Source organism: Dermacentor variabilis, chromosome 2, assembly GCF_050947875.1.
Source record: "Dermacentor variabilis isolate Ectoservices chromosome 2, ASM5094787v1, whole genome shotgun sequence".
Classification (NCBI taxonomy): domain Eukaryota; kingdom Metazoa; phylum Arthropoda; class Arachnida; order Ixodida; family Ixodidae; genus Dermacentor; species Dermacentor variabilis.
Window position 1 is genome coordinate 106400177 of NC_134569.1, and position 144179 is coordinate 106544355.

Here is a 144179-nt window from a genome sequence, read left to right on the forward strand (position 1 = left end):
ACTCGTCCTTACGCGCTATCTGCGTCATGTTACCTATACTACAGTATATAGACTAAGTTCCTCATGTTGCACACGTATTGTTGTGCTCGTAGCAAATGAAAAAGGAAGCTGCTGTGTATGTGGCTTCGTTTGGTGATTATAACTCTCCCACCGTCATTTTCGTGATGATAGATGTAACAGATAGCGCGAGTTAAAGGTGCATTACAAGCCATATGTAGTAACTGTTTTTTATACTCGATTTCGTAGACATCGGAGGACATTTACCGCCCACGTAGTTAGATTTTGTGCATGACGACAGAGGTTAATACGACACGCGTGCAAGATATTGAGAGAAAGAAAATATTACTTTAGTGGAGCTAATGACTACGATATGCTGTGTCAATTTCTATATACCGAGAGTAACTGAGCTCTTCCTCTCATACTCATCGCAGTAGTTTTCAACTTGCTGTTTCCATGGCATACACATGTACTGCGCACATACAGCGCAACATAACAAGAATAACAGCAACGAAACTGTACACATTTATATCCGACAGCTTTCTCCTAGCTGCTTTTCACCTGCGCTTAACCTCAGAGCTTTACGTTCGCTCTCAGTGACGCAAACATGTTTTTTAATGCATAAGATGGTGCTGCCTAAACGCCGCATTGAATATGAAAGTGCACCTGGTAATCTTTGTGCATTTGTTCCCGCAAGAAATAACATGTAAACTGAGTACATAAGGCGCTAAGCTTGCGTGGCCCTGAAGACGATTAACATATACATAAATGAAGTACAAATACGCCGCTATAGCGTCACAAATGTCTAAAAATAACTCGCGACTCTCACGGCCGCTCGTTCATTACTGCTGCCCCGAAGAAAACAAAGTGGGCTGGAGAAAGAGAGCCAGAAGCCCACCTTTGCACCCCAACCACATTCTACTTATGGAGATTCCCAGTGGTTACTCCGCGCGATGTGACGTTCTTTCGTGGACCACACGAAAAATGTTCCAGAACGCCCGCGTAAGAGATGGCAACACTCGTTGTTGGGATGTTCGGTTCATAGTTCCAGAAAAGCTGAAAAGAAAAGCGACCGACAATGACCGCAGTGAAGAGAGAGAGAGAGAGAGAGAGAGAGAGAGAGAGAGAGAGAGAGAGAGAGAGAGAGAGAGACCCATAATATGACTGGCTTCTTCGAGTACCCAATTATCCGAGGTTCGTGAAACAAGGAATGCCTAAGGAGTTCAAAACAAGGTAGCCAAGAAAAGGTTGGCCTTCTACGAAACCTGCAAGGGGATGGCGCAGGTGCTTGTGTAAGAGGGCAGGGATTTAGCTGGCGCTGCACAGCCATAGGTGGAAGGGCAGCTCCTGGGGAAAAAAAAAAGAAAGAGAAATAAACCGCCCAGGTGCGTGCCATCCGAGCGCATTCAAAGTGAACTCCACCGCGCGAGCGGTCGACGGTCATACGGATTGACGTCATAGGGGATTGCGTTTGCGATGGCGCGAAGTATAAGGACCCTCACTGTGGAGCGAGGCGACCGACGCCTCGGGGTGGCGGGGTGCGACGTGGAGGGACTTAGGATTTGGTGCGTCCGCATTCTGTATAAAGCCTGTGCACATTATATACTCGAGCGGGATGATCGGAGGGGGTCGTGTAAGGACGGGAAGGAGGCTTCCGAGAAGCATGTGTCCGGCCGTGCCGCATTCGTATTGCTATAGATATGACAGCGACGCAAGCACTCCGGTGGAGCGCTGACTGATGCGATTGATAGGCGTCGATAGATAACGCGATAAGAGCGGCAGATACTGCGCTCCAAGGAAGAACTGGCGGCTGAATTATTCATTGTCTCTGCTTACCTGCTCGGAACGAAAAAAAGAAAATACGAGAGGAAGGGGGACACACGCACGCACGCAAGCACGCACGTACACATTTCTGTGGCAAGATGGAAAACGAAAGGAGACGGCGTCATTCGGACTATAGCCGATGGTGCGCGAAGTTTGTCTGCAAGACACGCACCAGAACGGAAATACATCGACACGGCCCGCCTTGACGTGGCTGGTCGCATCGACGAGGTCGATGGATCGAGCTCGCGGACGAGATTTTGCGAGCATGTGGGGTTGCGAAGCGGACTAAAATGGGAGATTAGTCGTAACCGAGGTGTTTTGCGAATTAGCTCTTACGCGTACTGTTCGCCACTTTCCGCTTTATCTCTGCCACTCAAAAAGTCAGTCTATTTCAGTCAGTTTTCTAAAACGCAGCCCAATGCGCACGAACAATCAATGCCTTACTTATTATACGATATGGCGGAAAATAAAAGTTAAGGGAGCTCGACCTGTGCAACTAATTAGTTGGAATAAATCGGAGAGAAGCCTGTTTCCACAAATTCCTCGTTTTGCGGTGCTTAAATCAAAAGCAGTTGTTGACTTCATTTCCATTGGTGAGTTGTGGAACTATTAATGTATAGCTGCAGCAACGTATGCGACCAAACACTACAGAGACAGCAATTAAAAGCTCGATGCGGAGTTTGGTGCGTCCGACGGCCGTTTCCGTTATGCCGTCATCGTCACCGTCAACTGGTCCTCGTTATCGTGTCGTCGTCGTAAGGCGATTTCGTCCTCATCCTCAGGTTTGCCCTAGCCATATGGTATAAGAGAGAGAGAGAGAGAGAGGAAAAAGAAGAAAGAACTTGGCCCACTGCCACCACTCTGTATTTAATGCATGCTCCTGCGGCCATATGCAGTCACAACACTTTTCCCTAACGCTCTCGGACCACAAGGCGGAGCCTATCAAAAGCGGGTTAAAGGCCAACTGCAACACAATTTCACTTTGGTTACGGTAATCGCAAATAAGCATTATATACTACTGAAGCAATCTTTGAAGAGTCAGCTTGCAGTTTCAACGTCTCTGACTGCGTGGCGCCGTCAGTACGCATTCACTGCCGCGTCTATACCCCTTCTTCTTCCTCTCTCTTCTTTCTATTCCCATGTTCTCTTCCCCCAGCGTAGGGTAGACAACCAGACACTTTCCTGTTTTACGTCCCTGCCTTAATTCTCCCTTTCTTCTCTCCTCCCAGGCAAAATTAAAGGGCTTGTCTATTGCCTCTTTCCCGTCCCCTAGAGTATAGGGTATACCCGACCAAGCGCATTTCTGATTAACATCCCTGCCTTCTCTCTTTCTTTCCCCCTCCTCCGCCTCCTTGTAGTTGTGTACTTTTCTTATTGGCTGTCTTAAGCAGAACCATGACGCGCGCACCAAGGTGGTTAGCGGATGTGACGTACATACCAGCACGTCACCTCCGTGATTTTTCAGCGTGCTGCGGGCAGCCGCGGGTGCTGCCTACTCTCGGGAGTCATACCAGGATCTGCCAGTGGGCCGCTATCTTGTACGCGTTCGAAAAGCCGACGTTCGGTACCGCTTCACACGATTGTCCAGGCCGCGGCGATATCACGGCCTAGATCTATATAGGCCAATCGCGTCCGGTGAAACGAAACGTCAACATTTCGAACGCGTACAAGATAGTACTCACTAGTCTGCCTGGTTTTCAACTTTCTAAGTCACTACGCTCTCAGTCATTTCCGGTGAATGATGATGACAACTTTCTCTTCTTTCTTTCTTTTTTCTTTCTTTTGCAATTTCGCTATCAAAAGCGCCTACTTTTGTGACCTTTCCTTGATTTGTCCATTCGCACTTCAAATGGAAAATTTCTCGCGGAGATATACGCACTATTTGAAACTAAGCTTCTTACAGGGTCCGGACTTTCTTTGCAATTGGCCTTTATGACTTACGCGACGATTTTTATACATCATTACTTTCATTAGTGCTTCTAGTGATTCCAGTGACCTGGTGATTACTAATGGTTTTCAGAAACTATCTTGGCGTGTACAGTTCTTGAACGCACAACTCCCGAAGAGGGTGTTATACATAAGTGAACGAGAGAGAGAGACAAAAGGGAAGGAAAGACAGGGAGGTTAGCCAGTGTAAATACCGGCTGGCTACCCTGTGCTGGGGAAAGGGGTAAGGGGAATAAAAGGAGAAGGAAGAGAGAGAAAAAAACAAGAAAAATGCACACAGTAACGCGATGGATAAGTGAAAGAGTATGCATATATATGTGCAAGGCAAACTGCCTTAACCGAAGTATATCGCTCCGTGGTAATGTTTCAACCCTATCGTCATACTCTCCTCCTCCACTTTCTGCCTCATGCTTTCACTGTGGCCTCCTCCTCAACTTTCCTTCCCGCGCTCTCTTCTTCGCACCTGCCGCTGCGCTCTGCGTTCGCCTTCATCTCTCGACTGCTCTCGTTCGCTCGGGTACGCCGAGGAACGACGCCGAGGCACGCCGACGCTCAACGCAGGAACGGGCGCCTAAAGAGCTACGCTCCCAAGTCCAGACCACACCTACGCTTGCGGACGCGCGCAAGCTCGCGTTCACGCGCCCACGCATGCGCAGACGGTATGGCTCGTACGCGTCGAAGCGTGGCGTATCTCGGGGAGCAGCTACTCTCTGTTATCGCGCGCTTGGGTTGTCTCGCGTCTGCGCGCCTGGCTGCGCAGCTACGCAGGGGTGACAGAAGACCTACGGGCCCCGGGTACCAGACGACCTAGCTACGCCACTGCCTATTGGTCGGCGCGTCGAAATCGGTTACGTCAAAATCACCGCGGCTCACTCGAGAGCGTCCCCATTCGATTCTATAGCAGTCGGGCAATGTAGCATGACGTCACGGATCGAAGTGCGCCGGCCTTGTGCGTCTCAACGACCTCGCTCGCCCGCGAGGAGTTCATAACTCGAAGGACCACTCGATCAGCGGCGTTCCATCGTGCGTCAATGCTTTCGCACTGACAACTCATAGGAGGTGCTAAGGTGCCCTCGGATACAAACTATACCAACGTAGCTCCGTTGCGTTCGTTCGTCACACATCGAGCTCACGCCGCGAGGCCATGAAGGACTCGAGAGTGACTCTACTCGTGCAAAGCACCGAGACAGCGGCGAATATTACGTGATTACGACAGCTGAATCGGTTACCAGGTTATTCACGACAGCTATCGTGCGTCGACCTCGCTTGGTGAAGGAGAGCCGGCTATCGGCGCAAAGCGATCGGCGCCCAATCAAAAGTGTCACCAGGATACAGCGTTGAGCGTTTCCTCTAAACACCGTCCATCTGTTGTCTCGGGACAAGGCGAGGAGGCACCTGCCCCAACTGCGGGAAGCACGTGGAATGTTTCAGTCTCGTATGCAGACAGCGCTTGAGAGCCCGTAAAAGGAACAGCTCCGGCCACTTTGCGTGTATACCCGCGGGCTTATTTCGTGCTTGGAAAATCAGTTTTATGTAGCACGCATTGAGCAACAGGAAGCTGTACCGGGAGTTTTTCATGTTGCTCTAGAGATTTCTCGTTGACACTTCTAATCTAATTGTAATATTTGAGAAGTTGGTGCATTAAGTCTAATTATGTAATTAATGTAAGCTGAGTATCTCCGAGTGACGGCTAACAACATTACCCTGGTTCTGTCGAGCTACCTGGCATTTGCATATATTTAAAGTTTGGCTCAAGTTACGTGGAATACCCTATATACTGGGTATTTCAGCGAACACGTTTTTTTATTATTTAATGTGGCAGATGGCACAATTCTAGTCCACGCGCTGGTCTACTGGAAGAGGCGGTCATTACTTGGACAAACAATTGAAATGCATAATGAACTAATTAACATTCACAAATTAAGATTCTAACTAATTAGCTTCTGGCACGTATACCAATTTACATATTATAGCCGGGGAGTTCGCAAGATGGATCCACTTGGAACGAATTCCCAGAATGACATTAGTTTCGAGATACTAATTCCCGAACTGCGGAGAAATGCATTGGCGTTCCAGTTACTTTTGTGCTTCAATGCATAAAACGACGTCTGGTTAAGAAAGTAAGCGGAACGACTGTGCATTTCTACCACAACTTTGACGGCGTCATCTCGTAAATGGTGTCGTCCGATTTTAGTTCATTTTTATTCGCGTGGCCAGCGTCTCAAATGGGCGGGAGAAGCCCTAAGGCAAGATAGTCGAGGGCCCAGCGCCTTCGCTCAGGGTCTCGAGGAGAGTCCTGGCGGTCCGTGATGCGCTGCAACGAACCGGAACACGCTACGAGGAAGCGAACAATGGCGAAGAAGCTCCGAGAGCCGTACTTTGTCTCAGTAGTTTCCTGCAACAGGGCAAAGACTGCTGCGAACCCCCGCAAATGCGGAGGCTCGCGCGGGCACCGAAGCGCGGGTCGGCAAAATCTGATTGGCTGAGACGCCGGTAGCCTCCGCAGTGTTGCACGGAACTAGTGTGAAAGAGTGTATACGTGCCTGTATGCGATCCCGGTTTCGCGCGCGTCATCGCTCGGAATTGGCTATCAACGCGAGTGAGCTCGATGGTACACGCGTCGAGCCGAGTGGACTCGCATGAACGCGGTGGGCCTGCCGACGCTGACGAATTGTCAACGTATCACCGTGGTGACCTTGGCTTCCAAGTTTTTCTTTGGGTTGGCTTCGGCATATCTTGTATTGGATGATGAGTCTACGCCCATTGGATTCTGGAGCGGGGGGCTATCTCTTCAGCCGGGGTGCAGCGTAATCACTAAATGTAACTCAAATCAAATCAGTAGCTGATTTGAGTTGATTTCTTTCTGGGAATAGCACGTGGTCATCGTGCGAAATAGGTCAAGCATGTGATATAGGAGTAGGAAAAGACATGAGGTGGCGTCCAAGAAGCAAAGGAAAAAAAAAAAGCTTTGGGGGGAAGAAAATGAAAAATAACTAAGATGAGCTAACAAATAAGCAAGGGAAGTGCTTTGACACAAACAAAAACTTCTCTAGGGCAGAGTGAGCATATATATCAGACAGTGTCCAAAAGTGGATGCGGTCAGAGAAACAGTATTATGAATAACATCACTCCGGCCAATTCACCGAAACGGTGCACTTAGAATACTTCTTTTATTTTCTTACGATGACGGAATAAGAGTGAATTACTAGTCGTTTCGGCGTCTCCAGAAAATGGGCATAGAGGGGCAGGCCAGTTCAAGCCCTACGAAGATAGAAATTTAGGGCAAGTATGCGGCAAGTTGATATAGCAAAGAAGTTTTCATGTCTTCGAGTTCAGCAGAATTTTCTGTGGTGCCAATGCTATAGGAGAGATCGCCTGATGTGGCGTAATATGTATTTAGCAGGATTGCGTTCCTCCGGAAGCGAGCGGAAGCCTAGGAAAAAAAAAGAAAAAAAAGGAAAGGCCACAAATGGACTCGATATGGATCATACAACCATGGTAGCTGATCACGAAGCATGTGGTCGATAGCCCTTACAAGGACGCTTAGCTATCTGATTCCGGAGAAGACACAAAAATAGTGAAATTCGACTCGTTGGCCACCACCTTGTGGTATACCTGTCATAATAAAGGTAAAGAAAGAAAAAACTACCGCATTTACACGAATTTCAGCAACCTGTTTCGCCGTTTATATTTGGCGCAGTAGCGCTTGCACGGCATCTTGATGCGATGTCGAGTTCCGTCGATGTTGCTAAATTCTTTCTTTGGACAGAGGCCGGTCGTCTAACTGGTTGAGCAAGACGGAAAGTGATAGCCTCGGCGCACTGCATACTGCGGACACTGGCACAGAACATGATGGATTGTCTCCTCTTCGCCGCAATGGTCACAGGCCGCGGTGTCGGCCATACATATGCGGAACGCGCAGGCATTGATAAACGCGACGCCCAACCATAGCCTACATAAAAGAGCCGCGTCTCTTCCAGGGAAGCATTAGTGGAAGTCGAAGGCTTAAGGTTTGGTCCAAGATGTACAATGGGGCACGCGTGAAACGCGCGCGAACAGTGATGTAGATTTCGTTACAAATGTTTGAATGTAACCCAAGAAACGTTGGGCCTCTGCCGTAGCTGAAGCCAAGAGCAGTTCATCCACGAGATGAGACTGGGAGCGAGAGAGAGAGATAAGGAAGGCCGGGATGTTAAACAGCCAAGAGTCCGGTTGGCTACTCTACGCTGGGGCAAGGGAGAAGGGGAAGAGAGAGTAGGAAGAGAGAGAGAGTATAGATACGCGCACGGACAGTACTTGAGTCAAAGCCGCTCGTGCGAACCAGACGTTTTCAGAAAGCACAAAAGTTCTCCATGGTCGTGGAAAGCGAGACCTCGCGCCTTGGAGTGGGCCAGTTCGTTGAGGTTTGTGGGGCCTCCCATGATGGATCCCATGTGAGCGGGAAACCACGTGAGAGTGTGGGTGGCGATGCTTTTGCCGTCGAGGATGCGAAAGGCTTCCTCACACACGGTGCCAACGCTGAAGGCGCGGATGGCTGCCCTGGAGTCGCTGAAGATATTGGCATGTTTGTCGTCCAGGAGGGCCAAGGCAATGGCCACTTGCTCGGCCGCACGCGACGACGTGCTTCGTACCGAAGCGGCGTTAATGGTTGAACGCCTGTGGTTGATTGACACTACCGTGAAATTGTTGCTGTTGCCATACTGGGAGGATAGAAAAAAAAAAGAAAAACAACACTTCGCAACAGGTCGCGCGAGCTCAGAGATCGTTTGTTTCGCTATAGCTCAAACATACATTTAAGTCTTCGTCGAGATTATTCGTATGAGGCAGTAATGACAAAAAACAGCGAGGTAAACTGCATATGCCAATACATAACTGTCACAAAGCGCAGCCCTAATCCAGGTTTCACGGCGCTGTCGATCGCGTTTTACAGACGGAAATCGGAAAATCCGCATTGCCCTGCTGGGATGGTTACGGGAGGTGCAGCCGTAAACGAGACACGACATTGGCATCGCGCCAAATTTCCATGGCAATAATGTTCGAAAGGCGTTCCATGCATGCGGCAGCGAGAATGGCAAGGCTCATAAGTGAGTGAAATAATTTTGTTGGAGTTCCGGCGAGGACGCGAACTCGTCGCGCACCCGGCTAATCCCACGTCGGGACTGGCAGGTTTCGCCCACCGATCTGGTCACGGGCACGCCGGACAGCCAGGATTTGCTTGTCCAGAGCGGGGCTACGCAAACGCGAGTCCCACTCCTCCTTGCTGAACTTGGGGTATATCGACCCGCACTCCCAGAGCATGTGTGCTAGAGTGGAGGTCTCCCGACGGACGGGCAGGCGTCGTCGCGATATACGTCGGGGTGAACCATGTAGAACGGCAAGACACGGATATGTGCCGGTCTGTAAGAGTCTAAGAGAAACGGCTGGCGCCCCATTCCACTGACAAGTGCAGCGCCTGCCACGGCCGTACTCCACTCACTCGGAGGAGAGAGTCGAGTCCGGCCGCGCGCCTGCCAAATTGCTTCGGTCTTCAGCCGCTAGGGCGCTGCGCATGCGCAGTTCAGCATCGCGAAAGGCGGATTGAGGACAGTGGCACAATAAGTGGTCAAGGCTCTCCTCGCATCCGCAAACATCACATGCAGGACTATCAGCCATTACAATTAGTGCAGGCAACGTGAAGGCAACTCCCAGTCACAACCGACACAGAAGAGACGGTTGGCGTCGTTGACGTCCTGCAGGAGGTCCAAGTTGCAGTGAAGGTTTTAATATGCGCAGTCTAGTGAGCCTTGTACGTGTGCTATTCAACTCTGCTAAGGAGAGCGTACATGCTATAATGCGAACTCGCCTCGTAGCGTCGGTCCTTCAGAGAGAAATGGCTACGCAGTCGTCTTCTTTGTTTGACGTCCGAGCTACCTTATCTGCGTCATCCTTGGTATCCATTGAAAAGAGATACCATGGCCCTATTCCATGGCCCGGACAGGCCGCCATTGGAATATGAACCTGGCAACATTTAACGCTAGAACGTTATCCAGTGAGGCGAGTCTAGCAGTGCTATTGGAGGAATTAGAGGGCAGTAAATGGGATATAATAGGGCTCAGTGAAGTTAGGAGGCCAAAAGAAGCATGTACAGTGCTAAAAAGCGGGCACGTCCTGTGCTACCGGGGCTTAGCGGAGAGACGAGAACTAGGAGTCGGATTCCTGATTAATAAGAATATAGCTGGTAACATACAGAAATTCTATAGCATTAACGAGAGGGTGGCAGGTCTTGTGAAACATAATAAGAGGCACAAAATGAAGGTTGTACAGGTCTACGCCCCTACATCCAGTCATGATGACCAGGAAGTCGAAAGCTTCTATGAAGACGTGGAATCGGCGATGGGTAGAATGAAAACAAAATACACTATACTAATGGGCGACTTTAATGCCAAAGTAGGCAAGAAGCAGGCTGGAGACAAGGCAGTGGGGGAATATCGTATAGGCACTAGGAATAACAGGGGAGAGTTATTAGTAGAGTTTGCGGAACAGAATAATAATATGCGGATAATGAATACCTTTTCCCGCAAGCGGGATAGCCGAAAGTGGACGTGGAGGAGCCCGAACGGCGAGACTAGAAATGAAATAGACTTCATACTCTGCGCTAACCCTGGCATCATACAAGATGTGGACTTGCTCGGCAAGGTGCGCTGCAGGGACCACAGGATGGTAAGAACTCGAATTAGCCTAGACCTGAGGAGGGAACGGAAGAAACTGGTACATAAGAAGCCGATCAATTAGTTAGCGGTAAGAGGGAAAATAGAGGAATTCCAGATCAAACTACTGAACAGATATTCGGCTTTAACTCAGAAAGAGGACCTTAGTGTCGAAGCAATGAACGACAATCTTGTGGGCATCATTAAGGAGTGTGCAATGGAAGTCGGTGGTGACTCCGTTAGGCAGGAAACCAGTAAGCTATCGCAGGAGACGAAAGATCTGATCAAGAAACGCCAATGTATGAAAGCCTCTAACCCTACAGCTAGAATATAACTGGCAGAACTTTCGAAGTTAATCAACAAGCGAAAGACAGCTGACATAAGAAAGTATAATATGGATAGAATTGAACATGCTCTCAGGAACGGAGGAAGCCTAACAGCAGTGAAGAAGAAACTAGGAATTGGCAAGAATCAGATGTATGTGTTAAGAGACAAAGCCGGCAATATCATCACTAATATGGATGAGATAGTTCAAGTGGCTGAGTTCTATAGAGATTTATACAGTACCAGTGGCACCCACGACGATAATGGAAGAGAAAATACTAGAGGAATTCGAAATCCCACAGGTAACGCCGGAAGAAGTAAAAGAAGCCTTGGGAGATATGCAAAGGGGGAAGGCAGCTGGGGAGGATCAGGTAACAGCAGATTTGTTGAAGAATGGTGGGCAGATTGTTCTAGAGAAACTGGCCACCCTGTATACGCAATGCCTCATGACCTCGAGCGTACTGGAATCTTGGAAGAACGCTAACATAATCCTAATCCATAAGAAAGGGGACGCCAAAGACTTGAAGAATTATAGACCGATCAGCTTGCTGTCAGTTGCCTACAAACTATTTACTAAGGTAATCGCAAATAGAATCAGTAACACCTTAGACTTCCGTCAAGCAAAGGACCAGGCAGGATTCCGTAAAGGCTACTCAACAATAGACCATATTCACACTATCAATCAGGTGATAGAGAAATGTGTGGAATATCACCAACCCTTATATATAGATTTCATTGATTGCGAGAAAGTTTTGATTCTGTCGAAACCTCAGCAGTCATGGAGGCATTACGGAACCAGGGTGTAGACGAGCCGTATGTAGAAATACTGAAAGATATATATAGTGGCTCCACAGCCACCGTAGTCCTCCATAAAGAAAGCAACAAAATCCCAATAAAGAAAGGCGTCAGGGAGGGAGATACGATCTCTCCAATGCTATTCACAGCGTGTTTACAGGAGGCATTCAGAAACATGGATTTGGAAGAATTGGGGATAAGAATTAATGGAGAATACCTTAGTAACTTGCGATTCACTGATACTGCCTTGCTTAGTAACTCAGGGGACCAGCTACAATGCATGCTCACTGACCTGAAGAGGCAAAGCAGAAGGGTGGGTCTAAAAATTAATCTCCAGAAAACTAATGTTTAACAGTCTCGGAAGAGAACATCAGTTTACGATATGTAGCGAGGCACTGGAAGTGGTAAGGGAATACATCTACTTAGGACAGGTAGTGACTGAGGATCCGGATCATGAGACTGAAAAAATCAGAAGAATAAGAATGGGCTGGGGTGCGTTTGGCAGGCATTCTCCGATCATGAACAGCAGGTTGACATTATCCCTCAAGAGAAAAGTATATAATAGCTGTGTCTTACCAGTACTCACCTACGGGGCAGAAACCTGGAGGCTTACGAAAAGGGTTCTACTCAAATTGAGGACGACGCAACGAGCTATGGAAAGAAGAATGATGGGTGTAACGTTAAGGGATAAGAAAAGAGCAGATCGGATGAGGGAACAAACGCGAGTTAATGACATCTTAGTTGAAATCAAGAAAAAGAAATGGGGTGTGGGGGGGGGGGGGCATGGGCAGGACATGTAATGAGGAGGGAAGATAACCGATGGTCATTAAGGGTTACGGACTTGATTCCAAGGGAAGGGAAGTGTAGCAGGGGGTGGCAGAAAGTTAGGTGGGCGGATGAGATTAAGAAGTTTGCAGGGACAACATGGCCACAATTAGTACATGACCGGGGTAGTTGGAGAAGTATGGGAGAGCTAGGCCTTTGCCCTGCAGTGGGCGTAACCAGGATGATGATGATGATGATGATGATGATGATGATGATGATGATGATGACCATGGCCCTTTTCTCTCAAGTGATGGACAAGTTCCACGATTTCGCACGTGAGCTGATCGTTAGTTCAATGTCAAAGAAACGGCTGCACACATTGCAAGGCCGACTTTGCATCGCAAAAGACTGCCCATTTTCGAGGACTTTCAGCAATTATCACATCAAGCGCGTCGCGGAGAGCCGCGAGATTTGCAGCGGTAGACGTAGTGATGTGGGAAGTCCTTAACCGCTGGGTTATTCCTGTTGTTGGTATAGCTACAGCGCCACCTGAACTGGTTATGTAGTTGAGCCATAAGTATAGACGTGTGTGTAGTAGCTGTAATCTGTACGCGATCAGCCGTCTGTCGACGGATATCACGTGTGGAGACATTGGTTGCCCTGGTAAATGCCACCGCTGCACACTTTTCACATGATAATTGAAGTCCTTGTTTTCGAAGGTAGGATGATGTTAAAGTGGCTGCCTTGTGAAGCCGCGCTCGAAGCTGCAGTCGCGTGACACCCAAAGTCCAAACACAAATGTCGTTGGCATAGATGGAGAGCCTAACGGTGCATGGAAGGATATCGGCGAGTCCAATGAGTGTTAGAATGAACAGCGTTGGGCTCAGTACTCCGCCCTGAAGCACCCCACGGTTACTGTAATGCTGGGAGGTCGGGCCATCCTCGGTAAGCATGAAAATGGATCTCTTATGTGGATAGCTACTAACCCAGAAAAAGATCTTGCAGCCAAGTCCTACTGCCTCTAACGCGTTGAAAATCGCTTCGTGCGTTTCGTTATCGTACGCTCCTTTAACGTCCAGAAACAGGGCAGCAAATAATGTTTTTGAGGACTTCCGGTGCTCGACGTACGTCACCATGTCGGTAACATTGTCTATGGAAGAACGGCCGCACCTCAAACCGGCCACTGCATCTGTGTATACCTGGTAATGTTCGAGGTACCATTCTAGCCATGCTAGAACCATCCCCTCCATTAGTTTTCCGATGCAACTGGCAAGCGCAATTGGTCGGTATGATGCTATGTCTACAGGCGATCGACTTGCCAGGCTTGAGCAGTGGAATTAGGCGACTGGTCTTCCATTCTTGGGGAACCGCACCTGTCTGCCAGGAGCTGTTGAACAAGAGCAGGAGCACTTTCGGAGCCTCTTCGTCAAGATTACATAGGGCACTGTATACCATCGGGTCCTGGTGATGATGAATGCTTGCACAAAACGAGTGCAGCTTCGAGTTCGTCTATGTTAAAAAGACTGTCCATGCGGGGTTCGCGTGAAATCGGTGAGTGGACGAACGTCGATGTTCCAGGGGATCTAGTTTTGCCTCCAATCCTCCTGTAGAAATCGTCAGCGACGTCAATCTCTCTGCATTTTTGGTGAAGGGCCAAAGAGTTGAAAGGGTGGCGCCGCTGAGGGGTTCCAAGGAGACGCCGTACAGTTCTACATATGTGAGACAAAGGTTTTCGTGGATCCAAAGAATCGCAGAATGGCATCCATCTTTGCGATGCAAGCTTGTCCATGTGAAGCTGAATTTTCTTTTGAGTTGTTCTGGCCAACCTCAGGTCATGTACAGACTTTGTACGCCTGTATCTTCGTTCTGCACGGCGACGAATTGCACGAAGCTTCTCCAGATCAATGTCGCATTCGGTGCGGCTAGACGTTCTCGTAAGAGAAAGAGAATGCGTGGCAGCCTTTAGAGCACCCTTTATGGTGTCCTCTAGGCTAGAGGACAACTCATCACGACAGCCGTATTCGACAATTCATTTGAACGTCAGCCAGTCGATACATTGTGTGACGCCTGCTAACTTGGAGTCTGTCAACCCTTCAATCCTAAGATAAGTAGGTCGGTGGTCACTTCCCCGCATTTCTATATCCGGAAATCACCTGACCTTTCTAGTGAAGGAGAATGAAACAAATGTGAGGTCCTGGCAGCTACAGTAGACAGTTCCACGCAGAAATGTGGGGCTTCCATCATTTAATAAGCACAGTTCTTGTTCGGAGGCAATTGACATAATCTTCTGCCCCTCGAGTTTATCTTAGAACTTTCCCAGATATAGTGGTGGGCATTAAAATCTCCAGTCATCACCAAAGGCTGCGTAGCCACTGTCGCGATTCGCCGTAACCGCTCGCAGTCCAGCCGACTTGAGGGCGATACGTAGGCTCCAACTAATGTGAATGTGAGCTTGCCTTTCTTCCCTGTCAGACCCTGCTAAAAGACAGTAAGCCATATCTGAGCCCATGTTTCCGCGAAGTATGTTGCAAAATCGTTCTACTTGGCGATTACTTCCCATCGACCTCTGGAGAGTATTTAGGTGAGCTATCGCTAGAAACCGTTCAGGAGTGGTTGACGGTGACAGCAATAAACCGATGCAAAAAAAAAAAAAAAAGAAAGAAGAAAAAGAAAGCAATACAAAAAGGAAAGATAAAACTTAGATAATAATCTAAAAATGTGTGCTCTGTCTGAAATGAACAATGTAATTTATGTCATTATAATAAAAACAATTAAAAATAAATGCAGGTGTAACCGTATAAGAGTGTACAATTTTAAAGCTACTTTCATGCCTCTAGGTGTCATTTTTATTCGTTAATTATTTCATTTATTTATGTATATTTCCCGGGGTGAATCTTCTGTCCTTGAATGTACCTTAGACATCAAGCTATCCACGTATAAAAGTGCTAATAAATGAGAATAATAAAATGCACATAAAATGCAAAATGAATTCAAGTCTGATTAGAATGACGACATCGAATCTTGAGTTACAACATCGGTAACATTGTCGAACCGAACATCCCCAACAATCTATGAAGGAACACTTGACGCAAAGGATTTGTAGGAAAAATTACGTACGCTGAAGTACGTAGCCTGGCACAACCCCTCTAACAAGTGAAAGCGTATGCGTTATATCAGCGTTGTAGTGGCCATGGTTTAGCCTAAAGAAAGAGAGATAAAAAAGTTTGATTATATTAGGAAAGGTTACATGTGAAGAAGCCGAAAGAAACGTTATACTGCCGCGTTGTGTTGTTTGTCTATAGTTGGGGGACCTCCGTAACAAAGTTGTTATCGTGTTTGGTCCAATTACTAGCCATACCGGCGCGATCCCCATCGTTCACCGCTTGCTGATCGCCACAAAACATTGCTGTGCTCGTGTCGAATGCTTTTGAATGTTCGTGTCCGTGTATAAATATATTCGCCAAAGAATCGGCAGAGCATTATTCTTGCACCGACTGTCGGCGGTGACTGCCTGCCTCATTGCCACATTAGTTTCCTTGCTGGGCACAATTTCGACTCAACAAAGCTGTTCCAAAGATCCTTGGGTGCTGTCACGTGACAGTTGGCAAATTTTCGTAAGCAGACTTCCCCTCAAGTTCAAGTTGTCCTTCACAATATGGCCGACATCATGCTCGCCGCTCTGCTAAAACTCGGGTGCAAAGAGTGGGGAAGGAGCGTGAGAGAAGGGGGGGGAAGATAATTTATGCGAGGATACCACGCTCTTTGGGAATCGGTGTAAGAGCTTCTCTCTTTGGTGTTGGCGAGGAATAAAAATGTTACTGTTTAGCCACCATCAGCGAGCACAGAGCACGCGGCCAAGTTGGACACGCTCTCACCGAGAAATGCGCCTCTCGCGACATAAACTTGTGGCGCCCCAGAACCACAGACACGACCGACAGAAACTGTCGCACGCACTACAAACGAACAACTAAACTCTTCCGGCACGAGTTATTTCTCTAAAGTAGTCATGCTGTATCAACCCGAGTCCAGCAGCCAACCACCGCTACACCACGTGGCCAATGAGGATAGTTCTGGTCCTGCCTGTTCGCGATACACCGTGCAAGACAAGACGATAAGCAAGGAGAGAACAAAGTGAAAGTGGGAGCCAGCGTTTCGACAAGTGGACTGATCTTCTTCAAGGCATTGACGAAGACAAGTCCACATGTCGAAATGTTGGCGCCTGCTTTCACCTTGTTCTCTTTTTGCACATCGTCTTGAATTTCCATCTCCCGCCTTCCTCCTGTCTACCGTGCAAGACAGTGAGCCAGTACCCACAAAGTGGAGGCACTAAAGTTTTATGAAAAATATTAGCACGTTTCAGACAACCAGCTTATATAAGCATACCAAAAGGGTAGGATCAGCGACACTATACACATGCGATGAATCCTAATTCGGCTTCAGTTAATTCTTTTATGGAGGGTAGGTCGGCCTGTATACGTTATAACATTGGGTGCGCTATTTCGGAAACTTCACAACTTCCTGAGTAACCTGGCAGTGCGTACAGCCATGGCACTCAAATCCACATTCTGCTTCAAATTTACGTCGCAGCTCTTTGGAGCTGCACAATATTCTTGCGCACTGGAACAGCGCTGCTGCCCATATACGCGCACTGAGGACGGTTTTAGTCCACCTCCGAGGTGCTATCTTGAACTTGAAGCGCTGGACCCTCGTTACTGCGTATTCTTGTGCTTGTTACCTGAGCACGTTCTGCGCGAGTGTGGAATGTCTGCGCATGAGTGCGTAATTTCATGCGTTACCAACCTTATCTTGAGTAGCATGTTAGGCGTATGGCCGAGCAAACATGATCCATCACTCACTAAAGAATGCCACTCTCTCTCTCTCTCTCTCGCCGAAATTTACGTTCATTTCTATGACTCGTGTTCTGAGTCACGACAAAGGTTCACTAAGTATATATACTTTCTCTTCACGGCGGGCGCTGCAATCTATATACTTTTCTGAACCGCCGTCAGTTTATCGATTTCGTTTTCACTCGAAGATAAGGTCGTTCCTGATACAGCTTTACGTTCTGTAACCTCCTGTGGCCGACAGCGACACACACACGCACACACACACACACACACACACACACACACACACACACACACACACACACATATATATATATATATATATATATATATATATATATATATATATATATATATATATATATATATATATGTTCGTCGAAGCTATCCTCAGCCTGATAACTGTGGTTTTACCTACAAGATCACTCGCGATAAAGCTGCGAAGTCGTTTGTGGTTTTCTGTTTGCGCTTTCCACCAGTAGCAGATAGGCGCCTGACATTCTTCTATTGAAACCTACTGTGGAACAGGGCTCCGATAACTTTTTTTTACAACGTGACGATGATATGTTAACTGAGAGAGAAGAGAAATGTGGAAATGACTAAGGAGCTCACATTAGTCAGGGAATGGCAAACGACACATTGTGATATTTTTGACGGTATATTTTCTAGTGACCGAGCTGGCCTTTATCACTTTCTTATACCCCAACCTTCATTTACACTTTTTTTTTTCTGAGTCACTAACCTAGGCAAACGCACACTTAAACCGAACACCGTACGTTCTCTTGTTAATTTTATTTTTCGTAGCAACATCAGCCCATTATTCAAGACTATTACTGAAGCGATAAAAATTGACTCACTTATAAAAACAAAAGCGTGATTTATTTTTTCTGAATTTGGTAAGATGACCACGCGAAAGGTTGTCGTCAGGAAATCTCGCTGGACCGAGGATGACTCCACGTAATGTCACATTATAACGTGATAGCGTTAAGGACCCCCTGTCGCAGAAAATCCGGCGTCGGTGTCCCTCGTCATGCAGTGGACATCGCTTCGGCAAAAAAGTATTTCGACCCAAATTCCGAACCACGCCTACCCAACCACTCCTCTACCACCGAAGTTCCTCATACCTTGTCTTTCATTCTTTACAAATTTATTCCTCGGAATTTTGACAACGGCAGCCCACAAACAAATGTAACGAAGAAAAAAAATAACACCGACAGCGCATATCCTTTATGTTAGCTCTTCTCGGACTTAAATATTAAAGTGCGAAACAATTACAGGAGATCGGCCCGTGCAAGAGGCCGCGAGTCTACCAGAAAGCTTGCCTTCGTGCTTAGCGTTCGCCGCCAGCGTTTCCCGGTAAACGTTACGGTTACGTAAGCTACAGTTGCCGGGAAGCAGGAAAAGCAGAAAAAGGTCTTTGAATGCTATCGCGTTCCACTCTTAAAGGCGAAGCTTTGCAATTAGATCCATTAAAAGCTCGGCATCAACGCACAGCGACAAAGATCCACCAGAATAGCAGCTTGGGCTTGTTGGTTTTTCATCCTGCTAGTAACAGCGCAAAATGTAGACAAGAGACGAGACAAGAAGACACCACAAGCGCAGCGCTTGTGGTGTCCTCTTGTCTCGTCTCTTGTCTACATTTTGCGCTGTTACTAGCAGGAAAGATCCACCGCCTTTCACACCGGACAGAAGTTCAGCATGGGAAAGTGACAAACTTAAATTCGATGGCGGAAATCCACTTTTCCACGCGCTAAATTACTAACTGTTTCTGTGCATTGTATTTCGTTAAATTAGTTGTGGATCGGTATTTCTGTCATGGTTCAACTGGCAGCCACTTGAAGTGGCCAGTATAGGTTTAGACATCTACCTAAGGGTCCGTGCAAATCACACGCAGCGAATCACTCCATCCGTATATAACATTTAGTTTCCTTTTTTTCCCCTAACATCAAGAGGAAATGTTTTGGAGCAGCTAACGTGAAAAGATAACCGCATACTGCATGTGAAAAACGCAATACAGATATCTAGCATGCGATCGAAGTTCTCGTAAATTTGCCTAACATCTACGAAGCTCACATACATACATACATACATACATACATACATACATACATACATACATACATACATACATACATACATACATACATACATACATACATACACACATACATACATACATACATACATACATACATACATACATACATACATACATACATACATACATACATACATACACACATACATACACACATACATACACACATACATACACACATACACACATACATACATACATACATACATACACACATACATACATACACACATACACACATACACACATACATACATACATACATACATACACACATACACACATACACATATATACATACATACACATATATACATACATACATACATACATACATACATACATACATACATACATACATACATACATACTCCATTTTGCGAAACGAGCTGTGGGCTTCGAACTAACATCAACTGCAAGGATCGGGAGCGGTTTTCAACATGCTAATAAAAACGCACCAGAGAACAACCAGAACACTAAGTATACGAGTTATCTTGATATCGGTTGCGTTTTCGTGCCTTTTGCATCTCCGCTTCAAACTGTTACGAGTAGGACGTGCTGTGCTGTACGCCATTAAACATGATTGCAAATAAATAAATAAGTAAATAAATAAATAAATTGAAACGTTCCATGCTGGGAGGCAGGAGTTTCCCCTTGCCTACTCCATTTCTTGAGACGGAAATGAAGCCGCCATTATTTGAAGGCGGCAAGTTTCAGTTCCGTGAGCTCTTTGTCCAGCAACTTTCCACCCGTTTCCACAGGTGAGCTTCTGTCCCCGAACCTCTTGGTCGACGTGGAACATGCGCACTGCGCACAATGGACATTACGGCCTTGCGCAACTGATACTCGACTATCCTAGAGGCTTTCCGTTGTCCTAGCGGGAACAGACCTAGTGTAACGATCAGTGTGCCAGTGCCGAGCATGCAGCCCAGTTTTTCCCATTTAGCTACCGCTATGCGCTGTTCCCCCCAGTCAGTGAACCCCGAAAATTACCGTGACTGCGTTTGACATGTCGACAAGGAGTGAAAGATATGAGAGTGTAGCTCCTGCCTGCCCCTTTTTTTTTTTTTTTTTTCTATGACAAGAAAAGAAGAAAGTAAAGTCAAACACACGCGTGCAGCTCGGGACACAAAAACACGTGAGCAGAAAGAGTCTCTCTCTTCTCGGCCACTCCTCGAAAAGGGAAGAATAGTCGTCGAGGATCATCCGAGAAGCAACAGCGCGCTCTTTTAAAAAGGACGAGGGATGGATGGGTCAGGCCTTTGGTCGCCATAATAGTGCCTGAAACATGTCTTCTAAACTCTCCACTCCACTGTCTCCTTATTGTTATACAGATATTTTGTGGTTGTTTGTTTACGGTGTTCTCGTGAGCGAGACTACTCACGATAAACGAAGAATGTTGTTCAGCTCTCGTTGTTTACGCACAGAACGAACCAATAAGAGCGCCCCTCCTCTACGAGGCCCCGCGGTCTTCGAGAACGCTCTCCGTCAAACCCTGAGCCCACTCTACAAACGTTCTCCTCCCTCTGCCGCATCACCCTTCGTGGGAAAGAAGCAATACGGTCCCTATGGACGCACGCACGCTCCTCTGATGCCAACAACCTCTGGCTGCGCGAACCGGTGAAAGTGAAAGCGCCGGATCGGCTGTTAGGGGCTGGCTGCTGTCGGGAGGCGAGGAGAGGACGAACAACGTAATCGAAGCAAGAAAAGGGGATACAAATACACCAAAAACCAAAAGTAAGCCATGTCAGTGCATACGCGGAGGAAGTGGCAAGGGCTGAGTCGCGTTTGCAAACACCCAGCGCGGAGGTGGCACGTGACCGCTGACGTCAACGCGTCAGTCACCTCTCCTCCTCCTCGTAGTGCGTCTGTGCGTTCGCAGTACCGCGGGCGACGGCGTCCGGCGTGTCGACCTTGGGAGCCGAGAGCTCCCCTCGAGACGCATATAAAGAAGTGAACAGACGCGGCGGCCGTTGCAGAGAGAGAAAACTCCGGAACGTAGCCGCAGCGCGAACTTGGTCTCCTTTTCTCTTAGTACTTACGAACCCGAAGCAGCGGTCGGTCGACTGACATTGGCCGCATTCACTTCCGCGCTTCTCTTTTTGACTTCGCCGCCGCGCCGTTGCTTCCGCCGCGCACCGTCTGCCGCCGGAAGGGATTGGCAGACGACATTTAGACTGACAGACGAACACGGTGACTCGACGGAGGAAGTAATTGCAGCAACCGTCGCCGCCACGCGAGGGGAAGTGTTGGGACCAGTGAACGAACACCACGTCCATTCGAAAGGATTTGCCACAGGAATCAAACGACGCTCTCACGCCCCATCATGCCGCATCTCAGGCCGGGAGATGACGAGTTCGGCGAGCACAATGTCATCGTGACGCGCATTCAGCTGGAGGATTTCCGGAAGAAGATTCTCGAGGAGATGGCTGCGCACCCAGGTAAAAAAAAACAACTCAAATACGATGCTGGCGATTTTATTCCGTAGTCAATCGCTCAATTCCAGTAATTACCTTCCTTACTTCAACTTTCCGTGTACGCTGGTCAAAATTCAATTTGTTGACCGAGCGACAAGAAAAAAGTGCATAAGCTTGCTCTGTTGCCCTGAACTATGCGGGGCAGTTAACTGGGACCTATACCTCTGGTTAAACCACCTTTTTTCTAGTATTATTCTCGATTTTCTACTCGGAGCTGATGATAACATTTCATTGTCAAATTTTATTTTACAATAGAGAATTTACGAGAAGAAGAAGAAGAAAAAAAAAAACAAAGGGTTGGAAAACGGGTTTAATAGAGGTGACGGTTGTAAGGTGCGCAATTACAGCGAACGCGGAAGGGATGAATTGCACACCGACGATTTACAATTCGATACCCATTATTATAGCCGCATGGAAAGGCCGCTCCATATAGCAAAGCCATTTGTGACTCATTCAATTTGTCCATATCATAAAACTGTCCTGTAATATTCGCTTTTCATCGAATTCAGGCGTGGCGTCATGGAGACGCACTGTCCGTGATCGTGACTCATTCGGGTTGGCTGATTTCCAAAAGCTCTCGAATGACCATAGGGACGAGTCACAAACGAGGCTGCGGAACGTGGTCAAAGATTGTGCATGCCATTCGGCCTGACTCGGAAATCGCATACGGCAATGGAAGCTAATCACCACGTGTTCTGCCCTTTAATTACCGAAAAAACGTATGTTAGGCCGTTAGGAAAAGTGAGTCACGCCACCTGTGACAACTGTCACCACTGCATGTGTCGCGGAAAACTTCATACGTAGTTTATTTATGTTTTTTTTTCTTCGTCAAGTGTATAATTAAGCACGCTGCATTTCCGTTGCTCTGTGTGTAGTGGTTTTACCTCACTTCTGATGGTTACGTAAGCCAATGAGGTTGCGCTTGTGCCAGTGTGTGTGTCCACAATTGTAACAGGTGCGCTTTCGTCCCCTTTTCCCAAGCATATAGCAAATCACCAAGTCACTCGTGCTATTACGAAGTAATGGGTACAATGACACTTCCCTTGCGTTTGTTCGTAATGCGGCACCTTGTATTACATTACCAAAGCGTGCCGAGCGCCATCACCATCGCCCTCGTCATTGGTTTCACTAAACGCCTCAGCGACCTGATACCTCTTTTCGTGAGTCGAAGGGGGAACGGCGCTGTCAAATACTGCCACGCTCTAGCTACATAGTCGCTATATAAAAAAGAAACCCAAACAGTGGGCAGATCACCGTGGGCCACCTCTTTCGGGCTCACTCAATATAGGCTATGCACGTTTTCAGCCTTAGAATGCAGATTGAATTCAAATATGTCGTTGTTCCCAGATTAACGCTGCCTGATTGGCGTCGCTTCAACTGAAACGTCACAGAAGTGATTAGGATGGTTATCAAGGGCCACCGAGAATGTCGTTTCAGGCAGCGTTATAATCGGGCATCAGACCAAGATTAGTGTTGTCCAAGAACGGGAAGCATGCAGAAATAGCAAATAAAGCTACGGGCGGGAGAAAAGAGGTGGAGGTCGGAGTAAATGCGGCCAGAGTGTCACAACGTGCCTATCACGTAACGGCGACGCTTAGGCGGGAGCAGCAGTCACGTAAACTGGGTTGAGTGAGAGAGTTGCGAAGCGTGCGAATCCAGCGGGAAGAAGAAAAAAAAATTCACGAATGTGCATATACGCTTCGGCACATTGCCCATTAGGACAGCCAACATAAGCGGCCAACTGCTAAAACAAAAGTGGCCGATCTCTTTGAACGCTGATCTGTTTGGCTGACGCTTATCGAATCTCCTCGTATACGAGATGGCCGTGGTATATACAGCCCGCTGAGCGCGTGCACTTGTGACGGACCAATGAGGGCTTCGGGGAGCGAGATAGAACTTCACCGGAGAGAGATGGTGAACATATTTCATTTGACACCTATATTCCGGTTTCTTATGGCCCCAGGAACGCCCTGGCATGGGATATTAGTGTATCTTGGAAGATTACCAAGACAGCGCAGGGCAGGGAGAGAGCCAGCTTCAGAGGGATGTGGGGCGAAATGACAGAGAAGCTTCGAGGAACGTTTGCGAATATGCAGGGACAACTTTATGAGATACCGGGGTTATCGGAATAACCGCCACAATGCCTTCAATGTGCTCAATCATTTTTTTCATTTCCGAAAGGTCGTGCTTGAACTCGATACGAGGCTTCACAAAGCTGCATCAGGATTCTTCTCAACCACGGGACTGGACTCTGCAGTGCGCGTAATCATGTTTTGCGGCGATATCGCTGGCATACGCTATCGGCGTGACTCGATCCGTCACAACAATCTGGCTGGGAGCCGATCTAGATGCCTCGAAATCGGATATCTGCTACGGGGGGCGACAACTGCATGATGCCGGCTTGCTCCGTTTCGTTGCGATGGCAACCGTCCCTGCAGATATATTTTGAAAAAGAGAAAACAGGGAGATGTGGCGGGGGAGATAAGCAGGGGTACGTTCGGTGAATGTTTCGAACGCCACGTCAGTAATAGTCGGAACCAGCTTTCGAGGGCCAATGAAGAACAGTGAAATGACTGATGTTGATTACCACTTTAGCGCAATAGTGTTTAGGGCCCAGTGTCGCAGAAAATCCGGCGTCGGTGTCGGTGATGCCCGTAGCAGAAAAATCATCCCGAACCAAGCATCCCGATCCACGCAGGCCCTCCGCGTGAATCGGGACGCCAGCGTTTCCAGGAAAACATTACGGTTACGTAAGCTGCGCTTGCGGGGAAGCGTGAAAACCGGTCGGGGATCTTTGAATGCTACCGCGTTCCACTCTTAAAGGCGAACCTCAAGTGTCCTCCCCATCTCGCGTCTCGGGGCAGCGACCGCGAGACGCGGCGTAATAACTTGAACCGAAGGTGCAATTCTCGAATTTTCATACTTGCCTCTCAAAGTCTATGTTAGGTGACAGCATAACCTCACGCGTCACAGAAAAAAAAAAATATGGAAAGACGGAAGGCATGCGTCTACATTGTCTGACTTCTGCAATGCAACTCTTCAGCTCTTTCTGTTTTAACGGCGTCACCCAAGCAACTAAAGAGCTTGCGTGACCAGCTAACTTTTAAAAGTCCACCTAAACCTTCTGATGATTGCATCGTGCATAACTATAGCGGACTAATATTTAAGATTCACCGCTCCACGCCTTCTGGAAGGAAAGACGTTACATTGAAACCTTGTAGAAATTCACAAACGGGCGGCCTTGAATAGTAAAGCTTATAACGCGATAGCATCGACGCGCAAACGGATGTGCGCCCGCTATTACAGGCCGGTGTGACGTGGTTTCAGTATAGTGAACTCTTTAGATGTTACGAAACTGGTTTGAACGCATGCACCACACGCGAGAGATCATTTTGAAGTCTCTACAGGCTGCGCCTTCACTTGACAGTCGATGCTATAATCCTCGTTAACCTACCGAGCACTTCCTATCGCGACCCCATCACGTCACGCCTCCTCTTTTCCTTTTTTTTTTTTTTGCGCTTCTGCGGAGATTAGTGCGTCGTGCGAGTTATACCCGGTTCTTAGAGCAACACGACGTGGACGGCATTAATCACCCACGCCGGACAGTTCTCGTGGTACCGCCTAGTTATGCTGTTCGTCCTAGCCCCGTTGCCGTATACGTATATACGTGACTGAGTTTCCGCTACTATATATGCATCACTTTTCTTCACGCACGGGCTTGTTCTGCGCAATGCCCGTTCGATGTGTAGCAGCTGTTGTCTTCACAGCCGCCCTCCCATTCTCGTCTTCTCTAGTTCCACACAAACGAGAAGAAAGGGGGTTAACCGAGGGGCCCGAAATGCATCCGAGGGGCCCGACGCGAAATGCGAAGGTTGTGGGTTCGGTTCCCACCTGCGGCAAATTGTTTTTTCATCCGCTTCAATTTCCATTAATTTATCGTTTCTTTATTTCATTTATTAAGCACAAGTAATTTCCCCTATGTTGTCCTTGGTGTCAGTATTTGCTGGCTTCTTTTGATATGACTGTTTCCACACAGGAAGTTTAACCGGAAACTTGGCGAACTGTGTAAGCGCGACCTGTTTGAGATTACTTGTGTAGAAATAAGGTGTGACTCAGTGCCTATACGACATTATGCTGCTGGGCACATTGTAAAACTAATTTACACCTTTATTCACTAAGGGAGTTATGCACCGATTTCACACCCTTATCACTCTCGACGTGTGAGTTATAGACCGACTTACGCCCTTTTCGCTTTCAAGGGCGTAAATTAAAGAGTGTAACGGTGTGAGTTGTAGACCGATTTGAACCCTTTTCACTTTTAAGGTTGCAAATTATTTTATAGTGCTCGATGAGCACAAAGCTCGTGCAGTTTCATTCCCTGTCTCTACGACCGTATTCATATGGCGACGGTATGCGAAAAGAGTCGCTCACGTTGCGAGTTTTCGGTGCACGGTTAAAATTTCAACCACCTGACTGTCGTAGCAAAAGGTCTCGGTAAATCTTGATGACGTGGTCAATGTTCCCCTGGAGCCCTCCACTACGGTGTATATCATATCCTGCATGTTCACATAAAGTGATCAATCAATCAATAAATCAATCAATCATCCTTAAAAACTATGAACTTTTGCCGCCTTTCATATAGTTGCCTCCATGGTCGTTGCGCCTCTCCTGTAAGAGGAAAGCTTTCTGGAATGTTTCGTTTGGATATGAACACGAAGCTTCGTTGGCTAATTTTGGTCAGTGACGTCACTGTATTCAGATCGACGCTTTAAAGTAAAATTTCACTCTGGAGGACGAAGAGAAATTTCACGGAGCCAATGGCAGTAAGCATGGATGCTAATCAATAAGTGTAATTGATTTGTTGGCAAAAACTCTGTCATCAATAATGCCATTGGGCAGGGCTGAATATACATCTATTATGCAAATTTTACCCTCTTTAGCCGTCCTAATAGATGCATGTAGTTCGCGAGATTGCGACAGCGGATTCAGCTGCTTATGGAATAACAGTTTAAACTTGACCCAACCACTTTTAATGCGAATAATTTCAATGCGAATCATTTTTTGCCTCGTACTAGGTACTCTGCTGTAGGTAGGCTCCTATTTCACCTCGTTTCAGACCTGTTCAATAATAAAGAAAGGTCGTGTCCGATCGTGGGCTTCCTCCCAGGGTACCCCAGCGCAATAGAACGATGCTCTACCCATTAAGCTACACACACATATGCGCACATTTCTCGTACCAAACTCATCTAGCCCTTTGAGGCAATTGGCGCATGGGGCAAATCGAATAGCAGAAATGAGCTTTTAAGAAATAATATGCAGATCCCACGCGCTGTGGAAATCGATGTAAGCGAAGCGTTGTCGGCCGTTTGCGTTCACTGACGTTATTTGGCTCCGATATACTGACGGCATACGACAGTCGTGACGTGCTGTGAAATGTTACCTTGCCTTCTACGCTTGACGCTTTATGCGAGCCACCGTCTCCTCGGCACTAAGTGCACGCTTCGGCGCCATTCTGGGTTGTAGCGTTGTAGCTCACAAAACTGCCTCTTCTCTCTATTCCCTCGCTAACCACAGCGGCGCAGACCCCCCAGGTGGCGCTTACCTTGTCTTACGCACGTTCTTTACAAAGTTATTTCCTCGGAATTTTGAGAATGACAGTTCACAAAGAAATGTCATGAAACAAAACACCGGCAGCGCATGCCTTTTATGTATTTTGTGACATGGCCACGTCTTGTGACATGGCCGCGCGGCCGGCGTTAGTGGCATGCGTCTCAACTACGTCCCGACGTGGCCGGAATTAGCGGCCTGCAAGACCACAGCAGCAGCAGCGGCGGGAAAGTCGAAGAAAGAGGCAAAGAAAGCTTCGCTGTAAAAGTGAAAACATATGCGCACGCGCTGGCTTCCATAGGCCGCGGACGCAGGAATGGAACGCGAGAATCAACATTACCACTGTCAACATTACCACTGTCCTTGGCGTGCGTCGCGTCGCATAGCAACAAGTCGCTTATAAACGCGACAGTGCGCCAATATCCGATGCTTCGCTCGTGGCAGCTGGCGCTTTGAGACGTTACGCGACCCTGTACCGCCTTCGGCATACGCCCTGGTCGTAACGGAACAAGTTGTATCGTTTATTCGCCGGAGCACAATAAGTCAGCCGCCGCTGAAAAACCCTCCTCCCCTCCCCACTTCTTAAACAAGAAGCGGTGTCTGCCCCGCCCCCTTACCTAGACGTGCTGGCACTTCAGCACTGACGGCATCGTGCGAGGGACGCTACACTGGATCCGCTCCCGGAACAAGCGTGTTTGTGATCATGACACAGGTCGGCCGGCATACGCTGTCTGTGAGGGGGTTACCGCTGCAGACACCCTGGTCAGGCAGGGAAGTCTGTCGCCTGCGCCCAAACATGTTAATTAACAGGCGTCGGTGGCGGAGGGATCGGGTGTACCTGAAACCTTGTCTTCATTTTTCGCACTATACGTTCGCCTCATCCGGTTTATGGCCAACCTTCGGCAATTCTTTCTCTGAACAGGGTAATAATATCTCAAGAACGCATCCACTGCGTGCGCACGGTGCCTGATAGGTCTGGTACGGGTGTAGAATGCACTGTGCAGCGAAGAAAGGAAGAAACCGGAGCCCAGAGGCAGGAACGCAGGCACCGAAGCGGGGGCTACGCGATGGTGTATCGCTTCCTCGCAAACCGACGGAATGCGATGCGAAAGCGACACCCGCGCTTCGATCCGGCGGATGTGTTTCAGAGGCTTTCTCGCGGGGGGGGGGCGGCCCCTCCCCCTTCGGTGATAGCGGTGCCGAGCGCAGCTCCTCCCCGTCTCCTCCCTTTAAAATCGTGCTTGCTTTTTCGCGTTCGTCTCACCGTGTAAGGGCACTCGCAAGAGTGAACACATCCACGACCGGCGCCATATGTGCGATCGGCTTTTTCACGTGGGTCGCGACGGTTTCTCGCGCGTGTGCGCAGCGGCGACCTTCGGAATGCGCGGCCGACCGTGTTTCTACGCTCCACGGTACGCCACCGAACCGGGGTGTATCGGGATAGGATGGGTCTCGTCGCGCCGTTCCAGCTCGCAGCGCGTGATGAGAGCGCGTGCGCTCGGCGACCGATGTTACTTCTTCCTGTCGCGTCGCCGGAACGCGTCTCCCGCCATCGTTGGGTCAAGGACCGAATCCCGAGGGGGCGGACGTGCTACATTCGTTAGGCGCTCGCCCGTCTGTCGCGACATAATGAGCGCCGACCTTGCGGTTATACTGGCCTCCTACGCGTGCATATACCGGCGCAAACAACGCGAGACGTCCCTGCTTCCATTGTTTCCCTCGCGGAGGCACGCCTCTGCGCTTGCGCTAATTTGCGAAATTTGCGACGGAGTTGGGCAAGCCGTACAATGCACAGAGCAGGTTAGCAGTGGCCCGATAGGGCAACATTGGACACACACACACACGCACACGCACGCACACGCGCACGCACACGCACACACACACACACACACACACACACACACACACACACACACACACACACACACACGCGCGCGCGCGCGCGCGCGCGCACACACACACACGCACACACACACACACACACACACAGGAGGAAGGCAAAGGCATTCGAGAACGGAATAAGGTTCGGTGATGCGACGAAGTTTTGTAAGTATGGGACGAAGTGAGAGTTGGCAGAAGGCAGGTGTGTGATTGGGAGCTCGTTGAGAGAGGCGGCAGAAGACTACGTGGTGAGATGAAATTAGGAAATTAAGAAACGACAACGCTATTAAATCTTTGCTTTGCTACATATTTTAACGTCCTTCGCACAGCATATACAAAGATGTTCTGGGTTGCCGCATAAAGTCGATGACGTTCTCTTTAATGCGAATAGAAAAAAAAATGTGTGGGGTGGAATTCTTGTTCTTTATTTATTTTTGTTTTCCTTTTAACAAGGGAGGCATTTAGGTCCTAAATAATTAATTGTGCGCAAAAATAAAGGAAAATAAAAAATAATCACCACTCAAGCACTCCGTACAGACGGTAACCAGCGAAGCTGAAACGTGCGGCTCCGGTGTTTATCTCTGGCTTAATCCCGACGGTTATATGTCTTTCTCAATTATTGGTTAAGTCTTTGTATTTCTTAATGAGGCTACACACACCTTCGGCTGCGACGGAGAGAACAACGTTCGTGACGGTAACGCCTGCAGTCCGCCATTGTCGCTTGCGTTCGGTGTGTCGAGTTTGCTCGGGGGCGTGGTTAGCAGCATCCGCCCGCCCATTGACGCTTGCGATTCTTCAAAATTAAATCTCGCCGTCGCGTTAGGCAACGAATGGCTGATACCCCCTTGAGCAACGGCTCACATCCATTTAAACGCGGCCTCCCCATTAGGACGAATGAAGTGAAGACCTTTTTCATCCGCGGTGTGGCAGCAGTGCGTGCATGACCCCACAGAACTTCCGGTCAGTCATTTTCGAAATTCCAGTTAGCCAATAAAAAAAGAAGTATTTTGCCGCACAGTATAATGTAGGCAGATATTCTTGATGTTTTCAGATATAAAAAACGTGCGCCGTATGTCGAGCTCATGTATACGCGTTTTTTGTTGCACATTAACACTGCAATTCACTTGTCAAACACTCCTACACTGCAACAAAACTGGTGCCAGATGTAAGGTGCTATAAATTTTTAGGCTATTGTAACTTACGTTTTTCCGGACTGTTTAACCGGAAGTCTTCCGGGAACTATGTTTGTAAGCATGAAAATGATGAGCGGCAACGGAGACAGCTGTGGAAGAAGACGACGCTCGAGCCATTGCTGATGATGATAGTTTTCTGTAGACAGGCGCGGACAGACAGATCTTGGTTTCGCCTAGCTATGTAAAGCTCCGCTTTAAAAAGAACAGAAAAAAAAAGAAAAAAAAAAGGAACCGCTCACATAAAGACGACAGTGAACGAATGCTTCTGCTTGTCTAATGCGCGGTTACATCTTCACGCTAACCACACTGCGCAAGAACAGGTTGTTGTCGTCCTCGAGCACCGGGAAACACCTGCGAAGAAAGCAAACGAAAAGTTGTAACAGAACAGCATTCTGCCGAGTAGCACTAGAGGTTTGCATAAGACTATAACCCAGCCACACACCCAAGGACGCGATGAAACCAAAGCTTTATTAGAGAGTTTTCTTGACGCATTCAGCATTTTCTTTCTTCTTTTTTTTTCATGGGGCGCACGGCGTTTAAAACAAATAAGAGCCGCGTCACGACACATAAGGGAATGGCAAGACAGGATTTTTGTCAACGTCGCAAAGAGATCGCGCTGTGCTTCGCGGCCGCACGCCCTCGCGTATACTAGATGACGCATACAAACGCGTTTGAAGGAATACAGCTGACGTGCACCGCGAAAATCATGAAGACTCGCGCGAATCTCTTGCGATGAAACGCCCAAGTCCTGACGCTTATGGTTCATTCCGTCGTCCGTCTTTTTTTCTCTTTTCTCAAGCGCCCAATGACTTCTATGCATTTGACGCTGCATGATGCGTAATAAACAGAGGTGCCTGCTATGACGGAAGAAATCACGCAAATAACCTCGACCTACACTTTTCCGTATAATTGCGCTTGCGAAGAAATAAACGGAGACGACTTCTTTTCAGTGGTGAAAATGAACGGCCGACACGCCCGCATTGAGAGGTAATTTTCCGGAGGGACCCGTAATGCGTCGCCATTCCAGCATGAATTCACCGCCAAAAAAAGAGAGACGCGGAAACACAGAGATGCGTTGACGCCACCGTAAGAATGAAGATGTCGCTTAGGTTGGTTAACACAGTCTCAAGGCCGCGGTTAGTACGGGAGGACTAAGAAGAAAGGCGAACGGGGCCGGACTGTGCCGTACACTCCGTACCTGCGGTTTCTAAGAGGCTGTACAGCCCAAGTGTGGCTGTAGACCCTAGGTTTAGACAAGCTGTTCTATGCGGAACTTAAGAAATCTGCACGCGAAGAGAGAGAGAGAGAGAGAGAGAGAGAGAGAAGTCTCTCAGGCCTAAGGTTACTGTATCTGTGCTCCCTGCGGGGAACATATGCCGTATAACTCTACTCGGACCGCATGCCCGCGAGTTCGCACTTCTTTTTAGTCACCCTGTACTTTGAAATTTCATTTAAACAAAAACCTAGCAATAAGGACAATAACTTAGCAATAAAACAAAAGGGTGTGCTGTGAATGTTTGGCATGCCTTTCAAGAGTAGGGCATACATATGCCGCTAGTTACAAACGCTTCCTAGTCAGAAAGCTTGAAAATATGTCATCACCACCATCGTCACCATTATCATCATCTTCTCTAATATCGTCATTTCCATTATCATCAACACTGAGAAACTGTGTCCTCTTGCCTTTGGGAGCAACCGGCTTGGGAACTTTCGAGCAACGGAAGTACCATGCGTATTGCGCTACTGCATACACACCTTAATAAAAGGGGCGGGATCGTACTGTCCTCGCTTTTGTATACGCGCAGCACTTTTTTACACACGAAGACAGCGGTCTGAAGCTGTCCAGGGTGCCTTTCCTCTCTGACTCGCTCCTGTCATGTATACACACGCTCTGGACCACCCTCCGACGCTGTGTGCCAGACAGTGGCAGGCACAACAGCAGCAGCAGCGGCAGTGGAAAAGTCGAAGGAACAGGCAAAGAAAGCCTCGTTTTAAAAATGCAACGAAAAAAGAAAGCAAGCATACGCGCTCACCCTTTGGTTGTGCTACTGCAGTCTCTGCCGGCAATGCTGTCTCGTTCGCCCATTGATCACAACAACGCAAGTCTTCATCCTTCCCTTTGACGCCCAGTACTGCGAAAAGGATTTGCGTCTCGAGTCTTCGCGTCCTGGGAAAGGGGGTGTCGCTAGGTCTCTTACTGTTGATGGCACGTCCAGTTTAAGAGGTGTCGCCGACCAGCAACACCACTGCCGTTTCACTGTCAGTGACCGTGCTTTTACGGCGAAAAGAAGTAACATTGAAGAAGTCGTGCGACAAGCGAACAAAACGCCGACAAGTGCCAGTCTGGGTCTTGACAGCGCGGGCACCATTGCCACGTTGGAAATGGAAGAGACCAGTGCGCATGGCACTTTAAGGAGGAACGCCAGATCACTATAGACGGGCAAAATATTCTTTCTAAGTTATACCTCTGTTAATTTGGTGGTAAGGGGTTGATTACTAGGGCAGTAAATCAACGCCAAACTTGCAAACTCGGCGAGCGGTACGTTGGCATGGCGTCACTGACTTCAAAGTTGTTTTCTTTTTTCTTTTGTGTATTTTGGCCGTTGTTGAGGCCCAACAGAAGTTCTCCAAACCTCATAAGCCCAGTCACTGACTATACTTCAGAATATAAACTGCAGTCTTTACCGAGAAAAACTTAACCCAAGCAGTCGGAGCAGACGCCGTCAAAATCCATGACGTCACAGTGAGCGGGTGCGGGGAAATTCCAGGTGGCGTCGTTATATCAGTCTTTCGTTTTATTTTTTTCTTCGTCCTTTTTGGTCTATCAAGCTTCCTGTCTTGGTTAGAGTGGCCTTTCTTGTCTCTTCGTTCTTCCTTTTTTTTTTTTGTAACATATAAGGCTTATTTACTAATACGGTTTGTTATCGCGCCTTCGGCTGTCCCCGAATACCTTCTTAGCCGATAACCTTCTTAGCCGGCGCCGAGGGTCGCCTTCACGAGGGTCGCCGTCGTTTGAGCCAGGATAACAGAGAAGCTTTATTCCATAATGATCTGCTAACATACGCACCTTACCCGACGCGGTGACTTATCGGCTATGGTGTTGCGCTGCTAAGCACCAGGTCGCGGGATCGAAGCGCGGCCGCGTCGGCCGCATTTCGATGGGGGCGAAATGCAAAAAAAAAAAAGGGGGGGGGGGGTGTCCCGCGCATTGGGGGCACGTAAAAGATCCCCTGGCGGTCAAAATTAATCCGGACTACGCCGCTACGGCGTGCCTCATAATCAAATCGTGGTTTTGGCAGGGAAAACCCCGGGATTCAATTCAATTCAACACAGGAAGCTCAATTCTCGTACGCATGGCCACCGCCCTTGCCCCCAACGTATAATCTTTGAAGCCATGACCACGTGGCGGGGAGGGGGGGGGCACCATTGTCTCGTTCAAGGTTAAAGCAGACAGTGTTGCCGACTCGCTGTGACAGCACACATCCTGATTTCTCGCAAGACACGCGAGGGATGGCGAAATCAGCCCGAGTAGAGCAATTAATCTACGCCGAGAGTTGGAATTTCCTGCAATTAAACGAGAAAGTGTAGCTAAAACCAAAGCGGTGTCTTTTGTCTTCTGAGCACATGCAATATGCATGCGGCGCGACAGTTATCACTTCTTCATCTTTTTTTTTTTTTTCCCCGCAGCGGGACCACATAACGAAGCATAAGCACGACAGCGAATGAAGAAACACAGTGCCGAGCGGAAGTCGAGATAGCGTATAGAAGAAACGCGCTGGCGTCTACCCCGACAATGTATGTGAGCGAGAGCTGGCTATTAGGCCCTGCATGAAAGTGAGTGCGCGAAGCTGCGTGGAGTTGGACAAGCTGGTGCATGGATTCTAATAGAAGCCGATCCAACCACGTACGGTCGGCAGCAGGCGTTTACGGGGCGCGGGTGCCCCACCTAATATGCGCATTTCTTCTCTGCGAATGCATGTCACTTCTAATTTATTGGATCACTGTATATATATATATATATATATATATATATATATATATATATATATATATATATATATATAAGTCGCAGAGGCTACTACACGTAGAAGAAACCCCCGATTTCGAGGTCACATGTTCAGACTTCGCGTAAAATTTAGTTTTGTCTAAAATCCAGCAAATTCCGTGATTTTTGCGGCCCAGACGCTACGAATATAGAATACACAGAGAAGTGGTTCTTGTGGGGAAGGAGAAAAGGCTAGCGCTATTTTCTGCAACCCATGCGGGAGCACGGCTCAAACGACAAGGTAGTGCCGTCCATTATTAGAGGGGCAAGGGAGTCGAGTTTGCGTCGCGCGCCATGCGCATTGCCGCCGACGCAAAAGCGTTGGGGACGCGCCGGTCGCATTGCGAGCCCCGTTTCACTATGCTAAATCTTAAATCCACAATTATTTGTGCGTACAACTACCCGATTCTTGTGCCGTCCCACAGTGTGGGGACGTGTCATGTTTTGGAGTATCATCAACATCATTGCCGCTTGCAAAGCGAATGGGCGCTTCGTGCTCATTCAGCGGTTACTCCCGCGTAGATGGCGATGTCCACGGTGAGAGTCCGCTATTTGAGTTCCGAGCAGCGGTGGAAGACGGAGTCCGCCGATCTTCAATCTCTGTTTCCCGCGTACCGTCGCTCAAGCAGAGTCAAATGCTTCGGGAGTAACCGACTATACTCGTGCAAGGTCGACATCTGCATTCGCCCAGCAATAGACGTCTCCCTTTCAGACTCCGCGTTGTGACACGACGTCGAAACATAAATTACACATAGTCCGGATCAACGAAAGTGTTAGCGGCACCGTCACGCCGTTTCCGAGCTCCACTGCCGGCATTTCAGCCGCGATCATCGAAATATCTCGGTTTCCGTGAAGGCAACTGACCTGCCGTTCACGGCAATGCGCGATACGTTTTCGACCGGGCTTTCGCTGCTTTCTCAATTGAGGCGCCCGTTCCGGAAGCACATTCCACTCAGATAGCCGGTCTTGTGTATATATATATATGGCCCGCTGAATAATAGCGTATAACATACACGGGTATACGACCAGGTATACGATCGAGCAGCCGATATAGCATCCGTGCACGCTCGTGTCCTTGGCCAGCCGAAGCACGCGCGCTTGTGTTCGAGTGGCCCCAGTATAGGTTGCCTCGGATAGCGACCCCTGATACGCATCGACGTGCCCCACGCGCGCGAGATTGGACCGGCGATAGCCAGCAGAAGCGATGCGTAGCTTGAGGCGCACACATTGGGGGCGTCTATATACCTGCGGAGCCTTTTCTATACAGACCGGAAGTTGTCAAGGGCGGCGGTTGCGGGAATATGTATATGCGCGGCACACGTGTTTCTATGCGGCACCGTGTTCTATGGGAGCTGCAATTAATGGGGCAGTTAAGCGAGAGTGGTAAATGATACAGTCAATTATAGTGCCCGAATTTACCCATAACTTCGTCATTCCGGTTTCGAACGGCTTTACGGCTTTGCAAATCGACCGTTTTTCAACGAGATAGAGCACGCGCTGCAGGTGAAATAATTCGCGATAATTGTGGACGTGAGCAGAGTCCTATTTTCTCCCGAGCTAAAAGATAATAAAAAAATTAAACTATGAGGTTTTACGTGCCAAAACCACTTTCTGATTATGAAGCACACCGTAGTGGAGGACTCCGGAAATTTTGACCACCTGGGGTTCTTTAACGTGCACCTATAAATCTAAGCACACGGGTGTTTTCGCATTCCGCCCCCATGCATCGAAATGCGGCCGCCGTGGCCGGGATTCGATCCCGCGACCTCGTGCTCAGCAGCCCAACACCATAGTCACTGAGCAACCACGTCGGGTAACAACAAAAATGTAGGACTGCTTCCAAATTTAGGCCAATAAATGGCAGATGAAGCGTATAGTAAACAGAGCCGCAACAACGTCTGAAGCCACGAGCTCGAAGATAAGACAAACGCATTCGTACTAACCCTCATTCCTATGGTACCCGAACGACCGTAGTGCCACAGTTCCCTCTAAAACGTTTAGTGGGAAAGTCCATGATAGGTGGCTGCGTATATATACGTACGCGCCTCCTGGGTAATTAGTCTTCGCGCCGACTCATGTACAAGAGTTTGCCTGCGACGAAGTATGTTTACTGCGACCAACAGTGAGGACGTGAAGGTCCCGCAGGTGGCCTGATTTTCCGCACAACTTGAAAGTCTCCTGGATTGAACCGACCACTCCCCCTCCCTCCGCGCAGGCGAGGCCCCTACACCTGACACGCGTCCAACGCGTCGTCGATGGACGAATCGTCTCGGCACCGACCTTTTATTGTTTCACCTTTACTGTGCTATACGTGCAGTCACAATCCGCGAGCTTTCGGGGACGCAAGATACGGGGTTTTGCGATCGGCTTAGATGTGGTTATTGCAGCACGATACTGTTGACGAGATAGTCAGGCTCTACATATATGGACGGCGTTATACTCTTAAGTGCTGCCGCGATTAGCTGCTGGCCTTCGTCGAGGCTGACCGGTGCTTTTAAGTTAACATTTGTGAGCTTTCTCTTTATTCATTTCCTTTTTTGTTGTTGTTGTATTGCATGGACGATTGCCTGTGATTAAACGTACTACGAGCACTGTTAGCAGAAAGAAACGACAACAAAGAAGTCGCAATAATTAGTTAGTTTTTATCGTAATAGCGTATGCATTCAGATCGCTTTCAGTATCGGTCCACAGAAAGGGAGCCAACGTGCACGGCGTCTCAAGGTCTTGCGTCACAGTAGTTCTCTTTTAATTAAATAATTCTGGGACCTCCTACCGCAAAATTAAGAAAGATGTATATGTTTTTGGAAGAATACTTCATCAGTCTTAAACTGATATTAGTCGTTAATTCTTCCTTTAACACAGCATTATCACATTAAAACAATCTATACAGCACCGTCCCACACCTATACAGTGGCTACGTGCGCTATGTACATGAATTTGTTTAAAGCTTTGTCCTTTTCCACGGCTTCGAACGACTTTCTTGAAGCTAAGTTGCCATCTGAAATTTTTCTTACGGCTGTTATACAAGACCTAATTTAGTCTGACTCTCTGGACTGATTTGATTATTTTTCAGGACATTACAAACAAACAAACAAACAAACAGAAAATGTCTTTGCGTAAACGATGTAGTGATCATGGAAAATTTGTGAGTTCAAATTTTGACGTTAGAACTGCCTTATATGGATCCGTTTGTCAGGGATGGCATGTTTTATGTGCTGTTGTACATTTAATTATAACAAAGACACAATTAACCGACCGGTAGTTTATGGGCTATTAGGCAGGTAGCTTCTTCAGCAGTCAATGCTAAGGTCACTCGGGCAATTGAAACTTTCGGCGACCAATGATGGATTTCACATAACTCATCATCAGGCTTAGCGGGCTAACTCCAACAGGTTAAAATACGCACTATATATCTAAACGTATTACTTTGAATCATCCATCCGTAACGGAGCAACTTCATCGCATTTGCTTGAATGACTCGCCGCATCTCGCACTGGTTTTCCTATAGATGGCGAGCAGTGAAATAGAACCGAAAAAGAGCATACAAAAACAAACAAGAAAAAAGTGTTGCTTTTGCTCATGTAGAGGCGGCGTCCCATCGGTTGTATACTGCCCTGCACGCCATCATCTGCGCGTACCAGCAAGCACGGCACCGTTCCAGAAAACGCGTACGAACCTCTGCTATATATATATATATATATATATATATAGCTTCCGCCATAGAGTTTGGTTAGAGAGCAGCTGCGCCTGTTAGGCATATATACACAAAGCCACGCAGCACCTCTTGCTATAGCCCTCCTTTTTCTCTGTCCTGTTTTACTTTCTCGTGTCCTATTTCCCCCACGTTAGCCTTCTACCAACTTCGCGAACGTTGCGCATGCTTGACAGTTGCGGCACATGATTCACGGTACCGCGAAGGCAGACGTAAAAAAAAAGAAAATAAAGAGGACGCAGTCTCGTTTCGCAGCTTGAATTCATTTACTGTGCAATTTACGGTGGCGGTGACTACAGCAGGGAGACAACGGCACGACGTCATCGACAAAGCCAGCGGCATGCCCGACGGGAACGATAGCCGAATGTTCTATGAAACTGCGTTTAGGAAAGAGACAATAGAGTGAACATCCAAGAAGCACGTTTTTACAGGATGCGCGCAAAACTGCCGCAACGGCAAAGTGTACCGTATCAGCGCTGTGATTCCCCGACTTGAAATGGCGTGCGTCGACGCCGGGCGACCTACCGACTTATAGTTATCTCTGAAGTACGTTCCGTGTAGTCACAGTGCAAATGCATTAAGGAATCCAGGTGGTACGAAGCTGTACCATTCACCTTCGAGCTGCGGGATGGCGCAGTCTCATCATTGCCTTTACAACGAATCGTCAAGCGGGGACAAGAAGCAGTCGACTTGGGGGCGAGTCCTTGTAATATCATCTAGCGTGTAGCGTCAGCGCAGATATATATATATATATATATATATATATATATATATATATATATATATATATATATATATATATATATATATATATATATATATATAGAGAGAGAGAGAGAGAGAGAGAGAGAGAGAGAGAGAGAGAGAGAGCGCTCTGCACTTCTCGCCGTTGCGACATAACACGCGTTCGGACATGCGACACGACGCGTCGCATCCGTCGCACGATAGGATGCGCTAAACGTAAGCGCCGGTGCAGGCGTTAAGACGATTAACGAGTTGTGCGGTTGTACAATCAATAATGGATGGAACTTTCAGAGAAAATAGACAGGACCCCACGGAAAGTCGACGGTGTTTGAAGAAAGCGGATGAGATCGGCGAAGAGGGCAAAACAGTGCTTTGCATACCTATAGGCATTCCAAGCGGGGCCCGCTTACGTCATAGGCATAATGTGTTCTCGTTCCTGCTTCCTTGTCTCGTAGTGCACCGACCTCGTAATCCTGCATGCGACTTGTTACGTACGTGCGATAAGCTGTTGTTTTTACCTGCGCCACAGGGCGGTTGTCGTGTCGCTTCTATAGTCAACAACGAAGAAAGAAAGAAAGAAAGAAAGAAAGAAAGAAAGGAAAAGTGGGCAAGGTTCCTTACCCCACTCGATCGTCTCGCGCTTGTAGCTCAATATCGAACTAGTTGCCCTCTTCGCATTATCCATTGCGAGCGAAATAATAAAAAGAGGTTCTCAAGTTTCAGTGCGCGTAGCCGCTCATACCAGGGCACACGAAGAAGCCGCGGGAAAGACCGTATTTGCGGGTAGTGAGAGGACCGAAAGAAGTCGCAGAACCCGAACGCTTTATCTCATACTCCGAGGTACACCGTTCTATACATAGAACGAAAAGGAGATCTCGTTGAAGGGAACTAAAACAAGGGTATTCTTGATATGATTGATTGATTCTCGAGTGTAACGCCCAAAAGAAACACTGGGGCCATAGGAGACTCCGTATAGTGGGGCGCTACCTATTAAATTTGCCCGCCAGGGATTCTTTAACGCGAACGCACTCTAAATGTGCGAGCGATTTTTTTGTGCATTTCGCCTCCTTCGATATGCTGCTGCTGTTGGGGCAGGGAGTCGAACCGGCCACTTCGTGCTCACCAGCAGAGCGCCGTATAGACAGTTATTGAGCCACAGAGGCGCGCCTGGGCATACTTTGTAAAACGTGTGCACGGGCACGCTTTTTGGGGGATGAGAGGAAGGGGGGAGGGGGAGGGAGAGGCATTTCCTTGGTGCCGACGATGACCACCGCAGCCGGCGTGACTATCCTGCGATGTGATTCCCTCGCGGGATCGACGTAGCCCACTGCGAGCACACGTACACGTTGCCTGTTATGAAACCCCGTATAGCAGTTGTCGCTGCAGCCAGCAAGCCTGTCTTCCGCACCTGCCCTCCGCTGCTCGCGCCCCTGTATGCACGTTCTTCTCTTCCTTGCGAGGCACGTAGGGAAAGCGCTATCGGGGCCTGCCATCTCGAGGGCGACCGCGCATATGTATGCACGCGAGCTGCTTTGCGTCCGTGCATTTGCGTGGAAACATAGCGAAGCTCGAGGCCGCGTTACGCTCGCTTTCGATTGTCGGCCGGTTCTTCGGGAAATGTAATAAGTGATGCAATCGATTACGCAGTGTCCTTTTTTTCTTCTGTTTTTTTTTTCTTTCTTGCCTTATTATACATTTTTGTCGCGTGCATTTCAGTGCAGGGCGATGAGAAGGTCGACCGGAAATTACTTCGGGAGATAGCGTGCGTTCGGTATTGCCTCACCGAATTAATTTATTCGCACATTCACGGGCAACGCGAGCGCAGCTTCGTGGTACTGAAAATAGACTGCTGTAGCGTGCCTCGTTCTTGTCGTTATATATCCCTCGGGAGACATGCGCTTAATGTCAGCGAATCTTTAGTGGTCTTCCGTTTACATGGTGTGCATAGTGTCTATATATATATAGCGCGGGAAGCAGATAATCGAGAATTCCTCTACACCGCTTACAGGTATCGAGAGGTGAACTAGTGCACATGTCCGTTCTTGATTTCCGCAGTCTAAACCGCATTTGAATTAAAATCTGAGTCGGACCTAAATATTACTGCAAGCGTCAGCTATACACCGCGTTATGTATAGACGAGTTATAGAGGAGTAAGTATAGACGTTATGCAGACGAGTATAGATAGTGTGGAGTTCTTTAACGTGCGCCTATGGCACGGTACACGAGCGTTTCTGCATTCCACCTCCATCGGAATGTGGCCGCCGTGGCAGGGCATCGAACCCGGGACTTCAAGCTCTGCAGCAGAACGGCATATTGCCACTGTGCTGCCACTCTATATGTCTATCTATATACTCAAATAACTCGCGCTTTCACAGAGGGGTCTATCTTTAGTATGCCCTTTCGTAAGTCGCAGAATGTTCGTGTTATTTTCTGGTATACTGCACCTGCAGAGTTGCCCGCCGCTTCGCTCCTTCATCGCGTTGTTTATACGTCCGTTTCAGCGAACCGAGCTCACGCTATCGAATATTGCCAATATGCCGCAATGTCGAGTGCGTACACCTAACATTAGCTTGCCCCATCTTCAAAATACCGGACCGGATCTCAGAGAGAAGGGGGGGGGGGGCGCAAGCCTACAGCTTTGATCAGCCTCGTCTATATATAAGTTCGAGCGACGAACCCGCGCAAGCCTCTTTGGGATGGCCATGGCCCCACCAGGCGCGCGAACGGCCGTTTATTAACGGCAGATGCAGCGTCGTCTCGGGGTCAGCGGCCTCGCAACATCTGTCGGTTACGCCGTTGTGTCGTAACACCTCGCCCGGCCGGACGGGCTGCCCCTCTCGCCTCGCCTGTATGTGTATGACCACAGCCGCTTTCCCTTTATAGCGTCTTGCCGGATGCCGGGCGGAGGGCACACAAACACGCGTAACGTATTCCTGGCGCATCGCTTGCCTCATCGATACAGGAAGCTATAGAGGTTTAATTGGTCTTCGAACCGTTACCATTTGTCGACGACTCTTCTCATCAAACGCAGCCGCGCTTCCTTGCTGTTCGTGCCTACGTGCTGCGACGCTGTGAATTGATCGCCGAAAGACGTGATGTTGTTCACAATGGAACAAGGGAAGTCCTAGACAAAATTCTGAGAGGTAAACGATTTCTCTTTCTCGCGGTGCAGAAGAGGCAGCGTTAGGTTGTTTCCGTATAGTATCCGCAAAAGACAACCCGATGAGCGCGTTACCGACACGCTTGTTAGTGCACCGACCACTGGATGAGCAACGATCGGCGCGCTCTGTCTATCTGGGTCAGGGGCGATGACAAAGGGTGAAGACACACTGGGCACGTGCTGCCCCCCCGAAATTTGTCTGCATAAAGCGACGTGCAACAACACCTGTCTGTCTACCCTTCCCCTCCTCAAATCCCAATTCCCGCGGTCAAGTGTGAGCCGCCCTCATCCCGAAAAGAATGCCTGGCTATACCATGGCTCTGGGGCCCAGAGGGAGAGTGCACAGCTTTCATTTCGTCGTAGCGACAAGTTCACGCCTCCCACTTGAGTCGAACGGCGCTACAGGTATACAGATTACATGAAGTAGAGGTTGCCTAATGTTAGGCAACCAGAAATCGCCCTTGAGCAGCCCATTTTCAAACCACTCGACGCCGCTGGACATCACACGCTAGCCTTGGGTTCGAGAACGTACAATTTGTGAGAAACGACGGCGCATTGTAGCGATTCCTTTCGTTCGATTCACTTTGTCATCATCGCCCGAGGGGGCGGGATCGAATCCAGGCAGCATAAGCCGCATTTCAACGGGGGGCGAAATGCAGGAGCGCCCACGTACCGTGCCTTGTGTGCGCGTAAAAGAACCTCAGGTGGTAAAAATTAATCCGCAGTCTTCCACTACGGCGTGCATTACAATCATATCTGGTTTTGGCAAGTAAAATCCTAGAAGTTAATTTTAAATTTCACGGCTTACAATCAGCTGATCCTGGCGATAACGTAGGCGAAGTGCCGTTCGGACCACAGGCGGACGAAAACCAATCGGAACAAAATCGCTACCAGGACCAAATTTCGCAACTTGTTTTCGAGGGAATAAACAAAAAGCACAGCGGCTACTCGCGTCTTCAACACTGCGTCCAGGCAGCGCGGGCTTCCCCCTCTCCCCTCACCTCCTCCCCCCTGCAGAACACATAACCCGCAAACAGCAGCTTGCTACAGCCGAGTAGCAACAAGGAGATTTGACAGGAACAGCTTTTCGATACGGAGCCTGTCGAGCACGCACTCAATGACGTCAGAGACGGTTTCTGTTTTTTTTTCTGCGGGCCTAGAACAAGATCCCAGTCATGCGCAACCGGTATCTGGTGTTGTCTCTCTCGAGCCCCTCTCTTGGTAATGTACACACGAGCAGGGGCGCCGGCGAGCTGTCGGTGAGAAATGCCACGGCTGTGCGCGCGCGAGAAAGAGATCGAAGTGCCGCGGACGCCCGTCTTGTGTTGCGTGTCCCGTATCGTACTTGGTCCAACGGCGGCTCAAAATGGAAAGCGAGGGAGAGGGACTCGCGGTGACCCGCCGAGCTGCGTGCGTGAAAGACGTGACCTTTTAATCGTGAAAATCTATGCGTGCGACTCCACCGTCGGCAGATTCTAAAGTAACTTTGAAAAAAATATAGGCATACATTTCGTACTGCACGGGGCGCACATGTTTGCAGGGATGCGAAAGGTCAATACTAAATCAGTTTAGACTTTATTAGCGTTCCCTTTTAGAACTTTAATTCATTTAGCAGGAAATAAAGGGTTAAAAGAGGAGAATAAAATAAAGACCGAACGTAACTCTTTCTTGTTCTTTTCCTTTTTTATTGAAGTGCGCGCCGATACCTCGCTGCCAGTACGCCAGGATGACGTACGTTACAGATCTCGATGCAATTTCTTCTATTTGGACCATATTGTAGCGCAGTAAAAGTTCTAGAAACTTGCTATGTTGAGTCGTCGGTGCTTCTTCGCTTATAGACAATTAATTATAGGCAAGTGTAAACTGCCATAATTCGTGGCGTCACGGCGAGCTGGTGCAGGAACTTCAGGGCCGTGTGTGTGTGTGTGTGTGTGTGTGTGTGTGTGTGTGTGTGTGTGTGTGTGTGTGTGTGTGTGTGTGTGTGTGTGTGTGTGTGTGTGTGTGTGTGTGCGTGCGCGTCCCTCTCCATCTCTGGACCTATAAATGGAGAGGGAGGGAAAGGCCGCGTGCTGCAAGATTGCGTTTATTCAGGATCGTTGGTGTACAAGGCCGTAATACAAAGCACCGCGTACACAGGGCATCTGAAAGAATCGTAGAGGGCGCCTTGATGCAGTACGTCTTTTGTCTGTGCCATGCGCACGCGCTGTTTTGCTTTATTGTACCCTGCCGAACACGAAAGGAGAAAACGTCGAAACTATATATTGCTCACGCGTCGCGCTTTCCTGCCGCGCACACTCAACCCGACGGCGGCGATGGAGGTACATGTCGGCACAAAGAGAAGGCAACGGGATTTGAAAGAAACCTTACCAATAACACGCGATTCGTTTACGCTTCCTTTTACAGAAAAAGCTGTATATGACTATTCTGTAGTTTTTTCGGCGCCCGGCAACAGAAACGGACTTAGCGATTTCTAACAAACCCATACGGGTGCAGTGCGGCGCAGATGTCAAAATGCGGTACAGATTAGAATGCTCGTCTTGAAAAATAGCGTGACGTCAATGTTATCGCAGTATATAAGCAGGAGAGGTATCGGCGCTAAAAACAGCTGCGTTATCGATGGGGCGGACACGTGTAGTTCGTACACCCGAAGAACAACGTGCGTACGAGGCGCGCCGGAAGGAACAGCAAAGTGAATGTAAACGGCGCCGGCGCGAAACGACCACCGACGAAGAACGTTCCCGCGATGCTGAAAGAAAATGACAATCGCGAGCCCGGACAACCATTCCACTCTGTGAAGATGGAATGGCAGAGAAAGCACTTTGATTTTCGTTTCAGAGCTTTGACTTTCGTCAGCTTTCGGTGCCATTCCATCTTCACAGAGTGGAATGGTTGTCATTTCTTTTTATTTTCTTCCTTTTCGCAATCCGGATGTCGTTAACTCCCCTCTCGACTGTTGCTTTCTTCGTCACGTGTGTCAAATGTGCATCCTTTATACAAGTGGCTGGCTCACGTCATAAACGTTATTCAAGCGGAATACCTAGGGACCATTTTCAACGGTGCAACACCTCCTAGCAGTGAAGGTAGAAAGAGAGAGAGAGAGATCGAGATGAAAGTGGAGGCGTAGATTTGGCGAGACAGAGCTGTCCACGGCAAGCGCCGGGTGACTCTTTGTGAAACGCTGACGCACGAACTGGTCTTATAACGCGAGAAACTTATTTCACGTTTCATCGCAAGCGTTTCGAAGCAAGGGGACATCAAAGCAAAGAAAGAAGACGCGGAGAGAGTGGTGGAACGTGTGCAGGAGGTGATGGCGGACAGACAATGAGACGAGGAGAGGCTGCAGAACCGCTAATCAGGGCAACGGAAAAGGCATTGCGATATTTCTCCCGACTAACAACTAACCGGCCACGTGTCGAAGCTCTACACCACATGCATGCAGTGTCGCTGACGCTATATGCCTCGAGAATGCAAATGGTGAGGCACGCATCAATGACGCCTTCCCGGCCTTGTTTTCACCCTGCACGCAGTATACACGGACACGCGTACGACATATGTATAGGAGACACAACGGTTGGTGTTCAGTGTCGTCAGAGTTTCCTACGCAAACAGCTCCTTCGTACGTTGCACGTGCAAGCGGCGGGCACGAGACGCTGAATCACATAGGATCTTCCCTCCCCCCTCCCCCTCCCCCTTCCCGTCGAGCGGAAAACGCTATCCGACGTGCTTTGACGCCTCCAACGAGAAGGCGCGTGACTGTGCTTCCTCCTTAGCAGCAGGCATCGAGTTTCTAGGGGGAACTCCGTCTCGCCTGCGGGACGTGCTTGTATTGGCGGTTCAGCCGTACTTAACCTTTATCCTTCCGGCTTCAGACGACTTGGCGACTTTGCAAACCGATTATCTGCAACAACATGGTTCCGTTGTAAACGCCACATTTCTAATTGAGTGCGCGCGGAGACTAAATCGCCTTGCTGTGTTTAGAAAACTATACGATATACTTGAAAATTTGAAAAGATGAAGCGTAATGTATTACGCCGCAAGAACGTTTGAAGCCGCAAGCACGAAGGTAAGATAAATCCATGCACATAGCAATCATTCCCGTGGTATATAGCTGAACGACTGTGGCTCTGGAGATCGTTCTCAATTTCTTTATTATTATTTTTTACGTGTCTCTATCGCTGCAAACTCCCATACAATGATTGCCGTGCGAATAAATTGCGTCTCAGTGGCTGCAGCCGCACCACGCCCTTCTCACCAACCTCTCGTCAGCGACGTTGTACACTGACGAACTCTGATAAGCCGATATCCGTTACCTGCGTTCGCTTACAGCAGTGCAATGGCACTCGATTAAAAGGCAGGGTGGTTGAGGGACGAGGAGGGGGAGTTGTGGTTTCGAGAGGTGACTGCGGTAGTGTGGATGGAGCACATTTTTGTCGTTAACTGTTTTGCAAAATTTACGCTTGTGGTAATTTGACGAAATGAGCATAGAGAGAGAGAGAGAAATTTATTTACAGAAAGGCAGAGAGGTCGGCCTGAGCTATAACTTGCTCTGGCCTGCTACTCTACTCTGGGGAAAAGGGACGGGGAGGGAAAGGGCTGATGAATGATGATGGTATAAGGAAGAGATGCGTATATACAAATTCACAGAGTTGTGGTATCTCTAAAGGCGTGCGTCCAGCCCAGTGGCTTGGAGAAAAGCTACAGCGGCTCTTGTTACCAGGGCTGCGCTGGTTGCATTAGGCCAAGGACCTAAAAGAAACTCGTCCGATAGCGGTCTATCATGGATGTTTGCTATGGAAGAGACAAGTTGCTGTCGTTCTTGCGCGTACGCGGGACACACGCAAAATATATGTTCAAGTGTTTCTGGCACCTCACAGCATTCACAGTTTGGGCTAATATCACTGGCACCTATCATATTTCTATAACGGTTGGTGAATGCGACACCAAGGCGAATCCGGTGCACCATGCTCGTGTGGTTTCTACTGAACTTGTGAGGCATACGAAATCTCATTTCTTGGTCCCATTTGTGTAATCGCTTGTGTCGTCGATCTGGTTGGGCCCAGTGTTCCAACGTAGAGTTGTGGTTTACGCGACGAAGTAGGGCGTTTGTGTCTGTTCGTGAGAACGGAATGCGTACTTCACAAGCACTATCTAAAGCAGTTTTTGCTTCAGCGTCTGCCTGTTCGTTCCATATCACGCCACAGTGTGATGGTATCCACTGAAAGGTGACATTGTGGCCATTTCTTGTTGCGTGGTCGAGATACTCTGTAATTTCTATAGCCATAGAATAATACGGGCCCCGTCTGAGGACACAGTCAATCGTTTGCAGAGCTGGCTTGCAATCGCAGAATATCGTCCATGCGTGAGGAGGCTCCTCGGAGAGAAATCGAACTGCTTCCCGGACAGCAACAAGTTCTGCGGCAGTTGATGTTGAGCTATGGTCTAGTTTAAACCGGCGAGCGATGATCATATGTGGAATGACGAAGGCTGCAGTGGAGGCATATGGTGTGACAGAGCCATCGGTATACACATGTACAGTATCTCCGTACTCTGTAGAAATGTGCAACAGGGTGAGTTGCCTGAGGCCAATAGATGCAACGAAAGACTTTTTAGTAATTCCAGGGATCTGCAATGTAACGACAGGTTTAGGCAGAACCCACGGGGGATGAGCATAGCTATTTGTGTCAGTTACACCACAGATTTTGCGAACTCGCAAGATTACCTGCAAATGGTGTGTTGAGGCAGGTGAAAGCTAGGTCAAACATTAATTCCGGGGACCTCCATCCTACAACGAGGTCGTATCGCTCAGCGAGATAATTGTGCAGATATGCAGTGAGTCACTTTCGTTTCAGGATATTTTGGCTTTATTGAACATTTAAATGTGTACGTAAAAATAATGAGAAGTTGGATCGGATGAGCTCACATTGGTGTTGCCATTACTTTCCTTTCTCAAAAGCGTTTCGCCTTACTTTTGTCCCTGTATCATGGGCTCGAATGCTGAGCGCACGCAGGGTATCAAATCGTAAGTGAACCAAATACAGGGGGTAAAAAAAATATTTTTGCGCAAACCGGAATTGAACCGGAACGTTACGAATTTTTTAACTCCTGAACGAAACCGAAAGGAAAGAGGAAAATATAATTGCGGTTCAGGTTGCCCACGTTCTCTGGAGCTTCAGACCTAGAGAATTGCCTGAACTTGTGGATCAAACATACCACCTCATTTGTAAAGACTTGCGGTCGCTTTAGAAGCGACATCACCGTTAGTGCGGTTTTCAACGTGTCGCCGTCAGGAGGCAGGCATGTTCGTGACACACTCATGAGAATCTGAAATTGGTGACTGTAAAATATTTCGCCAGCGGCGAGAGTGCTAATTCAAATGAAGCATTTCTTAACCGGGCTGTCGCTTTTGACCACACTGGCATTTACACTGAAGGAAATGCTATATAATTGACATATTGCTTCTAAGGTGTGCTTCCGCAGTGGTTATTATTATTATTATTATTATTATTATTATTATTATTATTATTATTAAGAATCAGCATTACGACCACTCCTTTTTTAATATTCATTAATGATGTTCTTTCTGCTGTTCGTAACTTTTCATCTATACGTCGATTACATCAAGATTCTTAAGGAAATTCATACTGTTGATGACTGTCGCATCCTGCAGTCTGACCTGTTTTCTTTTCCTAAATGGTACAAAGATAATGACCTCACCTTGAATGCTGCTAAGACCAATGTCAGTACTTTCGCACGCAAAACGGCAAGCATTTATTTTTCTTATTCTGTATATACTGTACCATTATGTAAGCTCTGTCAGATCAATGGTCTCGGTGTACTTTCTGATACAACTTTACACTCTTCAGCTCACGCCGACCGCGTTGCAATGCGGAGTATGGGCTCTCATAGAGCTGTTTGCAGACTATCGAGAGAATTAAATTCTCCTACACCGTTCCTCAATTTGCACACAACAATCTATCTTCCTCAACTCGAATACGCGTCGGGCGTCTGGAATGGCGCTTCTGGATCCAACATTGACATTATAGATCGGTTCCAGAAAAATTTTTTAAGCATATATCATCACCGCTTTGCTAACACGGACGCTGGACCGTGTTCTAACACTGCTGGGTTATCGCAGTTTTGTCTTTACTTCGCTGCCGACGTAATCGCCGCTAAGCTTCTGTTTCTTTTCATACTTGTTCACGGTATCCTCACGTATCCCAAGCTCCTCAGTAGTATCATAGTTCGTATTCCGCGCAAGATCACCCGAGAACATATACCTTTCCATCTTCCTGCCTGTTATCACCAATGCTCAACCGTCCACAGAATACAGAGTCGTTATAACGCTTTTCTTCGTGACCTTGGTATTTTTCATAACTCGCTGTCTTTGTTCTCTTCCGAGATCTGCGCTGCTGTGTCATAGTTTCTCATATTGTTCATCTGCCCTTATCCTCCTTTTCTTTTGTATTCACCTCGCGCCTTGTTGTATGTACACTCTTCTTTTCAAGATTGTTCTTTTCATTCAGTGCTTTCTTTCTTTTTTTACTTATATGCCCCTGTCATTGTGCTGGCCCTGTCATTGTGCTTTCTTCTTCTTTTTTTAATGCACGCGTGCGCCAGCACTTAGACCTCATGGTTGTTCATGGGCACAGTAAATAATTTATTTATTTATTTATTTATTTATTTATTTATTTATTTATTTATTTATTTATTGACTTATTGATTGATTGATTGATTGCAGTTTTATAGCCTTTCTGTGGCAGCCGAGGAGCGCCGCCCATATCTTGTGCAGAATAAATATATGCTGTTTTCCTGTTTATTTCTTAGGTTATACGAATGAACGCAAACCGGTTTGAACCGTTATTCTGTCGTTCTGGAGTTGGAAGCGTTTTCGTTTGAACCGGAACCAAAATGCTTATTTAGTTGGCCTCTCTGGTTGCGTGTAATGTGCGCGCGGCATGCACACACGTCCGCACAGACAGTGAGAATGTTGCTAAAGTACAGCATTAAAAATCGTACAGCCTCCTGTCAGTCCCGTCGTGGGATTAGCCGGGTGCGCGTTTTATCGCGCTTTGCTGGACCAAATAAAAGTTTATTCACTCACTCACTCACTCCGTTTCCAATGATCCAATATGATCAGCGGGCTATTCCACGCGGATCAAGGGCTGGATAGCGATCGATGCCGGCGTCGTCCCTCGATCCTCTCGTGTGTCACTGATCTCACTTTAATGCTGTTACACGATCTACCTGTTAGCAAGGAGAGCGCTCAGAAGGTGACGGTGTGTTTCGTTAGATCAAGCGGCTTGTGCCGTCGCCTATGACTGCTTGACATTTCCTCTCTTGCGAGCATGTTTCTACGAAACCTTCGATTTATCTGTCTCTCGGCTCTGTATATATGTATAGCCTCCTGTTGTGTATCGTAGTCAAGCGGAAGCTCTTCCGGTTAACTTCTCTACCTCTTCCTCGTTACACCCTCTCTCTTTAAGCAGGTGCGCTCGACGTTAAGGAGAAAAAGAACCTGCCAAGGTATACGAGCGAAAGAGAGGGTGCGTGGCGGTCGTCCTCTTCGAAACCACTTGAAGTAATAATTCATCGACACTTCTTCCAGACGTCCAACAACCTACAGATAACCTGCGCGCGAGTGCGCATGCGTCAAGTTGCTACAAGCGTGTTCCGACTCCCTGTATATTGCCGACAACTCACAAGTGCCTCTCTCCTGAAATGCATTGACTTCCTGCGTTACGTCATATCATACAGCAACGTCCTGCCAAAACAGACTCCTCCGACGCGTACGTAGGAGACACATGTACGCGACAGAAGTGCGACGCAAATTAGGTAGCCCACTACAGGAACAGAAAAAGGCCATGGTGGGCGCCCATAGCGCGTCAGTGCGTGCGTCTCGCTATCCATCAAGCCCAGTTATAGCAGCGCCGCCAAAAAAGAAGTGTCACGTCACCACCGCGTTAGGAATACATAAGCATCATTGTTGCTGCGCGCGTCGCAACGACGGAGGAAGGTGCCTGCGCCGACTGAAGGTCACGTGGGCTTGTAGTAGACAGAAGGCGTCCGCGATGCGGACGGACCGGCAGAAAGGCGGGGGACGACGATAAATGTCACTTCCACGCCAAGCGGAACGCGTCACGTGACCACGGCCTGCGAGGGTGTGCGCGCGTATATATACCTGTTACGTGTCGCATCCGAGCAAAGGAGCGCTGGCGCGTGTCATTGACGCCGTTCTCCGCGGGCGCCGCCTGCTTTGCATAACGGCGGCCGTCGAAGCGTATAAAGCAAGCGGCGGGAGGCACGGGAGAGCGAGCGACGGGAGAAAAGCGTCAGCTTGCAGCTCGGGGCGACAGCTGTTTACGGAGTGCCAAGAAAGTCTTCTCTCTCGGCCGTCCGCGCGGTGTCTGCCAAGGTCTCACCCCCCACTCCCTCAGACCCCGCACCTATAGCTCTGTTGCGAACAGCCCCACCGACGCTCGAGCGAAACCGGCTTCCGAGCAGACCCAGCCATGCAGACAAGCAGTGTGCACTGCGCTGTTGCTGCTGCTGCTGCAGCTGCTGCTGACACTTGAGTGGTTTCTCCCGTTCACCGCCGCTGAGTGCAAAAGCGAAGTCGCTGTACTATCGCCATGAAATAAACGTGAAGAGAACCTCATTTTTTTCAATACACCAGGCGCTGCGTTAGCATCGACGATTACAGAAAAAAGAAGAAACGCGTTAGGCAAAGCAGTTCACAAGGTCGAAAGTGTTCGAAGGTAAAACTGAGATCCTTCGCGGCCCGAGTTTGCGACATGAGACTCGAAGAACGGACGATCCATAAACTGACCTCCGGAAGAGGCTCACGCGCGCCCTCGTCAAGTGTGCACCAGGTGCCGGCTATATAAAACAAGCGCTATAGTAGGCCAGCTATGCGAAACGACCTTTCGCAGCGACTGCCCGATAATATGCGTAACCGCGTGATACGCTTTCGGTTTGTACTCCTTTACGTAAACCTTCCTTACGGGTTTATACTTAACGGGAGTGCTTTGACTCACGGGTTCTTACAGACCGCTCCACATTGCACGCAGTCAATGTATGCATGTCCTCTGCCCCGGCAGAAAGCGACGGATATATCTCGTGCTTTTCGGCAAGCACACATGTCACAGTCAGGTTAACGAAGATGCAAGCATTCCACCAAATCACTTCGCCCAACTCCGACCCCGCTTATTTGAATACATGTAAAACGCAGAAACGCATTTCTGTGTGAGATAGCCACTCGGCTGACTTTAATGAAATTTGTTGCATTTGTGAAAGAAAGCTAAATTCCAGTGACTGTTGGAAGTGGAATTTAGATTTAGGGTCTGAATTTTTAAAAGGGTATTTACAAAAATTGGTGAGGTTGAAAAAAATAAAAGCACGAAGTTTAGAACTTCGTAGTTTTGCACCTAGAACAGATATAGCAGTCCTATAAACTGCATCCATCAGAGTATTCAAAGCGGACAAACTTGATATGGCAGTTTTTGTCTTACGCGAATTTGTTATATTGTATACAAGGGTTTTGCAAATGTCCTACCCCCATATTAGTGATAAACTTGAGAGCCATGTCTAATACATCGCTTTTGTCCGCTTTAGATGTACTATTGGAAGCAATTTACAGAATTGTTATATCGCTTTTGATTGCTAAGTTAAAGAACTGTAAACTATATAGTCTCGTTTTCTGAAAATTTGCGATTTTAACAGTTTTATTAAGACTCTACCGGTCTAAGTCGAAAATTCGCTACCAACAGTCACTAGATTTTAACTTTTTCTTTTAAATGCAACAAACCTCCTCAAATTTTGTGCAGTGGTTGACGAGAAAAAAGGATTTCTTCTTTCCCATGTATTTAGATAGGAGCCCCCGAGCTAAAGCTTCATCTTAAGCGCGAGCACCCTGATAAGACAGCGTTAATTAGGGGAACTAGAGCACCGCACAAGAACTGTATATAGCCGTTTTCCTAATTACGTATGCGGCCTTTTTTTTTCGCCGTTACAGGACGGCTCAGACAACCGTCCTCTTCCCCAACAGCGCCATGCGCGGCTGAGTGCATACACGTGCGGTAAAAAAAAAAAAAAAAAAGAGTGTGCAATAACGGCCTCGTCACTTGTCTTTGTGTGCAGAGCTGTACCACCCGAAGGACGTGCAGCGGATCAGCGAGAACGACGACCTCTGTCGGCGATACGTGCGCCACAAGGACCTCGACATCCCGGCGGCGCTCACCTGGGCGAAACATTCGCTCCGCTGGAGGAAGCAGTCCGGCATCAACGGTAGTGTGCACTTGTCTTATACGATCGAGTTACGAGCGTTTCGCGATACTCGCAGATGTACAGAAGCGCCGCAGATGTCCATCTGGGAATTTCAGTGGGTTCATATATAGAGTTCTAGGGGGTTGCCTATATTATCTGGTGTTGACCGTGAGAATTCCCGGCCACGTCTTTTTTTTTTTTTTTACTCGTGAATAGCTCGATTGCTAAAAAATTACCCCCCAAGCAATGCGCACTAATGGTTAATCATCGAAGCTGAAACGTGCGGCCCCAGTGTTTAGCACTGGGTTAATCCCGACGGTTCATTGAACGACGGCATGGTAGGCTGCCGGATCCTCGGTACGCAGTTGTTGCTTTCGCTCGGCTCCACGAGCCTGTTCTTGTGCCCGGGCTGCAGCAACGGCACGGCGCAGACGAGGCGGTTCTGCTCGCGGTGTTGCTGACCGAAAGCTGCCTGCTCCTCAGGAACACGTATGACGCGTGGCCAACGAATTTCGCAGCCGGAGTGAAAATGCTGCGCGCACGCTCGGCTGCGACGGAGAGCAACGACGTCACTACTGGCGCAGCCAATCGCGCGCCTCCCTTTCTCTCTCTCTCTCTCTTTTTCGCGCATGCGCATGGGGTTGCGCCGGAGGAGCTTTCGGCTTACAGGCGACAGACGGACGGACGTACGGACGGATCTGCTATATAGCCGTATACAGCTTTGCTGTAAGGAATTGTGTCACTTAGAGTGTTTTTAGTACGGCAATGTGTCTGTATTCAACTCAATCCCAACTTTATTCTCCTAGTATTTCAATCGAAACGTAATTCTGCCGGCTAAAGGCTGCCGTAACGCAGCTTGAATGGGCCCTGGAGGCGTTGTGCGTGGACAGCGCGAGAGCAGTTAACATCAACAACGGCGACAACAAATAAATGAATAAACAAATAAAAATTCGGGTCAAACTAATTTGCCATGACTATCCAAGTATATATGCGATTGGCATTCCTTTTTGAGACGAAAATGAACTCGCAGAAAGTTTAGTTTCTTTTTCATCGAAGAGCGTCGTGAACGAGGTTGGCGCACATTTTTTAGATTGCACTATTGGCGGCGAGGAGTTACGGAGTCGCCCTCTATCGGAAGCGCCTCGCTGCCGTAGTATGAGGGATCACGTGGCGCGCTCCTCATAGGTTTTGCTGTCAGCGCTCACTTAAAACACCACGCGGGAGCTCTCCCGGACATTTCTGTAAGTACATTCGAAACGAGGGAAGTTTGTTATTGTCTAACTAATAATCTTAGGCAAGCAGAAAGCACAGAATCGTCTACAGACGCTATCTCTTTACCGAATACGTACAGTGAACGCCACTGCGCGCGGTCGCCGCGATGGAGTCTCCCGAACCGGCTTCTTGTGTGAAAGCTAGGTAAACGCTGAGAGCAAAATATGTGAAATATGTTCTTGTAGTGTTTGTATAACTAAATAGAGCGTAATAGAATGAAGCCTCAATGAAGCGATCGCACAGATTCGCAGCGACCGACTGCGCGTCTGCATGCTTGTCCGCGCACTGTTTCGCTTTCGCCGCGTGCGCGTTTTCGCAACGTGCCATGAGCTTTAGGCCGCAGAATCATTTGACAGTATACAAGCAACCATTGTTGCGTGGGCGCTATCTGAGCTGTTCAAAAATAATTTCATTGTAGAGACTTCGACGCCTACGGAGACTGATGTGCCTTCGCGACGATTCAATCTTTTTTTTTTTCTAGATTCTTGGTCGTTTCAATATTATTTCTCGAGTTGCGTCGCACTGTATGTTTATCGGTGTTCTCAGCGTGCGATTTCCCGCTGCTTCTTTTTGTAATCCAGTGCATTAATTCATAACACAAACATGACCATATGCCATGCTTTTTTTAATATGTGCTTCTTACCGCTCCCTTTCCACTCCAGTGAACTTGCCAGTATCTATAGCATCGACAAGTTCATAGACCAAACCGTCATGACATTAGTCGGGCAGCGGACTCGGGCGAGCGTCTCAGTGCGCGTTTACAGAACATCGCAGACCGGGCGCCGTAGCAGAAATCTTCATCGCGTCTGTGCTTGCTGCATACCCGAGTTGTAGCCGATGACTGTTTGCCGGTTTTAACGCGATAGCGTTAAGGAGCTCGTGTCGCAGAAAAGCCGGTGTCGTCGGCGTCGGCGTCCGCGGCGTTGGCCGTGAGCGATAAATCACGGCAGGCACTTCATAAATAAAAAGCAACTTCAAAGATGGGCTGGGTGGGAATCGAACCAGGGTCTCCGGCGTGTGAGACGGAGACGTTACCACTGAGCCACGAGTTCGATGCTTCAAAGCGGTATAAAAGCGCCTCTAGTGAACGCGGTGTTGCCTTAGAAACTAGCTGTTTCTAAGGCTCAGGCGTGCGTCGCTTGCTCAGGTGCACATTTCGTTGTCGCGCCGAACGCTGCGTTGCTCGACGCTCACCGCGTCCGATGCGGGGCGCGTAGTCGCTGCGCCGTAGCCCATTGTCTTACAACCCTTGGCGGGTCGACGGGAACGCTGTCGCGTACCACTCTTGAAGGCGAAGCTTAAGCGTCCTCCAATTTTTATGTTTCGCGATCCAAGTTTCACGCAGCTTCTTGTCCTGCGGCTACGTGCGAATAAGGCTGACGCCGGCCTCTGTTACGTGCGTCCGGCCCTGCGGCACCGAGAAGTAGCCTACCATGTTGCGCGCCTTCAAAGGCAGCCGCTACTTATTGTAGTGCTTTGAAGCGTTGTAAAGGAGACACTCGAAGAGGGAAAATTTCGCCACTAAATGAGGACCGCAGCGTACGAGGGAATTTAAACTCGTTTTCAGTTCGCTTCGGCGCGCCCGAAGCAGCCGACGCAGCCGCTATGTCCACGTGATCCCTCCTAGCACGTCACGCCGACGGTGGCGCCAGCTTTTCCAGTGGTGGAGCTCGAGGCCAATATGCGAGATCGGCTCACGAAAACGGTTGGATAGGTAGTCGGAACAATGCCAAGAACGTTATTAGCATTGAAAAAGAACGTAGCAAGGGAAATTTTGAGTTTCACAGTTCATGTCAGTGATAGGATAACTACCATTCATTATTTATGGTGTCGTAATAATGTAACAGTCGCTTAATAACAAGTTAAAAATATGAGGAGTGATGAACACGGTACATTACAATATTTCTGCAGCATTAATATTATTTATTTATTTATTTATTAGTCATTCATTTATTATCGGTAATTACATAAGCAAGTATAGTACACATATAATAAGCCAAGGTAACACTATAATAAACGTCACTTATACATGAATACACATAAGTTTACAGGTTAATAATGTACGTCTCTGGCTTCTGCGAGACACTTTAGTGGCCTGAATTCATTTATTCAGGATCCTTGGCCAATTTTGTTTATTGTATAATCAAATTTATGCTTAAGTTTCTATAATGTTCAAAACAACGCAACTGAGTTAACGTGCACCCAAATCACGCTGTATACACGAGCGTCAAATTTTCGCATTCCGCCCCCGTCAAAATGCGCCCGGCGAAATCGGGAATCGTGCGCGCGACCTTTTACTCAGGAGTAAGAAACAGCACGCGCATGCGATCGCATAGATGAGATGAATACATATATATAGAAAAGCATCAGTCATAGCTCTCGAAGTATAATATAATATAATATAGAATAGCTCTCGAAGATAGCTATTCCGGCGGCTAGCTTCCCACGCTATGCGTGCCGTCCTCGCACCTGTTAAAACTTTTCCTAGACGCTAGAACTATACCATTCCTACGCAACCTTGAGCGATCGGAAAGCGCGTTTTCCACGCCTGGTCGGCGGAGAGGGGGGGCTTCGTTCCGGCCGCGAAGCTCTCCACACCCCCGTAAGGAGCCTGGCAGTGGTCTCGTGCGGACGATGCCCTCTCGGTGAGCGCATATTTCCCCCCTCATCTTTTAAGAGATTCAATACATACAAGCATTTGTCTCGCAAACCAGATTTATTTCGAGGGAATTTTCCACGTCTCAATTATTTCTCTCGTCGTATTCGAGTGCTCATTGCCGTGTTATAGTTTGTTAACGAAGCTTCTCCTCAAGTCTAAATATTGTAAGGCAGTTTGTCGTGTGCGTATCATGGCCACGCATGCTTATATCGCCTTTCCGTTTCTCTACCACGGTTGCGCCTTAAAACCACGGCGCTGCAAGTTTGCTTTCTTTTCCTTCCCTCTTCTCCGCCCTTACACTGGCTCTCTTAACTACTACACGCAGAGGCAAGAAACAACGCGCGCTTTAGATACTATAGATGAGATGAATATTTACAATTATTATTAGGGTTATAATTATATTCGAGTGCTGATTGCCGTGTTATAGTTTGTTAACGAAACTACCCCTCAATTCTAGATACCTTAAGGCAGTTTGTCGTGTGCGTATCATGGCCACGCATGCTTATATCGCCTTTCCGTTTCTCTACCACGGTTGCGCCTTAAAACCACGGCGCTGCAAGTTTGCTTTCTTTTCCTTCCCTCTTCTCCGCCCTTACACTGGCTCTCTTAACTACTACACGCAGAGGCAAGAAACAACGCGCGCTTTAGATACTATAGATGAGATGAATATTTACAATTATTATTAGGGTTATAATTATATTCGAGTGCTGATTGCCGTGTTATAGTTTGTTAACGAAACTACCCCTCAATTCTAAATACCTTAAGGCAGTTTGTCGTGTGCGTATCATGGCCACGAATGCTTATATCGCCTTTCCGTTTCTCTACCACGGTTGCGCTTTAAAACCACGGCGCTGCAAGTTTGCTTTCCTTTCCTTCCCTCTTCTCCGCCCTTAAACTGACTCTCTTAACTACTACACGCAGAGACAAAGAAACAGCACGCGCATGCGATCGCATAGATGAGATGAATACATATATATAGAAAAGCATCAGTCATAGCTCTCGAAGTATAATATAATATAATATAGAATAGCTCTCGAAGATAGCTATTCCGGCGGCTAGCTTCCCACGCTATGCGTGCCGTCCTCGCACCTGTTAAAACTTTTCCTAGACGCTAGAACTATACCATTCCTACGCAACCTTGAGCGATCGGAAAGCGCGTTTTCCACGCCTGGTCGGCGGAGAGGGGGGGCTTCGTTCCGGCCGCGAAGCTCTCCACACCCCCGTAAGGAGCCTGGCAGTGGTCTCGTGCGGACGATGCCCTCTCGGTGAGCGCATATTTCCCCCCTCATCTTTTAAGAGATTCAATACATACAAGCATTTGTCTCGCAAACCAGATTTATTTCGAGGGAATTTTCCACGTCTCAATTATTTCTCTCGTCGTATTCGAGTGCTCATTGCCGTGTTATAGTTTGTTAACGAAGCTTCTCCTCAAGTCTAAATATTGTAAGGCAGTTTGTCGTGTGCGTATCATGGCCACGCATGCTTATATCGCCTTTCCGTTTCTCTACCACGGTTGCGCCTTAAAACCACGGCGCTGCAAGTTTGCTTTCTTTTCCTTCCCTCTTCTCCGCCCTTACACTGGCTCTCTTAACTACTACACGCAGAGGCAAGAAACAACGCGCGCTTTAGATACTATAGATGAGATGAATATTTACAATTATTATTAGGGTTATAATTATATTCGAGTGCTGATTGCCGTGTTATAGTTTGTTAACGAAACTACCCCTCAATTCTAGATACCTTAAGGCAGTTTGTCGTGTGCGTATCATGGCCACGCATGCTTATATCGCCTTTCCGTTTCTCTACCACGGTTGCGCCTTAAAACCACGGCGCTGCAAGTTTGCTTTCTTTTCCTTCCCTCTTCTCCGCCCTTACACTGGCTCTCTTAACTACTACACGCAGAGGCAAGAAACAACGCGCGCTTTAGATACTATAGATGAGATGAATATTTACAATTATTATTAGGGTTATAATTATATTCGAGTGCTGATTGCCGTGTTATAGTTTGTTAACGAAACTACCCCTCAATTCTAAATACCTTAAGGCAGTTTGTCGTGTGCGTATCATGGCCACGAATGCTTATATCGCCTTTCCGTTTCTCTACCACGGTTGCGCTTTAAAACCACGGCGCTGCAAGTTTGCTTTCCTTTCCTTCCCTCTTCTCCGCCCTTAAACTGACTCTCTTAACTACTACACGCAGAGACAAAGAAACAGCACGCGCATGCGATCGCATAGATGAGATGAATACATATATATAGAAAAGCATCAGTCATAGCTCTCGAAGTATAATATAATATAATATAGAATAGCTCTCGAAGATAGCTATTCCGGCGGCTAGCTTCCCACGCTATGCGTGCCGTCCTCGCACCTGTTAAAACTTTTCCTAGACGCTAGAACTATACCATTCCTACGCAACCTTGAGCGATCGGAAAGCGCGTTTTCCACGCCTGGTCGGCGGAGAGGGGGGGCTTCGTTCCGGCCGCGAAGCTCTCCACACCCCCGTAAGGAGCCTGGCAGTGGTCTCGTGCGGACGATGCCCTCTCGGTGAGCGCATATTTCCCCCCTCATCTTTTAAGAGATTCAATACATACAAGCATTTGTCTCGCAAACCAGATTTATTTCGAGGGAATTTTCCACGTCTCAATTATTTCTCTCGTCGTATTCGAGTGCTCATTGCCGTGTTATAGTTTGTTAACGAAGCTTCTCCTCAAGTCTAAATATTGTAAGGCAGTTTGTCGTGTGCGTATCATGGCCACGCATGCTTATATCGCCTTTCCGTTTCTCTACCACGGTTGCGCCTTAAAACCACGGCGCTGCAAGTTTGCTTTCTTTTCCTTCCCTCTTCTCCGCCCTTACACTGGCTCTCTTAACTACTACACGCAGAGGCAAGAAACAACGCGCGCTTTAGATACTATAGATGAGATGAATATTTACAATTATTATTAGGGTTATAATTATATTCGAGTGCTGATTGCCGTGTTATAGTTTGTTAACGAAACTACCCCTCAATTCTAGATACCTTAAGGCAGTTTGTCGTGTGCGTATCATGGCCACGCATGCTTATATCGCCTTTCCGTTTCTCTACCACGGTTGCGCCTTAAAACCACGGCGCTGCAAGTTTGCTTTCTTTTCCTTCCCTCTTCTCCGCCCTTACACTGGCTCTCTTAACTACTACACGCAGAGGCAAGAAACAACGCGCGCTTTAGATACTATAGATGAGATGAATATTTACAATTATTATTAGGGTTATAATTATATTCGAGTGCTGATTGCCGTGTTATAGTTTGTTAACGAAACTACCCCTCAATTCTAAATACCTTAAGGCAGTTTGTCGTGTGCGTATCATGGCCACGAATGCTTATATCGCCTTTCCGTTTCTCTACCACGGTTGCGCTTTAAAACCACGGCGCTGCAAGTTTGCTTTCCTTTCCTTCCCTCTTCTCCGCCCTTAAACTGACTCTCTTAACTACTACACGCAGAGACAAAGAAACAGCACGCGCATGCGATCGCATAGATGAGATGAATACATATATATAGAAAAGCATCAGTCATAGCTCTCGAAGTATAATATAATATAATATAGAATAGCTCTCGAAGATAGCTATTCCGGCGGCTAGCTTCCCACGCTATGCGTGCCGTCCTCGCACCTGTTAAAACTTTTCCTAGACGCTAGAACTATACCATTCCTACGCAACCTTGAGCGATCGGAAAGCGCGTTTTCCACGCCTGGTCGGCGGAGAGGGGGGGCTTCGTTCCGGCCGCGAAGCTCTCCACACCCCCGTAAGGAGCCTGGCAGTGGTCTCGTGCGGACGATGCCCTCTCGGTGAGCGCATATTTCCCCCCTCATCTTTTAAGAGATTCAATACATACAAGCATTTGTCTCGCAAACCAGATTTATTTCGAGGGAATTTTCCACGTCTCAATTATTTCTCTCGTCGTATTCGAGTGCTCATTGCCGTGTTATAGTTTGTTAACGAAGCTTCTCCTCAAGTCTAAATATTGTAAGGCAGTTTGTCGTGTGCGTATCATGGCCACGCATGCTTATATCGCCTTTCCGTTTCTCTACCACGGTTGCGCCTTAAAACCACGGCGCTGCAAGTTTGCTTTCTTTTCCTTCCCTCTTCTCCGCCCTTACACTGGCTCTCTTAACTACTACACGCAGAGGCAAGAAACAACGCGCGCTTTAGATACTATAGATGAGATGAATATTTACAATTATTATTAGGGTTATAATTATATTCGAGTGCTGATTGCCGTGTTATAGTTTGTTAACGAAACTACCCCTCAATTCTAGATACCTTAAGGCAGTTTGTCGTGTGCGTATCATGGCCACGCATGCTTATATCGCCTTTCCGTTTCTCTACCACGGTTGCGCCTTAAAACCACGGCGCTGCAAGTTTGCTTTCTTTTCCTTCCCTCTTCTCCGCCCTTACACTGGCTCTCTTAACTACTACACGCAGAGGCAAGAAACAACGCGCGCTTTAGATACTATAGATGAGATGAATATTTACAATTATTATTAGGGTTATAATTATATTCGAGTGCTGATTGCCGTGTTATAGTTTGTTAACGAAACTACCCCTCAATTCTAAATACCTTAAGGCAGTTTGTCGTGTGCGTATCATGGCCACGAATGCTTATATCGCCTTTCCGTTTCTCTACCACGGTTGCGCTTTAAAACCACGGCGCTGCAAGTTTGCTTTCCTTTCCTTCCCTCTTCTCCGCCCTTAAACTGACTCTCTTAACTACTACACGCAGAGACAAAGAAACAGCACGCGCATGCGATCGCATAGATGAGATGAATACATATATATAGAAAAGCATCAGTCATAGCTCTCGAAGTATAATATAATATAATATAGAATAGCTCTCGAAGATAGCTATTCCGGCGGCTAGCTTCCCACGCTATGCGTGCCGTCCTCGCACCTGTTAAAACTTTTCCTAGACGCTAGAACTATACCATTCCTACGCAACCTTGAGCGATCGGAAAGCGCGTTTTCCACGCCTGGTCGGCGGAGAGGGGGGGCTTCGTTCCGGCCGCGAAGCTCTCCACACCCCCGTAAGGAGCCTGGCAGTGGTCTCGTGCGGACGATGCCCTCTCGGTGAGCGCATATTTCCCCCCTCATCTTTTAAGAGATTCAATACATACAAGCATTTGTCTCGCAAACCAGATTTATTTCGAGGGAATTTTCCACGTCTCAATTATTTCTCTCGTCGTATTCGAGTGCTCATTGCCGTGTTATAGTTTGTTAACGAAGCTTCTCCTCAAGTCTAAATATTGTAAGGCAGTTTGTCGTGTGCGTATCATGGCCACGCATGCTTATATCGCCTTTCCGTTTCTCTACCACGGTTGCGCCTTAAAACCACGGCGCTGCAAGTTTGCTTTCTTTTCCTTCCCTCTTCTCCGCCCTTACACTGGCTCTCTTAACTACTACACGCAGAGGCAAGAAACAACGCGCGCTTTAGATACTATAGATGAGATGAATATTTACAATTATTATTAGGGTTATAATTATATTCGAGTGCTGATTGCCGTGTTATAGTTTGTTAACGAAACTACCCCTCAATTCTAGATACCTTAAGGCAGTTTGTCGTGTGCGTATCATGGCCACGCATGCTTATATCGCCTTTCCGTTTCTCTACCACGGTTGCGCCTTAAAACCACGGCGCTGCAAGTTTGCTTTCTTTTCCTTCCCTCTTCTCCGCCCTTACACTGGCTCTCTTAACTACTACACGCAGAGGCAAGAAACAACGCGCGCTTTAGATACTATAGATGAGATGAATATTTACAATTATTATTAGGGTTATAATTATATTCGAGTGCTGATTGCCGTGTTATAGTTTGTTAACGAAACTACCCCTCAATTCTAAATACCTTAAGGCAGTTTGTCGTGTGCGTATCATGGCCACGAATGCTTATATCGCCTTTCCGTTTCTCTACCACGGTTGCGCTTTAAAACCACGGCGCTGCAAGTTTGCTTTCCTTTCCTTCCCTCTTCTCCGCCCTTAAACTGACTCTCTTAACTACTACACGCAGAGACAAAGAAACAGCACGCGCATGCGATCGCATAGATGAGATGAATACATATATATAGAAAAGCATCAGTCATAGCTCTCGAAGTATAATATAATATAATATAGAATAGCTCTCGAAGATAGCTATTCCGGCGGCTAGCTTCCCACGCTATGCGTGCCGTCCTCGCACCTGTTAAAACTTTTCCTAGACGCTAGAACTATACCATTCCTACGCAACCTTGAGCGATCGGAAAGCGCGTTTTCCACGCCTGGTCGGCGGAGAGGGGGGGCTTCGTTCCGGCCGCGAAGCTCTCCACACCCCCGTAAGGAGCCTGGCAGTGGTCTCGTGCGGACGATGCCCTCTCGGTGAGCGCATATTTCCCCCCTCATCTTTTAAGAGATTCAATACATACAAGCATTTGTCTCGCAAACCAGATTTATTTCGAGGGAATTTTCCACGTCTCAATTATTTCTCTCGTCGTATTCGAGTGCTCATTGCCGTGTTATAGTTTGTTAACGAAGCTTCTCCTCAAGTCTAAATATTGTAAGGCAGTTTTCCTAGTCTCTAAAGCCGCTCGAGTTCACGCAGCTCCTCTGGCGGCCTTTTTTCCAAGAAACAATGCCTTCCAACCACTCAGAATCAGCAAAAATCGACTGTCGCGGACAACACCAGCCCCTTTCCACATAAGTATGAGGCTCGGAGCAGGAGCTATAGCGCTTGCAAGTAACCGCTGGCTTGACGAACCAACCGACTGAGCTACCTTTCCGGGCAACATTGAAGGATCACGAGTTCAAATCACATGTTATGTTGCTTTTTTTTTTTCGTTTTTTTTCCTTTTAATGTATTTTCCTTCCTTTTATCACTGTACGAAAACCCTCCTAAAAAAATATATATATATATATATATCCTCAATTATGTGTGGCCACACATGTGCAGGTCATAAATACCAGGTTCTCTAGCCGAGTGCCATCCATGCGGTATAACCGAGCTCAGATTGGTCCACCTTGACTGATCAAATAGGGCGCCACTGTAGGTTAAATGTGGCGTACAACTCCTGCGGGACCCGCCGTGGTTGCTCAGTGGTCATGGTGTTAGACTGCTGAGCACGAGGTCGCGGGATCGGACCCCGGCCACGGCGGCCGCATTTCGATGGGGGCGAAATGCGAAAACACCCGTGTACTTAGAATTAGGTGCACGTTAAAGAACCCCAGGTGGTCGAAATTTTCGGAGTCCTCCACTACGGCGTGCATAATCAGAAAGTGGTTTTTGTCACGCAAAACACCATAATTCAAATTTTAATTTAACTCCTGCGGGAACGGTAGAGTATCCGTCTCCAGTGCAAGGGGACCGTGATTCAAATCCCGGTGCCGCGCAATTCTCCTCCGGGAAATACAAAAAAAAAAGAGAAAAAGAACCGTGTGTTCAGAAATTGCACAAACAGGCCTGGAGTGCGGCCTGATCCCGGTGACCAGAACCGGTAACGCACTCTCTCACCAGAGCAGGATTGGCCACCCTGGTGCAGTACTTGGCCACAACCTCCTATATGAATACAACAATCAAACCCCGGCCCTCAGTCCCCAGCAGCCGCGAAGCAACTGACCACGGCGGCGGTCAGATCTGTAACGCTGCAGAGGGTGCTAAGAATACCTGGCTCCGGACAGGCCGCCATTGGAATCTGAACCTGGCAACGTTTAACGTTAGAACGCTATCTAGTGAGGCGAGTCTAGCAGTATTATTGGAGGAATTAGAGGGTAGTAAATGGGATATAATAGGGCTCAGTGAGGTTAGGAGGACAAAAGAAGCATATACAGTGCTAAAAAGCGGGCATGTACTGTGTTACCGGGGCTTAGCGGAGAGGCGAGAACTAGGAGTCGGATTCCTGATTAATAAGGAAATAGCTGGTAACATACAGGAATTCTATAGCATTAACGAGAGGGTGGCAGGTCTTGTTGTGAAACTTAATAAGAGGTACAAATTGAAGGTGGTACAAGTCTATGCCCCTACATGCAGTCATGATGACCAGGAAGTCGAAAGCTTTTATGAAGACGTGGAATCGGCGATGGGTAAAGTCAAAACAAAATACACTATACTGATGGGCGACTTCAATGCCAGGGTAGGCAAGAAGCAGGCTGGAGACAAGTCAGTGGGGGAATATGGCATAGGCTCTAGGAATAGCAGAGGAGAATTATTAGTAGAGTTTGCAGAACAGAATAATATGCGGATAATGAACACCTTTTTCCGCAAGCGGGTTAGTCGAAAGTGGACGTGGAGGAGCCCGAATGGTGAGACTAGAAATGAAATCGACTTCATACTCTGCGCGAACCCTGGCATCATACAAGATGTAGACGTACTCGGCAAGATACGCTGCAGTGACCATAGGATGGTAAGAACTCGAATTAGCCTAGACTTGAGGAGGGAACGGAAGAAACTGGTACACAAGAAGCCAATCAATGAATTAGCGGTAAGAGGGAAACTAGAGGAATTCCGGATCAAGCTACAGAACAGGTATTCGGCTTTAACTCAGGAAGAGGACCTTAGTGTTGAAGCAATGAACGACTATCTCATGGGAACCATTAAGGAGTGCGCAATAGAAGTCGGTGGTAACTCCGTTAGACAGGAAACCAGTAAGCTATCGCAGGAGACGAAAGATCTGATCAGGAAACGCCAATGTATGAAAGCCTCTAACCCTACAGCTAGAATAGAACTGGCAGAACTTTCTAAGTTAATCAACAAGCGTAAGATAGCGGACATCAGGAACTATAATATGGATAGAATTGAACAGGCTCTCAGGAACGGAGGAAGCCTAAAAACAGTGAAGAAGAAACTAGGAATAGGCAAGAATCAGATGTGTGCGTTAAGAGACAAAGCCGGCAATATCGTTACTAATATGGATGAGATAGTTCAAGTGGCTGAGGAGTTCTATAGAGATTTATACAGTACCAGTGGCACCCACGACGATAGTGGAAGAGAGAATAGCCTAGAGGAATTCGAAATCCCACAGGTAACGCCAGAAGAAGTAAAGAAAGCCTTAGGAGCTATGCAAAGGGGGAAGGCAGCCGGGGAGGATCAGGTAACAGCAGATTTGTTGAAGGATGGTGGTCAGATTGTTCTAGAGAAACTGGCCACCCTGTATACGCAATGCCTCATAACCTCGAGCGTACCGGAATCTTGGAAGAACGCTAACATAATCCTAATCCATAAGAAAGGGGACGCCAAAGACTTGAAAAACTATAGACCGATCAGCTTACTGTCCGTTGCCTACAAAGTATTTACTAAGGTAATCGCAAATAGAATCAGGAACACCTTAGACTTCTGTCAACCAAAGGACCAGGCAGGATTCCGTAAAGGCTACTCAACAATAGACCATATTCACACTATCAATCAACTGATAGAGAAATGTGCAGAATATAACCAACCCTTATATATAGCTTTCATTGATTACGAGAAAGCGTTTGATTCAGTCGAAACCTCAGCAGTCATGGAGGCATTACGGAATCAGGGTGTAGATGAGCCATATGTAAAGATACTGGAAGATATCTATAGCGGCTCCACAGCCACCGTAGTCCTCCACAAAGAAAGCAACAAAATCCCTATAAAGAAAGGCGTTAGACAGGGAGATACGATATCTCCAATGCTATTCACAGCATGTTTACAGGAGGTATTCAGAGGCCTGGAGTGGGAAGAATTGGGGATAAAAGTTGATGGAGAATACCTTAGCAACTTGCGATTCGCTGATGATATTGCCTTGCTTAGTAACTCAGGAGACCAATTGCAATGCATGCTCACTGACCTGGAGAGGCAAAGCAGAAGGGTGGGTCTGAAAATTAATCTGCAGAAAACTAAAGTAATGTTTAACAGGCTCGGAAGAGAACAGCAGTTTACGATAGGTAGCGAAGCACTGGAAGGGGTAAGGGACTACATCTACTTAGGGCAGGTAGTGACCACGGATCCGGATCATGAGACTGAAATAACCAGAAGAATAAGAATGGGCTGGGGTGCGTTTGGGAGGCATTCTCAAATCATGAACAGCAGGTTGCCACTATCCCTCAAAAGGAAAGTGTATAACAGCTGTGTGTTACCAGTACTCACATATGGGGCAGAAACCTGGAGACTTACGAAAAGGGTTCTGCTGAAATTGAGGACGACGCAACGAGCTATGGAAAGAAGAATGATGGGTGTGACGTTAAGGGATAAGAAAAGAGCAGATTGGGTGAGGCAACAAACGCGGGTAAACGACATCTTAGTTGAAATCAAGAAAAAGAAATGGGCATGGGCCGGACATGTAATGAGGAGGGAAGATAACCGATGGTCACTAAGGGTTACGGACTGGATTCCAAGGGAAGGGATGCGTAGCAGGGGGCGGCAGAAAGTTAGGTGGGCGGATGACATTAAGACGTTTGCAGGGACAACATGGCCACAATTAGTACATGACCGGGGTAGTTGGAGAAGTATGGGAGAGGCCTTTGCCCTGCAGTGGGCGTAACTAGGCTGATGATGATGATGAAGTATCAACGGTAATGATGATGATGTGTAGTGTATAATGACGCAAGGGCGTCAGCGGTATTATGCACTGCATTTCATTACACTGAGCGTCTGCGATGGCGGTATACATAAAGATTTGAAGGTTATTTGCATTTAGCGCCGATCACGATCCGGTGTGGCGGCATGGAATTCCACCGCGCCTTCTCGTATTTCGGTCGCATATATACTCGTGCAGGGAAGGTTTCCCAATGTCGCCTCGTTATAAGTCTGTGTTTGCGTTACGTTCGAGTGCTGCAGTGTAATACGTAATCCTTATTTACTCGGTGACGCCTAACTGCAGCTTCTATAACAGAGCGTGTATACACGTTAAAATTACCTGATGTCACAGAAGGATATGTACAGTATACGAAATTGTCGACGGCGGCGTATGTATAGGGAGGGCTACTATAGCACTTCATCACTTGCGTTGTTTCTCCGGCTTTCAAAAGACGTTAAAACACGGCTCCCGGAGCCGCCTTGGCAGTAAGACTGACCTACTTGGTTAATCTATACCCATCAGGCTTAACCTAACATTTCCTCTCGGTGTCCTTCCAAGTTGAGAAGATATAGAGGCTGCATGCCAGGCGGCTGGATACGCAGCACACGGCGCCAACGGTCACAGGGCACCGTCGTTAAATAAAATTGTTAAATAAGATTAAGTTATGGTGTTGTGCGTGCCAAAACCACGATCCGATTGCGAGGCACGCCTTAGTGGAGGACTCCGGATATTTGGACCACTTGAGGTTGTTTAAGGTGCACATAAATCTAAGTACACGGGTGTTTTCGCATTTAGTATAAGATTTAGTATAAATGATTTTCCCACCTCCCCTTTACCGTTTTTGCATTCTATAGTTTGCCAGGGCATGACGTACTTCAACGAGTCCACAAGACCCCTGTATCCCCATGTATACAAACGCATTTTTGAGATTGCACAGTGAAACGTTACCTGTGAAAACTCGCTGCATAAAAAAACAACAACTATATTTGTGTTTATTCCGAATTGTCGCCTTTGGGATGTGCATGAAGCTATGGAGTCCTGCTTCATAAGTGGCAAAGATAAAATATTGTTTTGGGATGTGCTTCAAGGCACTCCTAAGAAAGACTTCACTTTAAATCAGCATACCATCCTGTACTTGATTGCACCTCACGAAGAAGACGTGCATTTGATACGCATTTCTTAATCGGACTACATAGCTAACGGAAGGCAGGCATGTTGGACTGAAACGCTGAGCCCGCTGTTTCATCGAAATTTTAGTACGCATGCATGCTCACATGATTGGTCACTTGAATGAGATGTATGACCCAACAGAGTTTCAACAGGACTGCTACTAGCTCTTCATAAGTTGCATGTCGTCGTCACTCTTTTAAGTGCAAAACTTCTTGTTTTTCTGTGGTGCATGGTATACACATCGCGATTTATAGGCGCCTTCTAGGCCATCAGTATCTGATGTGTTGGCTAGCGCTTGCACGCTTCTCGCATATAGTAGCATATATGATGCAATAAATGACATGTAAACAAAATAAATATGTAAAAAGGCGTTTGTCGCCCAATTATTAGGGCATCGGGCTGCTGAGCTGGGGGTCCGAGGTTCGAACCCCGCCGCCGGGTGCGTTTCTTTTTAATATAATTTTTTGGGGGGGGTGGGGGGGAGGGGGGGAGCAAGAACCGGACCAGCGACCAACCGACCAACCGACCGACTCATGCGAAACCGTATAGGACGGCAGGCAAAGAAATAAACTGGTGCTAAAGGCCTCCTCGCCGTCTTAACCAGAGGCGGGTCGCTGTAACATGGCTGTCTGAGACGACATCAGTGCAAGCTACGTATAGTCGCCGACTCAGCCACTGCGGTTTACTGAGCACGCTTTACGCGCTGTCAAAAAAAAAAAAAGAAAGAAAGAAAAAGAAAAAAAAAAAGAGAGAGAGAGAGAGAGAGAGAGAGAGAGAGAGAGAGAGAGAGAGAGAGAGAGAGAGAGAGAGAGAGAGAGAGAGAGAGAGAGAGAGAGAGAGAGAGAGAGAGAGAGAACGCTTAAGAGGGGGTTCTCTTACAGAGATACACTGTGGTGATTGAAACCCGTTGCGTACTAGCGAATAATTACGCTTTTCGTACTCCATTTTTTTTTTTTTCATGCAGTAGAAAATGAAAGGAAGGTAACACATTCTTCCCTTCGTTCTCCGATTTCAGATGCGACGGAGGAGGGTTTCCCAATCGAATTCTTTCACCACGGGACGCTCGTTCCATACAACACGGACAAGTTCGGAAGCCACGTCTGTAAGTTCTGACGTCACTGTCAGTGCGTGTGCGAGCATCTATATAACCGAGTGCTCGGTTATCAGAGGTTCTGGAAGTGCGCTCGTCTCCTTTTTCGTTGTTGCTCTTCATACTGCCTTATAGGGTAATAGCTATATGGCTATATATAGTATAAGAAGTCGAGCAGGCTCGCTTGACCACCGCGAGCTCCTCGAAGACATGTGTGCGCTATTCACTTCGACCATGCAGCGTGTTCGGTTGTGCACTTGTACTGCATGCCAGCTATACACTTGGTCCACGTTGCTTAGAAGAAGGCGTCAAACTTCCCTTGAGCACCCTAGACAGTTCATCCACTTAAATGCTGATTGGTATGCAATGTCGCACCGTGCAATGCAATGTCGCACAGAAAAGAAAAATATTAACACTACTTTATTTCATCGTTAGTTCTGTTTGAATCCCACCGATGGCAACGGTTGTTGTGGTCGCACCGCTGGTGCGATCGGTTGGGAACTCGGCGCTGACGCCCGTGGTTGTACCTGGGTCGCAAGCCCCAAGGGTAGCGTTGGCCTGGCGGCCTGGGGTACAACTGGAAGCATCCGAAGGTCCCGGCAAAGCATGAGTCGACTGGTAACAACAAAACAACTTGTTTATTTTAACATCGCAAAGAGTTGGTGGTCAGGTTGACCGAAGTAGAGAGACGGGAGAGCACTTTACTCAACAGAAGAAATCGGAGCCCTCCTTTTGGCGTCCGGGGGCAGCTGTCTTTATACTCTCGCAGTTGAGGGCAAGAAGGAACCCCTCAATAGACGAGCACGTGATTGTACAATGGGCTAAGGTGACGCACACTGTCGTAGCGCCGCCGGTCGGGCACAAAGACTGGGAGGAGAAGGTAACTTCGGCTCTCGTAGCGCCTCTGGTCGGGCACAATGACTGGAAGGAGAAGGTAACCTCGGCTCTCGTAGCGCCTCTGGTCGGGCACAATGACTGGGAGGAGAAGGTGACCCCCTGCTGTCGCATCGCCGCCGGTCGGGCACAATGGCACATACACTCACACACGCACATGAAGACACGTGGCATCGGAACATGCCTGGAAACGCCTGGAAACGCCTGGAAACGCCTGGCGGGGAGCGTAGCGGCGACGCCGAACGGGCCAAAATGTCTGCCGCTTTGTTGCAATCGCGCCGGCTAAACCGCGCGTCGAAGGCGAAACGTAACAGTTCTAAGATCAAACAGGCGCTGAAAACGCGCAAAGCATCCTGCACACATCGTGTTCCTTCCGTAAGCAAGATCTGCTTTATAATAAAGACTAAAACGTTCGGCGAATAGCCTTGACACGTGCATGAGGTTTCCAGACAAAGATCTTTCCAAATCTCCAAATCGCAAAACCTTCAAAATATCTATTTTTGTCTGCGTCTACGGCTTTCTCGTTTTTCTCAAGGAAGTTAATCTTGTTTAACGTAAACTTTTCTTTGAATCAAGCAATTCAACCTCGCCCAACGTGATTCCATCATGTATCTCCAACGCGCACACCGCGCGAGAGAATGTGAATTATCGCAGATCATAGCGGTAGGTCTAACAAGGACTAACTTAACTCTTGCAACAAACGCTGCGCCGATAGCGCGTGCCACTTCTAGGTCGCTATCGCTTTAGTATAACGTACATATACACGTGCTATATAGCTTAAATGTATTACGGAATATCGGAGGCGCAGACGTCAACAACGGTAATGACGTCATCTTGTGATGATGTCAAAAAGCTCGCATTATAAAGACAGACTGTGTTTTTCCTTTTATGCGTTGGTGCAACATGCCGACGACAGCGACAAAATTTTCACGAAGACCGGTGTTCTTGTACGTTTTCTTTCTTCAAGATCCGTCTTACACGGAACGTTTCCAGTGAATTATGGTTGTTCATGTAAACCATCCCAAGATGTCATCACCCGCACTTAACTATTTCTGAATACGTCTCTATAGACGCGTGTGGTCTATGCGTTATGCTAGAAGATTCAAACTTTGGAATTGCGTTCGCACTTCCGTGTACACTATGTAGTCTGACTCCATGGCCGCATGTTCCCTCTGGTGCAGTGACCCTGCGCGTGAAACTGCACCGCAAGGATTCCTCGATGGTGGAGGAGATGCGCAAGTATTTCGCCTTCTTCATGGACAAGATCATGTTCGAGAAGGACGCGCTCAGAGTGACCGTCGTGTTCGATTGCACCGACGCCGGCGTCAGCAACGTGGTACGTCCGGGCCCATTTTTTTTGCGACCCCCTTTTTAACACACTATATACACTATAGCGCTTGCGTATTTCCGACCTGCTATAAACGGTCCGCTGTGCCAAAAGGTTAGAGATCAGATAGACAGGTGTACGTGTTTGTGTGTGTATAGATCATTTTTAAATTTTTTTTATCCTTTTCTCTTTCTCACCTATCTCATCCCCTTTTCCCTCCCCCAGTGCAGGGTAGCCAACCGGAGATAATCTGGTTAGCCTCCCTGTATTTCCTTTGCCTTTCTCTCTCTCTCTAGTCAGTTTGTCCGCTTATTGTTGTTATGAAAGGAATAAACGCTCCGCTATGCACAGCGACCGCCGCAACGAATACCGAAGTAACCAGCCAGCGCATAAACAGCAGTGTATAACGGCACGTGCGAGAAACGATGTACTGTCTTTAACTTTTAAGCTCCGTGATTGTTCAAGGCAATATTCAACACTAAAAAAAAACAAAAAAGAACAGCAGAGGCCGAAACGCCGTCTGAAGCCGGAGCACTGAACTAAAGCGAACGTTCTGTCGCAGGACATGGAACTCGTCAAGTTCGTTGTCATGATCTTCAAGGAACTGTACCCGTGGGCACTAGGTAAGTCCTGCCGTGAAACCCTCCCTCTTAATCCTCCCCTGGTATCTGAGAACAGATCCTATAGACGGGATAAGACGACCTCGGTGAGGCGCGCGCAGTTCTATGTATGTATAATATACACACTGCCTCGGCCCTGACTCCACGTCACTGCCGCGTCCCGCGGCGCGGGCTATCGAACAGGGAAAGGCGACAGACTGCAGATAAAGCACGGCGTCGAAGGGCGCCATGCGACTATATTACGCCGCGGTGCACCAGGGAGCGGCGTAATCTGCAATCTTGATGAGAAACAATCGTATATATGTATGTATACTGCGGGCCACGACGTATATATAGCCCGCTGTTCCCGGTATACTAAAGCGTCGGAACGACCCAGTCGAGAAAAGACGATAAAAGTTAATGTGCTAAAAAAGAAGAAAGAAAGAAAGGAGGAAACCGAAATACTGAGACAGATAACGTGTGATATAACCGGTCCTTCGGAGATCGGACGCGCGATAGTACATTCGTGCAGTAAAAGAAATAAGGAAGAAAAAAAGGAACATTAGAGAAAAGAGGAACCGAAAATAACGGCACGATAGAGCAACAACAACAAAAAAAAGAGAGGTTAAGGTAGGCAGGACGTAAGTTGATTACGGCGGTGACGCGAATTCGTTACCTTGGTGCGCTTATAGCTACAGTACGTTACGCTTTGCTGAGACACTGGTGACGCTGTCACGCTTGCCATGTAGGTCGGACCGCGATGAGATTAATTTAGCTCACGAAACTTTGAAGATACGCGGTTTGCCGCTTGACTAAAGATAGCAACGTTAAAAGAAAGCCTGGCGATGTAAAAGCGCATTCGCGCCGAGATCGCGACTGCGACAAGTACGCGGATAAAATGACTAACTGCAGCGCTATACAGGAGGACGTTGCAAGCGTCGGGTCACGGCACATGTATAGTCATTGAGCGTTGAAATGTTCACGCGTTTACTGATTCAGCTCTTTGTTGTCCTCCAACTGTTGCGCAAAATACATTTGAAGAAAGAGCGGTTTGTAGGAGTTCATCCCCTTCAGTCACAAATTATGATCGACTGTCCATATATGTGTGAAACATACACAATTTTATGCCAAGGTGATTGAGACTCCACTGAAAGCAAGTCAAGGTGGCAGAACAATTCCTTGTGCATTTAATGATGAGTCATCACAATTACAGAGTAACTAAATACGTGAATATTGTAATGTCACTCATGCTACTATTATTCATAAAATGAGAAGAATCACCAGCTCGAATTACATGCACAAGTTATTTATTGGCGGCACGCATTTGAAGAAAAGAAAAAGAATACTTCGAGGCCGCTACCAACATGCCCCGCATCAAACGAGACGTAAGACACGGTAGTGCCTTCACCAAAGCGGTACTCTGTAACGCTACATATCACTCAAAAGTAAAATGGAAGTAACTTAAGTTAGCGGAATGTTACACTATACTCTAAACTTAATGTTCGTGCTCTATTCCTTGCTACCACTGCACAGAAATGGCAAAAATAGGTCGCGTCCGTAAATGTGAACGCCGTGACTGAAGGGGTTGTAACAGCTGATGTTGTATCTGCCACGGTACACGGAAAAAAGTGTGTCTGTAACTCGACTACTTATGAGGGTCCGTGCGGAAGTCCGCGCACGTTTTCCTGAGCCCTTATATTCTTTTTCTTATTGTTTTCTCGTCTCTTTCAGGGTACATCATTGTCCACAATATGCCATGGATTCTTAACGGTAAGTGTGCTCCTGACTAGGCTTTTCCCATATTAGTGCGCCCCATTGTTCACATTTATGCGTGTAGGAAAAAAGAAAACTAAACCGTTTAGAGAGTTCTTATGTTTCATTAATTCTGGTTCCCGCGCGCGCTCATTCTTCTCGGCGCACACTGGTAGGATATTTTTCATTTTCACAAGAAGGGGGAAAACAAGACCACGCCTTCTGAGCAACCTCAAGGATGCGGGCCCGTTCCTTTTCCGGACAAGCTTTCTGAATTTATATGCCCCAGCTATCTGGCGACGTGAAGCAGGCACGTTCGTCCTGTTCTTACAAAGAGCCCGCTGTCAAGTCGAGCGCGTGGTAACGACCTTGGCGAAACCACGGTCGCATTCGAACTGAAAAGGACAAAGGCAGCTGCGGAGCAGTTGGTATTATTAGTGCACGGTCTGGATTTGGGGGGGGGGGGGGGGGGGGAGGTGAGACGAATGCCACAGTTCTTTCTCTCTCTCATAACTCTCCTTCACGGACGCGTCACCGGTGCTACACGCGGCTTTTGCTGTCCCGGTTTTTCGTTACCTGTCTTGGCGAGTGTGCGGATATACGGCATCCAGCTGCTGAGCACGAGGTCGCAGGTTCGATTGCCGGCTGCAGCTGGGACATCCAGGCCGGGTGGCAAAATACAAAAGGCACTCGTTTACTCAGATTTAAGAGCACGTTATGGATCCCCGGGTGGTCGAAAATTAATCCGGAGCCAATGCCACTGTATGCGGAGTCTGTCGATAGCATTGCGTTACTTGGAAACGTTAAACTCGAGAACGTAATTTAGTTGTACCGTCCGGCTTTTATTCGACATTCCGGTTGGTGACAGCTCTGGTGCTGCGCGAATTTGCAATGAACCGCACGGCAGGCGCACAGTTAAAATACTTTGGACAACTTCGATACCTTATTGTTATAGTATCTGTACAGAGTATAGTGTGCTTTTAAAATTGTGCGCGTCGTGCAAGGTCCTTTTCATAAAAGGGAAGTTGTGATCCATCCGAATGCAGCTTTGTGCTGCATTCGAATGGATGACAGCTTTCTCCATTAATGAGCCTTCCTCCTCCTTTCGGACTTCTGCAGAACTAATTTGCCATGTTCGACGTTCTTTACATTCTTTTGTTACTCGGTGCACTGAAATTGCTTTACACGTAGATTGCGCTGATAATTTGCGATGGGGGCGGATTTTAATGTGTTGGAGACGTACAGGGTCGTTCACTTTTAGGGGAAACGCCACATTAGTATTCAAGTCGCCATAATTTCAGCATATATTCCACTTCACGGGGAAAGTGTGCTTTATACGACGCCTAACGATAACGTCGATAAACTAAAGAATAATTTTTATGGATTTTATGCTGAACATCAGCCGGTACAAGCTCTTGAATACTATAATGAGGTGTTTCCCCTTCAAGTGGCCGATCCAGTACATGTCGTGCTCGGATTCCACATAGGGCAACATAGGGTACGGCAGGCTGTGCTCGACTTAATGTGTTGTTTTACTCCTTCGCTCCTTTTACTGCGATAGCAATTATTTGGACACTACAGGCGAATTTCCGCCGTCGTCGTCGGCGTCGCCGTCGCCATGATGATCTCTATAAAGTCCAAACGAGATAACATCGTGGCCGCGCACAGTTGCTGTAGGTGCGAGCGAAAGCTTGCGAGCGTCAAGTATGGTGGCTTGATGCGGCGGTGTCTACTCGCGTTCGAAAGGGGGGAGGGGGGAGGCGGAGCGGGGAGGTGTGAGCGCGCTTGGAGAGGAGAAGGAAAGGTCAGGTTAGTGCACATCTCCTCTATCCAAGTGCGATGGCTGAGCGAGGCCGCGCCCGTCCTGTCTTGCAGGCAACTTGCGCTGGGTTCGAAGGCTAGACGGCTGGAAATAGCTCATGGTTTCGTGTGCACTGTGTTCTCAAGCTCCTTGTTCGCGTGGAAGCGAGAGGCAGCACGATGGTTAGTTCGCTCGCCGCTGCTGCCGCTCTTCGTCACGCCAGCATTCTGACAGCGAGTGAGATGCGTTCGTGTTTGCCTGTGCGCACGTGACAACGTGCTCGTTAATTTAGCTAATAAGCGAATGTTTGCGGCATTTTATGCAGCTGATAAAACGACTGTAACATTACTTCGCATATCTGTCTGATAATTTGCTATCGCAATCAATGCTTCGCCTTTAGGGCAGAAACTGTGACTTTCTTTCCCTCTTATGCGCGAGACTAACATCTCCTTTTCCGTGCTTGCAGCTGTGTGGAAGATAGTGAAGACCATGCTCCCGTCCGACGGTGTGCAGCGCGTGATATTCACCAGCAAGGACAGCCTCCTGCAGTACATCGACAGGAGGAACCTGCCCAAGTACATGGGAGGAGAGGTACGGCATCGACGATACTGCCAAGTTGCTTGTTTGCTTAACAGAAAGGGGCGCTATGACGCCAGGTGTATTAGCACATCCGCATGGAATGCAAGGGTACTCATTCAGCGAGACCAGCAGGTAATGTCCACCTTCCAGAATCGATGGGATTCAAAGCGGATGGAAGCATTAACCGGTCCACAGTCGAGATAAGGAAGAGATGTTGAGAGTATTGGTGAAAAAAAAGTAGGGGAGAGATTGACAGGACCGGATGCGTTACAAGCATGTGTAACGTAGGTATAGAGGTTTTAAGGGAGAGAGAAAAGATTAAAGAGATAGCCAGACTGCTAGACTGATAAACATCTATAGATTACCTGATTAGCTCAAGCAGGCTAGGTACCCATTTGTCACCACCCTGCGAATGAGTGTGTTCCGAAGGGCAGCCCAAAAATCATCATCATCACCATAATTAGTTTGCTTATAGCTAGGGTACTTTAAAAAAAAGCTAACAGAAGGGGACTTAGGTAAACCTATTTGTCCTGCCTTTCGACAAGAATCGTACTGGTGGTAACATAATCAATCAAAACCATCTTCTTCGCAGTACAACGAATACGATGGCAGCGCCACCACCATGTTAAACACACACATACACATACATTGTATATCTCGCCTAAGTGTCACCAACCTTGCGAGTTCATGTAGTTATTCTGCGATTACACTTAGTACGGTTTCTGCTGTCATTAGACGTAATGCTTCAAGTGAAATTTCCAAGGACGCTACAGGGTTTTCCCCCTCCCCTATGTTTCAGACATTTTCCCAGCCACCTTCATCATCAATCGTGACGCTACCGTCACTCTACCATAGCTGACACCTTACCCCCTCTACAAAGTGCACCAGCGCGCTAATCGCATTTTTGCAGAAACCGCCTCTTTAGTATTCAAGCGTTTATAGAAGCCGAAATTTGGAACGAATGGAACTGAAGTTTAATATTTCAAGACTATGTATCTCTGCCTCGTGCTTCTATCTAGCATGTCGCCCGTTCCCCGAAAAGGATAGTATAAATGTTGAAATCGCGTCAGATTGATTATGCTAATGAAGTGTTTTCCCTGTTGTAATGGACAGTCATGTAAGTCCTCTCTCTCTGCCCTGCGCAGGACACCTACGTGTACCAGTACCAGAAGGGTAACCCCCTCGGCGACAGGTGCCCGCGATGCACGCATCCCAAGGTGGCCATACCGTGAACATTTTAAAGGAGCTCATCGAATGTCAACGTTGACCGCCCACGGAGAGGAGACTGTGATATGTCCGCATCAAAGTTCGAGAGAGCATCCCCTCCTCGGCAGGCCTCTGCGACGACGATGCCAGGCGTGGTGTTCTGGATACTGTCGAATTCCGCCATATATTGTCCACTTCTGCAATGACGGCGTCTTGAACCAACGAGAGGGGCTCTAGTAGCCCCGCGAGCCAATCAGCTAGAACTGACAAGATGCCGAGTTCGACAATACGGCGGAATTTCGCAATGCCCAGAATGGCAACCCAGGTCACGACTAAGTGCACCGTACCGACCGAACAGGCAGACGAAGCCATTTCCGTGGTCCGGAACAACGCCGACAATCGCTACACCTGTTTTGTATTTGTACTTTCATACATCCCGATCCATCCACCTTGACTCTGTCAGAAGCTAGGAAGGTATCTTTTTTTTTATATACATTTGAGCTAGTCGGTAATGATGAACGTACGATGGTGTGCTTTCCGTGTGCGATACTTTTTTGGGTGTATGGCGCTTGAGCTATAAAGACAGCAGTGACCAGAGATGAGAATATAGATATAACGTAGTCTGTCGACCATAAAACTGAACACATGTCATAATTAAATAGCCGGTTATGCAGTTTCCTTATTGGACGACATACAAACAACTATCAAACATAATATAAACGACTGTGTGGTTCAATATGTACATCCATCCATACGTGTACAGTCTTGGACCCTGAGGGCACTTTCTTTCAGTTTTAAAAGGAAATCTACTTCTCTGTCGCTTGGATGACACTAATAATAGACATTTCCTGCTTTTTTTTTTTCTCTTTTTCTGTCTGCCATTCCAATCTTAATTTATAGCCGTTACCAGTGGCCATACTTAGTTCTCCTACATGTATACTGGATCTGAGCATGGTGGCAGCTGCCATCAACCCGTTTCAAAGGGGACGCTCCTACCTTCCATCCATCCATCTATCCATCCATCCATCCAGAGAGGTCTCGTGTGTACGTATATCTCTGTCTTAAAGTCTTTCCGCGCTTTTTAAATGTTGTTGTGCTTTACTTCTTCTGTTTGAGGAAATATTTGCCAGGCGGTCAGAGTTCTTTTGGAACGTTATCTTCACGTCGAATCGTTGTCGAGTACTTTATTGACAAGCGTGAGCGGCAATAACGTGGCGACGACAAGAAACAAAACAGTTCTGTGCAGCGCGGCGCATCATGCTGCTGGATGCGGTGTCGTGCGGAAGTGGAATTGCCACCGAAAGCGATCGTTACAGAGTATGCGGCTCAGTACTGTAAATAGGCAAATGTTGGTATACATGCACACGTGACGCATCACTTTTTTTTTTTTTTTGCTCCTCTGCATGCAGTTGTACAAACTATGCCAATAAAAAAAAAACTATATTTTGTGGAAACTTGCTTCGGCTTCGAACCTTTTGTCCTGTGCGGTAACTACCGAAGGTTCTTTTGTGCGACACAAGATTTGAGAAAGAAGTGACCTTCACTGAGCAAGGAAGCGTTGTACCAAATCGTGCTCCTGGCGTTCTGTAAGTATACGCTTGGACATCGTCGCCAGTAGAGTATCGAACTTCACTTTACCCTTCTATGGGCATGCCTGTGACCAGATGTGTGTATCTGGAGAAATCATTAGCCAGAGGCTGTGAAGAAGGAGCCTCTTGTGGAATGAGTGTCTTTCCTTTTACGAGGCAATACCGTGAAAAACACCGCGATGCCACAGTGCGACTTTTTTGTTTCATAAAGTAAAACAAGCGAGCAGTGCTACAAAGCGATAACGCGACTGATAAGGACCGGTGTATAGTGACTGCGTTATGGGCTTTCTAGTAGGTTATCATATAGCATTTGAACAGTAACAAAAACATTCGAGAGAGGAAGGTTAGTCGCGCAGTTTTGCCCAACACGCGAATCGTAAGCGACAGCAATGTATTACATAACTACACAAAGTAAGGTTCGCAGTTTTATCGGGAATATAAATTGCAGTAAACATTTCCTTACTAATTAAATTAACAAGCACGGTGTGCTCTGTGCGCGGAGGTAAGCCCTGTCCACCGAGTTCAGTATTAGCATCTGGGGCCATGGCCTTCCCACCTAGCAAAAAGGACACAGTAGCTTTTCTGGGAATTAAGATTAAACCCATCCTCATTAGCCCATTATGACGCCATGTTCAGGCCAAGATTAGCCTGTAGCTCGCAAATTGCGAGGTTACACGATTTGGATCCTACTTGTACATCGTCAACGTATACTGAATAAAAACATGGTACGTCGAATTGATGAACGTAAAGATTTTTTTTTTTTTTTACCATTAGAAGAGTGCAGCTTAGTACGCCACCATGCGGCACTTCAGTTTCCTACAGAAATGCCCTGGAAAGAGCATTACCAATGCTGACTCGGAATGTGCGGTTTGACAGGTAGCTTTCTCTAACGTTAAACGTGTTTCTGTGAATACGCATATCCGACAGATCCAGCAATATCCCGTAGAGCCACGTCGTATCGTGTGCCCTTACCATATCGAGGAATACGGGCAAGACGTACTGCTTGCGAATGAAAACGTCACGGACATTTGACTCGATGTGCACGAGATGGTCGGTTGTAGAACGACCTTTCCTGAAACCGCACTGATAATTAGGGCGAACCATTTTCTTAGATTCGAGGAAACGTAACATACGACGAATTATCATCATCTCGAACAGCTTGCAAAGACAACCCGTAAGCTCTACCGGACACTAGCTGTCAGCTGAAGATGGATCATTACTTTGTTTCAGTAGTGGAACTACAACGGCCTCTTTCCATGTTGAAGGAAGGTATATCCGGCAGCCCAAATGATGTTAAAAAAGTGCAAGTAACGTTATTTGTGTGTTAGTGTGCAAGTTCTTGATCATGGCGTACACGATTCTGTCAGCTTACGGTGCAGAGCTCTTTCACGCGTTCAGTGAGGCTTTCAGCTCGACAACGCTGAAAGGACGGTTATATGAACGGTTCACATAACCGTCCAAAGTTCAAGAACAGTTCGTTCGGTCTGCATTTCCGATCAAGTGCATTACTTCCCGTCATTTCTTGATATTTAAGGAACGACTCGGAACAATGAGCTAGAAGCGCGCTGGAAGTGCTCCCCAAGACGCCTGCCTGCTCTTTCAAGGTACTCCCTTGATCACCGACGAGAAGCGACATCAAGCTCTCTGTTCACCAAGTGTGCGTTCGCCAAGTTCACTAAGCCTGCTCGCTCCACGGCCACCCGCCACCTGGAACGGGTGCCTCTCATGGCAAAAGCTTCCTCTGCGGTCAATGCCCTTTAGCTCTACAGCACGCGTCAGGGGCAACGCAAAAACGACTGCGTGAACACTCGGAGGGGACTTCCTAAAAATGGCGAGGGTTCGCGGCGGCTATTTCAAAAGGCGCGCGGTCTCCTCTCGGACGCTGTTCCGGCGGCGTTGGTCGGGTCCTTCCGCAGCTGTGACAGCGGAACGCGTGACACAGGATCCGGCGCTGGACGACTGGCGGACGAAGCGACAGTGGCAGCAGCGCGCTTTTCGTCCACGTGACGTGAGGGGGCAGTGGCACGTGTTTCAGCGTAAAGCCTTATTTCGGACACGAACGCAAATGGCGAAGGAAGTCATGGCGCGGGAAATCCGCTGAAGGCGCGGTTGGGATGTCAGGCCACCGCCGCTGGCAGACAATGCGTGGAGGAGGTTCTCACCTCCCCCTCCCCCCTTCCGTCTTGAGGCAAGCAAGCACAAGCACCACATTCAAGCGACGCGTCAGGCGGACCCTGTGGGTACAGTGAGGGCGGGAGACGTGGTATTGAAGCGCCCTAGGGGCAGCCACGTGTACGCGACATTACGAAGAAGGTGACACATTTTCATTGTCCGAATAAATACAATCGTACATTATGCAATTATATATATATATATATATATATATATATATATATATATATATATATATAGCTGTATCGAGAGTTTTTCATGCCGCTCTACAACTTTCTCACTGTCACTTTTCATCTAATTATGATATCATGTTGATTAATTAAGACAAATTATCTAATTAGGCGGAATGATAGAAGTAATGAGTATCTCCAAGCGACGGCAAACAGTATAACCTTGGTTCTGTCCAGCTACGCGGCATTTGCATATATTTAATGTTTGGCTCAAGTTACGTGGGACACCTTGCATAATCCCAATTGAATGACGACAGTACGATTACGGTACAATGACGAAAATTTTACTTCGACGGAGCGACGAAGTCGGTATGACGATGACGGCATGACGACAATGGGATATGACGTCAATGAAGTGATGATGAAACGACAGCGTGACGGCGATGGCACGACGATGATGGCGTGATGAAGGCCTCATGAGAGTCGGACGAAAAAGCTGGAACGACGACTGTGCAACGACCCCGGAGTCCACACAAACCCGTACACGTACGTAGTGGCCTAAGGTATTGTGCGAATTGGACCACTGGGTCAGAGTAGAAGGCGTGACGACGACAGCACGAAGTCAAACCGCGAAGTTGGAATGACGACCATTGAACAACCACGACGCATAATCGGCAGTGCGACAACGAATGAATGACGACTGTATGACGACTACGTAATGATGACAACAGCATGACGAGTGTTGGACGACAAAGCTGGAATGATGGCGATGCAACGACCACGAGCCCATGTACATAGTGGCTCAAGCTGTTAGACAACTTGGACCGCTGAGTCGGCGTAAGAGTACGGACGTACGGACAGATAGATAGTTCAGCGCAAAACGACTGAAGCAGGCAAAGAATACTATTCGCATTATGGTCTCAATAATCGCATTCAAAGAGGCTGATCATTACGCCACGCCCCTTTAAGGTTCGCTTTCCCGCAGCACTTACGCGCGCGCGGACAAAGCCGCCGCTGGATTGACTAGTCGCTTAGCTAGGCTTTGAACAGCAAGTAATTTTGAGGCCGAATCGGATAGGAATCGAATTGTGTGTTCAGGAAGCGAATATAGAACATTTTACAGCGAAGCTGTTATACACTCCGTTATGGCGGTTTCTGTGAGTAGGCAAAAAAGATGGGGGCCACCCCCGAGCTAAAGCATAAAGCAAAAGCGTATCGCCGGGTATTCCCCAGCAGCATTTAATCGCCAGAAGTGTCAAAATGTAGCGATAAAAAAATATCGTAATAAAAAAAGTAAAACCGGAATAGACACTATTCAGTATGCATTGCGGTTTGACGTAACCGGCTCTATAGGCAAACCACGTAACCTTACCTTAATTCCCTTCCACCCGTGCAACGGGTAGGCCGCGTGCGGTGAGAACTGCGGAAGAAAAGTGCGCTTACGAGGAACACCGTCGTGAACAGAAGCGGAAATGTGCGCGGCGACGGCAGGCGGCCCGTAATACGGAGGAAGATCGTGCCGCAAACGCCGAGCGTATGCACCTTTGCTTGGATCGCCGCTACCGACTCCACACCCGTCGCAATTGTGGGCGATTTCGACAGATGTGTCTCGGCCAGACGGAAAGTGGTTCGTGGCGTTTCTCTTGGGAAGGTTCGGAATTCACACTTCTTACACAACCATCAGTGCGCGCACGACGTGTCATCGGTCGTGTATAGACCTCACATTAGCCAAGAACTTTTCCAGTGTCGCCACAGAGCCACTGGCCGTATATCATAGTGATCATAAAGCGATAGTCACCTCGGTGACCAAATAGCAAATCTAAGAAAGCAAGCAAAAACGGTCAAAAATATAAAAAAAGCATTGAGTATGCAAATTAATAAAACAAAAGAAAATATCGTGATAAACGAAACTCATTGTGGTATGTGTGTTTTATTTTCAATCAACAGATTTATTATCAACATATTCATCACAATATAGGTATACAGCTCCGCTGGTCATCCCCCTTCACAGAATGGAATGGCTCTGAATTATTTTGAAATAGTTTCAGAATAATAAAACATGTTCTATCACTGATATAAAACAGCGCCAGCAGCCTATAAGATAAGCTTGCCTCCTCCCCAAATATTAGAAAAGAGGTCACTGCCTTATTTTCCGGGCCAGTCATACAATGGGCATGCTTAGTGGCGAGTTACGATGGTATGGTATGATTCATCGCAACATAAACTCTTTTGTGGCAAATCATCTATTTTACACACATTGTCTTGTGGTGAAACATACAGACACTACCTAATAAGCTATAACTGATAAATGGAGCCCACTGAAAGCAAGACTGACTTGGTTTGCTTATTGGGCACAAGTTTGCCCAAAATAAACTTATTCTTTAGGGTACATTCTTTGAATTGTGTGTACGAAGATGAGTATAAAAGCAAACAATTTCAAATTAAATGGGCACCAACCACGCATATGGTGTCGCAAATACGAAGATATCACAACAGAGCAGCACTCGTGCAGTATTCACATTAGAGCCTTTTATTTCATTTTGCCCCATGAAAGGAATGCATAGAAAAAAAGCTTCACTTTCTAGAACATGTCCACACAGTAAAACCCTTTAGATACATGTTCAAGTGATAAAAAGATGTCCAAAAGAATAAAACAAGTGCATGTGGCACATAATATTCAGCTTCATACGCTGCTTCGTTAGTAACAGACTAGGTTAAACACACAGAGATGCTTTGGTAGCTCGAGAGGTCACATCACAAGGTGCACAAACTCCTGTGACGATGCCGAAGAGCGTAATGGCACACTTTGAATGAAAATGCTTTGACAAGTTGTTGGCATAATAGAAATTTAGAGACCCTGGCCAACGCACACTCAGGAAATATCCAACACCTTTTCCCTAACTAGTTTGCACTCTCCTTCACAAAATTTGTTATCTGCCCCCCCACCATATACTGCTACCATACACTGTCAGTAGCACCTCTTCAATGCATCCATTGACAGCCCCATAAGCTCAGCTAGGGCATACTGCACAACAAGCACTTAAATGTGCTGGCAATGCACCTTAGTGGCCTATGGTGGTGAAAAAGCCAAACATGGGCATCAGCAACAAAATGTACTAGTAACAGAACACCTTTGAGCTTGCTCTTAATTAAAAGCCAAATCATAGGAATACAAATGTGGCGAGAATAAGGTACAATAAAACCAGCATTCTAGTAAAATATTCTAACACAGCTTATTCCAGTCAAAGCTGAAGAAATAAAAGAGTACATGACAATTTCAGAGTGCAGTATCTAAAGCACAATAGAGTTACAAAAGTAAAGCATAAGTAACATGAGCAGGTTCCCTGTAATTAAAGTTTATAACATACGCCCATACTAAACATTACATGTTCACAAAAATACAGTCTAGTGAGTGCTGAAGGCAGAGAGAGAGCGAGAGAAATAGGAAGAGAGACCATGAAGTTAGTGATACTAGAGATATAGATGAGATCAGATTACTGAAGTGTGCATAAAATGAACCATACATTCAAATTCAACATTTATGTACGTCTAGTGTACTGAAAATCACACACAACATGACATCATAGCCCAACATTCATGCAAGCCTAGAACACACTTACTTTATCAGTTTTTCTTTTTTGTATAAAACAACGACAGAAGCTGTAACTCAGTAATCACCACATTGTGAGATACTGGCTGGCTCTTTACTTTGAGCTCGGCTCATGGCCTGACCTAACAAAGCAGTAAAAGCTTATACTGGAGGAACAGTCCCTTCACAATACCATTGGAAACTTTTCATGACACTGACTTGAGAAATTTGACCAGCATCAAATGAGCACATGCTGAACTGTGTGCAACAACACATTGAAGCATGGATACAGGAAAAAGGCTGTTTAGCACCATATAGCAGTGATAGCCATGGACTTGGAAAACACTAACTATTTTAAGCTTAAAATAGCAATGCCACAAAGTCCGGTCGATGGTGACTGGTTAAACGCTTAAAAAACTCAGTAGCTAATAGAGGTAGTCGCAGGAAACAGACTGTAATCCAGCCTTGGAGTGCCATGTACCATGTATTTTCAAGTAGAGATTGCACTAAAGGTAAACAAGTTCATCCATAACACAATGAACTCATTAATAATACTTTAACTTACACAGCACATAAAATTCAAGCCAAAACTAAGCTTGGTCAATGGCAAATAAAAGAATAATGATTCCAACAGTAGGTTTTGTACCTTACGGAGCTTAAAAATGTTGCACAGCAATGCCTTTTACATTCTGTGAAGGCTTCAAATGTCAGAAAAAACATCTCGGAGTGAGCCAATAAAGCTAGTACAAGGCACGTTTTCTTTAACGTGCGCTCATTCAATGAATCAATATGGTTCCAGGCTCATGGCATTACTACTTTGTAGAGACATGCCCACGCGGTTAACTGTGATCTTACAAAGCTCGAATACATATAATGATGCACATCAGCTGCTTTCACTGCTGCTCCTTGTTGCAATAGCCTGCTTCTCCTGACTTTGACTCTGGTCAAGCTTCGCGTTAGCAGCAGACAACTTGCCCATACTCTTTTTTTGCTGAAGGAGCTCCAATATAATAGTGCTGACTGTGCAGGCAAGCTGTTGAACACTGTGGGGCTCATCTACAGGTGGCACATGGATGAATACGGTCCAAGGACTGATCCTGAGTGAGGTGAAGTAGATGAACTCACACAGGAACCTTGAGAACACACACACACAAAAAAAGGATGAAGACATGATATGTACAGCTGCCAATCATGCAGCCCAATTTCCCTTTGCGCTCTTGTATGTAAAGCCATAATCTGAGTGCATTGCAGTTTACGAGCTGTGAGCACAAAGACAGCATGCCAAGTGGCAACCAGCAAGATACATTGTCATCATCATCATTTATTAACCCTTCAAGGGACACTAAAGGTTACCATTAAGTCAACGTAGACTGTTGAAATACCATCCCAGAAACCTCGAAACGCTTGTTTCGTGCCATGGAAAGACTTATTTTAAGAGAAAATGTGTTCTGAAGCGTCTGCGTACCTCTAGCGCAGTTCAAATCGCCCGCCCTCCGATCGAGGAGTACTGACATCATGGTCTCTTAGTGACGTTGCGCCATCGGTAAGTAGAACGGCGTCCGCAGACGGCGCTACGGCTCTTCTGCGCAAAACGCAAACGCACGGCCAGAAACAGAGCCAAGACAGAGTCGACAGGAGAGCGAAAGCGGGAGTATGGTGGCTAGCGGAAGGAGAAACGCGCGACCATAAGCTGGTACTTCATTCTATGACGCGAACTTCGACGCTCGTCGCAACGGACCCTGACAACGACAGAATGGCTCGTGATGGTGGGCTCAACTCCAGCGATTTGAGCACTGACGAGCGCGACCTGCTGCTGAGGGCTCGCACTGCCGGCGTCGTTGCGTACTACGACGGCGGCCTCGACACCTGCTCTCCGGAGTGGGAAAGCAACGAGGGCTTCCCACGACATCACATGGACGTGGCATTCTCGCTGCTTCTTCCAAATGAAAGTTTCGCGAGCCAGCAGAACTCTCACAGCACGACGCGATAACGAAACTACTGAAACTACAAAGCGTGCCCGGTGCAGAGTCGAGCGAAAACGAAACCTTTCGACCACCCATATTACTGAAGGGTAACGTCAAAATGTTATTTTTTCTTAGAATCGAATAGACGTAGACAAGTAGCATTTTTTTTCGTCTTTTAATCGAATGAAATGATATTTTTAATACGAGTAGTTGAGTATTAGTAACACAAATTATGAGGAGTGCTTTCGTCATCGGGCTAGTACCGGAATGTCGCTGGGGTGTCTCAAATCGTGTCATGCATTTACCTCAATTCCTCGGTTACTAAAGCTCTGTTCGCGATTATACTGACGCCTTAGACGTTCTAGAACATTGCTCTACCACTTTAACTTGAGTTTCTGGTAACCTTTAGTGTCCTTTTAAACACCCCTTTTGGAGTATTATACAAGGGGGAGGGAAGAAATAAAAATAAAAAGTAGTCATGATAAGAACAGTAGTGTAAACGTTGAAGGCAAAAAAAGAATAGAAAGAAACAAAAAGGGGTAAAATGGGCACAGCTGTGAACAAGGTGATTAGCTTTGAAAATGGGCTGTCAGTAACTACTTAAATTTTGGGCCATCACACTCATTAACTATTGACTGTGGCAGCTCGTTCCGGTGCTCTACTGTGATGGGCAGGAAAGATTGATGAAATGCAGTGGTAGTTCCATGAAGACACTGTACACTTAAGCATTTGAAAAGTCGACAGGAAGTGCGGTGAGGAGGGAGAAGTGTTTTATACAGCTAGGGTAAATAGTAGTGGAGTTTGTGAAAAAGACACAGTTGTGCAATCATGCAGCTAGTTGACAAGGAGAGGAGGTTAAGAGAAGATTTAATGCTAGTGACACTTGTGTGCCAATCGTATTTTGAAGTTATAAATTGTGCAGCCCGATTCTGTACAGATTCTAATGCGTTAATCAAGTAAGTCTGCTGAGGGCTCCAAATTGGTGATGCATATTCGAGTTTAGTGCAGATGAATGTTTTGTAGGTAAGCTTGCAAATAAAAGTGGGTGACAATGGTAGGGACCTTTTGATTAAACCAAGTGATTTTGAACAGTCAGTTGCAAGTGGTCAGACGCAGCCAGGCCAGATGATATGGTTCGATACTGCGAAGCCTAGAAGGCGGTAAATGATCTGCGGATGTGAGGACCAATGAATGAAGGGAATAGGGGTAAATGCTGCTGTTTTGTTTCCGAGAGATACACATGAACTTACATTTTGAGGTGTTAAGCACCATCCGCCAATGCGACCACCAAGAACTAAGCTGTGAAGCTTCTGCGATTTTCAATAATGATGTTTGAGTTAAGTCCTGCCACACGCAGCATTAGGAAGTCTTTTAAATTTTCGCCTCATCCTCGAACATATTAATGCACGTAAGTAAAAATGCACTCATTCTCATACAGAATAGATGACAAAGGAAGGTGCTCTTGACAAGTGCTGAAGACAATGGTGTGTAAATCTCTAAAATGTGCAACATTTTCACATTTGGTAGTTGACACTGTTTTGTAATCGAGAGTTAGACGGGAGCTTGTGTGGTCGAGATAAGACATGACAAAGAAAGACGTACACCAAGTAAAACTTATTAAAAGACGAGATGTTCATGATTGTGAACAAGGCCTCCATATGGAAGCCGAAACGTCCTTGTCTTTTAATGAGTTTTACTTGGTTGGTGTACGTCTTTCTTTGTCTTGACACTGTAATTGAGTTAATTACTGGGTTATTTCTTCTGCCAGGCTGCGTGAGGTGGCCATAAGGTCTTCACTTTAGGCGATCTCCAAAGCCCAGTTGAAAGCCCGCAGCTGGACTCTGGGATTTGAGCTGGACACCGTTACCTCCCAGTCCGAAGTGTTACTAAGTTGGAGTTCCGTCCTAGGCTGCTGCTCAATGAATGTGTCAGGTCCGCCTTATGGGCGTTGCAGCTTTTGCATTTAGGTGAGAAGCAGCTTGGATATATTAGTGAGAACTTGTATGGGTTAACAAATGAACCAGTCTGCAACTGCCTCATGGTAACTTGTTGCAATTTATCCAGTGATTTATGTGGAGGGTGTATCTTTGCCTACCTTCGCAGTAGTGCATAGTAATTTCGTGGAACGACATCAGAGGTTGTCAAAAGGGGCCGCTTCTGGTTACGAGAGGTTAACTTAATGTTTCTACCTACTACCCCTTAGTTTGCAAGGATAAGCGAGAGTGAGGAAGGAATTGCAGAGTGGTGGAGAGGAAGGAAAACTGAAAATGAAGGCATTTGCTCATTCAGACCTGGGTACACGGCTTACCTGCCAGCATCATTTGAAGTCTCAACGGGAACAGGGCAGCCAGCTGTCTTAAGCTTCCTGGTCAGCGCAACGAGGTCAAAGCAGGTGCGGAGTCGCTCGTTTTGTGGAGACACCCCACAGCATAGGCCCTGAAGCATCAGGTCGGTTGAGAGAAAACGACTCTGCCGTTACTATTTGTTCCGTGAAATGTATCACACAAGAGAGTTTCACAATTACGACTAGAATGCTAGATCATGAGTGGTACCACGAGTGGAGTAGCTTCGTGCCTCACTGCTACAAAGAAGACTGTATCACAACTAAACTAAGAGCGTGTTTAGAAATTATTATCCCCACTCGCATGCATATAGCAGTGTGGATTATTAATCCGAATCAGTGCAGTGAAAGAAAGAGGAAGCGTGCAAACAAAAAACACTAGCTATGATGACAGACTGAATATTCTATCAAAATTTATTACATGTTCTGGTACAACATGCTGCCCCTGTCCTTTTTCATGTGCCGCTTCTTTGTGCTTTTGGAGCACTGCCCCACCTACACTCACGAAATGAACCAAATGGCACAAAGTTTTATTGTAAGCGTGTAGTGCAAGCTTAACTTTCTGCCACCTTCGCAGATGGTCGGTGTTCTGTTCCTAAAAAGCAATAGCACCCCTGCTGTTACAGCAGGTTTGTGAGGTTTGGGTGTTCTTAATATCAGGATTTTTTGTTGTAGAGACAATTGAAATTAAATTGAATTTGGTCTGGCACACTGAGCAACAAGTCAAATATCCCTATAAGCAGAACTATTATATTATTGTGAATTTCCTATTTCCCGTGTTCTGGACCCTCTCTATGGGAGGGTACACAAGAATGAAAGTGATTGATATTTGTAACGAAATGGGTTATGTAGAAATCCCTAATGGTGAGGTCAATGCATGAAACATAAAGGGGGGGGGGGGAGAATATTTGAAGTTCCCAACATGAATCCAATATTACACACTAACCATTTGTATTTGAAAAGGAACTATTCAGTATTATTGAATATTTGAAACTAACCAGGCATTTCGCAACAAGGGATTGTGAAAGTATTGTAACTGTTCTCCATCTGCTAAACAAGGCATCAAAGGTTATCAGAAGTGAAACAGCAAATGGTTTTGAAGGAATGCAGCAACAAGATAGATAATGAAAGTTTTGTTTCCAATCTTGCGGCAGAAGCCTACATGACAACCTGCAAGTATTGCTTGCAGTACGTCATTTTATGTTTTTTGCAGTATACTTTGTGCAATTTTTATTGTTTACGCTACGACCAGAGATGTTTTCCTTAGAACTGACCTCTTAGCATGTCTTTACAGTACAGCACACAAGTGCAGTTTTTTTTTGTCTTTTACCGCAACTTTTGACCTTTTCTTTTTTTTGCCAACCATTTCTTTAGTGTTTCTGTAAAGTTTTATTTCATATAGCAGCACTTCATTCTAACAAAGATTGTTTGCAACCAGCTCTAAAGATTGTGAGATGCTATTCATGCACTTTATGTAATCTTGTGTTTGAGACTTTGTCCCTGACAGTGAGCTGTCTTCTTGTTTAGTTTTCACTAGACAGTACTGGTGTGGTACTCAATTATAGAGAAATAAATATTACTGCTGCAAATAAGTATATGCGTCTGTGGTTGACTCTTCAATATTCTACACTCACTATTCAAATTTGATTCATATTAAAATATTTGGTATTCACCCACCTTTAATGAGAAGCAAAGCTGATCACCGTGCAAGACAGATGAACAGAAAGGACACACATGGTGTACAGTTGCAGACAAAACTTTGCTGACTATGAAGTGTCGGGCCAAAAGCCTCACTATGTCATCTGCAGCTGCACTAATGTGGTTTCGAGACAAGCACTTGTATCCTCTCTTACTTGCCTAGGTTCCAATTAAATTGTGAGCCTAGCGGCTAGCACCTGCTGCATGTTACAGTAATTACAGCTGTATATGTCTGTATGATGTTGCCCCGACTGGAAAATTTTGCCAGCATATGCATGACACAAGTGTTGCTGTTTGGATGGCTCACTTTACCTAACTCAGCAGAGACTACATTCTGCATATCACCAATGGCATAAGGAAAAGATGTCAAGGTTAGCTCCTGCATAGATGCCTACCTATACTTTATTTCATACTTAACACAAACAGAGGGCAACATTGCTGCAGCTACAGAAACAGTGCTGTCATAGACTTCACACATTTCCCTAGGACAGTTGCTTTTGGTCTGCAACACTTTCTATGAAATACGTATTAATAGAGATAGGCTGGAGCTTAGACAGCTTTCATGTAATTATGACATGATATTTTGAAACAAAAGAGTATGAGATTTAACCTTACATGGAAATACATGATGCATACCGATACAAGGGGTGCCCGAAAAGTTCGCAGCCCACCCGTAAAATCTTTTTCGCATGGTTTTGTTTTGCAATGCAATATGCTATTCAGTTATTTGAATGGTCTCATGAGCAATCTGGATTTATTTTGTTCTTTCCTTTGTTTCAGGTACAGTGGCTTAAAGCAAGTTCACGAAGCTGAAATATGGAAATGGAGATATTCGCAAAGCGAGCAGTCATTCATTACTATTTGAAAGAAGGACTGACACCACAAGAAATTCACAAGGACATACTGGAGACATTAGGGAAATATGCTCCTTCTTATGCCATGGTGAAAAAGTGGGTTGCCGATTTCAAGCGAGGCCAGACATCAATTGAAGATGCTGCGCGCAGTGGTCGTCCCTCAACAGCATGCACAGATGAAAATGTCCAAGAAGTGCAAGACATTGTAATGGCTGATCGATGCGTCACACAGTGGCACATTGCAGAATTTGTGGGCATATCAGTGGACAGGGTCGGCCATATCCTAACACAGCTCCTGGACATGCACAAAGTTTCGGGCCGATGGGTGCCCAGACTTCTGATATTAGAGAACGAACTTCTGAGAGAACTTCCCTCTGCAGAAAATCTGCAATTGTTTGAAGCTGATATTAATCTTTTTCTGCAGAGATTCATTACAATGGATAAAGCTTGGGTACTTCACTGTCTCGAGAAGCCTGGAGACAGTGAAACATCCCACTTCCCCCTGTCCCAAAAAGGTAAAGGTGGTTCGATCTGCTGGCAAGGTTATGGCATCAGTGTTCTGGGATTGCAAGGGCGTCATTCTCCTGGAATTCCTCCCAAAAGGTCAAACCATCAACAGGGAATACGATGCAGCTCAGATTCGTCCTCTGAGGTCGGCAATCAAGGAAAGATGGCGAGGGATGCTCTTGAAAGGGGTGTTGTTTCACCAGGACAATGCGCCAGTTCACACATTTGGCTTTTGCAATGGCTGCAATTCCCTCCTGTGGTTTCCACCTGCGTCAGCACCCACCCTATTCCCTTGATTTGGCTCCCTCAGACTACCACCCATTCCCACAGATGAAAAAGCACCTTGGTGGAAGCAGTTTTCCTTTTGATGAAGCCGTCATGGACGCCGTAAAAGACTTTTTGGAGGAGCAAACGAAACGTTCTAAGAAAGTGGAATAATAAAACTCCAAGAGCGATGGCATACAGGTGTGGCCCTCAAGAGAGACTATGTCGAGACTTGACTGCAAAATTTCGACCCCCGGTCACTACGTTGAGGTCAGGCCACAAACTTTTCAGGTGCCCCTTATATCTTGCTTTCTATGACACATTATCTTTTGGCCATGAATGCAAGCAGTGAGAAAAGTCTCTTGTAGCCTTCATAGCTTTGCCTGCTATGCATGAAGTAGAGCATATATTCCAGTACTAACTGTAATGTGTTTAGCAGAATGACCAGAGACAGAAATTTGCAGCAAAGTTGGAAGCTGTGCAGCGAGTTTGAGCAGCATTGCATCTCTCCAGGATGGTGGTGAGACCTGCAGTCATGCTGTGACTGAAGGGTACACTACAAGTTTAAATCGGAGCATTATCTGTGGCTTGAAGATTGTGCAACCGATACATAGCAACTGGCACCCCAGGGAGAAAGATATATTGCAAGCTCTCATTTGACACAAGAGACTTTGTTAGCACGTGGTACATTCATGCATCTTTTTTTTTTTTAACTTGCTCCAGTGATTTACTAAATTTTATCCCTGCCTTTACATCTGTTCCATATTGGCCCCTCAAAGTCGCAGGCATAATAAATTGCAAGAAGCATCATGAAATTCTGCTCACAATTTCACTGCTGTAGCAGAGATCTGACATCAGCATGACTTCCAACAACCTTTGATTTGGAAATGGACCCTTATGAAATAAGTGCAATCAGCTGACAGCCATGAGTGGGAGCAGATTCTAACAAAAGAGGGTGTGCACAACACTCAAAACAAGCCACGTATGCAAGACCAGTGGTCATGATTACAACTTGTTTCTAGCTCTCATATTCTCAAACGATCCTCAACTTGAAGCTCGTCCTCCACTCCACCGAGTCGAGCGCAGCGCCACCCCTTGACTGAAAAAGATGCCCCACTTCTCAAGAATTGCCATGCAGCCTCAATGAAGAGTAGTGACCAAGTCTGTCGAGGGGTGGAGCTGTGATCGACTTTCTCGAGTCAAGGTTGAGGGCTGAGAGGAGGAACATTGTAGAATATGTGGAGCGAGAGTGGGATTGTGTGACAAATACAGATCCCACCCTTTGAAGCACTGACTTTTCTTTTATCGGTGCAATTCTTAAATTCTTCAAACTAACATATACCTCACTACCTCTGTAGCTAGAAGCAACAGTGAGCATTACTAGTTGCAATAGCAGTTAGTTATTTCACATTAATGCCACAGTGCATATGTGAACGTGCTAGCTTTGTATTCAGCTGCCTCCTGCAAACATGATGTGATCATGTTCCTATACAAATGTGTGTTACTTTCAAAATGAAGGTTGAAAGTCTGTGCTTGTGCTGCCTGTTTCATGTCTGAGTTGGTGCATTGCCTGCACTGTGCACCAACGGTATGGATTATTAACAAACCAGCACTGATATTTTTACCGAAGACTACTTGTGGGGAATGCAATCTTCCTTGTGTGGAACTGTTTGCAATTGTTGGTAGATTGCATTAAAATGTAAACGTAAAAGTGTGGAGCCTCTGTGCCATCACGAGTTAACTGCTGAGGAATGCTAGTTGTTTAATGGCACTAGCTTGGCAGACGTGCACGACTCGGTTATTTTACATAGCTGTGCAAAACACAAACTTACAGATTTCCTTGATAGCACAACAACAAAAATGATTTATTCTACAGAATTGATAGACAGTCTTGAGATGCCGCCACGATTAAACTCTTCTTCCCCATTCAATTTCATGACCTAGTAGTGGTGTGTGAAGCTTTTCTGGAGCTTTCTAGAGAGCTCAGTCAATTCAGCAAAGGAACAACACAGAGATCCCAGATATATGTCACCTGTTTAGGTGTGGCACCCTTGTTGTCAGCAGCACAATAACTGCCATTGTAAGCTTGGTTTTCCACAACCAAGTTCCGGGCAGTGGCATTCATTCCACAGTGGACCACAAGCTGCAAAGGGCAATGTCATATGGCATGAAAGCAGGCCTCTAAGCATCTAGATTATGTGGTATATGCAACATCTTTTGGACTTATCAATTACAGCATATGGGTGCGTCCCACTAAATCCAAGGGTCAACACCATAGTCTTCTAGTAGCACGTAGCAATATGAATGTGACATTTAAATTCAACATGCTTGTTTTCTTTTAATGAATGAAAGCAACATGTCGGTGAACTGGAAACACCTGGCAGAAAGGTGCAGTGGTTCATAATAAGTTTTAGCAAGCAACATATTTTTTTTATTCTTGTCACCAGTTCGAGAGGCCAATATGCAAACGTTCCACAACCAGACTCACATCAGGCTTGATATCCTCCCACAACTGAGGCACCACGCTTGAAACAGTATCGTACTCTACTGGAACTTCCTTCGTCACGAGTCTCGTTCCAGGAATACCAGTCTTGGCGAGGGCTTTGACCACTTCATTACTCGAATTGTGGCCGTAATCACGGAACAGCCCGAACCCTGCAGGAACCAGCACAATATCCGCAAGTACACTATACCATTATTAGGAAAAGATGACGCTATTGTTCATCATAAATGCTTCCCAAGGAAGTTCGATCGCGATGTTCGAGTCGCCACAACTCGCACCGTCAACAGCCGTCAGGACCTCCTCATAACACAAGCCCTGTGAAACGCAACACACTTCTTCGGAGTACTGCGAGTCATGACAATCGCCCTAAGCAAAGTACAAATTTGACCATGCGTGTCGAACACTTTGTGATCGTCGAAAAACAAGCTAGGCCTCGGGCGTTTAAGACCACGGACAGAAATACGTATGCAAACGTACTGTGTTATAAATATGGCCATGACGATTTCAAACTCGCAAGTAAGGTACAACGCCTCTCCGATTATTGCCGGATAATTGGGGGCCATAAGGAAAACAAACATCACGTGCTCAACGATTGATGGAGCGGCCTCGCCAGGCTCACCTGTCAGGAGAACGGTCGGTTCGTGTTCAGGCAGGCACACACCTGGTAACAGAGAACAAGGCATTGATTTTTAAGATATTTTCTCTTTCGGGGATTTGTGGCGGCGTCGTAATATGACGTTGAAATACTGACGCAAGTTCGGCAAGTCACGTATGAGCGTGACAACTAAGCTCAAATTGTGCTGGCAGCTTGTCTAGCTTACACAAAAAGTTCCGTTGCAATACCATAGAACCTTCTGGAAATTGCGAAGCCTTTCAGAGGCGAAAACCTCGTGCTAAAGACATTAGCGGAAACCAACGAAACTTACCGTTCATCGAGTCACTGCTCTCCGCCGCCATAGTAAATTCGAAACTGAAATCGCCGGGAACTACAAACACATTTAAAAAAATGTTTATACGCGAGATATGTGCTGCCGCCTGTAGTCATAAAAAGTCATGATGGTCAGGTTAGATGTAATAGCAGTAGATAAACCGCAGGAGAAAATTATTAATGTTGAAGTAGTTGAAGTGGTTCACGCGGTTCACGTAAGGAGTTGACCAGAGCGGAATAGCGTGACGTCAACAGTGGCGCAAGAATTCAAATGACTGTTTCGTTGCAACTTTAGTTAACCGGGAGGTGCGTTACCCCGAGCTCAGGTCGGCCAAGGAACGAATGACGACCTACAAAGAAATTACTGCCCACTTTAAGAAAGAAAGACAAATCTTCCCAGAACCACATAGATCTCTAAGTAAAACACAACAAGTCAGTTGGCGACAGCTCCAAACAGACACTTTCTTTAATCCGTACATATACTCCATATGGTTCCCAGAGCAGTTCAGCCCCGTCTGTTCTCTCTGTGGGCACCATAAGGCAGACACACCACACATCCTATACTCATGTAATCAAGACAAGCCGTCGAACAGTCTGCAGCTCTCTACCCAATTGCAGTGGGAGGCCGCGCTGCTCAGCTCGGACCCGGAGGTTCAACTCCGAGTCACGGAGCGGGCCGAAGAGGTCGCCGAACGACATCGTCGGTCGGCCACCTGGCGTCCGGCCTAGAAGAGGAGCCCACTGCGGGGAGGGGAACGTCACCCCAACCCCCGCCTAAGACCTCTTCTATAATAAAGTTTATCTCCTCCTCCTCCTACACCAAAGCTTTTGGTGGCCTTGGATTAACGCAAATTACGTGCGAAATGATTTGTAACATTTGCCACAACTACAAGAAGTAAGTGAAGCCGTGATATATCACTTTGTGTGATGCATTTGTCAGTTCTTCAAAATGTGTCACTCGTTCACGCATATTTCATGAAGCAAACCTAGCGGACCCAGCCTCCTAAATTCTGATATAAATCTGACTCGCAGTAATTGTGGTCTCTTTCTTTAATACTGCTACTAAGCTAACGAACCTATGGTTGAGTAGCCTGACATCGGGAAACGAGACGTGACACTTCGCGTCTAGCACTCGTCCGCTACTCTGTTAGCCAAGAAGTTATAAATCGTGATATTCCTTGCTTTGTACGTTCACTTTATGCGAAATTAATGCTGCCGCAATATGGCATTCCTGAAAGTCGAAATTTCTGCCCTTCTCTGCAGCATTTTGGGTACTCGCTGATACGGGTGTCACAGGCGCAGTTTCGATTGCGATCGGGATCGATTTTCTCGGTCGCGATTGACTAATTTTCGCGAAACCGCGGGAGGGAGAAAATCGCGTACGAGAATTTCGATCCGCATCGGGCTCTATCCCTACCAAAAGTGCGGCGTGTAACACCGTAACACAGTTTCCAGCTCGTGACGAAAATGCGGCTAAATGACAAGATGCGATACTGCAAAGCGCGAACATAATAAGACAGTGTGTATTTTAAAGTTTATATCGTGCTTCATGCGAATCAAGGAAACTAAAAATGACGCTTTCCTGTCATACGCCACGAAGAAAATAAAAAAAAAAAAATCTGCGACAAGTGAGGAAGGAATCAATTATGGCTAAGCGTGGTGTAATCCGCACACGCGCCAAGAAATGTCAGAAATTTCATAAATTTCTGGCTTCCTGTATGCAGAGACTACTGCTTTAATATAAAATTCAAATGCTTTGTAGAATTCAGCAGTAATCAAGGGCTTGATTAAATTCTGAGGTTTCACATGCCAAAAGCCGCAATCAAGGGCTATTTCTTAATAAGAGGCACCAGTGTTCGCTATTTATCCAATGTCTTAGTAGAGAGTTCTAATTAAAAGAAAGCTTTTAAAAGACATTACTGTAGTGATAAAAGTGATCTTTGGCAACATAATTTGTGAAACTAGGCATTCGAGTTAGCATTAACTAATGAACTCTTTAATTACTTTATGAGCAATACATTGTTGTTGTGGAATTGAAGCACATATGAGTGCTCAAAGCACGTCAATTAAGCAAGAATCATAAGATTAGAACCCGTTTTGAGAAGTGTTCCTAAAACCTGCCACAAGATATTGTTTCATGTAGCTTTCTCATAGCATGCAAGAACAGCTTTATGGGAAAATGGGGAGGAAGAAGGGCACTATGGGAAGGTATTTCACAAGACATTTTGGGGATGCAGATCAAGAAATGGGTATTAGATTCAAACTGAAGTGGGCATGCCTTAGGCCCTTTCAACATACCATTTTCCCAATTCGCAAGTGCACTTTGCCACAGTGCACATTTGCCCAACTGGTGGCAGTGGCACCAGTCGTGGCTCTAATGAACATGAGGTTCTAGCTGCACATGCAGAGGCATGTGGTTCCACATGGTTTCATCACAAGAACCGTGTCTACACTTCCCACGTCTCAAGAGAAGCAAATTGGTCGTGTACACAGATTGCAAAAATGACTACATTGCCATTAGCTTAGCAATCTGCCTCACAAGAAAGCTAGCTTTAATATTACGAGAAGGGCCCATTGCAGAATTACATGAGCACTACCGTCAATTCTTAAAAAGGTTAATGATCCAATTATATGGCTTACTACTGGAGTCTTAGCTCTACTGCAATGCCCCATTAGCTGCATGGATAATATGGTAACTCACTGTCATAGGTGCACGGGGCAAGCGCCACACTTGCTGTGCATTCTTGTAATAGAAAAACGATCGGCAAATAAACAGCTTGTAAAACAAGGGACATGAAAAAGAGAAACACGCAAAGTGCTGTATTGTACTTTGCTTTACATGCTGCTTGTTATTTACTGATCACGACTAATCAACAAGCCAGAATAGCTGCTTTAGTGTATAATATTTACTCTATGGCCAGCTACATTGCTGTAACACTGCCACAGATGAATTTCTTATGCCCACTGCCGCAAATAACATTTATGGAAAACACACTCACACATGTACAGTAATTAGCGATTCAAATGCGATACTCGAACTGCATGGTGGTCTGTGCTTCTTGCACCACCGACGATTGCTGGGTGGTCACAAACGGGTCAAATACAGTCACAGTGTGTCGCAAAGGCTCTTGATATCATCGTATACGATAAAGTTCAGTGCCTTGATCCAGCATTCACCGGTGAGGCGAAAAGTGCCGGCAGACATGTTCTCTGAGTATCATTTGAATTGCTGAGCACTGTACCTACCCTCTCATCTGTACTACTCAATTTTAATTTAGGAGCGACATTTAGTCATTGCTTGAAACACCCAATATTGCAGGTTGATGCTTCATGCCCCCAAGCCTCTATCTAGGCTATGAGATGTGCACACAAGGCATGCAAAATTTTTGGAAATTTTGAGAGGGAGAAAAAAAAAGCATTTCTTTCGGAAATATTGAGAAAAACTTAAATTCCAGTAAAAATAGCTTAGTTATTATTCCAGCAATTAAAAACAATTAACCTTAAGTACATGTGATAATTAAACAGAGAACACAAAAACGACTTGGAATGAACACCTTATTCTCTTCTATTAAATAGTGCTAATCTGATAAATGAGAAAGGTCACAAGATCAGAGTCACTCTCACTAGACACACTCCCATTAGAATAAATCGCAGCTGCTTTCACATTCAGATACAATTGTACATAGATGAGTTTTTGAACATGTTTACTTGCGAGTTTGTTATGAAGCATGTCATGCACTTGCTATGCAAAGACTAGTTTCGCTCACAGCAGGCAGATGGCGAAGGTATCCGCAGTAGCCTGGAAGCAACAGTGGTGAGCTGTTGATCAGTGCAAAGGCTTTGCCACCAGACTGACGGTACCACATGCTTCATGGAGTTTCAGGCTCGAGTACTGGACCAAAACCCACACGGTGCCCTGTATTCCCATACTTCTGCAAGCTATGCTACGTTTTCAAAACGAAACTTTAAGCATAGCTATAATGCAGACACTTAAATACTGTGCTGTTGCTTTCTTCTTGTCATAGCTTCTAGAACTGCACGCTGCACAGCAGAGAATGGCAGGCATATATAACTGCATGGGGAAATCTTGACTATTTTGTCCCAGCCTGAAACTGAACAGGGCTCAGGCCGTTACTTTCAGGCTCTTACAGACGAGATCGTGCCTCACCCACAGAGCACTTAGTTGGCTAGACCCTAACTTCCCGTAGTCATGCTCCAAATGCAGTCACGCGTGCTGCTCCTTCGACCACATGCTCTGGTGGTGCCCGTACAGTGTGGGCTCCGAACTTCAATATGAGTCCAAGTGGGATGCCTTGCTGAAGAGCTCAGAATTCCCGCACCAACTACAGGCTGTCCAGAGGGTCTGCGCCATCGCTGAGTCACTAACTCCTGGTCCTGTCATGGGCGAAGCCACCAACTTGATTGGGGAGCCTTTGGCTTCCACCAGTCAAGTTCCTCGGGACACTTCAATAAAGTTTTTGTCAGTTGTCAATTGGGAAAAAAATTTTCTTTTCCCCCTCAATCTTTTCGGGTTTTCCCTCCTGATCCTTACATCTCTACTGCCCACTCATTCTTGCACTTCACTTCAGTGCAATGCAGCTAGAGTCGTGAGAGACTGAACAAAGACTTTGCACTTAGCAGAACAGCAAAGCTGCCAAGCCACTGTGATAGGTTGTTTAGATGAAAACAACAGTGTTAACTTGCACAGCAGCTGCAACAGCAAAGCTGCTGCAGATACTGTCACTCAACTGGGTCAAACCTAATACATTAATGCCCTTAGGAGAACTCCAACAAATGCAAACAAGTGAGTCTTGCAGAGACAGTTTTACGAGATGATTGGAGGGCGTGGCCTTAAGAAGAAGACCACGCTTTTATTGCTCGACATGGAGGGTTTTGATTGCCCTTCCTCACCCGTTGAGCCCCTAATCACTGTTCCAGCTTCAGTGAGCACTGCATATATGTCGGTAGCACATGATGGCCCTCTATTGCAGGCCCGCGACTAGCAGAGTACATTTCGAGTCGAACGTGGCAAGTCCACATATTCTTGCAACTATAGAGGCCGGGCAGGTCTGTGCTCGGGTCCCAGTGTCGTCCATGTGGGGGGGGTGCCAAGCTGGGGAAGAAAACTCATGGCCTGGGCTAAGTGCTTGCACCTCACAAGTCCTGAGTGAGAGGCACTCCGGCTGGAATGCATAGTGAAAGGCTGGTGGCAGCAAGTACCATGCCAGCTGAATGGTAGTTGGGAGTAGTAGTCTGCCTGGCTCTCGCCAACTGTGGCATCTCGGCGAGGTGGCATGCCATGGCAACGCACGGACGGCAGAGATGACAGTAGTCTTCAGTTCTTCTTTCCCATTCGCTTCTGGAGTGAATGGTCATAAGCCCAGTGCTCTCCTTCCATGTGGAATACCTGAAAGGGAAAAGAAGGGCAAGGAAAAAAAATATGTCAGCACTGCTGATTTCCTCTCAGGACACCGACCTCCTCACTCCCCAAGTTTGGCAATATATTCATCAAGACAGGTAAACCATTAAACCAGCCAAACAAAAAGTGGGCTGCTATCGTTCGCTGAGATCTAAAGTTACTTGGTGTGCCTTGGAATGCAAAATGGTGCTAAAAAAGAAACCTGTTAGGGGTTCTCATGCATTAAGTTCTTACAACTGTCGGTGACCACTACTAATTCATTCAATTCTTAAAGTGCCCATGAACAGCTCGAGGTGTTCGTAATGGTGCACTTATGCAATAAATAAATGAATAAATAAATAATAAACAGTAGTGACATAAAAATAAAGAACTAAGAAAGAAAAGAAGCAGAAAAACTAGCGCAGGAAAGTAAACAAGAATACCCAATTATGCATAAAGGCAGAATTCAGTGAAAGGGGGAAAACATAAAAGTTAAGTATGCCAACATCGAAACGTAAGGTATTTTGTTGGGTTGCAGCATGTTATAAAGCTAGAGCTCGATAAAAAGCCTATGTAGAGAACTCTGGGATTACACAAGTTTGGTTGAGGCACAGGGAACGCAAGAGCCAGTGTTAGCTCTTGACAACAAAGGTAACCAAGAATTTGTTCATACAAGCACAAGAAATTCATTGTTACATGTAAAACAAAATAAACAAACAATTCAATCTCTGATCAAGCCCAATGTATTGACATATGAAGAATACCATATAACGGCTATATACAGTAGAAACTTTATCATATGATCTAAAAAAAAGAGCGAGAAAAAACCTACTAAACAGGAAAACATATGACCCAAAGTCCCTGATAGGTATGGCAGACTCAACCGCAGTTGACATCTGTATAATGAAAAGCGTTGCGCAAATTGTTACTGCAAGAGATGCCAACTTGTGGGGAGCTAGTGGAGCCAGAGAAGCCTGACACATGCATTGCCGTTTTTGCAGCTGCAGGAAGCTTACATTCTCACTCCTTCGATTCGGCCCAAGTCAGAAGCTTGTTTGGGAAGAGCATTCTAGCAGGAAGCTTTGATGTGTCCACTTGGCAAGAAATGTCGCGGCACGAGATGCACTTCGTAGTTTTCCTACAAAATATTGTTTTGAGACAGTGACGGGAAATCGGAACTAACTCTAGCTGGTGGTTAATGCTGAAATACGATGCTGCCAGAGTGAAACATGATGTTTACTCTGAGTGTTGCCTACAGCAGGAAACAGTGGTGAGTTTGGGTTGTCGCCTGTTAAAGGTATAACTGTATTGGGCAATTTTTTGTGTACTCGATCGCGAAAGTTGGGCGCTGGGAAATCATACGAAATGGAATTGTATCCATCAGGTTTTGCTGTATACAGTAGAATCTTGATGATGCGAATTTCTCAGGACAGTGCAAGAATTCATATCACCTGAAATTTGTATGACCATAAAACATAAACAAATCAGGAAATTAAGAGGCCAAGTGGCCATGAAATGGCTGACTTGCTCAAGATATCTGATTTTCTAATTTTTTTCAATGCAAACTTAAGACTCCTTTAGCTCATGGCAAAATATTTTGAAAAAATATGTAGCAGAATCTGAGAAAACTGCACTTTTTTAGTGTGTTGTCTTCGAAATGAGCAAGAAAATCTTGCTTTGGGAGGTGCTATCGCATTGCTGATTGCACGAGCATGGCTTTCTGTTGACGCAGCGCAGCCATCTTGGTATTGAGTAAACACAAGAGTTTAGAGATTCAGACAGCCATAATGCTGTATTTCTCCATGCAGCAATAAAAGCAACAAAAGCAAGTGTGAAAGGGGAAAACTAGTATTGCAGTTCATTATTGCAGTCATGTACGATGCAGGGAGCACTCCTATTGGTTGACACAAATTTGAATCACTGGTGCGTTTTGCACACATTTTGGCAGCAGCAAGCTGCGCACTTTGTGTGTTATGCCTGGTTATCTTGAGTATCTAAGAACTGCCTGGTTATCTTGAGTTTCTGTCGTTGCTGCATTCTAGCTGCTGCCTGACGGTGATAAGGACATGATTTAAGCAAGATAAAGGAATCTGTTTACTTCTCTTGTTTACTTTGTATTGTGTGATCTGATGGGTGCAAAAGTAGAGAAGTTAATCAGGTGATGAATATGACTGAAGGTGAGGAATGTGCATAGACAAAGCTACCCATCGAAGTTGATGCCACCCATCTTGCTGACGCAGCAATACTGGGTCACGAGTGATTGCTGGCTTTTGATAAAGTTACAAGATGTTTGAAAACGGCTGACAAGTAGCGTAATACTGCAAAAGAAAAAGATTCTACTGTTACTTTCGAGGGAGGAATCAAGGCAGCGTGATGTAGGTTGCCCTGGCAACAGGAATGCGAATGGCACATTGGTGCGGCAGCTCTACCAGCCTGACAACAACCAGTGCCTGGTGCTGCTGGCGCCTGCTCTGCTGGAGATTGTGCGGCACCTCAACTGTTTGTATCATCTGCCGCGGCACGAAAAGCAGTTTGCAACATTGAAATTTAGCAAGTTACAGGCTAACGAACATGGGCCAGAAATTTGTAAATATTTGTATCATCCCAAAATTAGTATCAGGCACGATTGCATACCCAAGCTTCTCCTATACGCTAAAAACAAAAGGGCATTCAGCATACAAAATATCTTGTTGGCGTTTTTGCACTTACTATATATAGCACACAGTTGCCTTAACTGGTGAAATCATGTTCTGCAGTGGTTGAGTGAAAGGATGCTATCACTGTTAATTTCCCAAAGGCCTTCTTTATCCATGTGTGCTTTTCTTTAGGCTGTTGCTTCACTCTTTAATGAAAGAAAAAGTTGTTATCCACCTGAACGAAGCATGAAGCTACAAAAGAAACCAACACATGTTCCTCAGATAGCTTTGCAGTTGAATAAAGATACGTCCTGGTCCGGGGATAGAAAGCTGGGCCAATGCCTTTCCAGGGAGGTCACTTTACCATGTAAGCTAACCAGGACACTATCAGAGTGCAGTACAAGGTGTAATTGATTGTCAACTCGAAGCAAGGGGACAGTGAATAAGGCAAATCAGTTTTGCGGTGGAGGCAGGTTTATGAAAGGAAAAATTGTCATCCACAAAGCTGCAAAGGAAACCCATACAGGTTTTCTCATGTTTTCTTAGCATTAGATATTGTGCAGCAACAACTTGATTTGGGTGAGTTGGTTCATCTTGAAAGTACAATGCAGTTAATGTCAGCGCAGCGTAAGTTATAGCCCTGTCACACAGGCAAATTTAGTGTCATCTTGAGTGAGTGCACTTCCCTGCTAGTGTCATTTGCAGGCTGTCACATGGGAACGCTTAGCGACCCTCGCTGCAAAACATACTCGCCAGCAAGTGCGCTTGGTGAGCTCACTTTGCTTTGTGTAGCCTCGGTAGCAATACTTAAAATTAAGATAAACTAATATTGAAAGCAGAATAGGTAGTAATTTTAAGCTACCTTTTCGTGATTCGAAATGTTTTAAACTAATAAAGTGATACCTACAGTAAAGAAAAGCTAACTTACTATTTTCGTGCTCAGGCTCTTTATGTGTAATGGCCGTGCAGTTGTTTATGCCTGTTCGAACTGCTGTCATTCGTTCCAAACTAAATGGACGGTAGCAGTCCATCAATGACGACTAGGTCACAAGAGAAAACCTAGGCGCTCATACATAAGGTGTCTAGATAATAACTTTCTGCCATTTAGGATGGCGTCACATTCATCATTGTGGTTTTGGCTTGATAATTTTACAGCAAAGCTGACTGTGCGTTACTCGTGTCTTTGGCAGATGCACGCTTCACGATGCAAAATTGACGCACTTCTTGGTATTTTTTTAGCATGTTAGGGTAAATGCTTCAATATAGACCTTCTATTTTAATGACACAGGTGTTTCAGCAGGTGATCAGCATTGTGTCCTGCCTGCTTTCTCATGTCTCACTTTCTTGCCACTCTTTCGAACACCAAAGCCATACCAACAAGCTCCAATTCAGACGCTACTGTTGCCTACACACCCTTGTCTTCCAAGACTGGCCAGTCTGCAGTCGTTCGTAGGCTTCCCTGCGCTGCTGCTCCTCAAGAAACGTCTTGCTGCTTGTTGCCTTGTTGACATCCTTGTTTTTCAGGGCTAGAGTCACTTCCTTCCATAACCTAGTTCAAAAAGAAAGCAAAGTAAAAAGCACATTTTCAGGATAGTGGATGCACTACAGCTCGGACCACTTATAATGCAACTGCTCATAGTGCTGCACCGGATGTAATGCAATCTTTTCTGCCTCCTGTTAATCTTCCCACAGAACTCAATGTAGTACACACATACTGCTCATAGTACAGCCGCACGAGAAGATGAAATACTGGTTATAATGCAGTTGCCAGAAAATTCCGCAGACAAGCGAGCCAGTGAGTGCACTTCTCAACAAGGTGTGCTGGCTGAGGGGAGAGTGGTGCAGAGGTCCAAGGAGAACGAGAAGATGCGGAACGAACAAACAAACAAACAAACAAAGATCTGACAGAGGGAGAGAAAAGAAAGTGCAGAGGCAGCACACTGCCTCAGCGGGGTTGCACAGTTTGCCCAGGTAACGGAGAAGCTTTTTGCTCCGGCTGCTTGTCAGCAGCATGCGGTCTGCACTGAATGCATGCACATTGTCACTCTTCGGCTCTTTAGTTTGTGTGGAAAGTAAGTACGGTCGCCAAATGATATTTTTGGACACGGACAGGGTCTAGAAGATGACTGAATTGTCGAGCAGGCAGGAAAAACAAATTTTTAAAGTAAAATCAATTCGTATTTTTTTTTTACAATCCCATCACCGCAGATAAATCAATCGAGGCCGTCAGTACGTTTTGCATTCGCCCATCGCGACGTGCATCGTTGCAAAGTGCAGATATTGTGCATGCGACTATGACTCAGTGACGCTGTCAGTTTAAACTGTGTCCCACAAATTCATCAGCTCAGAACGTTGTCTACATGCTAGTTTTCACCGTTCCTACCACTACGTATGCTTAAAATCTTTTGGTGTACGTGTTTGTGGTAGTTGACGGCTGATCACCTGCAAAACCACGCTTCACGTGCACTAGCATCAGTTCAGCCTGTGTGCGTCAGCTCGCGCCATATCTTTGTGTATTCATGTATGGGTATGAACATATATTAAGGGTGGAAAGCAGAGGAACAACCTCAGGAATGAAAGTTAGGGCACATCCCGGTCATATGCTCATATTCCTGGATGCTAGTGGCTGCTTGCTCTACACGTTTTGCATGTGCACAGCCTTTGAAAAATGTTTTTAGTTATAGTGCAGAAATTTGTGTCTATAGACTTGCGTTATAAGCAGCTCATGCTGTACTGTGTATCAGAGATAGCTCACATGCCAAAAGTGATTGAGCAAGAGATGACCCTGGTGCCAAAATTTCGACAAATGGACTTGCCCTAACCAAGGCAAGTCCTTTTGTCAGGTTATCGGCTCCATAGACGTCCATTGTTCGACAACTGTTGATCACTTCGAGTATTAAACTTTCTGTGAACCTCTGCCTCATTTAAAAGTGGTCTGTGCGCTATCACAGAGAGATGAAATGCAAATGAGGCAATATTGTACACAAAAACTGATAATTCAAGTGCAAAGACAAAACAAAAAGCTTTGACCTCAAAGTGACGGAGGTCAAAAGCAGCCCCCTGAAGTGCAGGCATTTTAAGTGTGCAATTGTCAGAGGCTGCAAATTTAACAAAAATTTGAAACTTCACATTTTATTTTTGAAGTTGATCATGTTCCTTTAGGTTATCACTATAATGAAGTTGATTGCATGCAGCAAACCGTTTCCACTATACATCCAAAATTTCTTGAATGTGGTTCACAGTTTTACAGTGAAAGAGACTAGCCTAATAAGATGCGCGAAAGTGTTAGGATTCTTAACTCACACTTCTGTTAGCATTAGGTTCTTCATTGTCACAATGTGTTTTCCTAGCAAAAAACCTGTGCAGGGCGCAATGCTTTTATGCACCCATGTGAAAGAACAGAATTTCCTTCTTTTTTTTTAAAAAAAAGGCACATAAATGTTGCCGTTGTTGGCCAAAGTGGTCATTGCCTATAAGCCTTGCGTTCTTGCTGCTTTGCTTGAAGATGTTAGAGAACAACGTGTTTGTAGCAATGTTGTAAACGCACATAAAATGGAAGCCAAGAGTGGCTGCTAGTGGTGCTCTGCATAGCACTATCTGACAGCACTTTTGAAGATGAGTAGCCAGCATTGTCATTAAAAAAAAAATAGATAGATAGATAGATAGATAGATAGATAGAGAGAGAGAGAGAGAGAGAGAGAGAGAGAGAGAGAGAGAGAGAGAGAGAGAGAGAGAGAGAGAGAGAGAGAGAGAGAGAGAGAGAGAGAGAGAGAGAGAGAGAGAGAGAGAGAGAAAGAGACAACATGAGTGTCAGAACTACAACCAGATTTTAGCGCTACAGCTCACCTGCGCGACTCATAGGACTCTTGCTGCTGAATTGGTTGCACTATTTTCTTTGTGGTTGCCAAAGCGGTTGTATCCACAAACACAGCCTGATCCTGCAAAATCAGAGGCACACACATCGAAACAGAAGAAATAAACATCTGTTGCTTACAAATAGTTTTCGAGCTTGAATATAATTCAGCAGTTAAAATCTGTGAATAGATAGTGGGAACATATGAAGGGAACTTTACTTTTTGCTTCATGACCAGTGAACAATGAAAAAATAAGAAAAAGTGAATGAGTGAATAGGTTTCCTTCCAAAAGATTGGTTTAAATGCAATGACACAGCTGCTCCAAGAGAGTTACAGATAACTCAGCAATAACATCCGAGTTTAAAGTTTTCTATCTAGGGAATCTAGTGCTCCAACTTACGCCATTCGGGTATTTGGCCGTCATGACGCCATTCCATTCACCGGTTACAGTCATGAACGGCCTCCGCTCATTGGGAGGGAACACCTCTGCTGTGAGCTGATGCTTCTTGCCACCAATCATGGGCTGTGGAAAAAGGACAATTCCTGTGCTTAGTTATTGTTAAGCAGAAGTTGCACTAATGTTATATCTTAAGCTAAGTTTTCACTTAAAAGTAATAGGTGACTATTCGAAACTAAAAACACAAGTTGTCAATTGAACACCCTACTTTCAATTTCGTACTTGAACTGAATAGCAGTTACTCAAGGTTTCAAATATTTTTTCGAGACCTTCTGAATATACTATATTAATGTAGGAGATGATTAAAAAAGGGACATAAGATTAAATCTCTTTGCCAAACTCCGACAAGGGTGAACCGGAAAAACTATGGGGCCACCTAAGCAATTCTTACGATGTGTAAATGCGAGAGCATTACCTGTCGCTGAGTGTGTCGCCGAGTTATGTAGCTGAGTTTAGTGCTGCTGCATTATGTTTCCCAGTGTAATGTTGCTGCTTATGAGGTCGCATTGTATAGATGACAACCCGGCCATACTACTTTCTCTCAGCTGAGTTTTATTTGCGGAGTTCTCATTATAGTAGTGCTTCATGCACATTGCATTGAATGTTTTTATCCACCCTTTATCAAGGTGGGACGTGATCAAGAAAGTCCCCTTGTTGAAGCGTTTGCTCCAGCGACATCTCTTATTCGATCACTGCTTATTACTGCTGGCCACATTGTTTCGTAGGAACCTTTAAAACGAGTTTGCTTTTGTCTCCTGTCTTGGATATACAAATTTTAATATTCTGCGCTTATTAAGCTGCAGCTGTGGTGAGAAGGACGATGACTACCCCTCTTGTTATTTGCGCAGAAGAGCATCAGTGTTCAGCAAATTGGTCATTCTGGTGAGACAGTCTTACTGGCACTGATTAAACTCACTAAAGACATTGTGCACTGTACACAGGAAGTGTTTCATCACGGGCAAGTGTGAATGCATGCAGACTATCAAGGCACTTAGCACTAATGCAGCCATGGAGGAATACCTGAATCACCATCCAAAGGTCCACAATGGACAGCATTGTACCCGTATGCGAGGCTGTCAGATGCTGTTCGTTGAAATTGACAAAACTCCTGAATGCTGATGTTAAAATGGGAACTAGTTGTTATTTTGCTGTAGTCTGGTTTATGTAATTCCTACAATGAAAATGTGATAATTTTTGGACCACCTTCCTAGTGCTGCCTACAGAATAGCCCCACAACATTGCTTCTCTGTCTGTGCAGTAGTTTTCCGTTTCCAGCTACGTTTATTGTTAGCATCTCTATTGTTCATTTCAGACAATGGGGTGCTCTTCAGGGGTTGTCACTGCTGTAAAGCAGTGTTGTCCAGGGCTGTGAGTCATAAAGAACAGAGCCCGAATCATTGTAGCACACAGTAAGAAAACCTGGTTGCCTGCAATGAGGTACCTAGCAACTACAATGACTTGTGTGTCATGCAAACGGCATTTTTATTCTTTGGTCTCTGCAAGCAAGTGAGACCAGCTGTTCTCAAGAAGCATATGAGCTATTCCTTTTCTTTTTTGTTATTCAGCAAGAAGTTGTGTCGCTGGTTTTCTTAAGAGAGCCCTGCAAACTTTGTTTACATGGTAAATAAGCTTGCCTAGTTGCTGGACAATGCTTTCATCAACACCTGAGCCATACATTATTCATGTAAATTTGCCAGGGAGCCGACAATTTTGCTCAGAAGGCTGCCCATTTTCTTTTATTCTGATTTCTTGAAATGCCTGCCAATCAAGTTTATTCAACAAAACAGACTGGTGGGCTAGTTGGTATTGCATGTTAATAGTTTTTAGCACAAAGAAACACATGACATTAGAGAAGGCACACAGGAGTTGTTGGCGACGCTGTGTCCTGTGTGCCTTCTCTTGTGTCGTGCATTTCTTTACGCTAAAACTATTAACATCAAGGTTATTGTTATAAATAGACATGATGGCTACTGTCCATATTTCTTCACAGGTCATGGCTAAGAATTGCCTCCAGAAGAACTGAGAATAGAGAAATCACGTGGCTGATAAGGTGGTGGAGTTATCTGGCGGTGGAGAATGCTGCATCAATAACAAGTCCAACGAGATCAGGCAACATGACAGCCCAATCATAGAGGCCTTGGCGATACCAAATCTAAGTGCAATAATAGGATGAAGCAATGCAGGCACTGCTTTGCATAAACACTGTTCCACGTGCAGTGGGTGGCAAACTCTAAAAGGCACAACAGACTGCAAGCATGAGGGAAGTTGCAGCTATTCTGATTGCTGATAGCTCTACTCAAAAGAAGTGTGGTATAAAAACATCAAAAAAAATTTTAGGCAATGATGCCCAGAAATGCATTCACACACCTTTCCTAGGGGTAGCTTATTTTATTTAGAGTATGTTTAAAGTCGAAAACCGAGCAGCACATGTTCTACAAAAACAAATAAATACATAAAAAAATAAAGTGTGCAATTAGTACAAGACTGTAAAAAACTAATGCACAATAGCCCAATTTCGCTTTGTTGCTATGTAAGCATCTCATGAGTCTGTAAGTAATGCTGGTTAGGTTGAGAAATACATTAATACAGTAGAATGCTGTTGATATGGTTTTCAAAGGACCATGGAAAAGAAAAGTAACAGCAGGAAAGACATAGCAGTGAGGAAGAGTGCAAATTTGCACAGCAACGTCATAAATGGCACTGAATGGCTGCCAGCACAGTTATTAGATGTCTCAGTGCTTGTGCTGTGACCGAGGTCAACATGTGCATGGGACAGATACGATGTTCTGTGACAGAATCTTGGTATGCTTCACCGCAATATTTTATCTATGCTTCACCGCATATCACGGCTCTGGTGCCGCAAAGCTGATTAAAAAGATCTGGCGACTACGCAAATCAAATGAGACCGTCGTAGGCCCCAAAGTAAATGTAGCCCTACGCTCGGTGGATTTGGCCCAGTGTGCATGGTTAATTCGTAGTATGTTTTAACCAATGCACCCTTTTTCAGGTGCTTCACCAACTGCCCAGTGCACGCTTTCTTTTAATACTTTTGCAGCACCTGGACTGTGCAACTTCGGTCACATTGGGTAGCTTATTGCAAACTTCGATCGCTTGTTGCAAGGTGCGAGAACTAATCTCCATCTGCACCACTAAATTCCAGTGACTGGCGTGCTGAAATGCAACCTAAGATGTGGGAACAGTGCAGAATGGCTACATATCAAATGGGTGAAGGCGGGAGATGGAAATTCAAGACGATGAGCAAAGCGAAAACAAGGTGAGAGCAGGAGTCAACGTTTTGACAAGTGGACTTGTTTTCTTCAAGGCCTTGTCAAGGCCGACAAGGCCGAATTGTCTTGAAGACTACAAGTCCACTTTTCGAAATGTTGGCTCCTGCTTTCACTTTGTTCTCGTTTTGCTCATCGTCCTACATATCAAATCAGAACATAGTACATGGGATTCAATGGGGCTTAGTTCGAGACTGCGATGACGCGACATAGTAGCCAGGACCACTCAACAGCAAGCAACATAACAAGGCTACACTGTACAAAAAATAAGTAAAAATAAAAATAAAACAACAGATAAAACTTAAGCACCTTCTAAACACTGTAATCCGAATCAAATTAAGTTAACTCATGGGGTCTTAATTAGGGGTGTGAAAATGCCGAATAGTAGATTTCAAATCGAATATTGAATCGAATGTCAGAAAATTATTCAAATAAACGTTAATGCTTACTAATTTTGGGCAAGAAATTATGGCGCTGCACATGTTTGGGAATCCCCTAGCATTGCATAGCGAGCTATCAGTAACATAGGTATGTAGAAATCAAGATATACAGTATAATCTACTCTTATTAATGGGGAACATCAAATTATTGTGACAGCACTGACTACAGCTCAGTACTAGTATATGAAGGTCTGGAAAATACTTCTTGATACATTGAATTTCTGTTGAATAGAATCAAGTGCATTTTTTCTTTTAGAACTAATGAATTGGTGAGGTTCTGTTGTACCGAATACCAATGATGCTCTCAGTTTAGTAGTGGACCTGTGTTTTGCAGCAATAACTAACTTATTGCATACAAAGTTCTGCTTTCTAAGTTTCTTCTAAAATATAGAAAGACTATTCAAACTTTACGCAGGTGGGTTATTGTAAAGTCAATTTGTGTGACAGAAGAAAGGGCAGCACATCACACGAGTCGATCACCACTCTGTGTATAGATGACACTGATGGCAAGAGCAGGCGCCATCCATGCATTTCATTGTCAGCTTTGGCGTGATTTGCCATCTGTCAAAGATTTTGGAATCTGCAAGACCATGGCAAGCTTGCGCGATGCTCCCGCCTCCTTGTTCATCCGCCGTCCACGCCAATCCACGCAACTGGGTCGTGGCACTGGTGCCGGCCGTGTAATTCCAAAACTAGTCTTGTGACGTGTCGCTCGAAGCTATGTGCACGGATGCACACACATGCACCCACACGCATCAAAGGATGTGCCTATGAATGGCGGCGGGAACAAGAGGCTGCTGCGCCATAAGCCACAAATATGGCGGCTGCGAACAGTTTTGTTGCCACCCCGTGCACTTTTACTTACGATGCGGATTGCTAGTTTTCCAAGCTTCACAGACCTGCTGCCAATAGGCCGGCGTTGATTCTGTGCCAAACCATAACTTTATTCGCTGACACCTATTGAAGCCACGCTGATTAGGCCTAATGGCCTAGACAGCGTGGTCATGATGAAAATTCAGTGCTGCCCTATGTAATAATGGGCCATTGTGGAATGCTTGCCCGTAATATGTTCGTACGGTGGCTCATTAGTACCCGGTCCCGAGGTTGAGCATACAGGTTAGTTTTACGGCTGTTGAAGGATCACATTATCATTGCGATGAGCCCTGTCGACCTGGGCAAACCTTGTAGTGATGGAGCTGGCCCCAACCGAGAATGGCGCCGTTCTGCAAATTTCGGCGTAGGGGTGTTTTGTGTGTGCAATCTCTGCATCGGGCTGATGTTTGGGAGCACTCGCCGAGTCCGCTACGACGTCAGCTGGGGCAGCCCATTTGCAGCACACTCGGCGTTCATATTGCACCAAAAGCGAAGTAAAACACCCACTTTAGCAGCATTGAGCACGAGGGCCTCCACAGCGCATGCGAAATGTGGCACTGCTTGGTTCACCGGACACATCAGACACATCGAATATTTGAGAAATCAAATTATTCAAATGTTCACTATTCGATTTGATTCAGTGATATTCGCACACCCCTAGACCCAAAGCAACACACAGGCTATGACAGACTAGGGGGCTTCAGATTACTTTTGCCCACCTGAGGTTCTTTAATGTGCATCTAAATCTAACTAACTATACGACCATTTTTGCATTCTGCCCCCACAAGAATGCAGCCGCAGTGGCTGAGAATTAAACCTGAGACTTCTAATCAGTAGCACAGATAGCCACAGCCACTGAGCCACCATGGCAGGTCACTGTAATGGCACCGTCATCTTGTTTCTTCACTGGTGGTATTTTGAGCTTCATTGTCTTGAACAGTTATTGCTTACACATCTTCCCGTGTTACATGTGAAACCAGTTGCCTCTCAAGTGAAGTTCATGGGATAGTGTCAATGCAGGCACACCGGCGAGAGGTAAAAGTAATATGTGTTCCCCTGTCCAGAAAAAATGAAAGCACTTGCACTGCTGACAACGGGAATGCAGGAAGAGTGCCACTGACCTTGGTGTGAAAATGGATGACAGCATTATAGCCCGTCTTCTGGCAAGTGATCTCAACTGTGCCACCCAGCTCGATCCAGGGCACGGTGAAGATGGAGCGACCATATCCGCTGGGGAAGCTCACCACATACTCTTCGTCATGCCGTAGGAACATGATGCAGCCCTGGCCCACGTTGTGCACACCAATGCTCATGCCCAGGTACTTGGACTTGGTCCAGATGTGGGCACAACATGCTATGCCCTTGGCTGCATGTTCAGCGTAGAAGGCAGACACTAGAAAAGAGGAGACACTCTTTTCTGTGACTCACACACAAGCACACACACATGCAAAGTTTAGTATGTCATATTTTCGTGCACATCATTTGCCCTGGCTTATTATCCAAAGTTGTATGACAGGACATTTAATTGATTCGGGTCACTTAGCACTGACAATGGCATGTGAATGTCAAACCACTGCAGAGAAAGTGCAGGCCCTGAATTCTCTCGTTTTCTACGAGAAGCATTGTTACACCAGGTGGCAATATAGTCTGTACCCCCTTTACATGTTACATGTAATTGGAGTGCCTCATTTTGTAGGATAAAGAAAAAAACTGGCAGTTTCGCCAGAAAGCTGAAGCAATGACTGTGATAGCCATGTTTAGCATTGCGCTTCCTTGGAACCAATGCCTTTCCTTGGAACGCCATTCCGTGCAACACTGTCTCGCATGTAGATACGCTGGCAGCCGTAGCCACCTAGCCTAGCTACTTCGACATTCACTAACAAACTTCTTGTTGTTCAGTGTCGTGTTTTCATTGAAACAATTTGCCGCTGTCAGCAATAGCGCTGACTTTGCCTTTGCAATTCTCGCCAATGGCTAGGAAGCTCGGAAAGCATGGCTGCATTGAATAATGCCTGTTCCCGAAAGTCACCTTCGCCTCAGTACAGTACTATTATGCGGTGAAGCATACCAAGAGTGGGAAGGGGCACGGTACGTATATTAAAGTGCCGCTGAAACGGTTCGGATAAATTTTGTATACGCGTGGGGTACAGCTACAGTTAATCATTCGCACCACAATTTGTGTGAAGCATCTCATATTCAGAGAGCTACGGATGATTACAAGCAACCCTTTTCCATACCCATGCATTTTCTCCTCAACTCGTTCGCCGAGTGATCAGGGCTTAGCTGCGCCTTCACTGGCACTGCGTAATAATGGCTCGTCATGTCACCTGCTTCCAGTTGTCTAGGAGCAAGCGCGCGAAGCCTCTCCGACCTCTCTGCCAGCTGCTTGGCAGTCGACCCCAAGTGAGAGCTATAGAAGCAGCGAGCAGCGAAGCGTTGCGAGCATTTCGTCGCAGCGCCAGCGTGTCTAGTACTCCGGTAATCACAGGTGAGATGGGCGTTTCGACGGATGGGTGGAGGCATAAACTCAAGCTGATGAAGGAGCTTCAGTGTAGGCAAACGTGAGCTGCCTGATCGGTCTCTTTAGATCGGTCTGCATGGTCCAGCCACCTGGTGGCGCAGAGCTTAACCAGTCAAACAAAGAGCTAATATTTCTCTAACCAAGTGTAAAACATTTTAAACATTTAGAAAAACAATTTGCTCATGATTACTCTCATGAGGAAAATTTACAGCAGCAGCAAAGTAGAATACACTTCGTTAGAACTACTGTGCTTGGTTGAGCTCTTGCTACCACGTGGCTGCACCATGCAGACCATTCACATTTGTGGCTCTGCTCATCCCGTAAAACGCCATGGTCAAATGGCCAGGGATAGTCCGCTTGCCCTTGCGTTTACCTGAATACCGGACACCGTAAAACACTATTCTAGTAGTAATCCTCCGGCGTTAAGTGACAGCCGCAAATGCGCAAATCCTGGCGCCGATCGGATAGCGACAGTCCGATGTGGTGCAGCCACTCTGCTCGCCTGCTGCCTTGCAGAGGGACGCAATGTCGCAGCTTAACATATTGACAGTCACTATTTTTGCGGCCCACAATGTAACAAGGGCTAACCATGGTGCTTGCAAAATAAAGACAGATCAACACTGCCCACAGAGCTCTCGTCAACATGGAGCATGTTGTAACACAAGCAAACGACACTTGATTTGTGCCAGAAGTGCTTAATTGTACTGAGAAATTGTCCTTGTGCATGCTCTTTCTGTTACTTTCTTCTTATAGAAGTAAATTAACTAACATTCCAACTATTACAAACAACATTTGTTCGCCATAAAGTTCGAAAAATTATTGATGACACGGCCTGGGCAGCAAAATGGATAGCTTGCCCTACTCGCGTCATTAGGGCAACTTGCGTCAAATGGTCAGGGGCGGCTGAAAATTAAGCCAATGATGTGCTGCAATCAATAGAGATGTACATTTTTAAAACCTTTTAATATATTACAGGCTTTTGCAGGGTACTCAAGTGCATCAACTAACGATTAGAAGGACCTACCCTAACGACTCGGTATGTTTGTACAAGATCGTCAAAATTGTTTCAGGGTCCGTTTAAATAAACATGTGTGCATCTGCCATCTCCTATCGCAATACGAGCACCAACACGCCTTACGAGTGTAGTGGCAGGCCTTCAGAGCTATTTCAAATGTACCTGTGGTGACATCAGCCTTTGGGCGTAGTAAAATGCATGCATTCATTTTTTCGGACTGCCCGATTTTTCGGACGTTCTTGCTGCCCCTAGGGAGTCCAAAAATCAGACGTTGACTAATATGTGGGCTCAAATAATGCAAATGCGATAAATGCAAGTGCGCGAAAATTTCTGGCACCCTTAAAAGCTTTACTGCACTGTGTAGGTCTGTAGCGACATCGCACAGGCTCCGCTATGCTGCCTGTAAAGAGCTGTGCAAGTAACATAACACTTTCAGGTTTGAGCTTCGATATTCTTTGGCATTTTTAATATTTAAAAGTCTGAGAAGATTAAAGATAAAAAGACATGCACTGTGAGTGTTATGTTTCATGACCTTCATTCGTGGGCTGCTATTTTGAAAATGCTGACAAATAATTTAGTCAAGAATGTAAGACCTGGTATGAGCAACCTTAGTGACAGAATAGTGTAGCAATGTAACCCGCATACATATAAAGCATGGCCTTTAGCAGGGCACGGCATATAGCATACGTAGGTATAAATATATGCGGACCCTCATGCAACGACGATGGCAAAAACTTGCTTGGAGTACTTATATAATTGCTATCACAATAAAAAAAAGTGTGAGTGTAACCTCCACAAATAACTGCATAAGATTCATATCTCCACAAAAGCAAAGCAGTTCATTTTGAGCACAAAGTGAGGCCCTAGAAACGCCTTTGTCACCTTTAGAGCCGATATGTTGAAGCGCAGCATCGCTTCACAGCAATGCAAAGAGCACTTATAACGAAATTTTGACTTCAAGTGTGCCCTTGCGGCAATGCGAAGGGCAATTCTGCAAAGCTGCACCCAAACGCCTCTTGGCACATTTCGTATACAACCTGCACACCCTCTTCTAACCCTCTCGACAAATGCCCCAAAACAAGCCAAGAATTATGTTATGGTGAACGCTTTCTAGATTTCAGATAACATCAAGCAACAACCTCCTCTTAAAGAAGAAGGCAAAGTCAAAATAGAAGCTTACACATGTGACTCCGAAAGTGAATGTGACAAGATTAGGCAAAATTGACGTGCCAAGTCGTGCATGTTGTTATTCACCACTTTTTTAGACACTCAGAGAACATTGCAAGGTCTAAAGGTGCATTGGAAAGGCAAAAGGTGTTTATTGTTGGGACAAACAATACACAAGAAAGCAGCATACAATTATTTTAAAAATGAGGAATGCGATGCAGATGAATTAACTAGAGATAATGCGATACCATTTAGTGCAAAACTAGAACAGATCCTCAAGCAAGGCAGTAATTGTTCAGCATGCATTAAAGTGCCATTTATACATAACTAGTTTCACAGTGAATGCCTGTTAGGACATAGTCATTACAACCTCAACCAATGCTGTGAGTCGAGCTAAATGCTTGATTCTTAGAGGAGTGCCTAAACACAAGACAACAAAGAAATAACGCCTTGGAAGTACCACACCTATGAAAGTGATGTCTGTATGTCTGTCTGCTTTTGTAGCAAACTCTTCATTCAGAAAAACCATTCAGGCGCCCAGGCCTGCCCTGAAATCAGACGAAACATCCCCCACCTTAATACTTGTGCTACGTGGGCACAAGAGGCGACATTAAATGGCTAATGCCTTAAAGTTTCCTAATGACATTACTCTGGAGTTTGGTGCCACACGTGCAAATTTAAAGTCACTTGACACAATGATGGTGATAACAGCAACCACGGTCTGCAGCAAGTGATTTTTGAAAGCTAATTTAAATATAAGAACATGTTTACAGCTTGAAATTCTCTTCCCCAATCTTTCAATGCAACGATACGTGAACTATAGCTAGCGTGCCCAGCCTGGATTGTCTAGCGTGCCCAGCTTGTCTTTCAAGTATGGCTATAAGGTGTAAAATATGTAGGCCAGCAAAAGAAAGCTCCACCACACTGAGGTTACGACAGTGTTGGCAAGAAGATGCTTGAAGAGCACAGCTGTTCACTGCAGCGCTCATATGCTTCCACAATAAGCATCATGCTGAACAGCAGACTCCATCAGCAACAGCACTGTACCCCAGAAGCTAGCATTTTAAAAGTACGCACATCTGAGCTGAATTAGTTGTGGTGAATGCATTAATTGGTGAATGACATTTAGGCGAATGACAAGTTTGCGCACGTGACACTCCAAGAATGGCATTAAGACTGACGGCATAAACAATTTACTGTAATGTTTCTGTGCCTGTGTGGCACAGGTATAAGTGGCGAAAGCAAGTGAGCCATCTAAAGTCACAAGTGCAATGAAGTAAATATAATATGTAGGAGGAAAACTGTGAACCTTTGGCTGAAGTTTTTCTTTCTTCTGCTTCTGTGCAGGACATGAGGGCCATGACTTTGTTGGGATTTATATACAGAGTTAAAGAAAGAAGTTGGAACTCGAGCCGGCCAACAAACCAACAATTTTCATTTGTATTTGAAACTAGGCATTGCTTGACCTCTCTATGCTATGTACGAACTCAAGACATCAGTGGCACTAACCCGGGGGGTGATGAGAGACTTGTTCCGCAATGAAGGTTAAATCATTAGTGGTGGCCCAAGGCACAGGACCATCTTTGACAAGACCCTGCAAGTTAAAAGACAATGAAGTCACATAACCAAGCTGAAATATAACGGCAAAAGTCTTTTTCTTTTTTGACAGTTTAGACATGCAGTCTGGTACAGAAGAGTAAAGTGTGTGTATGTTCGATCCCTGCAGAACACGTCCCGACTCTTAGCCGCACCAAAAGAATATTAACATTTGCCTCTGATAACTCTCAAACTTTGGTTTTGATGGTCACAGTGAGAAGGTGTACAGTTAGCATACCAGGTTGTAGGAGGCTTCAAAGACAACCTGCTAGGTTGTAGAAGAGAGACATTGTGATTTTGGTTCTAACAACAAGTTTGGTGTTCCAAACAGTGAGGAGTCAACGCGCTCTAAATATCTCAACCTTTTTTGCCCGCACTGATTCCTTTAAATATAGCTTTTTTCCCATCAACAATTGAAGTCTGGAACTCATTACCAGGCAACATCATTTCACTACCACTGAAACAATTCACACAAGCTTATTTATAAATGTTTGTTGTTCATCCCACTTCTGCAATAGCCTTAATGAGGGCTGCAGTATGAATGAATAAATAAATAAATAATTAAACAAACAAACAAACAAACAAATAAATAAATAAATAAATAAATAAATAAATAAATAAAATGATTTTGTAGACTGCAACAATAAATAAATGTGTGCACTGCTCACAGATGCTTGCAAAAGCAGAATTGTGCTCTTCACATGCAATAAATGAAAAATGGGAGGAAAAATTCAGCGATAAAATGATTGTTAATACCACATTTTTAAGGACCTAATTTGTGCAGGGTGTTCTTTCTAAGCTGCACCTTTAAGAATCGCCTGTGGCAGATAGCTCTATTCTAATCCTTGATTTAAATTACTCGATCAGGCAACCATTACTTCTACAAGAAATTAAAATACATAATTATTAACATTACGGCCACTATTTCAATTTACGAATTATAGCCGGTGCGTTCTCAAGGCTGATTCACTTGGAACGAATTCTGCAGACTGTACCAGTTTCGAGATAGTATTAATTTTTAAAGTGTCCGACAAAATGCACTGGCATTCCAGTTACTTTTTTAAAGAAAACACTCTTTTATTCACTGAAGTGCAAAAGTCTCTGGAACACGAATGCATTTCGTTGGACACTTTGAAGATTAATACCCCGAAACTAGTGCAGTCCTGATAATTCGTTCCAAGTGAAAATGCATGGCTATAACTCACAGGCTATAATACGTAGATTGAAATAGTGGCATTAATGTTCATAATTAAACAGCTAATTAACGCGATTATGCTTATTTAATTAACCATTCAGATTTCTCTTAGAAGTAATGGCTGCCTGATCGAGTAATTTAGATCAAGGATTAGAATTGTGCTATCTGCCACAGGCAATTTTTAAAAATTTCGTGCGGCCACAAAAAAAAAAAAAAAAAAAAAACTTGCATGTGCTATCAAAGCAGTGTATTTTTGTGACATTGCTTAGTATGTGGTCTGCTTTATGAGCACAACGTTGAGTGACATTTTCAAAATACAAGAGCTTCTTCTTATGGCTGCATTATGAGTCTTAGCCACTGCTCAGAATGAAAATACACCAGCTCAGTCATGTATGTTCACTACCACTCAGCAGAATATGTGCAGATGAAAAAAAAAAAAAAAAGAAGCCATAATGTAGAAAAAGAACAAAACAAGCAGGATGCAAGAATCCACAACATTCCTTTCCCTTGCATTTATTGTCTTTCAGAATCTTAGGCGTGCTTAAGAGGAAGGAAGAATTACAATGCTGCTTTAAATTTTAACTGCACCAAGATCTGTCAAAACTGAAGCTCAGTGAATGAGGAAAATTTTTTTCAGTTTAACAAGAACACAAAAGATGCTGTTAAAGTAACCCAAGGACGGTTTGAAGTAATTACATATGTATTCACATCATTTGGAAACGAAACCAACCAACTGCAAGAATGTTGTTTCATTTTAGAGGCAATTCACATTTGCAAATTTTACTCTTTGCAATTCTCCTGCACAAAATGCAACAAAGAGACAGAGTGAATGGGCACAAACCCCGGGTTTGTCCCCGATCTTCCAGTAGCAGCGAAAGACCTCCCCTAGGATTGGGTTGTAGGGCTTCTTGGCAACGGAACTCTTGCGGCCGGCATGAAAGGCAGACAGGTACCACCGCACCACCTCGACCATTCGCTCCTTGGGGTCATCACGGTCTACTATGCTGTGGACACACCCAGCCGTCCCATCAGATTCAGTACGACTACTTTGCAGCAATACAGAAATAGAGACCACAAATGGCTGTGGACATACTAGGACAGCTTTTAACAGGAAATGTACAATGAGGGAAAGGTGGATGAAACCAGGTTAGGGTGCCTCAGGTTTGCTAGCTGGTCTTTAGATAGGAAGGCTCCCTATATGTCCTGACATTCTTGTTCTAGCTTCACAATGTCATCATATTCATGATATAAAGCTTGACAAAGCCGCCTTTACGAAGGCTGGCACACCTGTCATAAACAGCAAGCCACCTTAACTCAATTTACCTTCGAATGGATTCCATAGTTTGGTGCTGCATAGCAGCCTCGAAATCTAAGAACAGCAGCTTTGAGGAAAAGAAAAATCAGTAGTATGACCCATCAGCAACACAAACATTCCTTGAAGATCGGAGTGCTACAAAAGCTATAGTGTACAACTTTGAGGGGTACTCTGGCTACTTGTCAGCAGACTGCCGCATAAAATGGTACCAAGAGCATTTCTCAGTGCATGCATCTCATCTGCAAACTTCAATATTTCAAACTATGAATGTCATAGCCAGCTGCCATACAGCTCTCTTTTTGATGCTGATTTACTGTTAATGAAATGCACAGGGTTTAAACCAAGCTAAGTGCGAGCATGCAAGACCATGGCTAAAGCTCCGCATGCAGCTGGATGTATGCGCTGGTGGAAATACAGCAGATGCACTGTGAAGGGACGAGAACTGTGGCAAGTGCTGCCTCCAACATGCTACGTGCTTTTCCGGGCTCTGTGTGACCTCTGTTGTATGTGCCAACAACTGCCAGAGTTATCCAATCTCGGACAGCAATCGAAAACTTCACACAGTGCATACGGGCTTCTGGAGGACCGGAAAAGATAAGCCGAGTGTTTTTTGGCACATAGCTTTTGGTACACGCAGTGCTGTCTAAACACACTCACGGTAAATTTTTGCACATGTGCAGCTAAGTTATGGGGTTTCACAGCTTAGCGCCCTGCAGTTATTTTCTTGACCATCACCCACCTTATCAGCATACTTATATGACCCGAGTAAAATAAGTAAAGCTTCTGCTCTCCTAAAGTGCTCATTGGTGGCTCGACACTCTTGTCTTGTGTGAGAGGCAGAAAATCTATGAGCACTTGTGTCCATTAACAAGCATTGTAGAAATGCAAAGGCTTGCAGAGCTCCCCTGGCACAATATCGATAAGGTGGGCAATGGTCGAGAATATGAGCAGAACAAGAACCCATAAACCCCGTAACTTAACTGCACACGTGCACCAGTTTACAGTGGGCACAGCTACAGTTGCAGCATATACCAAAAACCTCAGGCTCCGCTGTACGCATATCATTCTGTGCTGATAGCACCGTATTTACTTACATAATGATCGGACTTTTTTTGTAAAAAAAAACTGACGCAAATTCAAGGGTGCGATCATTATGCGAGTTAAATTTCCTGCTTAAAGAAAATATATTTTTTTTCATCCTGCGTTTGCTGCAGGATGACAACAGGTCCACAAATAGGTGGCTGCCGCTGTAAAAATGCGGGACACCAAAACAAAAATGGCGGCCGGCGGAGCAAGCCGAACGCACCGAACGAGATTTTTTTTTCTTCTTGTGAATACATTACGCGCATTGAAACAGTTTTTTCCGAATCAGTAATGAATAATATCGTTACTATCGCTAAGTTTGCGGCAATAACGTAGCAATGACCACTTTGAGGGGAGAGAAACAGAGATGGGCGCGTTTAGCTGCCAGTGAGAGAAACTAAAGCCCCCCAACCTTAACAGAAACCCATGGCAGGCACGCTGCGGAAACTACAGCATTGGTCTGCACTACTATCCTAATACAGCACGCTTCCACTATGGATGGGCGAATATCTTAGCTGTGTTACAAGCATCGGCGTATGAATAGGGTACACTTCTAATGTATCAGAGTAAATGTGACTACTATCGTTGCCACTCGCAATTTGTTGCGTGCCCACGAGTGCAGACGAGAACAATCTAAAAGCGCCTTTTTTGTTGTTGACCACAACCGTTATAAAGCCTACAAATAATAAAGCCAAGGCAAGCTTGGTTGTAGCTTTTTTTTTTTCATGGTAGTACAGAAAGTGATGAAAGGAATGAAATGGGGCATCTGCTTAAGAATGTTCGGTGCGTGCAGACCACTTCGTACGTCTTGGAAGAGTCGTTCACGAAGCATTTGGCAGCATTCGACAGATGGTAAGCGCCATGATCATTAGCTAGACTTGGCACATGACATATCGCTGTGGCAAGTTTGGGGTGCGATCATTACACGGGAAAGGAAAAAAATAGAATTTTGATGACAAAATTCAGGGGTGCGATCATTACGCAAGTGTGATCATTATGCAAGTAAATGCGGTAGTTAAACTTCATTATAGTGAATTTGCATCGGCCAGAAAAATACCTTCACTATATCCAATATTCGTTATAAGCACACACACAGATATTGGAAAGAAATTTGTGATCAGACCTATCTGAAAGAAACACAAGCACGGTGCCGCCAACGGGCCAGCAAAGGGTCCCCTGTGGGTTTCGATAAGCTGTTGACATCTTGCTGTGCTGATACAAGGCACGGGAAGAAAAATAATTTACATACATATACTCTACACCACCGTGAATAATCAACCGTGCGATTGGTGTTCTCATGCAAAATCGGCCCCTTGGCTTGCCGACTGCGGTTCAACATAGCCAAGTTACTGGCCAAAATTTGCACGCCGCTGAAAGACTTTTCGAACACGGAGGGTACTGCATGTAGATAGATCCATACTCCACTACTACAGCCGTCAGTTTATAGCCCATGCATCAGATCTCAACCACAACTGCCGATAATGTCCACGAGTATGAACATAAAAACAAGCACACAGCGAGAAGATTTTTTTAACACTGAAGGTACCACACGGGGATCCGCACTCTGCTACTACAGCAGTCAATCTGCCCTGTGCGTCTGATCTTAAATTCGATCTGCGATAAGGTCTACAAGTGCGAACATAATGGCACTGAGCTTCCTGCGATGACTCGTCGCCAGCCACTCCACTGGCTGCATTGCTTGGGTTCTTTGTCGAGAGTTGGCAACTAAAGTTGCGACTTTGTGTCAGTCGACATGGCGTCAATTTTTTTCATGGGCGCCACGTCTGCAGCAGTGCATGCGCTGCTGATGCCTGAAACACTGTGCGGCATCTGAAATTTTGGTTATGGCTGTTTTACATTGATGCTAGGGATAGGTGGCTGTGCCACAGAAATTATATGAAGATACACAAAAATTCAGACATCTGAGGAATCAGTAGGTGACTTAGTTGACATTTTTGCTACAAGAATAAACATATATTCTGAGGCATGTGATAACAAAAATTTCCTTCACGCTAACCAATACCTTGTTAAATCCTACATTTTCGATGTTGTTGTAGCAGGAGAACATCCCATTGAAATAAGACGTGATCAACCAAATATTTCGTCCTATCCGTGTTTTTTATATCGAAGCTTGACTGTACAGAAATCCAGCCTAGGTAACGTTAGTTGTTTCAGTATACTTAGTGACAATGCTTGTACAAAGCAAAAGCGAAGCAATGCTGCAAAGCAAAACAGCAACAGACTAAGGATGGTTTGAAAAAAGTGCCGATTTTCATTTGCAGCAGAAACAAACAAACAAGCCGGTAAAAAAAAAAAAACGCAACACATTCTCACATACAACAAACAAGCTGGTAAAAAAAAAACAACGCAACACATTCTCACATTGCACAAAAGCACCAGGTATGAGCCGCGCCTAGGAACCATGGCAGGCAAGCCGGTAAAAAATTCTTACCTGACAAAGATGTCTGGATGAGCAAAGAAGTCGGCATACATTTCTAATAGCGACCGCCGCTCTAAGATGAATGTTGGCAGTGTGACTTTTGTGAGGTCCATGCCAATGCGAACTTGGGACAGCAGGTGCGAGAAGACACTCTTCTGGCCCTCCAGGGAGCCCACTGTGTGTTCAAGAGGGGATTGCCCATCATGAACAGATCGTAATTGTCAAACAGAGGAGCACTGCGACAGCAACAAGCAGCAGCTTTCTTGTCTATGACATGACGATCTCATATTACAGAATCTGCAAATACGAGGCAATGGAGGAAGCTGCACGGCCAATTCCTTAACTACTTCGGAGCACATGACTTTCTGCTGCTTACTTGTCAGCTGACGTATGACAAACACTATGATGCCACTACGTATGTGAACATGTTCTACAAACAGTGTAGTTCCTTAGCAAAATTTTTCTGTACCTCACAGTCAGCGTAATAAACAATTTTGCAATAAGCATGCTCTGTATACTGGAGTTGTCTAAAGGGCCCTTGACAAGGCCACATAGCAAATTTCGGTTATACACTGGAAGCTGTTATTTGCCCTCTAGGGAGCGTTCTGCTGCAAGAATTTTTCAAATTGGTTCATTAATAGCCAAGATAGTAATATTTCAGTGCCGCGAGCCCATGATTTCAGGAGGCGAGGGCCACTGCCAAGAGAGACACTCTCTCCACTGGCCTCGTCTAGCCTCTGCAAGCTAAACTCCTTCCCTGTGTTTATCGCATACTGGAGCTCGAGGAATGCATGACGCATACGTCACAGGCCCTGCCTTTTCTTTCTCCCTCGCTTTTTTGCTGCACGGTGCACGTCTGCTGACGCCGTCATGCATGAGCCGTTGTGTTTGTCTCATTTCGTGCAGCACACGATTTCTCATGCTGTGCACGAGAACATCGGACTAGTGGTATAAGTCAGTGCTACGCGAATACTGAGGCAGACACAAACGGGTCATAGAGCATGACTGCGCACTGGAACATGGTAGAAAATGACATACTTTCGTTGTCAGCGCGCGAGACTGCACGACATGGGAACAAGCAGACAAAATGGAAGTACGTCTCTCTTGCTGCGGTGCGAAGTAAAACAAGAACACGCAGACAATCGGTTTATGCGTTTTATTAATTCTCTAAACTTTAATTCATCTAGTGAAGCAACAGAGTACACAAATAACAGATGTTGCCTTGAATTCTCGAAGTCACGTGTCGCTACAAGTGATGTCACAGCACTGCGGTGTACGTAGGCGCACTTGTGCGATGTACATTGACTTTCCGACTGGGAGCACAGCACCCACGAGAAGAAGGGCAAGCAGCATTCGGTTTGAAATTTAGCTCTTTCTACTGCACATAGAGACATAATACTTAGCTGCAAGATTGTTAGCATGCATTGTATGCACAGTGCTTGTCAGCTCAATATAGCCAGACCTGGTGAGAGGCCCTTTAAAGTAAATGCCTGCAATAGAGACCAAAAATAGAAGAGAGAAAACCAACACTTACATTCATCTTCAGCATCATCTTCATAGGCAGCTGTAAAGAAACATCAAGAATGTGTGAGGAATGTTTCCAATGAGTGATTTTTTACCATCACAATACAACACTAGGAAGTAAATGCAAATTGCCTGGTCTATGCACAACATTGGAACAAGAGTTCATGAAGTAGTCTTAATTCTCTATTCCTCCTTATACATATTACACAAGCAATAGCAAGAGATAGTAAAACTGCGAGTTGTTTTGCACAAAGATCAAACAAGCGGCAGCAATAGCTATACACCGTTTCATACATCACTGCGAAGTCTAGACACACCTCCCGCTGCCTGCACATACCATGCGGCACACATGAAAGAGTACACGAGTATGCATAATGTAATTTGTGTAACGTTAGGTCTGATAAACTTATGTCGTGCAATAGACCTGGACCTATTTAATCTGGAGCGAGTGGAGTGGCCTGCTTCCACAAACAATGGCCACAGGGCACTCCTTGTACTCACAGTGAATCGCATATTGGAAGCACTAAGGTGCATAAATAACATTAAATTTGGCACAACCTTATGCCCACAAGTGGTGTAGTTGTAATACATGAACTAGTTATTCGGTAGAAAGCGTTGCAGATAAAAAACAACTGCACTGCGAAATGTGTAGTGCGAGATTTCTACAATGGCATTGCTCACATAGCTTGCGCAGCGTTGCCTGATAAGTATGAAATGGCATATGTTGCAACACTGGAGAACCACCCACTTCTTTACCACTCTGGGAACAGAACCTTGAGAGGCCATGTTTCCTGTGGCTGTGTTTTGTTCACTTTAGGTGTTTTCCACCACTGACATCTCTACCTCCCTCTGCTGGTTTGCTGTCAAGAAATAATTTTTTTCACATTTGGCCCAATCGAAAATTCAGTTGTTACTTTTCTTGCAAACAATAATCACCAGGGTAACATTCACAGTGCTAGTCCTATCGTAGTTGTTTCCTTGTTATTCTTGTCCTCGTCCCATTGCGCAGTACATTCATTAACAATCACCAGATTTCACAAGGCACTGTCACTTGTTTTGTCTATAAGACATAAGAAAGTCTACTTGTTAAAAATCGTTATCCATCTAAATGTAGCATGAAGCTACAAAGGAAGTCTATACTGGTTTCTCAGAAAGAAAGCTCCGCAGTTGGGTAAAAATTCGCCCTGGTCTGGGATCCCACTTCTTCAACTGGAAAGCTTGCCCATGAGAAACCCATATGTTTGTGGCTTCATGTTATATTTAGGTGCATGACAATTTTCCCTTTTATGGACCTTTTTCCCCCTTGTGGAATTCCACAGAACTGATCTGCCATATTCAGAGTGTTGCCGATGGAATTGTCTAGTGACTAAGACACTCTTATACCAACCTACACTACTTAGGTGCAAGTCCTATGGCTTCTATGACAATTCATTATTACTATATCATATCATTTGTATATCTAAAGTAGGTCACAGAACTACGAATTGCATTATACCTACACCTACATTACACCAGCACTAAAATGCATTACGCCTACTGCATTACAGACTGCAATGTGTCCCTCATGGAGCTATCCCTGAAAAAACAATGGTAGCAAGCCCACACCAAGCACTGCCTCTGTGAGCCAGGTAATGTATGGGCTTCTGTGTCAGCACAAGACCATGTAGTGGTGTGCAATACATATCACCAAAGTCTACACGCTGTCATGTCACACTTCTTAATGCTTCTTGTCATTCCATTGTGAACAGGGGTGGTACTCTCCAACGATAACTTTTGGGCTTACGATCACTTCATTGGATTTTCGCATAACCTGGCAAAGCAGCATTGACATCTACAGCCAACAGCGTTCCTCGCATAGTGCCAAAACAAGCTGTCTTAGCACAGTGCAAGAAATGCAATCACAAGCACATTCTGACCCATCAGGTGTGAGTAGCACGCTCTTGAAAGCGATCATATTGATGAAAGTGATCGCTTGAGAATACAAGCTATAACACAACCATTACTTTTAACTGCACTTGTGAGAAACCCATGCTTACAGTATATCTCAACTTTTTTTATTCTCATTCTGCCCGTCACTTCAAGCTCAGACTGCTTAATTCAGACTGCGTTTGACTCCGGTTAATTTGATCCCGGCCGGCACCCATACATTGCCATGGGCCCAAACTTCCGTTATTTCTATCTTAAAATTGCCCTTTGCCAAATAATTCAAAATAGAATTATCTCCTTTGTCACGATACAGCCATTAATATTAATTTCTGGGATTTTTTGTGCCAAAAACCACAATTTGATAATGAGGCACACCGTAGTGGTGGACTCCTGGTTAATTTCAACCAAATGGAGTTCCTTAAAGGGCACCCAATACATGGTACATGGGTATTTCTGCATTTCACCCCCATCAAAATGCAGCCGCCGTGGCCAAGATTTGATCCTGTGCCCTCGGACTTAGTAGTGCAATGCAATGGCCACTACATCATCCCCATGGTTAATGCAATACACTCGTGTTATGCGGTGAAGCATATGCAATTGCAGAAAGAGTACTAAGAATGGGAAAGGGCCACTGCCACAGGACATAGTACAAGTTAGTATGCTTGTTCTGGTTGCCCACCTGCTTATGCGATTCCTCTAAATGAAGCTCGGGCGTGCAGGTAATTAACGCAAATGCATGTGGCACTGCATTAAACAAGCACATGTAGATGTGCTTGTAGATGTGCTTGATGTGATTCTGGTGAAGCTAACCTCAAAGGTGAAATTTGCCAAGTGAATTAACAGCGTTTGGAGTTTTTTTCTGGCTTTTGTTTAATTTGACCCACCGGCTAGTTCAACCAGTTTCATCAGTCAGGTCAGGTTCGAATTAACAGAATTCGGCTGTATATCCTAGTCCGCTTCGCTGCAGCATGTACAGCAAGAGACGCCTCACAAGACATTGCTCCTCTTGGTGTTATCGATAAGGTCTTGATGAAGTAGTTTGTAATAATGCCAGTTTGCAGAGCAATAGGCTATCAATTTGAAGCTTGTTCAGGTGTAAATAATTAAAATTTAGTTTATTTAGTAACGGTGCCGGATTGCTTCGGCCTCCCGCTTCCTCAGCTTGGGATCTTCTCATTGCTGTCGGATTGCCTGGGCTCTGGCGGCTCTAAAGACGCATTTATAGTCCGATGTTATCGGTGCGTGGGTAAGCGTCGCTAGTTGCCACGAGCGTTGGAGTATGCTGGCTGCATCCGGTTACCTTGGCTGTGCCAGTGTGTCAAACCATTGGTCCAACTATAAACGCTGTTGCTCTCGTCAACTTGACACAATGTGTGCATATGCTCACGCTAGGTCGGACTATATTTAGCCCTTAATGGCTCGATTGGCACGCCGGCGGTGAGCCCCTTCACGGGCGAGTTCTCGCCACCACTCGTCAAAGGCTACCTGTTTCTCCAGGGGACATACAAAGCATGGCCGCCCCATCCGTTTTCAGAGACTGAGCTGAACGAAAATAAAGCCGGCGGAGCACGCAGTGCCCTTTTCCGCCCTTTCCCGCCCATTGGAAGCAAAAGGACTGATTGGTTGTGCATTGTGCACGTGACGTGACAGCGCGCCTATGCAGCTGGAATCCTTGCTAATGACTCATGCTCTGGTGCCAGTGCAGCTGTCAACTCATCAAACTGCCCTTTCCAGCAGCTGCTCTGCTCTGGGAGCAACTGCATTTTTGCATGACCAGACCACTACTGAAACTTGTGAGCCAATACATGCTTCGCTTGAAAAAAATAGTAAAGACCATTGGAAATCAAGTTGAACATCTTCAAATATATATAAGAAGAGATGCATACAGAAGCAAATATTTTTGAAATGAGCTGTTTCTGTCAACTGATGGCAAACTCATTCGTATTAGGTCTGAACTTTTTCACAAGTGAGATTCTCTCAGCAGCTGGAAAGTCAACTTCAAATGTCCTGATATGCTCTCAGCACGCACAATATGCCTCAGTGTTGCATTTCACAGCTTTAAAAAGTTTATTTTGGTTTGGATGAGAGTTGCCTGCATCTCGGCATCAGCCAACACTGCTTTTTGAGCTGGAGATTTTTCAAAGACGAGGCGGCACAGTTTCTTTCCCGGTTATTCCTCAATGCGACGGCTCTTTCTATTCTTGTTTTCGTTTTACCATGCGTTCACCCCACGGACCATTTGAAGCATCCTCTTGGTCAGTTGTACAGTCAATGTCCAATCTTTCGGACTCCCTAGAAGCCGCAAAAACGCCCAACAAGTCAGGCAGTCCGAAAAAGTGAATGCATGTTTTTCACTGCCCTTGAGGGCTCACATTGCCACAGGCACATCCTAAAAAGGTCTGAAGGCCTGCCAGTACACTTACCAGGCATATCGGTGCTCATAATGTGACAGGAGACGGCAGGTGCGCGCGTGTATAATTAGGGAACACCAAGGAGGTACACGTACTGCATCCCGTGACAATTGCCCCTGTCCACAATTGTTAAGCTTAACCGCAATACTTCACGTATGCTTCATTGTATAACATTGCTGTGCTGAAGCGACGCCACCCTTTGGGAATCGGCATTGTGCAATGCACTGCGATTTATAAGCTTCGAAGCCAATCGCGAGGACCACAAAGGCAGAGTTGGTGCCATTGCTGACAGCGGCGAATTCTTTCAATGAAAAACACGGTACTGAACTGCAAAAACCTTAATAGCGAGCATCGAAGCAGCTAGGCCTCAAGTTGATGCGGTGGTAGCTAAGGCTGCCAGCGGATCTGCGCGGTTAGAGGCGGAGAGATAAAGCGGCTCTGTTGGCTTTGATTAATGCCGTTTCGGACCTGCATTTGCGACAAACAGTCCGGAAAATTGGACGGCGCAGGGTTCTCGCGTCCAGAATTTCAGGTGTTCTTATACATTGACTCTATGGGGTATGTGGTGTTGCCGTCCGCATTATCGAGTATGTCCCAAAAATCGGACGTCCGGAAAATCCGTCGTCAACTACAATGGCAACTCCTCCAGCCGATGACATGGCGTCAAAGAAAATTCGTTACGATTCCTATCTTTTACTCGAGCTTGCATTAGGGCGACTTTCGTTACCTTATAATAAAATGACAGCTAATTTTCCCTCATAGAAACACAAATTCCCCGAGTTTTAGACTATTCAAAATCCCTGAGAATTCCCGGTTTACCCAGTTGGTAGACACCTTGCGTGGCATAAGAATCAAAATGTAATGCACATTCCTAATAAATTTCTCTTGCTGGTTGCTGACAGCAAAACATGAAATTACGCAGTATGGTGCATGTGAAGATGCTCTTAACGATGCCATACATGTACGAAGGCCTGACAGCAATGCTGTCTACTACAGAATTCCTTGATCTTTGTGGACCACTAGTGCCATCTGTGGACCACTCTGCTCTCTGGTCACTAATGAGAACAAGAAAGAGATCAACAAATTATGTTGGTGTTTAACTACATGACATCATAACAAGATAGCATGTGGCATATAGGCTGCTAAAGACACTCTAGCCTCAAGACAAGGCATCCAAGAATGCATCATATCAGTGTCATAGACTGGTGAATATGGCAACTTCTAAGTTGTTTTACAATGTTTCCATTTCCTTCCAGTGTAATAGTACACGTCCATAAAGCAAGTCTTACCATCGTAGACTGAGTAGACAGATGCAGCTGCTTGTGAGCTAGAGGCTAGGCTCATAACGTCTGTACTGGATTTGTCACTTGTGGGCTCAGTGGTGCGAGCCTCAGCACTGCAGAAAATAAGAAAACACAAATGCAGGATTGAAGAGCGTGCGATTAGGGAGGCCATTTATACTTCACATTGCCAACTTCGTGGAGTGCAGCGAATGCTATAGCCCAGACTACACATACACTTGTCGGTGCCCGTGCATTCACGGAACATGCGCAACAGCTCATATCCGTCGAAGCATGGGCCAAGCTCAGACATCTGCACAAGTCAGATATGGGTGTCTGCACTGGTTTGCACTTGTACTCCGTGAATGGAGCCGCATCACCTATGGAGACTAATCAGAGCATGCATTTGCCCGGGAATCTCGATGGTGAGAGGGCTCATCGGAGCGCCCATCGACAGCCGTGGCATCTATGTTGTGCAGCCACATGCAACATCTCCCGTATGTACAGCCGGTCTGAAGTACATGCCTGCTTGTGTGCTCCAGTTTGGCGTGCTACTGGTGAAGAGCGGCTTTCTCCTGCACTAGCTTGGCTGACAGAAAGTAGACAAATCTAGAATCTAGAATTTATTGACGATTGATGATTGATTTTGATGGTGCAAGGGCCAGTTCTGGCCGAAGTGTGCCAAGAACATGCTACAGCGAGTTAACAATGGTTGATGGTCTAGGATTACCATGGCTGTGAAGGGGCCTAAAATCAGCCAGAGTATAAGTGTGTAAAATATATATGTGCTAGAAGGATGAGAATGACAAGTGAGGTATCCTATGACCATAAAATATACTTTGTAATGTGATCAAGAGATAAAAATATAGAAGTATGTAAATAGTACTAAAGCCTTTCCCGGGTCCTCTAGTGCAAGAACCGGGAGGCATATGCTCTAACAGTACTATTACCGCGGCAGAAGCCTCTGATAAGAGGCTGCGCTACGGATCACTTGGGTGTATAACCTGCAGCATACTTGCATCCTTTAAAAAAGCTAATGTTGATTTAACAACGAAGTGCAAGTTGTTGCTAAGAAACATTGCTGGATGTAATGGAACTTGTTGATAGTGAGGTAAACGGAAGTGTTTTTTTTAAGAGCCTCTAATTCACTACATTCCAGCAACACGTGCAGGACCGTCAGCGCCCTGTCATTTACTACAGGTGGGTGGCTCATCACCAGTCAGCAAGTACGAGTGTGTACCGTATGTGTGGCCGATTCTCAGTTGGCATATGGTAACCTCGGTTAGTCTTATTTTTTATATGGGTGGCCAGTTCCCTAACCATGGTTTAGTGTCGCGCAGCTTATTGGACGTTTCATGTCCCATAGGCGTTGCCAATAGCTCCTAAGCTTTTTCCGCAGGAGATGTTTCAAGTCTATGGCAGGGACAGCTACAGAGATATTGGTGGCTTTAGTGACTATTGATGAGGCCGTTTCGTCTGCAAGCATGCTGCCCTCAATACCTCTATGGCCAGGTATCCAGCATATTGTGATTTGCTGGTTAGATATATGCATTGTGCACAGAAGCGAATAAAGATCATTAAGCACGGGATTTTTGTGTTTAGTGAAGGACATCAGGGATCTGATGACACTTGTCAAGTCAGTAAATATAACAGCTTTTTGTGTCTTTATTTTCTTGATTTGTTTGTGATTATTTTCCTGAGAGCAGACAATACTGCATACGTCTCAGCCGTGAAGACACTCACTTCTGTATATAATATATTTGACTCGGAGAAGGATGGACTAACTGCTGTGTACGATGCACCGGCATGTGACTGACGCGTTAGTGTAGTATTCAGAGCAGGAGTATTTCGACTGAAGTTCCAAGAAATAGACTCATATTTTGACCTCTGGAGCTAGAATTTGCATTCCGAAGCACTATCAATAGCTCAAAATGCAATGATGTCTTCCAAAGTATCTAGCCAGGAATGCGCGCACACTGGCGTGCATCCCTTGTAGATACTATCCACCATTCCTACCGAGGCGCAAAATATGCATAAGCACATAGCAGCAAGCAAGCGTGCATACAGTCTGCTCTTATGGGCTGCATCACCCAACCAGAGAAGATAACCAGAGGAAGGGTTTTTCCACTGTGTGCCTTTGATAGCCTTCTGCACAAATGCATTTGAATGGAAGCATTGCAAAAGGTTGGTAGCATGCAACCGGCGGGCCCTCCATCCCTTTGCGGAAAATGAAGCCGGCTCTCATTAATGACTGGCTGACACAATCTCTAGCATTTTCTGCACTGCACTGAATCGGTAAGACACTGCTGTAACTGGTTACAGAACATTTTAGGCAGTCCTCCATCTGCTATCTCCTATCTCAACAGCCTGTATATACTTTCATGCAGGATTTTCTTTTATAATGACAGTAGAACATGCACACTTATGAAAATATAGAGGTCGTGGATGTCGTCGCTGAGATTTGTGGGGAGAAAATGAATTCCTAGAATTACACATCCCTAACCTACACTTCAGGTATGAGAGATACTATAGCAAAGTGCTCAAAATTAAGTTCCATACCCCCGCCCCCCCCCCCATCTCGAACAAAAACCCTATTCACAAACACTGAAATTTCCATGCAACAAGTACTTTCTGCACACTGTTCCCATTACAGTGGCAGAGGAATGGACCTGTGAGGCTTAGCCAAGGTTCTTGAGGGACAGCGAGATGGTTTGGTGGTGCACTGAGAAGGGGCCATAACTAAAGCTGCATGAAAGCTGTAAAAAACTGAAACAGGAGGAAAAATGCAGCTAGGCCAGCCTGAAGAAAGGAGGCAGGTTTGGAGATGCTCATGGTCAAGCTGACCAAAAAGGAATCGGTAAACAGCATAGGTGCAACATGATTGGAGGAAGAGTGCTAGGAAACCGCAGGAAATAGTGACTGCCTTTGAGAATGGACCACAGCTTTAAATGCCGATTTAAGTCTACTGACAGCCACAGAATAACAGGTTGAAAAATACTTTTTGCAAAAAATATATCAAGCTATAGTAGAAAAAATGCAGAGGATGATTTAAAGGTAAATGTGGCCCTCATCAGGCCACATAGCGAATTTGGTTATACGCTGGAAGTTGCTACCTGTCCTCTAAGGAGTGTTCTACCGCAATAATATTTCAAATTAGTTCATCAATAAGAGAGGTAAAAACATTTGAAGTGCAGCGAACCCATGATTTTAGAAGGCGGGTGTCGCCGCTAACACAGACACTCTGTCCACTTGCGCCGTCTAGCCTCTGCAAGCGACATTCCTTCCCTGTGTTCTCCCATACCAGAGCCGGAGTTTTGATGATGAATATGTTACTCGCCCCACATTTTCTTTTTTTCTCTGTCTCTCTCTCTCATGCTTTTGCTTGGTGGCGCACTTTCGGTGACGGAGGATGAAAGCACATGATTGTGGTACTGGAACACGGTAGAAAAAAAAAGTTTTTGTTATGTCCAAGGTAGCCGTAATACAAGGCATTAATTTCAGAGGAACCTATGCGCAGCGCGGTCTGAAGTCATCCCAGATTGCTCTCTGCATTTTGCAAGCTGCCAACTGGGACAGTGCCAGGCGACGAGGAGAGAGTGTTGTTGGCAGCTGGTGAGAGTGGAAAGAAGGGGTTCTCATAGACAGAGCAGTTTCGTAGACATAGCAGTTTCATAGGCATAGGAGATTCGTTCTCTGCACACGTGACTGTACAACATGGGAACAAGCAGACGAAACGGAAGTACATTTCTCTTGCTACAGTACGAAGTAAAACAAAAACATGCAGACTTTTGGTTTATGTGTTTTATTATTTCTCTGAACTTTAACTGATCTATTGAAGCAACAGATTAAACAAATAACTGATGTTGCCTTGAATAATTGTTGAAGTCACGTGTCACTGAGCATCATCACAGCACGGCCATGTACATAGGCACACTTGTGCGATTGACGTCATCTTTCCAACTGGGAGCGTAGCGCCCGCGAGGAGAAGGGGAAACGGCGTTCGGTTTGAAATTCCGCAATGCTTAGGGATCTAATACTAAGCAGACACAATCGTTAGTGCACATTGTATGCAATGCACTTGCCAGCTCAAAATGGCCAGATCTGGCGAGGGGCTTTTTAAGTGCTGACCAAAACTGTGATAGCTGGCCTGACATTAACGATGGCAACCTAACAGCTTGCATGCAGTGGACCTAATATGGTGGGGACAAATATAGTTGATCTCTCCCAGCTACATTTTATGGTGTTATAAATTCATCATGATGATAACTATGATGATGATAATTCCTTTGACAAGTGCTGTGAAAGTTGAACAAAGGAATCCCCAATAACTATCACTGTAACACAAAACACAGCCCTCCCAAGCTAACCATGGTCACATCAATCCCTATAGGCTTACTGACGTAACTTATCTCTCTATCCCATACTCGTCCATTGATTTCTGGCACTTAGATTGATTAGAATACAACGCTGAGATCACAGCCAAGCTGTGAGGGCAATTTCATCACTCAACGAGCTGCATCAGTTATTGTGTACTGCTGACAGCTTATCTAAGAACAATACTGATGATAACAGTGGCCAGCATGTCCTTACACCAATCTCAGTGCAAACCACACAACACATACACACACAGTGCAGCATGTGACAACTGCACTTTCCTTTAGAAGAGCGAACCGTTAGGCTAATTGGTGCGACCTTTGAAGGTAGTGCGAGAGAATAAACATTTATTTGGCAAAACAAGTAGGAAATTTTCCTTGATCAGTGGGGCCCTCAGTCCAGGGCTCCATTGCCATGTGCGACTTTGTGAGCCCGCTGGTTCAGCGATTGCTGTTCCTGCCGGCTTCTGCTGAGCAGCGCAGACTCCAAAGAGGAAAGGGTAGGGTTGGGCATAGGAGGAACACCCAAAGGGCTAGGGCATTCACATGTGGAGTGGTACACCGTGGGTTTGGCCCCTCAGTAGGGACAATAGGAAGGATATAGGGCGGGATGAAAGATATGAAGCATGTGGAGACAAGGAAAGGAATTGGTCCGCAGTTGCCACCAGACAGCGGCATCTGTAGAAGAGCACTGAAGTGGCGATGAAAAGAACACCTATGCAAATAACAGAGAGTCCTGTGTTGACAGAACACACATAGTGTTCCGTGTTTTTTACGTCGGTGTTCTTTTCATCGGCAATTCAGCACTCTTCTACCTTCAAATGTTGCACCATTCTTTTTTCAATATTTTCATGATATCCTACAAAGAAAGACAGGATAGCGGGAAAGTAGGTCAAAATAAGGTGCACTATGTGTATGCGCTTTGATTTACTCCTTGCATTAAAAACAAGAATTTTCATAAACAAAGGAAAAAAAACTAACAAACCTGAAGTACATTTTTTTGCAGGACAGCACAAACAGAATGCAGCAGCTGGCCCAATGTATTACAACATGCTCAACATGCTGCTGGATCATGGCAGTCTAGCTACAGTTACGTTATAACTGGGAATATGCATTAGCGTGAAACCAATCAGTGAAGTTCTGCTGTATGGCAGTTCTATCCCAACCCTGCACCAAAGCAGCCCTTAAATCCTACAGACGTGCCAGTGTCACCACGGTCACCTGTAGTGAAGTACAAATGAAAAACACAGAAGCAGACGCACCTAAGATGGATTTTACCCACATATTGTTACAAGGTGGATACTGTATCATACTAAGATACAATATGTGACTAAAGCAGAATGTGCTTGCAGGTACTTGTCACAAAGCTTAATTTTCTTCTGAATGAACTATGTATCACAAGTGGTGCGTTCTCACCAACCTACACGAAAGTTTGTTCCATTGCCATCTGGTGGCGACAATGGTGATGGTGCTGGCTCTGGTGGTAGGCCATTGCCAAAGCAGCAGATGCGGTTTCAGTTTCATACCCGACAGCAATGCACAGCCAATTTTTCAAACAATTTTCTTCGAATAAAGGTAGACATTAAAATGAGCTAAACACAGTAACCATTTATTGTGAGCTGATGTTTTCCCTTGGGACAAGCTGGAAATTGGTGCTTTCAGTGGGAGATAGTTTGTCTTTTAACAGACTCACCATCCTTCAGGACTGCCAAGACAGGCGCTGTAGCCATTGAGGTGACATTTGAGGTCACCATTGGGGTCTGGTGCGTCCATGGTAATTAAAGTTTGAATCATCCAATGAGGGACATATTCAGGATCGAAATAACAAACGCCTTGGATGAAAGAAATGTATGGGCACAAGCTGGGACCTTCAGTCAGGATTACTTTAAACGAAAAATCAAATTAAAAGGAGTCAAATTAATGAAAGTCTTACTGTATTTGTAAATCCTTTACTCTGTGTGCTTCGTGATGATGAAAACATTGACAAATGATGGAAATATCAAACATATGCTGGCCAACTGCAGATGCATTGCCTCCAAAATATGTAACACTGCAGCAGGATGACCATCACAAGTTGCATCAATTCCAAAGACCATGCAGCCCCACACACACACTGTATATTCTTGTGCAGGGGCAAGGGCTACAGGCATAATGCCTGTAACAATATATATATAGCAAAATATTTGGGAAATATTTCATAAGTTATCAGCGCATGTATGTACCTCTACTCCCACATCCCTAAACACACTTCACCAGCTGCACTTGTGCTGTAGTGATTACCAACACTGCCTTGCTATCTCCAAATGGTATCAGTGTACAGTATAGAGGCATATCATGCAACATATATCAGGCTTATCTTCAGTGTGTTGTGGCTTTTCCAGTCTATAGTTAATCAGAGCAATGTTTGTGGACATAAAGCACTGGCGTTGTCACAAAACTCGTATGTACCAGGACTTTGTGGCTAGCGCCGTCATGCTCTGGCAGGCGTGATGTAGTACACCCAGATAGAACTAAGGTGTATGCAGCAGTTTTTGGCCACATGACGTGTATGCATATATGTTTGCAAGGTACCACTACATAGCATCACTTCTCTCAGTTTTTTTGCAGGCTTCTATAGAGCTTTTAAATTATATTTTCGTTTTATTTAGCCAGCAACGACATGCTGATTGTATTCAAATTAAAGAGGATATTTCTTAGCTTCCCCCTTAAATTTCTACGGTGTTATAGGCATCAGTAGACGAGCACTTTGTATTTCCCCAACATCAAACCCTGTGGCCTGAAAACTAAGGCACACGGCATGTGAATGTTTGGCTGAAATCTTAATGGACTGATAGTTTTGATTCCTGTGTTAGAGTGCATCATGCACAACTCACAGTGGCTGAGGCATAGAGTAGGGTACTGGCGGCACGTGTTCCGTCTCCTCCTGGGTGTCAAAGAAGAATTCCTCGTCCTCGTCGTCGCTCGAGTAAGACACAGGTGGCACTGCATTCAAAAGTAGGAAAGTGAAAGTCATCTGAGTAACCTGCAAACTACCTTCCTGTTTAACTTTAGTTAACTTTTCTATTTAATTCACAGCAGTAGAGCACCTTTTAATGCAAACTCCACTAAAAGGACCACCAAAGGGCAACATTAAGTCAGGTTAAAGCAATTAATCGAGGCTCCAAAATGTCCAGGCCATCGTTTATACTGAGAATAGAGCTTCTGTAAGCTAGGTAAATGTGGGATGGCATTGGCACCAGCATTGCGAAAATGCAAGAACAGCTCCTGCGACCTACAGTATTCCATCTTTTAGTAAATTGTAGCCAGCAAGTTATAATAGCAAAGTTGACTACACTGAATGTTAACGTAAGAACAAATGCAGTTAGGCAAATTCCACAGAATTTGCTTGCAGATAAACTCACCGATGCTAGCTCTCAGAGTGCCATTTGTTAAAGTCCTTAGATAAATTTCAAGGTAGCACGATTTCTTCTTTCCTGCTTCCCTCCTCCTCTAGTCCTCCGACATGGAATGCTGCTAGCGCTACCAAAGGTTCCAAACCTCTCAACATGTGTACAACAGCAAGTGGCTTTTTGTTTGTGTCCTGCTGAATTTAGTATCAATACTCGTTTCGAAAATGTGTTCCATGCTGTAAAACTTCATTCATGCATATGGTGGTGTATACCATGGTATGTGAAAAAACCTTGGAACCTTTTGGGGGCACTGGTGATTTTCCGTTAGTGTCTCTAATATTTTCTTCAGCGTCCCTTTAACAGTGAGGCATCCTGCCCATTATGAAATGGAAGAACAGACTGTCAGCAAGATTCACCTTTGGAGTCTGGGGGACCACTCTCGTGGTCTGTGGCACTCAGGGCCCGGGGGACTTCATGGGCTTGGATGCCCACTGTTGTGGCAGCCTCATCTGCATAGTTAACATTGCACAAAAATAGATCCCTTCTCCGAGAGGAAAAAAAAAATGGGTGAAGGCTACATGAAGCAAAGAGACTCTAGAACACAACTTGATTTGTGAAAAAGTTTGAAACTGAATGACGATAGCTGCCCTAATAAACATGTACAGACAACTGCAAAATTTTATGGGACACAGGATTTGCAAAGGAACAACATTCCCACGAAGCCTGAGCAGATAGTCTGGAATATAAAGTTCCTGTGAACACAAGTGTTTGCAAAACACAGTAATTAATAATATTTGGGGTTTTACGTGCCAGAACCACTTTCTGATTATGAGGCACGCCGTAGTGGAGGACTCCGGAAATTTTGACCACCTGGGGTTCTTTAACGTGCACCTAAATCTAAGCACACGGGTGTTTTCGCATTTCGCCCCCATCAAAATGCGGCCGCCGTGGCCGGGATTCAATCCCGCGACCGACACAACACAGTAATTCATCACAATACAGGAGGCATGCCTTGACAGAGCAGCAATACAGATTTGTTGTGGAAATCGTGCCCCAATAGCATTTGTGGTCGATTGTGCTTGCCGAACTAACAGGAAAACAATAATGATGTACTCTGCAGTGCTTCTTCGAGCGCGTCTTGTATTACTGTTGACTTCCTGCCAAACGTTTCTCCCATGGGTGAAAAGGTGCCAATGCTGAAATGCTAATGAAGATGGCTACGATATCGATGGATTGACATGTCAATGCATCATGCACAGTTGTTTTGAATGAATAAATGTGTTTACAGGTCACAGATGAACTGGCATCATCCAGTCATGCACATGTGCATGCACGCACACAACCCGCTCGCAGTGGCGTCTCAAAAGCTTTTATATGTGGGAAAAGAATGTTTATACTGTGGATAGCGAAGGAAACAATCAACTCATCTTTCACAGGACCTTCTATTACATCACCTCCGAAGCAGTGCGCTTAAAGCTGCTCTTTACTGTGCAGCCAAGCAGTTTTTTTACCTTTTCTATTCTTTTTGCCCTTCATCAGTGACTGGCATGACACCAAGCCTTCGTTATTACCAGTATCGGCCGCTTGCTGTGACGAGCGATACAATATGAACACAGTCGATGGAAAAAGATCCTTACATAATATGGGTTCTGGTGCTTCCGTTTATGTGTGCTATCACTTGTGGAGGAACAATTGGAGGTGTCACCACGTAGTGGGCAAGCTTATTTTACTTGAAAGGCAGATTTTTTTTTTTACTGTTGCGTACAAAAATCCTCAAACCTGTGCATGTGCAATAATTTAACAGTTTTCCTGCTAGGTTTTCCCTGTTTTGTATATTATGAAATGCAGGCAGTTGCATGAGACTCGCTAAAGCACTAACATAAAAACACTATGATAGCAACAGCTGATGCTAACCACATGTGAATATACACTAGTTACTGTTCGTAAAGTATAATAAAACCACAAGTCTGTCCTGCTTCCACCAATATGTTGCTACATGTGCCATACACATGATTAACAGAAGAAAAGCTATTAGTAATGGTTAGACACATATAGTTTCTCTTTGCGGAAGCAAAGAGTTAAATGCAAATCCAAGAGAAAGAGCAAAATAAGAGTATTTTGCCCTATTTGCTGCAAGGCACAAAGAATCTTAAAACAGTACCTCGAGTTCTTAACGGGGCAGGCCGTTCTTCAGTTCCCCTACGTTGAGGGTAGACCCCATTCACAGGTTGAGCAGTGTTCTGCCAAACATTTAAAAAGACACATTTACGTCACAAAAGGCCAATTCTGAAACAGGCTAGCTTCGTCACTCACCTTGGCAATCTGCAACAGCACAATAGTGTGCTTGACCGTTTCCAAAAGTGCCTGGAGAAAAGAAAAATGACTTGCACAATGGATGCAAAGAAAAACAATGCAGAAAAATCACGCAATTTATAAATGTCAGAAAGTCGACAATGTATTCCTTTACATTTTTGGCTTGCTCAAGGTCTTTACATTAAATATTTGGCAATTCTGCGAAATCAAGGCAGCGTTAATCTTAGAAAGGCGGTAGCTCCAGGGGTACTTGGATTAGTGGCTTATTGTAGTAGAATTCTCAAGTAGTGAGAGAGGAAAACTGAAGGAAGTAGACTTCTTAGTTCAGCAAGCATTTCTAATGGATCGAATCGCGTGAATGCGCGAAAATAATCTCAAATTAACACTCCTCACGACAACCCCTCGCACTCAAGCACTGCTGTAACAGCAAGGAAATATATAAAAGAATGAGATAAGCGACAAGAGTGCGTCTGCAAGTACAGTGCATGTGCAGTAAGGAGTTCCCCATCAGAAAACGGAATGCGTGTGTATACTGCGTGCGCACTCACGTTGGCATTGCTCCCGATTCCGGACAGCTGCTGCTTCTCGCGCGGATCAGCGACCTTGTCGATGCTGTACTCCAAGTCCTGTCCACGAGACACAGACGAAAAGAGAGCCACAGTCACTGTTTCTGTGCGCACTTTCTGAAGCACCGATCGCGGACGGACCGCTGCAGCTGGCAACAGATCGGTGGCGGTCGTGCGGGGAAGCCGCCGTGCCACGAAACGTGGTCGAGTGCTCGCAGCCGCCGCCGCCGTCGAAGCCGCGGCGATCGGGCGATTGTGGCACGGCAGCGACCTTGATCGCCGATTCACGGGCGGCT

General features: G+C 45.9%; 3 protein-coding genes across 4 annotated transcripts in view; 1 reads left to right on the forward strand and 2 right to left on the reverse strand.

Annotated features, from left to right (window-relative positions):
• Positions 1-21173: 21173 nt before the first annotated feature.
• On the forward strand, positions 21174-79702 carry LOC142572481 (motile sperm domain-containing protein 2-like). The gene is made up of 8 exons (XM_075681633.1): positions 21174-21724; positions 53239-53385; positions 70016-70102; positions 72166-72320; positions 72874-72934; positions 74642-74680; positions 76930-77054; positions 78188-79702. Exons 1-8 carry the CDS (start codon positions 21610-21612, stop codon positions 78272-78274), a joined length of 816 nt encoding a protein of 271 aa, XP_075537748.1. The 5' UTR covers positions 21174-21609; the 3' UTR covers positions 78275-79702.
• Positions 79703-84686: 4984 nt separating this feature from the next.
• LOC142572483 (pyroglutamyl-peptidase 1) lies at positions 84687-96985 on the reverse strand. The gene is made up of 6 exons (XM_075681637.1): positions 96826-96985; positions 96519-96560; positions 95885-96051; positions 95429-95539; positions 90041-90168; positions 84687-86901 (listed from the first exon to the last, which is right to left on the reverse strand). Exons 1-6 carry the CDS (start codon positions 96854-96856, stop codon positions 86652-86654), a joined length of 729 nt encoding a protein of 242 aa, XP_075537752.1. The 5' UTR covers positions 96857-96985; the 3' UTR covers positions 84687-86651.
• A 4665-nt stretch (positions 96986-101650) lies between these two features.
• LOC142572482 (oxysterol-binding protein-related protein 9-like) overlaps positions 101651-144179 on the reverse strand; it is a 47217-nt gene continuing 4688 nt past the window's right edge. For both annotated transcript variants that reach the window (XM_075681635.1, XM_075681636.1), the window contains 15 exons: positions 143866-143943; positions 143318-143368; positions 143166-143244; positions 141421-141513; positions 140489-140597; positions 133252-133358; positions 127636-127665; positions 126114-126276; positions 122105-122267; positions 119982-120066; positions 114891-115162; positions 109116-109238; positions 108708-108799; positions 106275-106410; positions 101651-102234 (listed from right to left, as the gene is read on the reverse strand). In XM_075681635.1, coding sequence (XP_075537750.1) covers positions 102163-102234; positions 106275-106410; positions 108708-108799; positions 109116-109238; positions 114891-115162; positions 119982-120066; positions 122105-122267; positions 126114-126276; positions 127636-127665; positions 133252-133358; positions 140489-140597; positions 141421-141513; positions 143166-143244; positions 143318-143368; positions 143866-143943 — 1653 coding nt within the window. In that variant the 3' untranslated portion in view covers positions 101651-102162. The remainder of the gene's footprint in view (positions 102235-106274; positions 106411-108707; positions 108800-109115; positions 109239-114890; positions 115163-119981; positions 120067-122104; positions 122268-126113; positions 126277-127635; positions 127666-133251; positions 133359-140488; positions 140598-141420; positions 141514-143165; positions 143245-143317; positions 143369-143865; positions 143944-144179) is intronic.

Bases quoted from the DNA above. Each gene is read 5' to 3' on its own strand.
- LOC142572481 (XM_075681633.1), top strand. From the start codon at position 21,610: ATGCCGCATCTCAGGCCGGGAGATGACGAGTTCGGCGAGCACAATGTC. The intron at 53,386-70,015 runs GTAGTGTGCACT...CTCCGATTTCAG, and splicing joins GAAGCAGTCCGGCATCAACG to ATGCGACGGAGGAGGGTTTC. The intron at 77,055-78,187 runs GTACGGCATCGA...TGCCCTGCGCAG, and splicing joins CCAAGTACATGGGAGGAGAG to GACACCTACGTGTACCAGTA.
- LOC142572483 (XM_075681637.1), bottom strand. From the start codon at position 96,856: ATGGCGGCGGAGAGCAGTGACTCGATGAACG. The intron at 96,561-96,825 runs GTAAGTTTCGTT...CTCTGTTACCAG, and splicing joins GAGCAGTGACTCGATGAACG to GTGTGTGCCTGCCTGAACAC. The intron at 95,540-95,884 runs GTGAGTCTGGTT...TGCCCTTTGCAG, and splicing joins GGGAGGATATCAAGCCTGAT to CTTGTGGTCCACTGTGGAAT.